The sequence below is a fragment of the Gouania willdenowi genome, chromosome 1 (assembly GCF_900634775.1).
Source record: "Gouania willdenowi chromosome 1, fGouWil2.1, whole genome shotgun sequence".
NCBI lineage: Eukaryota > Metazoa > Chordata > Actinopteri > Blenniiformes > Gobiesocidae > Gouania > Gouania willdenowi.
The window spans coordinates 13478289-13600184 of record NC_041044.1 but is presented as its reverse complement, the minus strand read 5'-3'; the positions used below and the strand labels follow the sequence as shown (position 1 = coordinate 13600184).

Sequence of the window (121896 nt, the reverse complement as noted above, 5' to 3'; positions counted from 1 at the left end):
GACCAAATAATTGGGTTTTATCTGTAATATAAGGTGACCAAGTGCCAGTAGCCTCCCATAACTTTTTGCTAGAATGTTTTATTTATTTTTTTTACCGTTGAATTATGATTATTTTCACACAAATCAAATTATAATAATAGTCAAGAATGACATTTTATCCTCATATTGCATCAGCAGGCATGTCTGAACCCGTTTTGGTACCAAAATGCAAAAATGACTTAATTACTCGTGAGTAAAGCATCAATGCATGTATTTGTAAAGGTTATTTTTTTAAATCTAATTTAGATTACAAAATTTTCTTTTTCGTGTCAATTTATTAACGATTAATGTATTGGTGTAGAGGAAGAATTCAGGTATACTGTACATGATTTAAAACAGTTCCTAAAATAATATTAGCTATTTTGGCAATTATTAAAATTAATTTTTCCACGTACACTTGAAGAAACGAGCTCCCGTTTACGTCGGCGTTTGTATCCCTGGTTGAAATACACTGGACTAAAAGTGCGATTTATAAAAAATATTTTAAAAACCTTTATAACATAAATTAATTAATTTAAAAAAATGTAAACAATTTACAAGTGCTGAAAATTTTCAAGTGGTGATTTTAAATACTTTCACAATAATCTTCGGATCTTGTTTCTTTCTTTGTATTTTCAGTCAATATAGCGTAGTACGTCACATCCGCTCACCGCTGAACTCCCAGTACGCCACATCCGCCCGCTTTTTTAACCGTTAGTTCTTTCTGCATGTTTAAGAATTAGTGATGTGTTGCAGTGTTTTTCAACCTATTTTTATTTATATTTTTTTTACACACAAAATAAGTGTTTTTAATAGGAATCAAATGAACAACAAAACAATATATCACATTTCATTTTTCAAATGACAAGTGCAATAAAATCAAAGAAGTCAACTTAAAAAAAAACCTTGGAAATATTTAAGTTAGATATTGATTATAATTGTGAATTCTGCCAAAAACAGATCGAAACAATCAGTGACCTGTTTTACAACTGCACTGGCAGAAAACCTCTGGATCGCTTACAGCAACGTATTTACAATAAAACAGGATATATGGCCAGCCTCCGGGAGAAAAAAATCGTCTTTTACTTTGACATCCCCACCTTCCCGAAGACCTCGCGCTTTATTCAAACGCTACTATATATATTCCTTGCTAAATACCATATAAACAAAGCCAAATGAAGCCAAATCAAATTAGTATCACCTTCAAAACGAAATAACCCACTATTTTCACACAATTAAATCCACTGCAAACAATAAGGCAATAAACATTTACAAAACATACAAGAAATATATCAACACGGGCACTTTAGCCATCCCTATGATTAGTTTGATTATTTCGTTTATTATTCTTTTGTTGTTTGTTCTTATTGTCTTTTCCCTATTCATTTGTAGTTGTATGTTAATTTCTGTATTACATTGTATTGCTGTAGCCCGTACCTTCTCATTACAGTCTATGATCAAGACAGCTATACAGTTCGATCACTCGGTGCTCTATTGCTTAGGCCTGTAGGAGACGCGGGTAATTCAGAACTCAATCGAAGGCCGTTTAATCGAACTTCAAAACAAACTTTGAGTGCTCTCTGCTGAGGATTTACCCTAAAATGCACTAAAAACAAGCTATAAGCTTAGCAGCACAGCACGAGAAACCTTTAAAGTTTCTCTTGTTGGTGAGGTTAGTGTTTTTCTGGTGGAATATAATGACATTTACGAAATGTTAGCCTTCATTAGCTTGGCTGGGTTATTGACGGTAGAGATGCTGTATCATCAGCAGTGTAATGACCTTAACAACAACAGGTTAGTTTGGAGAAAGATAGAATGATGGACACCAGAGTGGAAGACCTGCTGCACTGTGAGGAGCAGCTGAAGACCACACTGCACTGTAATGACAAGGACAAGGTAACTTTACACCAAGTGGTTTGTTTGTTTATTAAAATAAAGCACATACAGATAGTCACTGGGGGAAAAAATAGAACATCAATAACATATTGTACTTAAAAGTGGTTCAGGTAACAGAAATAATACTTTTAAGGGAAAGGCAGAGTCAACTTATGGTGACAAGGCACTAAACCAAAACTGTTACAAAATTGTCACTAATATAGATCATTCGATTTTTGATAGTTTTTCAGTCCTGCAGCATCACATTGTATAGATTTTTATGTATTATATGAACTTTATACCAAGTGGAACTATCACTTTTATGAGTTCTGTGTATTTTCAGCTTCGCAGGAAGCTGGCACAGCTGCAAAGGGAATACCTCAGGACTGCCCAGAGATTACAGGTGATCGGCTTTCACTGGGATTTATTAAATAAAGGATAAAGCATTTGTCATGTAAACACACTTGTCATTCTTCCACAGCGCGCAGAGCATCTGGAAACTGTGAGGAAGCATGTGAGGAGCAGGATCACTCAGCAGCAGCACAGAGACACAGAGCCATCATGTGATCCACCTGCAGATACAACGAACCAGAGCAGAGCATCAGCTCTGAGTGAGCCTCAAACCCACACCATCACCAATGACAAAGGTGTCCACATGTCTCTCAGTTAGCACTCACATGCAAAACATCAGTAAACAAATTATCTGAATAAAGTCGTCCTCATGGTTAATTCTTGTATTATATGATGTTTTTCTAGATTGTGGTAACCCCAGGAGGAGGCAAGTGATCCAGTTCTTGCTCCCGTCTGATGCAGCTTGCCCACAAACCCCAGATCCAGACCATGTCACACTGAAAGGACACAGACCGAGCCCATCTCTGCGGCTCAGGTCGCGCCGCAGTCGTCTCCGCTGGGAAAGGAGAAGCGCTACAGAAGGCAGCGGCATCAGCGACGCTGGGAGAAGTCAAGAGCCGATTGAAACGGTGGGAACAGGAGAGGGGGAGGATGCAAATGTGAGTGAGGAGCTGTTTTCAGGTTCAGATTCTGATTCTCCATCCCTGCTGCTTACACACTGGAGCTCACAAGGACATGGAGCAAAAGGAAACGGTCATGTGGTGGAAAGCGAGGGGATAAAAAGTGAAAAAGAGGCAGATCTGACAACCCTAGGAGAAAAGGAATCTACTTCCTTGTTGACGAAGTGTGCCAGCCCCTTTAGGACCATTGAGGAAAGGCACAATAACAGCACATGTTCAGGAAGAGAAGAGGAGTGTGAAAAACAAACACATTGTCTTAAAGGCAGAGAAAAAGAATTCACAATATGTGAGAAGAACACTGTAAGTAATACGGACAATAATATTGCAGAAAAAATAGAAGATACATATTCCCGTCATGAAGCACACATAGAAAAGACAAATGAAGGGGTGAGTGAGGGTAAAAAAGGTGTGTTGGATTCGTGCACTTTAGTAGAAGGACTGCTTTTCCCTGTGGAGTACTACGTTAGAACAACAAGACGTATGTCGTCTTCCCTGAGTCAACCCGACATGCAGGCGGTTATTTTGTCCCAGCTGAGCAGTGGACGACAGCGAAGGGGCCGAGGCAGAGGGTTGACCAGGAGCATCAGTGACAGCTGGGCAGATGTTCCCACACATCCCATGGAAGCGTCTAGTGATTACAGCCAGAGATCCAGTGAGGATTCAGGTTCTGTGTTGACTTGTAGAAATGATTCAGATGCTGCTTTTGCTTCTTTGCTTGAAGCTGCTCAGCCACTGAGAGGCCAAAGGAGGAAGGGTAGGCGTGGCCGAGGAAGACCTCCATCACAGAGATCCACTTTTCACCAGCCTCTCCCATCTCAGGAGCTTCTACCCAGCCTCTCTCTAGTAGTAACTGTTCCAGCACCAGTTGACACCAACCTCCCCTCCAACCATGGCAATGATTCCCAGTTTTCTCCTGGACTCAGTGACACTCCATCCAGTTCTGGATCCAAACAAGCAGAGAAGGTCTATCCTTTGTTTATGAAGAGCAACACGAAGGCTGACGCATCATCACAGAGAAGCAGAGGTAAGACATGGTAAAGTTATTTATATTGCAAATTCATACACAAGGCAATTTAACATGATTAAAAAGTGCAACAAAAACATTAGAGATTAAAATAAAAACCAATAAAACATTAAACAGAGTTTGAAATCAACAACAAAAACAAAACATCAACAACAAATGATTAAAAGTCTCCCTCTCAATCATACGCAGTAGAGAGAAACACTGCATTTAACTTTGATTTATAAATGTTCACTTTGGATGCTGACTTCAGCTCTGCTGGCAGTTTGTTCCACTTCTTTGCAGCATATTAACTAAAAGCAGCATCACCATGTTTACTGTGAGCTCTGGGATCCACTATTTGACCTATGTCCATAGATCTGAGAGACCTGCTGGGTTCATAACATCTAGGGCTGGCAACTCTCATCTCAATATTTTTTCTCAAAATGGCGATATACGATATAAATCTGGATATTTTTAACTCGAGAAAGTCTGACCAGAAAGAGGATTCTGGGTTAAATTTAAAAAATACGACAGAAAATTATTAACAAGTAGCTGCACAATAATTCCCACTTTTGGCTTTTTCTCCTCTAAGGGACAGCACGTGTGAGTGAGTTCTGTAGTGTGACTTGTTTAGGGGAATGTCTGGGTTAGGACGCACTCAGTAATGCATCTAACTGTGCTTTACATGTTCTGAGAAGTAGTGAAAGAAACGACTCCTAAATGCTTATTTAATAAAAGAAAATAAGTTGTAAAATATAGATCTCAGAAATATGGAAAAATATTAAAGGACAATGTTTGACTGTAGTCTATGAATAATATTAAACACTTGTGTGATGTCATTTGTACTGTGTAATTGTATAAATCAAAGCAATTAAAAAAAAAAGATATATATCTCAATATAGGCATTATGTTCATCTTCTATAACGCCAAAATAGAAAACTTGATATATCTTGAATCACGATATATTGCCCAGCCCTACTAACATGATGATGTACTAACATGACTGATGTATTCTGGACCAAACCCATTCACACATTTATACACCTGCAGCATAACTTTAAAGTCTATTCTGAGGCTGACTGGGAACCAGTTTAAAACTGGAGTAATGTGTTCTGACCTCTATGTTCTGGTTGAGAGTGGATGTAACAGCATTTAATTTTGACTAAGAATGAAGAATGATTAGATCTAAAAAAAAAAAAAAAAAAACTTAAATCTAAAAAAAAGCAGTTACTTCATTATCAAGGTTTTCATTTATGTGACACACAGTGAGTGAGTCAACTTCCTGCTCTACTCACTGTATTTGCTTCCATTAGTTTCATCTGACGTATCAAACATTTGATATGCAGACAGATGCATGGATCACAGTGAGCAGGGTTGGACTCAATTACATTTTAAAATTACAATTACTTCCTAAATTGTCCATGTTCAATTACAACTAAATTAGGATTACACTGACCAGCAGTTTTTTCAATGATATGATAATGTTATTTTATGTCTTAAATCAGCTGTAAAATACACAAAAAAAACTACGTTATATTATATTTATTATATTTTTTGTGTGTGTCTGAGCCTTTTTTCTGTCAGTTTTCCCTTATATTATTATTTTTTTAGTGATGAAATGATCCTCAAGGCAGGTAGTGGGAAAGGTTGATATTAGGTGTGTATTGCCTGGTATCTGGTGATACAATTCGTACTCCGATACATAGGTCACGATACGATGCGATATATCCCGATATTAAAGCATAAGGCGATTATTGCGTTTCGTTTTTTATACATGACTTAAGAAACAACTAATCTGTAAATGTGTACACCTTCATGAGAACATTGTGTATGAAATATATTTTATTGGCATATTTTACACTCAAAACATTGGTTTTAACATGCCATGGCAAAACAACTTAAAATAAAAAAAGAACATACAATCTGCCTGTGGCTTTTAAATCAACTTTGACTTTAGTGCAACTTAACTGAGGTATATGTCTAGAACAACAAATAAATGCAGAAAGTTAGATGCATTTTGAATCGATCCGAGAATCTCGCAACGTAATATTGCGATATATCTCCGAATTGATTTTTTTCAACACCCCTAGTTGATATGAAACATATTTTAAAAGTTGTTAAGTACGTATATGTGTACAGTGCCTTGCGAAAGTATTCGGCCCCCTTGAACTTTTCGACCTTTTGCCACATTTCAGGCTTCAAACATAAAGATATAAAACTGTAATTTTTTGTGAAGAATCAACAACAAGTGGGACACAATCATGAAGTGAAACAAAATTTATTGGATATTTCAAACATTTTTAACAAAAAAAAAAAAACTGAAAAATTGGGCGTGCAAAATTATTCAGCCCCCTTAAGTTAATACTTTGTAGCGCCACCTTTTGCTGCGATAACTGCTGTAAGTCGCTTGGGGTATGTCACTATCAGTTTTGCACATTGAAAGACTGGAATATTTGCCCATTCCTCCTTGCAAAACAGCTCGAGCTCAGTGACGTTGGATGGACAACGTTTGTGAACAGCAGTTTTCAGTTGTTTCCACAGATTCTCGATTGGATTCAGGTCTGGACTTTGACTTGCCATTCTAACACCTGGATATGTTTATTTGTGAACCACTCCATTGTAGATTTTGTTTTATGTTTTGGATCATTGTCTTGTTGGAAGACAAATCTCCATCCCAGTCTCAGGTCTTTTGCAGACTCCATCAGGTTTTCTTCCAGAATGGTCCTGTATTTGGCTCCATCCATCTTCCCATCACTTTTAACCATCTTCCCTGTCCCTGCTGAAGAAAAGCAGGCCCAAACCATGATGCTGCCACCACCATGTTTGACAGTGGGGATGGTGTGTTCAGGGTGATGAGCTGTGTTGCGTTTACGTCAAACATAACGTTTTGCATTGTTGCCAAAAAGTTCGATTTTGGTTTTGTCCGACCAGAGCACCTTCTTCCACATGTTTGGTGTGTCTCCCAGGTGGCTTGTGGCAAACTTTAAACGACACTTTTTATGGATATCTTTAAGAAATGGCTTTCCTTCTTCCACTCTTTCATAAAGGCCAGAGTTGTGCAGTATACGACTGATTGTTGTCCTGTGGACAGAGTCTCCCACCTCAGCTGTACATTTCTGCAGTTCATCCAGAGTGATCATGGGCCTCTTGGCTGCATCTCTGATCAGTTTTCTCCTTGTATGAGCTGAAAGTTTAGAGGGACGGCCGGGTCTTTGTAGATTTGCAGTGGTCTGATACTCCTTCCTTTTCAATATTATCGCTTGCACAGTGCTCCTTGGGATGTTTAAAGCTTGGGAAATCTTTTTGTATCCAAATCCAGCTTTAAACTTCTCCACAACAGTATCTCGGACCTGCCTGGTGTGTTCCTTGGTCTTCATGATGCTCTCTGCGCTTTAAACTGACCTCTGAGACTATCACAGAGCAGGTGCATTTATACTGAGACTTGATTACACACAGGTGGATTCTATTTATCATCATTAGTCATTTAGGTCAACATTGGATCATTCAGAGATCCTCACTGAACTTTTGGAGAGCGTTTGCTGCACTGAAAGTAAAGGGGCTGAATAATTTTGCACGCCCAATTTTTCAGTTTTTTATTTGTTAAAAATGTTGGAAATATCCAATAAATTTTGTTTCACTTCATGATTGTGTCCCACTTGTTGTTGATTCTTCACAAAAAAATTACAGTTTTATATCTTTATGTTTGAAGGCTGAAATGTGGCAAAAGGTCGAAAAGTTCAAGGGGGCCGAATGCTTTCGCAAGGCACTGTACATGCATAGAACTGTAACATGGTTCCACAGGTTTGATTAAATTGTAAATGACAGTTTTTTTCTTGAATCTTCATGCCAATTACAATTACAAAATCAATTATCTGAACTCAGTTACTATTCAATTACGGTTACAACAGCAATGGATGTTTTCAATTACGTGATTACAATTATTATTGACCCTAACTCTGACAGTGACGATCATTAGGGTGTAGATCTACTGACAGACTAACAAAACCAGATGTTTTTACACCATCTGCTTTTCTTTTCTTCAGGTGCTCCAAACCACCGCTCTCTGCCCTTCTCTCCACTGCTCCCTCCCCCCTCCTCGTCACCCACAGCTCTGCTCAGTGCTTTGATGAATTCAGGCGTCCAGCAGGACTTTCATCTCCCTGACGACCAGTTCGCCTCCCTGAAGCTGCACAAGCTTCGCCAAGTTGCCATGGAATCAGGATTTGAAAGTTTCTCCTCTCCGTCAGCAAACACACACAACAGTTACCAGCGCTCACACGGCTACGACCCCGTGACACCCACGGTTACAAGTTCACCTCATGTAAAGTACAAACAGCAGCCTACAGATCTACAAAATGTGGTCATGGAATCTAATGTGACTGATTTAATGAGTAAGAGAGGAGAAACCTCCAAAGAGCCACAGACTGAGGTCAACTCCAGCTCTCCAGTTTGTTTTGATTCATGTAAAGGTGACACAGCAGTTTCTCTGAGCAACACACACAAGGATGAACCTTGGTTTTCTTCGAGCCATCCACTGAAAGAGCTTCTAGCAACAAATCAATCAGATTGTCAACGTGTGGAGAATCAGAAATCTGAGGATCTCCACGATGAAATGCTGTCATTCTTTTCCATTCCAGAGGAAACAACCAAGGACCCCCCAGCTGTGAAAGTCACATCACCAGTAGAATCTCCTATGGAGCGTCCAAACAGGAAGTCCTCCCCAGACGCTCCACATCTGGATCGTGAAGCTGAAGCAGCCACAGAGCAGGTGCTTCATGGAGTCCCCACTCAGCTCTTCCTCAGCTCCTCTCAGGCCTTGGCATCCTGTGTCATCCTGCCATCCTCCACTCCTAACGCCAGCCCCGCCCTCCCCTCATTGGGACTCACTCCCCACGTCGGCCACCCTTCTCTCTCCTTGCCCCCCCCTCACAGCCCGACCACGCAGGATCTCCCCCCTCCTGCTCTCTCTGCCTGTCTGTCCACCTCCTACGTCTCTCCCAGGATTCATCCTGCATCTGTGATGGATCACATCAGGATTTCCTCTGAGCCAACAGGAGGAGATGGTCAGTGTCAGGGACTTGAACCTGCAGCTTCTCTCAGTCCCACAAACCTTCTCCTGCAGGACACTGAGGCCCAGATAACACAAAGAGAGGAGGAGACAAGAACAAATCACATGAGGATGAAGACAACCAGACTGAAGGTAAACGGGTTGATTGTAGGGATGTCCTGATACAACTTTTCCACTTCAATACGATACCGATATTGCTGCCTTGCGTAGTGGCCAAATCATACATACTTTTGTGACTTATTTTGTAGAGTGGAATGTTAGAAAAGGCATGATCACGTGATGTTACTCAAACAGAGAACAATAGTCAACGATTCAAGTTCACGTCAGTTATATTTTACTGTCAGTATATGGTGGGAACAACTGAGGGCGAGGACAAAAATAACAAAAACTTATCGGAGCTGTTGTATCAGAGATTTTAGTTCCATTCCGGTAAAATCCGATATTCGTTTTCTGGCTGATATTGGACCGATATCAATATCGGATCGGGACTCCCCTAGTTGATTGAGTGTGTGTTTTTTGACATGATTGTGTGTGTTTCCAGGCTGCAGCTGGAGGTCCACTGGTGGACGCGTGCTATGTTCTGGACTCCTGTGGTTCTCTGTGTGTTGCAGCAGCAGGAAAATGGGCCGTTTGCCTTTGGAGTCAGAACTCTGCCTCTGAGTGGAGCCTCATCCACACCTGGAACTTTGACGAAGTGAGAGAAGTGCACGTGTTTATTTTAGTTCACTTAGTTTATTAAGATCCCATTAAGCTGCAGCTATTCTTCCTGTGGTCCAACAAACTTATACATACAAAAAAAACATAGTAAAACAATTAAAAATAAGCAAAACAAAAACATTGTAACCTAAAGCTTCACCAGTCTGTCCTTTATTTACACATACATACAAAACATAAATATATTAGGGCTGGGCGATTTTGTCTAAAAAAAAAAAAAAAAAATCTTATATTTTTTAAAGAAAAATTCAAGTTTCGATTAGATTTTTGATTTACTTATTTTTCAATGCACTTAAACATGAGTGCAGACATCAGATATATTGTCAAAAGTGCAACTTTATTGTTGTGATTGTCCTCAAGAGTTAAAATGCATAGAACAATCCCAAAATAAAAAGTAAATGAGGCTCTGTCATTCAACAATTTCAAGCTTTAATTCAGGTTTAAGCAAAAGTGCAACAGCAACTTCACAGTAGCTTAAATTTTCTGATTAAGAAATCACATCACGTAACTACATATTTTATAACCTATAACATTGCAATTAAAAAAACTAATAAACTCTTCCCTTAACATCTCAGCATAGTGCAAATAAAAAATTAAACATGCCTGTGGCACACATATAGCCTGCTCAATGGGTAAACACATGTAAACAAAGAGGAGGCTGGCTCACATTGAGCTATGGAAACCCACAAGGACGGAACGTGAAAAAAACTGTGGTGGGAAAAAATAAATAAATTAACTTTTAACTCGAATTTACAAAATAAAAATTGATTTTATCTACAAATTCAAGAAATCGATTTTTTGCCCAGCTCTAAAATACTGTATACCTGTCTGAGCACAATATATTACATGTAATCTGTCTGTATGTGACTTCATCACACTTAATAAATGTAAAAAAAAAAAAAGATTGAAAAGGTAGCTATGACTCCTTAGGGTTGGCAGATTTACATTAAAAGAAGCGTTCGAGTTAAATTGAGCAAAAGTCAGAGATTTAAAAGCCACTCCAACCTTAAAGGGATGAATTCATCTATTTACCTATTTTTTTCATTGTCTATACAAGAGTTTCTCCTACTTTTAAAACCAAGAAGAAACATTTAACCCTTAAACACGCACACACACCCCCATAAACGCTAAATAGAATTTCTACAAAACAGCCAGTTTAAATGAGTCATTGATATCAAATGCATTTTAATAGGACACACTAGCATAAATAATGTTAAAGAAAACACGTGTGTTGCAAGCAATTTAAGAAATATAAAGAAATGAAGAACAATAGGTTGATTAGATGCTTCAATTAATTTAGCATTTATATTTTCATATGCTTGTTTGTATTCATTAGAACCACAACTCTCCCAAAGAGATATAATATTAATTATAAGGATAAGGATAGATTATTTCATTCTTTCTTTATTAATTTAATCATCTTCTACTTTTCATTTTTCCCATTTTGCATTTAAAAATGAATAAATACATATAGATATACAGTAATACTCCTTCCTTTAGAATCCTGGTATTGATGCTAAAGACTGGGTCAGAATTCATCACTTAAACTCTCCGTTAAACTAGTGTTATTCTATTTATTCTATATTCTATTTATTAGATTTACAGTTTGTGACACGGTTAGCTTTCTGAGATTTGATCAGATTATGGGACATTTTAACTTTGGTGTGTGCGTGTGCGTGTGTGTCCACAGCCAGTGATCAATGTGTTTCCTGTCCCGGATGCTGCAGGGTTGATGTGTGTCACACTGGGCCAACTGGAAATCAGAGCAGTGAGGTGTGTTTGTGTGTGTTTGTGTGTGTTTGTGTGTGTGTGTGTGTGTGTGTGTGTGTGTGTGTGTGTGTGTGTGTGTGTGTGTGTGTGTGTGTGTGTGTGTGTGTGTGTGTGTGTGTGTGTGTGTGTGTGTGTGTGTGTGTGTGTGTGTGTGTGCGTGTGCGCGTGCTTGCGCGTGCGTTTCACTAAGTGTGTGTTGTGTTGTCGTCTGTGTGCACAGGACGCTGTGCTGCTCCAGCCTAACGCAGACGCTGCTGTGTGAGGGCGTGACACAGGCTGCTGTGGGCGTGTCTGAGTCCAGAGTGGTGACATCATCGCCCTCAGCCTCAGGTTCTACGCTGCAGGTGTTTGTGCTGTCAGACAGCAGCAGGTGACACACAAACACATGTGAATAGTACTTTATAGTGAAGGGCAGAGTAGCAGGCAGTGAAGGGTTAAAGTTTCACACCTTTCTGTTTCTCAGCTCACTGAATTCTCGACCCCTGGTGTCTCCTGGTGTGTGCGTCGGGGCCCTCGCCCCAGTGGATGGCCTCCCCCATGCTCTGCTGGGCACGGACGAGAATGGCCACCTATTTGTGTGGTGAGTTAAAGGAAATCAGTGTATGAGTCCACAATTACAAAAAAGGAACTAAAAAGTCTAAAATGTGTGTTTTACACTTGTTTGACACTGTATTATAGAAACATATCAGTGTGTTGCAGTTTTTATCAACAAACTCAGAAGAAATTAAATCTTGTGTGTCATTTATAAAGGAATAAAATCAATAAAAATACCTTTCCTTCTATTTATCTATAGCAAAAAATTTCTGCTTCAAACTTAAGTAGCACTTTACTGCCCCCTAGTGTTAAAAATAGGAGAAGACAGCATTCTCTTAAATAGTGACTAAACTTTGTGACTTTTAGCCAACGTGTCTAAACTCGAAGTTTAAAAATATGCCTTTGCCAATGGGCGGGGCTCCTGGAGCAGTTAAGACACCCCCTGTCTATACTATAAAATCTCTAAAGAACAATCGATGCTATGCTAACTAGCTACTCATTACTCAATATACCTTTCTATTCACTCTTCTCTCAATCCAACCTACTCACCACAGATTATAGAACCCACAATTGCTAGTTTTTATAAAATGGGCCGGGCTAACTGTTTCTCAGCCAAAAGTAAAATTTGATTGTAACAGCTGAGCTTCAACCCATATTTATATTTATTGAAATACTTTGACTAAAATGTCAAGAGTTGGACTAGAATTAATCAACAACACTACTTTAGACCAAATCCAAATACATTTGTTTTCAGCACAAACGGTTTGGGGTTTAGTTACTCTTTTAAGAAAAGGAATATTTTATTTATTTATTTAGATTTGCCAAAATTCAGAACAATGTAATCCTGTTAATTTTAAATTTAAAAAATTAAACATGAAAAAATAAACGACTGATGTTTCGGAACACACAACCAACAACTTATGACGACACATTTAATTTAATTCAATTCAATTCAACTTCCTTTATATAGCGCAAATTACAACAATAGTCATCTTGAAGCGCTATCAAAATATAAAATTCTTAAGAAAAAAAACTCAACAAATCCACACGAACATGCATCGGCTACAGTGGGGAGAAAAACTCCCTTTTAATGGGAAGAAATCTCCAGTAGAACCAGGATCAGAGGTGGAGAACATCTGCCTCAACTGGTTTGGGTAACATCAAAGCTATCAGCAGGAAGACTGTAGTCGAGACATGTCAGGAGATCAAAGTAAAGCTCCTGAAGAACAAAAAGTTTTCTGAATAAATGAAACATTAACGTAATATACAACCAGTTGTTGAATGTAGCCCTTGTTTTTTCTAAACAAATGCCCACAACCCAATAGAAATAGGTCAGTTACCTGTTTTTAGTGTGTTTTCTGATGTCTTAAATTGTAAGTACTTAGCGCTGTGGCTAATCTGCAGGAATCTAAGCGATGGGCAGCTGCTGCGACGACTGTACCTCGGAGACGACTTGTCCCTCACAGCTTGTCTGCGTGGATACGCCCACTGTGTGAGTGGCCTGTAGTAATCTGTGCCTCAGCAGATCTCTGTGTGATGTCATCACCACTGTGTGTGTGTGTGTGTGTGTGTGTGTGTGTGTGTGTGTGTGTGTGTGTGTGTGTGTGTGTGTGTGTGTGTGTGTGTGTGTGTGTGTGTTGCTGTACAGGGAGTGTTGTTCGTCCTGCTGCAGCATCACTTCCTGAGCTCCTTGGAAGAAGAGGAAAAAGAGCCGGGAGGAGAGGAGAGGAGGAACGCCTTGTTTTCATTGGTGGCTGTTAATCCTCTGAGCGGGAAGTCTGTCCTCGCTTCTCATCTGTTCCCTCCCAAAGCTTGGAATGGCAGGTGAGATCTGAGGAAACGTCCGTACATGCCAAAGAAACAGCACAAATGTTCAAATAAAGGGGCAGTATTATGAAAAAATCACTTTATAATAGTTTTGCTACAGTGATATACATTCCTTTAGCCTCATTCAGAGGGTCAAAGTTGAAAAAGTTCTGTTTCCTCCCTCCCTTGTTATTTCACATTTTATAAAAAGTCAGCTCCAAACCGGCGAGTTGGATTTTTGCCCCCTTATGACTCATAAGGCGGAAACTCCTCCTCCTGACAATCCGGGCTCCTCCTACCCTACATAAGAATGTTTTACCTCAGAGGTAAAACAAACATGGTGAAGGCCAGTTAATATCACAGTTAATGTTTATCTTCAGTATATAGATAATCCAAAACTCCATGCTCTTGCTCACTATTGGTTTAACGTTTGGTAACTGTTATATTGCCTCGTATCGCTTTCATGGGATGATCTGACGTGTTTGTGACCCAATGCGACTCAGCAATCAGACAAAGCAATGGACTATTGTATTAAATGGACTATTTCTGTGGTCAGAAGAGATGAGGATGAGAAGAAAGTGACTGTTAATGATTTACTGCTACTGCTGATGTGATAAACACACACACTGAAGCAGCATTTGTCTGACTCACAATCACAATAGCCTCTTAAATAGCCGTGTGTTTTACTGTAATGTGCAAGTTTTTTTGCCTTAAAACAATAACAACAGTGTGTGGATAGCAAAAGACAATCACAATGGTGATCACTGATCTCCCGCGCAAGAGCGAGGAATGAAGTCTGCATTTACAGACACGCCCACTTATGCATATGCATAAAGGCCCCAAAACAGCCTGTTTTTAGAAGCGTCGTTAAAGCTGATATCCGGAGTTACTGAGAAACATCTTGATGTCCCGCCCTAAACAGCCTCGCTACCAGAAGCCACGCCTCTACTTTTCTACACACGCGTCACGGAACATAACAAGGTCACATCGGGTCACATTGATGTAGGTCTATGGGTCAGGTAAGAGCCAAAATCATATTTACCTGTTTGCTGTTGTGACGTGCGGCCTTGTTTCCTTGCACAGTTCCGCATTCACTTTGATTGACAGTCTCAAAAACAGGAAGTTGAAGCCTATTGGCTGGGTGCACATGGCGATCGTTTTCATTTGTATAGGGGTCTATAGGACGAAGGAGGGACTTATTTACATTAATGTATATGAATGACCACCGACAGTAGACCATAGTAAAAGACTAGTTAGGTATTTTTTCGCATTTCAAAAGAATCATACATGAAATAGATTTCTCAGAAACTCTGGATATCAACTTCAAAGTGACTTTTCAGAGGCTAAAACTCCATAAAATAGGCGAGTTTGGGAAAATAAACCTCAAATACTATGTTGTTGGGGTTCTTAGAACAAATGAGATGGGTGAAAATTAGCATAATACTGGACCTTTAATGTTCATATTGAAGTGAAAATATTCACTGATAAATGTATGAAATGCACACAAGGAAAAGGTTGATCTGAGTGGACTCCTGAACATGGCTGCGGTCAATTATAATTGTAACCCCGTAATTGATAATTGATTACAATTATGACCTATTTATAATTGCAGTTGGAAAAATTCTGTTGCTTTTATAATTGTAATTAAGTTCACATAATTTACTTTGTACTTGTAATTGGCATGGAAATTATATAAAAACTGTCTTTTCCAATTTATTAAACACAACTTTTCCCACCACCTGTCAGTTCTCTTGAGGATCATTTTACCATTTGGAAAACAATTTAAATCTAGGGATATACTGACAGAAAAAAGGCTCAGACGCCCACACCAAAAACATTAATACCAATATTTTCATGGATAAGGAAGCCTAAGAGATGAAAAACTAATTAGATAATAGATAACATGTTTTAGTGTATTTGACAGCTGATTTAAGACATGGGTCAAAACTGACCTGTTATCATAGGATATGCTAACAGAAAGCTAACACTAAAGGAAGGTTGTGTTTTATGGGCTTGTTTATGAAATGTTCAATAATTGTAATTAATTGTATTTTAACTTTAGTTATAAAGAATGCAATTGTAATTGTCTTTAAAGCTGCAGTCCGCAACTCTCAGATCCCTCTCTCCACCTCCCTCCCCACTGCTCTCTTGCCCTGCCTCCAAACTTCCCAAAGTCCCTCCCTCAGACGAGCTAACAAGCTAACGTTAGCCCAACAGCAATATCACAGTATTATAACATGCTCCGTTAAAAGCATATTACTGCAGCGCTTCTCTCTCTATGTGCACACACCTCAGCAGCAGCAGCAACACAGTGTCACTTACAGCAGCCACATGGAGGCTGTTGCGCGCACATGAACAACACATGCACTACAGAGTTGTAGTGTAACAATTACAAATCAAACATAATGTAAATCAAGCAGCAGTAATTACCTTTCAAGCAGAAAAGTCACTAATTTCATCTTTTACTCCTCCAGACCATACACTGTAAAATGATGGCACTCTAGCTCCGGGAAAGGGGCGGGGACTGTGAGCAACAGCTGTCAGACAGTCCATCAAACATAATCCTGGCTCTGATTTGTTCTTTTTGCTCGGTCACGGTGCATTCTGGCAATCTGCCAAAGGCAGCAGGAGCAGCAGGGGGGATTCAATGAGTCTGTTTTATTCACACAAACTACTAGTTTGATGTAAAGCTGTCCTTACATAGTGACAGCTTTAGCAAATATGACAAAAAGTCACTCTTATAAGAGTTGCAGACTGCACCTTTAAGGGGGAAAATAATTTAAATTTTAATTGGAAAAAATGCTGGTCACTGTAAATATGATTAGATAATTGAGGTCGTAATTGTAATTGAAAAATGTAATTGACCCCAACCGTGCTCCTGTCAAACTCATGCTTTTATGTTTTCCAGGCTGTGTGAAGCGGACGCGAGCCACAGCAGGGTGGTGGGCCTGAGTCAGAGTGGGTGTGTGTGTGTGTGGGAGCTGGAGCGTCAGGGGGCGGAGCCTGTGCTGTGGACACCCGAGGGCGAGGGCTGGCAGCTGGCTCGATGGGGGGGAGAGGACGTGCTGGTGACTGGGCAATATAACGGAGACGTTACCTTACACCACTACTACTACGACGCTGACTCACCCACTCATCAACGCTTTTCAACCTGAGGCTCTGCCAGCACTTGGACACCTGGAGCCAATGACACGCCCCCTTCAAAATCTGGCTTTTATTTCATCTTTTTTTTAAACCACATGACAGAACACATTTCTCCTCTTGTACTGTGCTGCAGAAACACTGTAATGCTCACCCAGGTGTGCATGTTTTGTTTTTACACTGAAGCTGCTTTGTTTTATGGCTACTGTTGCTGCTTGGTGTGGTGCATAGTAGAATCAATGTTTGTTAGATTCAAGGAAACCGTGTAACCAACGTGTGTTTTAAAGCTTACATTAAACATTTAGTGGATTTATCAGGACTTTGGTCCATGATAGTCTTTGGTTCTTCCAATGAACCGTAGCACAAATGTTAAAGGTTGGCAAATGATTTGTAGTCGTGTTTTAAAGTTTTGAAAATGTTGTAAAAAAAAATAAATAAATAAATGGAATTTATGATGACCCATTTATTATTAACAATTGGTTACATACATTTTAATCTTCAACAAAATATCTACCGTATTTTACAATTGAATAAATAGAATATAATATACTGTATATCGGCAATTTTAGATGCAGTCCCATTAACTCCGATATTCGTTTTCTGGCTGATATCGGACCGATATCAGTATCAGATCGGGACACCCCAATTTGAAATTACTTTTTTTCCTAAAAAATGCATTGAATCCTTCCTTACTCGTCAGAATAGTCCACACCGTGGCTCAGGTGGTAGTGGGTCGTCTTCTGATCGAGAGGTTGGGGGGTTCGATCTCAGTACCTGACTATGTGTCGAAGTGTCCTTGGGCAAGACACTGAACCCTAAGTTTCTCCCAGTGGTCGACTAGCGCCTTGCGTGGCAGTCCTGTTCCCCTGGTGTGTGAATGTGAGAGTGATTGGGTGAATGAGCTGATATGTAAAGCGCTTTGGGACTGCTTCAGTGTGGTGATAAAGCGCTATATAAAATCAAGTCAATTTACAAAAATTTACAATTCTTAAAAACAAGCTCCAAAACTCCTCGAACTCATTCAACTCAAATCTGTGACAATGATATACAAAGCAAGTACAGATACGCTTCCAAAAAGGTTGCAGAAAACGTTGTTAGAGTGAGAAGGAACTCTTAATTTAACACTGAAAATAATGAGTACAACATTATCAGGGGTTAAACTATGGAACAGCCTAAATGATGAATTAAAGCAAAGTATAATATAAAACTGTTTTTAAAAAAAAACAGTTCAAAACACAGTATGAGGAAGAGTAGCATGTCTGCAATAAAAGTATATGATGGTATAAAATACAGTATAAATATAAGGAATCATATATTGTGTCATGTCACAGTGCAGTAGTTCTCTTTTTTGGCTCCAATACCCCCTTTCTCTTATTTCTGAATCCATGTACCCCCTTTTGTCCGACTACATCATTTTGCTCAGAAAACAACTCTTGATCATAATGATGGATTAAGTCGGTGATAACACACATTTTAAACAATCTTTTTTTGTAAATAATTGAAATGAAACAGTATTTCATGCCTACTGAACTTTTTTTTTTAATTGTTTCTGATCTCTACTTCCTGACTGGTGTGGGACCAAGAATGACTCTAGTATTTTCACTTCATGTTCTAATCAAGACCATTTCCATCAACATTGTTATGATTATCAATTACTTTTTATATCATGCATTATTAAAAATGTGTATGATGTAAATTATACAGTACTGTTTTTTAAATAGTAAAATATGAGTATTATGTTGATGAGTTCCTATAGTAAATTACATTCATGGTATTTAGTAGTTTCTATTTAAGATATGTGTATATTTAAATATATATTAAGTATTGAAGATTTTAATCATGATTGTGTAGGTCAGAGGTTCTCAACTGGTTTCACCCTAGGACCCACATTTTGCCACGATAATTAAATCGCGACCCACTTTTTCTTTTTCAGAATTCAACCAACTAAATTTAGTTTTTCAAAAATAGCTGTTGAAAACACACATATATAATCTTTTTAAAAACATAAATCTTTATATTTTCCTGTGCAACATGCATTTCACAGCATACATGTCAAAAGAAAAGTTTCTTTTCAAAATAAGACAAGTCCAACATGAGAGACATTAAGTATTTATCTATTTTTGTTTAGTTGTCCACGACCCACCAGTTAAGAATCCCTGGTGTGGGTTATATAAAATATATATTACAAGTACTACTATGAACGTTATAAACAGTATAGTAAGAGCAATTAGATCATTTTCTTTGAAAGTGTTTCAAGTGTAGTGTTGTAAATAATGCTTTAGCTTCAAACTACACCTTTTTGGTTATTTGGAGAAATTGTTTTTGTTTAATGTCAAAATAAACTCCATTTATTATAATTTACTGTATTCCACGACTAACAAAAAATATTTCATGACTGCATCTGAAACATATAGAAGCCAATTTCTGCCAGTAAAAAGAAAAAAAAAAAAAAAAAAAAAAAAACTTAATATCATTAAGTCATAATTATAACTTATAATTATCCTTTTCTTTTACTGGCAGAAATAGGCTCCCATAGAAACTTCGTACAGTTTATTGATTTTTAATTCAGGGTTAAAATAAGGTTTGCAAAATACCTGCTCGAGAAAGTTAAATGACAAAGCATCATTTGCTAATAAATAACTTGTAAAAACGAACACAGTTAATCTTATTAAAGAAAATCTTTATTCAAAGTGGTTTAAAGTGGCATCCAACATCCATGTACACTGAGTAATATGTACAAGTGTGTACATGTCATTGAAAACAAATCTAAAAGTACTTTAACCATAAAAACATGTACATGATGGCGCCTTAAACAATGGTTCTTTTTTCCACAAACACAGAACAGCCTCACACAACCAATCACACACACAGTAAACAGAACTAACATGTTGTCATTGACCATCAGAAAGAAGCCGTTTGTAAGACTGAAAATAATTGCTACGAGAGCTGGAAGCGACAATTTATTGACAGCATGTATAAAAACTCAATTTACTGTACGGGTGAAATTACCTGTTCTTTTAGGGGGAAACCTTCATGGTGCATAAAAAATAACCTCATTTTAACACCTCTGATTAAATACACGTACATTTAAAAGCAGTATCACAGAAACAGTGGACAGAACAAAGCGTTAAGACTAAAAAGAACCAGCGTTACTGGGCCGCTGTGGTGGGTTTGATGGCCAACAGTCTCTCCACCATGAGCTTGGCGTAACGAAGGCGGCTGGCCAGGTCCTTATTGCAGCCGAACTCCTCCAGCAGAGACAGCTTGTAGGTGCGGAACTCCCGCCGCTCGTTGATGTAGGTGACGGCTGCCATCAGCGGGCACAGGATCATTTTGGTGTGATCCTGAAAAACAAAGAAAAACAGTGGAAGAAGGTTAAAAAATAAATAAATAAAGTGATGATGACTGAAAAGGATGAAGGGCCCGACCTGGAAGAAGTTGATCTGAACGGTGCCGTTGGTGAGGTGCAGCACGATGGCGCTCTTTGTTCTGAACCAGCGGGAAAGGTATGGCAGCCGCGCTAGCTCATCGCCTTCCCGTCGCGCTATGTTAGCGCCGGCCTTCAGCAGGTGCTCACTCATGTAGTTACGGAAGTATTTCAGCAACGTTATCTGGGAGGCAAACAGATATGGAATAAGGACACAACACTAAAAGAAGAGTGAAAAAGCCCAGAGACGTGACAGGAGGCCTCAGGCTCTGACCTTCTTGTTGAGCGCAGGAGGGAACGAGCGGACACTGAGGTAGGACTCAGAGGTTGTCTTATCCACGTACTGCAGACTGTCTCCATCAGCGTACATGATCATACGTGTGGAATCATTGAACAGGACGCCCACACTGTTGTCACAAAGCTGGTAGCCTGGTGGAAACAGTAACTTCATTTTAAACTTGGATGCACAAACAACTGACAGGTTAAAACAACAAAACTAAAATCCATTCATCATTTTCTTTTTTTAATCACTTATTCTACCTTGTGTCGTCTATTTTAGTTTATATACGTTTAACTGCATCTTATTCTGGAAATGCTAAATTGATTTTTACAGTCTGATATTCTTTAGCACAGGGATCATCAACCTTTAAGAACCTGAGATACTTCATAGAGTTTAGATTCTTGGCCCGAGCTCCACCCGAGCTCAGGCCTTACTGTATTTTCCCGCTCAGCTGTCGGGCTTCATTTTTAACCTCCATTACATTATTATTATTTTTTAATAAACAAAAACACTTCTATATCGTTGTGGTATCATTTCTAAAGTGATTTCTGCTAGTAGTGAGACGGGACATCGCCGGCATTTAGTTGTTCGGCGTTCACTGAATATTATTTGCTGATTTTGCTCATTCCTCACTTGCTGCTGGGGCGTAGGGAACAAATATGACTGCGTGCTTCAGTCAGGTCTGCGCTCCACGTACGGGCCGCCCAGTCTGCAATGCTGTGACAGACTGGGTTCTATGTTCGGGTTGTGTTCCACTTGTGTGTATTCAGTGGTTAACTGATGCTGAGATTTCCCATGGCCGAGAAGGCATCATGGTGACATGCAGCTTCCTCTGCCAATGTGTCTTTGTTTACATGTGTTCTGAGTGTTGATTGGCTGGGAGGCTGGGGAAAGGGTGGGGAAAAGCGGGGTAAAGACTGTGTGTACAAACATGTTTCCACGGTAGTGTGTGTGTTTATTTTTGGCATGTTACTACGACCTCCATTAAAGCCTGTAAAACTGTGATAACGTCATTAAAATAACTTTTGGGCTGCGGTGAGTGTGTGCGCCGTGTTGATGACCCCTGCTTTAGCAAATTTGAACATTTTATTTAAAAATAAAGTTTACTATGAGGAGCTTTAAAGTGCAGCAGGCTCACAGGTCAGTCTGTACTACTCCATCCTCTGTGGTGGTTGATGCATGACTTTGCATTTATTGTCGTCACATACCAGTATATACTCTACCAGCACCACCATTTTGAGGTTTTTAGGGCTGTTGATGGTTTTAAAAAGCAGAAATACAACCAATTACTGGCATTTATGATTCAGCTCACAAATGTCTTCTATTTGACTAGAGCACAATAAATACCAGGGAATGAGAAATCAGAGTTTGAAAATGCTTCCATCAGCATTTTATTAAAGCCGTTATATTGACCTCCACTAGCGTGTATTAAGTGCTTCATATTACATATAGAGCTCCTAAATCACCTCTCATTCCTACTGGTAAAGATTACATATTAGGGCTGATGGAAATATCGAGATTCAACATATATCAAGTTTTCTATTTTGACAATATAGAAAATTACAATATCAACTATATATTTTTAGAGCTTATTTCATATCAAAATACCTATTTTAGGAGTTAATGTTTTCACTACTTCTCAGAACAGCATGAAAAGCTCAGTTTGATGGAATTTTGAGTGTGTTCTAATCCAGACCTTTCCCTAAACAAGCCACACTACAGAATTCACTCACACGTGCTGTCCCTTAGAGGAAAAACAGCCAAATTTGACACATCGAGTGCAGCGGTTTGTTAATAACTGTAGCATTTTGTTTCAGCAAAATAACCCAGAATTGTCTTTTTAGTAGGACATTATTTGAATTTAAATTATCGAGATTTATATCGTGTATCGCCATTTTGAGAAAAAAAAAAAAATATATATATATATTGAGATATGAGGTTTGGTCCATATCACCCAGCCCTATTACATATATACTCTCAGTTGAGCTCTCTTCGCAAGTGTCCCTTTAAGCAAAATTATGCAAACTATTACCATTTGTTTCCTAATTTGGGGAAAGGATTTAGTAATTAAACCAACTTAAATGAATAAATGTGACCAAAGCAGCTGAAAGTCCTGTAATACTCGTCTTGTACTGACCCAGGCCGTACTTATCGGAGTAGTCGACCCATTTGCTGATCCAGAAGATGGGGATACAAGCTGGGTCCTCAGCCTCTTCTGTGAACAGGGAGAAAATAGGATTGAAACAACATTAGGAGAATGTTTGGTGGGCGCTCTAGTTCTCTACAGCACTTTGTGTTGTAATATGTTGGTGTTACGATAATATGTTACGAAAACCTGAAAGACAATCTCACTGTGAGCAAAGTCAAACACAGAAAAAAGAGGAGGGGTAATAAGTGCAGCATGTTCTCACCGATGCGGATAAAGGCTTTCTCTGACGGCTTGGCGGCGTTGATGCTGTCGAGCTGCTGCAGCATGTCCTTCAGGTGGCACTCTGACGGATCCGCCTCTCTACAAACACACACACAGAACACCAATGTTCTGTAAAAGGCTGCACTGACCTTTAAAGCATATCTGATAACACTACTTAAAACTAAATAACTAATTTTCCAATATCTTGCAGTTATGTACAGTATATAGAGATATCTACCTACTGAATTTTAAGAGAAGCTTTGTTCTTGAAAGCTTCCCCCCCTTAGTTTGTTTTGTGTGTTAATTTTTTATTGCTTTTTCTTTCTATATTTGTATAAAATATTTGATACTGAACTGCTTTGTATGTATGAGTACAATTGAATATTGTATCACTTTGAAAAAGCCCATAATAAAATATTTATGGTAAAAAAAACAAAAAAAAAAAACAACTAAATAACCTATGGAGCCCACTTTACATGCTGGGTTTTGCATAATAATTAATTTTGATAAAAATCTCACCTTTGTGCAGGCTCTTGTTTCTCTTCCACCTTTTCTGTCCCTGCTGAAAAGAGGAAAACAAGCAAACACAAAGATAAGTTAAGTTTAACCCTTTGCGTCCCAGGCATTTTTGTTTGATTGCAAATGTAAAGTGAGGCACAGCTGAAGCCTTTACCCTGGTTGTTCAGAGCTGAGAGAGGGCGTCTCTGGCCAAGTTCTGCAGCCATGGAGGGGGCGATGGAGAAGCGTGGGGGCACAGTGAGGCAGGTGGTGGGCAGGCGAAGAGGTACATAGCCTGAGGTGAAAAACTCATCGGCTTGCAGCTCGTAAATGTTTGGCCTCTGGGCGGGGTCGGCATGCAGCATCCGCTTAATGAGTGAGGTCGCAAGTGGGTTGATGTGCTGTAAACAGATTTTAACTCAGTGTGAATGGAAGGCCTGGCTTTATTTTCAGGGTTCACACACATTTTTTACAATGATTTTTCAAATCTTTTCCAAAATATTTGACCAAACTTTGTTCTGAACCGCTAAGATCTATTCAAGACAATAAGTATAAAATTGAGCAGGCCTTAGTTTCCAGTGTACTAGTTTACGTCAAGCACAGCCATGGATCTCTTCAGCCATTGTTGGTAATTTATATCTGCCAGCCACGCTGCATTGAATGCACATTTTCCAGGCATTTCTAAAAGTTTGATTTCCCATTCTGACCACTGATGCTCCCAGGCTCGTCTCAGCAGCGTGCAAACTAAGCTGGAGAGTGAATTCACATAAATTTGTGAGACCTCACGATTCCCACTCAATGAAGCTGCCGGTGTGCTGTAATTTCATTGAGATAATGCTTAACATCTTTGGGGTTTAATTGATTTTAAACATTAAAATAAAATAGGCTATATTTCCAAAACAGTTAAATTGTTTTTTAAAATCCCATAACCATGTGGACCGTGTATTTTAAAATAATAGTCAGTGCTTGTTTGATCTGCTCACCCAGGGGATGGTGTAGTTGTTTTTCTTGATGCGATTGTAAGTCTCCTTCAGACAGGAGGTCTCAAACGGGGGCTTTCCCACCAGCAGGGTGTAACTGTGGGAGCACAGACAGCACAGGGTCAGAGTGTCCCAGTCAGAGCGTTCAGCACCAGCAAATGGGTTTTTAAACTTACAGTATGCATCCCAGTGACCAAACATCCACTTCATAGCTGTGGCCTTTCTTACAAAGCACTTCAGGTGCAATATAGTTAGGCGTGCCACACAGGGTCTTTTTCCTCTCCCCGTCAAACTCAATCTTTGTAGCCAAACCGAAGTCACCTGAACATTTAGATAAAAGGGAAACAATGGAAGACAGTTTAGATTTTTAGTCGTTCTAGAAAGTCAAAAAGAAAGCAGGAAAAGGGATCATAGTAGAACTGGGCAATATATCAAGTTTTCTATTTTGGCGATATAGAAAATGACAATATCACCTACATCAAGATATATATATATATATATATTTGAACTTGTTTGTCTTTTCTATATTTCTTTTTATAGGTTATTTTGTATTAAAATACTCATTTCAGATGTCACTGCTTTTGCTACTTCTCAGAACAGCATGAAGAGCTCAGTTTGATGGATTTCTGAATGTGTTCTAATCCAGACCTTCATCTAAAGAAGCCACACTACAGAACTCACTCACATGTGCTGTCCCTTCGAGGAGAAAAAGCCAAAAGTGGCACATATCTTGCAGCTGTTTGCGTTAATATATGTGCTTGTGTGACATATTTCATCAGCAAATATAACCTAGAATTGTCTTTCTGGTAAGACTGAGTTAAAAATATCCAAGTGTCTATTGATATGAAAACGTGGGATGGCCGAGTGGTCGAAAGTATTCTTTTTCCTGCTGCTTTTGTCATATTTTTTTTTTTTTTTTTTTTCATTTTAACATGCCAAATTCCACCTTCAAAAATGCATACAAGAAAGAAAAAAAATTACATTTTAGGGTATTCCCTGGTTTAGGGTCAAAATAAAAGGGTTAGAGGGGTAGCTAAAAATAAATACGAGTTAAACTAAACCTGACAAAACTTTAAGTCACGTGGTGCATCCATCACGTCACCTAAACTGGCCAATGAGGGGTGCTGCATATGAATAGACTGCTAGTCTATTCATATGTTTCCGTATCAATAGCCACGGCCTAAAAATAGAGATGTATATCGTATATTGCCAATTTTAGAAAAAATATTGATTTATGAGTTTTGGTTCCCATCGCCCAGCCCGAGACAGTGTCATTTGCTTTTAGATCCAAACCAAATGCTTTGTTCATACTGGAATACATTGATGTTTCCTGTATGTTATTAAACAAGGCAGGTGTGGATATGTTACCTATTTTGACCTCCATGTCATCATTGAGAAAGATGTTTCCCAGCTTTAAGTCTCTGTGGATGACTCTGTTGTTGTGCAGGTACTGGACTCCATTGAGCAGGTGGGTCATGTAGTAGCGAGCTTCGGGTTCGGTGACAGCCTTGCGACGTTTGTGCAGCTCCAACAGGGACTGAAAATAAATCATAGTGAAGTCAGGAAATGAAGCAAACATTAAAATCAGGAATGATAAGTGTAGTAGGGCTATGAATATCTGGGAGATGCTGGAATTAAACCTCACTAATAAGGATTGGTTTGTAAACAAATGTAATTTGACTTGATTCTGTTTCTTAGTGTGATCATAATATATATATAATAATATGATAAAGTGTAGTGTTTAAAAGTATATTGTCGTTCAAGAGGCCTGAAAATGCTCAGGATCAGTGAGGCCACCGTGCTACTAACCGTTGGCAGACATTGTGTGTATTTCATGCACACTCACCCTCCTCCTGCATATTTCCAGGACCACAAAGACAAAGTCGTCGTCCTCAAAAAACCCATGAAATCCCACGATGTTTGCGTGGTCCAGGCTTTTGTGAATGGCGATTTCTGAGGTCATTTTCTCTCTCTGGTGCTGTTTCAGAATCAGGGATTTGGGAACTATTTTGCCAGCAAACACCTGTTTGGTCTCGACATCTGTAATTTCATAGCATTTGGCGAATCCGCCTTTTCCGAGGAACCGACCCCTTGTGTACCTCCTGGAGGTCCGGCCGTCCACCAGGATGTCCGGGATTTCTTTGAGGGGGGCCGACTTTGGGTCAACCGGAGCCGAAGGGTTCGTCGGCTTTGCAACAGCAGCACTCATTTTGGATTAAAGTATTCTACACCAAAAATAAATGATAAAAAAAATACTTGATCCCTGCACTGAAGAGCTTTTTAAAGAGTCAAACGGTTGTCAGGCAATCAAACGTCGTTGTCCTAGCACTGGAGGCTAACGAGTCTCCAAGCCCACCACCGTTTCAATATGAACTGCCCTCGAAAAACCAAATGCTTGTAGGCCTGCGTAACATTAATATTAAATAAAAATGTAAACAGCCACAGTGTAAATAAGTATATCGGCTGAATAACCTGCTGTGGTCCTGGTCGCTCCGCGTCCGGCGTGTCTGTGAGAACAGAGTGTGAACAAAGTTTAAATCGCTGCCTTTGGCTTTAGCCGCTCTCTGATTGGTCCGCTTGATTTGAATTTCACTGCGAGGTATTGTGGGAAATTTTGCAAAATTGTCCAATCAAAGCGTGAGCGTATTACGTTCCGCTCAGCGATTGGCTTTGTAAGTTGGCGGATACACATGGTTGTCCATGATGAAGGCTGATGGGAATTGTAGTCGGAAATGACTATTAAACCAAAACATATAAACAGCACTGCGAAATAAAGTTGAAAGACAACCTTAATCGGACATCAGTATACATTATCTATTACTCTTTCGTTCCCCATACCACAGCTATCGTGTGAACGTTTAAAAAAAGTATATGCAAAGTTTTTATACTCCGTAAAAAAGAGTAATAAGAACAAGATAGTACAACTGCTTACTAACTGTCCTATCGACAAATACACTATTCATCATAACAAAAGTGTAATAGATCATTATCTGAAAAAACTGGCCCCATAACTGCTTTTATCACAGTAGGGGTCGTAAAAATGTGGTATCACATTATCAACATTCATGTCAGCATTTAGAATAAAAAAAACAGAAAGAAAATAACATTTTCTTTCTGTCATTTTGTACAATTAGTATTCTGTCATTTTGTTTATTTTTATTATTAATTTGTATATTTTATTAATTTGTGTATTTTTCGTGTAATTTAGCATTGTTTTAAGTTATTTTTGTGATTTTCGTTGTTGTCGTGGGTTAGTAGATTTTATCCTTTTTTAATAGTTTGGCATATTTTTCCATAATGTTTGTCTTCATATGGGGTTTTTTTTTGTCATTTTGTATAGTTTTGTGGTAGTTTTGTATATTTGTGTCATTTTTAAATCAGTTTGTATGGTTTTTTGTTATTTTTGTTGTTGTTTTTTGAGACATTTTGTGTATTTCTGTTGTGATTTTGTATATGTTTCAGTTATTTTTGTAGCCGTTCAATATGTTTTTGGACCTTTTGTGCATTTTTGCTAATTGTTTTGTGTTTTTTTCATCATTTGATTGTTTTTTTCATCATTTGAGCATGGGGGCCCCACAAATTATATTGTGGGCCAATTGTGGCCCCCAAGTTGTCAGTCGCCTATGTCTGCTTTATCTATCTATAAAGCAATTCATCTCTCTCTCTCTCTCTCTCTCTCTCTCTCTCTGTGTGTGTGTGCTCAAAAATCTCTGCGAATCAGGCTCAGATTGACCTGAGACTTTCAACATGGCTGCTGCTTGGTTAAAAGGTGTGCAACGTCGGGTTTGTTTGGACTGCAATATTGTTAATGGAATTATTTCATAAAATTGTCTAACAGGACAGCTCAATGTTGACAGGTAGTCATGGTAACTCAGGATAAAAAGAACAGCTCAATAAGCTTGATAATGTCATCAGTCCTAACTTTATAGTGATATCAGTCCTAGCTCTACAGTGATGATGTCATCAGTTAGAACATTTGAACATTGGTCCTACCTCTAGAACATTAGAACATTGGAACATTGGTCCTACCTCTGCAGTGATGATGTCATCAGTCCTTCCTCAACAGTGACTGTTGCTTGTGGAACGTGCACATGGCTGCTGCTTGGTTCAAGGGTTTGTTTGGACTGCAATGATATCGTGAATAGATTATCTCTCCATAAAAGCAAGGCCCGTGCATCTAAACTGACTGTTGTGAATTATTGACACTAAACGAGTCCGGACTGAGTCTGTTCAGGTCTGACGATATCCAGACAACAAACTGGAATTGGATTAGATGGAGTTCAATTCCCTACTGAGTCCTTGCTCAAAGCCAAAATATATGAAAACACAACAATAGTTATCACTCTACACATTTCACAACAAACCTAAATGTCCTAAATGTCCCACCTTTAAACACAACCTCATTTGTCCATCCATGAAAAAGCTACTTAACCTCCAACTTTTCTATAGCTATACATACTTCCTACGGGCACTGCACTAGTTCCTTAAAAGGATGGCACCTCGGTAAAATTTTGAATTGTGTTCCTTAAAACAAGTATGGCGATAACTGAAAACTAAGCTTTTGTCAACATTGGTTTAAAGCGGTTGTATCCTTTCAATCAAGTTTATTAAACATATTTGATTGCTTTAAACAAAAAGTTGATTGTGGGTAATAAATCAGTGACTAGGGTTATTGAGAGGATTTTCCTACCTATTCCAGCCCACTTAAAAAAAATAAAAAAAAATCTACTGGAATGTGAAATATGTTGACATAGCCAACACCAGGTTGAAGCATCAGCTGATAATAAAGAGTGACAGCTACAATTAGGAAAAATGAAGTCAGAACTTTTTTTTTTAAAGAACAGAAAAGACTATTATTTTCTATCCATCTATTAAAGCAGAGCTAAGTAACTTTTTCACCTTAACAAATCCTTGTTATAGTCCCTGTGTGGGTAATACAAGTGTTTATGGGGTGATTGGGGGGTCTTTCATCTCTCCCTGCTGTCTCTGGCCAGAAAACAGCACTTGCAGTTTCCCCTGCCTCCGGCCCGGTGGCAAGACATACTGCTTTATGGCAGCTCAATACACACTAATACTAGATTATGACCAGCCCCGTGGCTGCACACAGTTATATACAAATTCACTTTTCTTAAATTTATGTCAAAGAAGACCTTTGTCCGAGGAACGGAGCAACTCCATGCAGTGACAGCTCAGCAGCAACACACAGCAATTACGACCCAGCGCTCCATCAGGCAGCACACACACAAATATACATCTATCCATCCATCCATACATCCATTTTCAGAACCGCTTTGTCAGCACGCAAACAAACACATCACACATTTCCACACTTCCTTCCGTCTTACTCCCACATCATTCATTTATTTTACTTGTCTCTCTTCTCATGCTGTTCACATGGGACTATATGTGTGAAAGCACCCTTAGTGTAACTGTTGTATTAGGATTTTTCAGTCCATCCATCCATCCATCTTCTCCCGCTTAGCCGTTTCCGGGTCGCGAGGACAGCATCCTCAGTAGGGAGGCCCAGACTTCCCTCTCCCCGGCCACTCCCTCCAGCTCTTCCGGGGGGACCCCGAGACGTTCCCAGGCCAGCCGAGAGACATAGTCTCTCCAGCATGTCCTGGGTCTTCCCCGGGGCCTCCTTCTGGAGGGACGTGCCCAGAAAGCCTCACTAGGGAGGCGTTCAGGGGGCATCCTAATTAGGTGCCCGAGCCACCTCATCTGGCTCTTCTCGATGCGGAGGAGCAGCGACTCTACTTTGAGCCCCTCCCGAATGACTGAGCTTCTCACCCTATCTCTAAGGGAGAGCCCAGCCACCCTATGGAGGAAACTCATTTCGGCCGCTTGTACCCGTGATCTTGTTCTTTCGGTCATGACCCAAAGTTCATGACCATAGGTGAGGGTTGGAACGTAGACCGACCTGTAAATCGAGAGCTTCGCTTTTTGGCTCAGCTCCCTTTTTACAATGACGGACCGGTGCAGACTCTGCATCACTGCAGACGCCGCACCAATCCGCCTGTCGATCTCTCGCTCCATCCTTCCCTCACTCGTGAACAAGACCCCGAGGTACTTGAACTCCTCCACCTGGGGCAGAACCTCATCTCCAACCCGGAGAAGGCACTCCACCTTTTTCCGGTCGAGAACCATGGACTCGGATTTGGAGGTGCTGATTCTCATTCCGGCCGCTTCACACTCGGCTGCGAACCGATCCAGTGAGAGTTGAAGGTCACGGTATGTTGGAGCCAACAGGACCACATCATCTGCAAAAAGCAGTGATGCAATACTGAGGCCCCCGAACCGGACCCCCTCAACGCCCTGAATGCGCCTAGAAATTCTGTCCATAAAAGTTATGAACAGAATCGGTGACAAAGGGCAACCCTGGCGAAGTCCAACCCTCACCGGAAACGATTTTGACTTACTGCCGGCAATGCGGACCAGACTCTGACTCCGGTCATACAGGGAACGAACAGCTCCTATCAGGAGGTTCGATACCCCATACTCCCGGAGGACCCCCCACAGGAATCCCCGAGGGACACGGTTAAATGCCTTTTCCAGGTCCACAAAACACATGTGGACTGGTTGGGCAAATTCCCATGACCTCTCAAGGACCCTGCTGAGGGTGTAGAGCTGGTCCACAGTTCCACGGCCAGGACGAAAACCACATTGCTCCTCCTGAATCCGAAGTTCAACTATCTGGCGGACCCTCCTCTCCAGTACCCCTGAATAGACCTTACCGGGGAGGCTGAGGAGTGTGATCCCTCTATAATTGGAACACACCCTTCGGTCCCCCTTCTTAAAAAGGGGGACCACCACCCCGGTCTGCCAATCCAGAGGCACTGCCCCCGATGTCCACGCGATGTTGCAGAGTCGTGTCAGTCATGACAGCCCCACAACATCCAGGGCCTTGAGGAACTCCGGGCGGATCTCATCCACCCCCGGAGCCCTGCCACCGAGGAGCTTTTTAACCACCTCGGCAACCTCAGCCCCAGAGATAGGAGAGCCCACTCTCGGGTCCCTGGGCCCTGCTTCTTGATTGGAAGGCGTGTCGGTGGGATTGAGGAGGTCTTCGAAGTATTCCCCCCACCGATCCACAACGTCTCGAGTCGAGGTCAGCAGCGCACCATCCGCACCATACATAGTGTTGACGGTGCACTGCTTCCCCCTCCTGAGACGCCGGATGGTGGTCCAGAATCTCTTCGAAGCCGTCCGGAAGTCGTTCTCCATGGCCTCACCAAACTCCTCCCATGTCCGGGCTTTTGCCTCGGCTTTTCGCACTCCGCTTGGCCCGTCGGTACCTGTCTGCTGCCTCCGGAGTCCCACAGGCCAAAAAGGCCCGGTAGGACTCCTTCTTCAGCTTGACGGCATCCCTCACCCCCGGTGTCCACCAACGGGTTCGGGTATTGCCGCCACGACAGGCACCGACTACCTTGCGGCCACAGCACCGATCGGCCGCCTCAGCAACAGAGGCACGGAACATGGCCCACTCGGACTCAATGTCCCCCACCTCCTCCGAGACATGGTTGAAGTTTTCCCGGAGGTGGGAGTTGAAGCTCCTTCTGACGGGAGACTCTGCCAGGCGATCCCAGCAGACCCTCACTATACGTTTGGGTCTGCCAGGTCTCCCCCGCCATCGGAGCCAACTCACCACCAGGTGGTAATCAGTTGACAGCTCCGCCCCTCTCTTTACCCGAGTGTCCAAGACATGCGGCAGCAAGTCCGATGACACGACTACGAAGTCGATCATCGAACTGCGGCCTAGGGTGTCCTGGTGCCAAGTGCACATATGGACACCCTTATGTTTGAACATGGTGTTTGTTATGGACAATCTGTGACGAGCACAGAAGTCCAACAACAAAACACCGCTCGGGTTCCGATCAGGGGGGCCGTTCCTCCCAATCACGCCCCTCCAGGTCTCACTGTCGCTGCCAACGTGAGCGTTGAAGTCCCCCAGCAGAGCGGGGGAATCCCCAGAAGGAGCACTCTCCAGTACTCCCTCTAAGGAATCCAAGAAGGGTGGATACTCCGAGCTGCTGTTTGGCCCATAGGCACAAACAACAGTCATGATCCGTCCCCCCACCCGAAGGCGGAGGGAGGCTACCCTCTCGTCTACCGGGGTAAACTCCAACATACAGGCACTAAGTCGGGGGGCAAGAAGTATAGCCACCCCAGCCCGGCGCCTCTCACCATTGGCGACTCCAGAGTAGAAGAGAGTCCAACCCCTGTCGAGAAGGCTGGTTCCAGAGCCCTTGTTTTGTGTCGAGGTGAGACCGACTATATCTAGTCCGAACTTCTCCACCTCGCACACAAGCTCAGGCTCCTTCCCCGCCAGAGAGGTGACATTCCACGTCCCTAACACTAGCTTCTGTAGCCGGGGATCAGATCGCCAAGGCCCCCGCCCTGGACGACTGCCCGATCCACATTGCACCGGCCTCATATGATCCCTCCTGTGGGTGGTGGGCCTACGGGAGGGCGGGCCCACGTCGTCCTTTCGGGCTCTGCCCAACCGGGGCCCGTGGGCAAAGCCCCGGCCACCAGGCGCTCGCACTCGAGCCCCAACCCCGGGCCTGGCTCCAAGGTGGGGCCCCGGTAGCGCCAATCCGGGCGACGTGAACTGCCTTTGTTGTTTAATGTACATATATGGCTATTGAACAGCTCTTAGTCGGACCCGTCACCTGGGATCTGTTTGCCTTGGGAGACCCTACCAGGGACATTAAGCCCCCGACAACATAGCTCCCAGGATCATTCGGATACTCAAACCCCTCCACCACGTTAAGGTGGCGGTTCATGGAGGAGGATGATCTTATTAATAATAATAATAATAATATTATTGGAATTATTGGTGGAAATATGATTTAATGAAAGCAAATTCCATTTACAATTTTGTTCAAAATTCTCTAAGTACCCAACAGGTGCAGTCCCTTTGTTTTCTCCTCTTTTACTTTCTTCCTCCGCCACATTGGCTTTTTCTTACTTGCTGATTTGGCTCAGCTCAGAGATGTGTTTTGTTTCATAGACTGCACGCAATGGAAAGTGGGGCAGATTTGTAGAGAGAGCTTCAGTTCAATCAGGCACATTCACAATTGACCAAAAAGAGGCTAACAAAACATCTACTTTCACTACTGTCCTTTAAGATGAAATTAAATGGTATTTATCTCTATCCCTGTACATTAACCCACTTAAAGCACAAACCTGTCATCACTTGTTCCTATGGCAACACAGAGGGATCCTGGAGCGACTGTCTAGCATGGCTGATGCTCAGCCTTTGTATCCCTTGTGGATCTTGTGTTACACTGATTGATAGAGAAGGACGGAAAGTAGAACAAGTTATCTCTTTCATTTTACAGTTTTGGCTCTGTACAATTTCATGTGGGAATGATGCAGCCTCTTCTTACACCCACTCATTGAAGATTTTCCAAATCACAGAGGCACATTACCCAAGCATAACTGGTTGGTATCCACAGCCACAGAAAATCAAATCAAACGTGGCAGAAACAGGTTCATACTGTCGGATCTGTCACAAAGACACTTAATGTAAAAATGGGAATGACCTTTATAGTTTTGATATGATATATAACCTAAAACATCTAACTCCACACAAGCACAGTCACCTTGACCAAGTATGTCCAAATCTCAGTTAAATGTGACATCAAGGACACCCTTTACAGCCAGATAAATAAAACAGTACAAACAACAAACAAGATTTTGACATTAGGAGACCTTTATTGTTTTTCCATCTCAGTTCTTTTCAAACGTAAGAGTTGAGGATAAGAAACTGCAATGCTAAGTGGAAGGCACACAAAGAGGGAAAGAAATTAACTTATGTTAACACAGCAGCACCTATGTAAGGCAGAAAACTGATCACAACAGTGTGCTTTGTTTTAATCCCACTATGTGGATAACGATGTGCTTATGTACTGGTTTCATTTCTGATTTCTTCTGGTGCATCGATACGTTTCAGACTGCATATTAGTGTTTGTTACGGTGTGCTAAGCCTTACTGGCCACAAATATTTTACAAGAACAACCATCCTGCACAAGGTTAACTTTTTTCAGACACTCTCAGTCGAGTGCAACAAGATTCACTTGCAAAAGATGCATTGCATGAAAAAGTGGGTGTGCTTACAGTCAAGATAATAAATGGACAAAAACATCTGCCATTAATATCCCCGTTTCCATGGATATAACATTGGAATTAAGCAACAAGGAAAGCAGTATTTACAGCAGAGAAATGGAAATCTGAGACATCTGTTCACCAGTAGTGACCACAGACATAACTCACAGTACTGGTGCGGCAAAGGTCAGATACATTAAAGCGTGCTGTGGGGCATTCAATTAAAAACAAACCACTGTAAATCCATGTGTGCACTCCAGAATATAGAAAGAGACAATTAGCAAAGGTTATACATCACAATACTTTTGGTGCTTTTGGTGCCATAGCTTCCAGTTCTTAACATTCATCCCAGAAAAAAGAACAACACCTAAAACCACACACACACATACAGAGGCACACAAAATGGAAAAAAAGATCCACTAGCTAGGGTTTCTATCAATACATTGTGGAATAGTCCCCAGCTTGACCTTCTTCTCAGTATTCCCAAAGGGTGGCGTTTTCTACAGTATCAGCGTTAGCCTTCAGGCCTCCAGCGTGGTCTCCTTTCAGGTACTTCCCTTCCACGGTGCGAATAGCCATCTTGTTGAGGTCACAGAACTCGAGCAGGAAGTGGACTGGTGAGGAGCTGCTGCATATCACAGATGTGTCTTCTCCAACACTCCAGTATTTACCATGAGAGTCTGAACACACAACAAACATTATAAGGCCAAATCCACCTCAAACACAGCCCAACAACTTTGTCATATCAAATCATGTCTTTTTTGCTGAAGAATTGATATTTCTGACTCTTTGCCCGACCATTTACGTTGAAAATCTGTTTGTAAATGTTTAATATTGTCCCAAAACATGCATGTGAATGTATATTCAGTGTAATATAGCAATTTCTGCTTTATTTTGATTTAAAATACAATATCAATATTGCTATTTCTGTTTTGGGAAGCAGAAGTTTTTCATCCTTTTTCTATAATCAGAGACCCTACAAAAATATTTGTAACCTAAATTATAGCAGCAACGCCAGATTATAATGAACATTATTCTAAAAAGTTACAAGTTGTGTGAAAAGGTCTGAATCAGGTGTTGACCTGACTTACTTGTTAATAATAAGGTTCGGTATTACTGTATGTGTAGGTATAATATCATTAGTGGGTGGTATGAAAATGACTTATAACCGGGGCCTTTGAAAAGTTTATATTTAGTTTTGTAAGATGTCATACACTTTAAGCAGGAATTAAACCCTTCTTTATAATTACAAATAAATCAGGCATGGTGATTATCTTATGCTCCTTTAAAACTAAAACACCCATTAAGGCAGTGATTCTCAAACGTTTTTCTGTTACATCCTGATTTAAAGACATTTTATTTTATTTAAAAAATGAAGTAAAACTTGTGACTATTCTTCATCAAAACTCATAAAAAGAACATAAAATGTGCAATCATATTTTAGAACAGTAATAATAAAGCAAAAAACTATTTTCCACAGCCCATTCAGGAGGCGCACCCCACAGTTTCAGATCAAAAGCAGGTCATCACTGCTTTTGGATTAAACAATGGTATTACAATTAATAATAGTTTGCCAACACGCTTTTTCAACCCGTTTAGAGACTCCATTGAAGTTAATATGCAGAGTGCACATGAATAAAGCTCATACCATCAACAGAACAAAAAGACCACAGCATAACAACTCCATGTTACACTGATAGTATTCAGCAGACAGTGCAAACTACACTCAATTTCCTGTACTTTTCCTTGTTTAAATGTATTAAATGTTGCACCATGTGATTCTAAAATCCATCTTCTATATTATTTTCTGTTACAATGTGAAGCAACTTTATGCTAACTATGGTCATTGGACCAATCAGGGTCAATGAGCCATAAATCAAATTATTTTAGAAATTGAAGGCTTGGTGTCTATAATAGAAAAAGCCCAAACTATGTGAGTAACTTTCACCATTCAAACAAACGTATGCTAACAAAACAAACATATTGTACATTATCTTATGGCTGATTATCAGAGGTGAAAGTGATGGATTACAAGTACTCACGTTACTGTAATTGACTTGCTTTTATGGGTACTTGTACTTCTTTGAGCATATTTCTAAATCAGTATTTTTAAAAGAAGTAAAGTAATTTGCTACATTTCTACACCCAACTGTTACTGGGTAAATTATGATTTATTGTTTTAAAATGATCAATGGACATTGTGAAACTAAAAAAACTAGACAACAATCAAATGCGTCACATCATAGCCGACCAACCAGATTAAACATAATGCACCGCACCAAAACAGCATTGAATGGAGGTTATTTTCTTAATTTTATAGATCAATGATCATAAAAGCTACATTTATGATCCACTCAGAGCCTGAGCATTTTTTTAAATTTTGAATTGAATTCATTGGTGTTATTTTATTTAAAAAAGAAATGTTCATTTTGACACACCTTTTATATTATTTTACAAATAAATTAAGCTCCAAATGTGCAAGATTTGTTCTCCTCCATTTTAAGTTCATACATGAGATGTTTACTGTATGCAAGGAAACCATGGCAAAATTTATTACCAAAAATACATTTGGGGGTGAAAGTAACTAGTAACTTTGACTTTGACTACTATTTAACTGAGCTATTTCTGACACGTACTTGAGTATTTTGTACTTGTACTTGAGTACAATTTCAATCAAGTAACAGTACTTGTACTTAAGTAGGATATATCAGTACTCTTTACACCTGATTATTAAATTAAATACTTTTGTAACTTGTTTTTTACCCTGCAATACGAGCCAATGCAACAAAATTTCGTTCTTATCTGTGCTGTAATGTTCAAGTTTCAATCACAATTAAAAAAAGTCCAAGTCTGATTATTAATTGTCAAACAACAGAATCATGCAACTTGTGCTTCACTACTTATCACTGCAATTTCTTTTAAGATAAGATGTCCTTTATTTGTCCCACAAAGGGGAAATTTGCAGAGTTTCAGCAGCAGATAAATAGGAAGCTATATATACAGTACATGGGCCTGTACACAATACAGACAGAAAGAGGAAAGACATGTTGCAAGAAAGGAAATTGCACAATAAAAAACAAAAACAAAAACAAAAAGGTTTATCTACATGTACAAATATGTCGCATCTACAGATGATCCAGTGAGCTCATTAGATAAAAAAGAAATTCAGCCACTTTATCAGGGTATAATGTGAGGGTTTTTCTTATTTAGTGTAAAAACAATTACGATCACTGGATGATTTAGGTGTGACTGTAAACATTTGGAAGTTTTTCTGAGGATTGTAAAAGGTTATTTCTTTCCTGTAAGGGCTCTTTGAGCACCTTCTGTTTGAGAAATCCTAATATAAAGCAAACAGAGTTACCTTATGTATGAATTAAAGCATATGATGGAAGACACTTTGTCTACTGCATGGATACCAAACTGAAAATGCTCTTTATTTTTGTGCTTTTACTTTGGGAACATTTTTTGCTAATGGTGAGCATGTCTGATGCACATGTGTTTACCAACCTTTGAAGGCATAGGAGCCATTGTGAAGCTCTAGCTGGAAAACGTCATATGAAGCTCTGTTGGAGTCCAGGGTTGACATGCCAGCTTTGCGAGCCCCAATGAAACCGTGCTCACCACGGAGGACAATGATTGGACGGTTGATCAGCTTCATCAGGAACTGTTCAGCCTCTCCTGAGGATCAAACTGACCTCAGTCATTTGGCTCAAGCTCTAAAAACTCTTTGTTCAGCCTTTTGTGCTGCAAACATGTGCAAAGTTTTTTTTTTTTTTTTTTTCATCTTTTTTTAGCCGCTTTTTCCTCTTTGAGATGCTAATATTCAGAACTCACCTGCACTGTCCACAGCTGCAGCCAACTGACCGTTCTTTTTAGCAGTCACATACTTCCCATTGGCTGCACGAACACACACACGACCATCGCGCCACTCCAACTCAAAGTAACTGTTGACTGACCTGAAAAAAAGGATGATGATGCGTTATCTGACGTGTGTGCTTTCATTCCATTTTACTGCGTGCGTTTTGTGTGGTTACTTGGTGGAGGCAGTACACTGTAAGCCTCCAGTCGATGTCAGCGTCCAATATTTCCCAGCAGCCGTCCTGAACGCACACTTCCTTTCCTCACGGCTCATTTCCAACTGGAAGACTTCCTGGTCTCCCTCCTCATCCTGATTGGCTGAGAGATCAATGCCTAGAAAATTGGGACAGTGTGCTGTCAGTTTTCATTTATTCTCTGCAGGCTGAGTCTCTTCTCCCTGATTCAGTGAGTCCTCCCTTCTACAGAGGCTCTCTTAAAGTGACAGAGGAACTGAACTCTCTGAACTCAGCTGTGATGGAGGATTTCTTTTAAATTATCAACATCTGTTTTTATTATTTATTAAGTGTTCGATAGCATTAGATTACAGGAGTTGGTCTCTAGATGATAATGCGACCTCATTTGATCTTACTCATCTCTTTTCTAATGGCTACACTGAATTTGATGTTAAAGGTCCAGTAATATGCTATTTTTCACCCATCTTCATTTGTACTAAGAACCCCAACAACATAGTATTTAAGGTTTATTGTCTCAAAATCGGCTTTATTCCGGAGTTTTAGCCCTTTGAAAAGTCACTGTCATGACGCTTCTATGAACAGGCTGTTTTGGGGCCTTCATGCATATGCATGAGTGGGCGTGTCTGTAGATTCAGACTTTATGCCTCGCTCTTGCAAAGGTGATCAGTGATCACCAAAGCGATTTTCTTTTGCTATCCACACACTGTTGTTATTGTTTTCAGCCAAAAAACACATTACAGTAAAACATATGGATATTTAAGCGGCTATTGTGATTGTGAGTCAGTAAAAATGGAACTGCTCCCTGGGCACTACCGTGGCTGCCCACTGTTCTTCAGGGAGGGGTTAAATGTAGAGAACAAATTTTGTGTATGTAGCTTTACAAAATATGACAGTGAAGTACAATACAGGTATATATTCTATATTAAACAGCAGTGTTTCTTTTAGCTATGAGGTAGTTTGAGAGGGAGGATCTCAGATTCTTATATAGGGAGGAGCCAGGATTGTCAGGAGGAGGAGTTTCCGCATTGTGACGTCCCAACGCAAGAAATATCTAACTCGCCCATTTGGAGCTGACTTTTCACAAAATGTGGTATAACAAGGGAGGGAGGAAACAGAACTTTTTCAACTTTGGATTTTGAATGAGGCTAAAGAAGCACATATATCACTATAGCAAAACCATTATAAAGTGATTTTTTCATAATACTGCCCCTTTAAGTAAATGACTACAGTATCTGCTTGTTCACAGTGATTAAAGGGTACCTGTAGAGAATTTTTAGTGATGCACCGAAATTCCAAAACTGCCATTTTCCAAGTTCTGGGGCAGGAACCACGCGCGGACCACGCCCGCATGCCTGCTGGTGCGGTGTGAGGTGGTTCCTGCTTGGGCAGTGCTCTGCGGGGCTGGGGTCTGTGACTCTGCTGCCTCGGGGCCGTTCACGCCGCATGCAGGTATGACGGTAATTTAAATGAATTCCGTCTGTTTTCTCCACCTTGGATATGCTTCTCTTAGGTTTACATGTGATTTATCCGTCTTATTCTCACTCTCCCTCCGAACTCAGTATGTGGCAGACTCTGTGTGTGCAGTCACGGAGGTCTGCACAGACTGAAAGCAGACCTCCATGAGTCTGGTCCGCCCGAGTATATTTGTGCCTTTAGGGCTCAAACATACTTGGGCGGACACCCGCAAAGCGGAGTCCGTGCAGACTCCTTGCGGAGTCCGCGGGACCAATTAAATGCAAAGCTCAGATTTTAACTTCTCCACGTAGTTGGTGTCACACAAAACACTGCTTGGCATTGAATCGACCCGCAATGCATGGAACATCGATCTGCATTTCACCTTCCTGGTGAAACAGAGCAGGAGAGATGAACACGAGCTTAGAGGAGAAACTGGCAGACGAGTTGCAGCAGCGACACCTTTAAAATACGTCCCAGGAGAACAAGGACTACAGAGAAGTGCTAAGAATCATGGGACATGTAGGATTTTAATGGAAACTACTACACGGCCCAAGTATGTAAGCTCTGAGGAAAGCGGATGTCCGCGCCTAGTCCGTTGTGCGTGGGGCCTACCCGAGTATGTTTGAGCCTTTAGACTGTTGCTTCACCACATGGGTCTTTCTTTTTCTGCTTACTTTGCCTTGTAACCGCGGTGCCTAACGCCACGACTTTTTTTGCTTGAATGTTTGCCACTGTACTTTATTACAGAGGACGTGAACACGCATCGACTTGAGTCGAGCAGCCAATGAATAACACCTAAAAACAGCTCATGGAGCATTTTGTTTGAAAAAAGATATCTGATTGGCTGAAAGGTTGCGTCATGCGTCACTGGATTTCTAAACCTCAGATACAGAGCCAAGAGAAGGTCCAGAAGTCCAGTGTTGTCTCAGAACAATTTGAATTACAAAATGCTCAAAGGTGATTATGGTGATTCCAAATTAATCCATAAAAAAACTTATATTCCGCAGCTTTAACTAAAACAGGTGTGATTGTAAAAAATGTGTGTAGATTTGATCATTTTTGGCTTTAATGGCCACAGGAAACTTGGTCAAAAGTAATTTTAACTAGCTTTTATCTGAGATACCTCTCCACCCCCATCCCCTCCTCAGGAGATTCTTTCTCCTTCAGGATATAGATGTAAAACAGACTTTTCAAAAGACAGAAGCCTCGCAGACATCTTTAATACATCACTGGAGACATGCCATGTGACAGCCAACTTCAAGGTTTCCACTATTTCTGTTCATAAAAAGCCAAAGACCACTGGACAATGACTTCCTGGGCTGCTTCATGTCCCAGGACCTCAAGTGGGAGCTTAACATCAGCTCCCTTATTAAAAAAATGGCCAACAGAAGACATTCTTCCTAAGGCAGCTGAAAAAGTTCAACCTCGGAAAGACGAAGATGATGAACGTCTACACTGCCATTACCTCGGAGTCACTACATTCCTCAGTGTGGTACACTGCAGCCACTGCTCGGGACAAATTACTGCAGTGTGTCATCCATTCTGCAGAGAAGGTGATCGGATGCAAAAACAGCTTATTTCCCTCTGCAGCAAGCCTCTGCTACAGGCCCACAGTCCCACCCTGAACTCACTCCCTCCCTGTCATGTTTTTCTCTCTTTTCTTTCTTTTCACATATAATTATTTACAAATATAAATGCTTAGATGGTTTTTTTTACATTTCTGTGTTATTAATAGCACAACAATACCAAAGCAAATTTCCTCCAAGTGCAGACATTCTTAGCTGATAACTGATTTGAAATGGTGAAGTTATCTGTTCAGCTTATTAATTCATTAAGTAGTCTTTAAACATTATGATGAGAATGAAGGGTTGATTCTGATTCTGAGCAATGTAACATAGATTGAGGAAAATATGATCTGAAAGGTAGCGGTCCAACTCCAGGGCCCTCAAGCTGAAGCCGAAGCTTTTATATAGCTACTAAAGGTAGCTATATAAAAATATATCATGCAACAAGATAGCATGATATTAAAACTAGTAATGCACCAAAATTTCAGCCACCTAAAATTTTTGGGCAAAAATGGTCCAAAAGTGCATTTTGGGTTTTCAGGACAAAACACTTTTGTTCACTAAAACAACCTTGTCGAAACAGGATGTTGTGTTGACGCGAGCAAATAAGCGTGTGCTTATCTGGAAAGAGGCCGATGTGTCAGCTAAACAGCCATATTCAATACAGCTAAGCACTAAAGTGTAGGGATGTAACGATTAATCGTAAGGCTGTTAAAAATCGATTCATATGTACCACGGTTCACATTGATGCTCTGAAAATTGAATCGCAGTACTTTTTTTTAAACAGCAGAGGGCGCTATATATTAATCCTTCCAGAAGCGGACGTGACTGGCGGAATCTGCTACTATTTTCTTTCTGGCCGCCATTTACTGTTAAACATGCTCATAAATGATTCATTACCCCTTTAGCACCGAAAGAATATCTAATATTACGTGAATATCTGTAAAAGTCACGTTTTTCTATTAGCTCTGTCTGCTAGCATAGCTTGTCTTCTTCACTGGTGGAATAACTGCATTCCAACCGACCACTGGGTTACCAGCGCCCTCTGCTGGTCTAAACAAATATCTGACATAAATACAGTAAAATGACAGTTTTTTTTTTTTTTAAAGTCCAATTGTTAAGGCACAAAATACATTTTCAGTTGCACTTTTAAAAAGAAAAAGAACTATTATGCAGTTTTGAATTGTTTACTATAGAACCAGAATTTAAATTAATAGGTTTCTTCTTCATTTGTATTATTCCTTTATTTATTTCATTCAAGATTTATTTTTAGTTAAATTGCATTGTTTTGAATAGTTTATCAAGGGATTCTTTTGACAATGAAAAATAAAAGGAAAATAGTACAGTATTTTCCCCAAAAAAATTTGTCAACATTCCCATTTTGTAAAATAAATCGTGAGAAAATCGTATCGTGAACCCAGTATCGTGAATTGAATCTTATCAGGAGTTGAGTGAATCGTTACATCCCTACTAAAGCGTCTTCTAAACAGACGTTAAGACGGAGCAAGGAGTGAAAACTGAAAAGTACACAGTGAAGTGTGATTTACTGTATGTTTCTGTGTCACGTTGACGCCGCAGCTTCGCGCAGCCCTCAGAGTGGACACACGGACCCTACACCGCAGCCTGACGCGTGGCTGTGCATCAGCAGCAGCATGAATTTGGCTTTAGAGTCTGTCAACGAACATTTCACAGAGATCCTCTGCACTTTATTGTATCTATACTTGGTCCACCTTATGAAGATCATTACTCAGATGGAATTAAAACAGTGCGCTATTTTATATTTTATTTTATATAGTGCATTGTTGGAATGTCAGTGATAAATAAATATTTTTATATATTTTTGGTTTCTTTTCAATAAACTTGCTCACATTCAGTCAACACATTCTCACTCCCAACTCGTCACGTATCGACGTTCAGGAGGGTAAATGGTAAATGGTAAATGGACTTGATTTATATAGCGCTTTATCCCCACACTGAAGCAGTCTCAAAGCGCTTTACATATCAGCTCATTCACCCAATCACTCTCACATTCACACACCAATGGGACAGGACTGCCATGCAAGGCGCTAGTCGACCACTGGGAGCAACTTAGGGTTCAGTGTCTTGCCCAAGGACACTTCGACACATAGTCAGGTACTGGGATCGAACCCCCAACCTCTCGATCAGAGGACGACCCACTACCACCTGAGCCACGGTCGCCCTTGGGTACCTTTGGTGTCACATGGCAAATTGTCTTATTTCAAGATTGTGGCTTTACAATTATTTTTATTACATTTCTAGTGAGAAATTACCAATAACTTATGGTTAGGGAGGGTTAGGGTTACAAGTCTTATTTTGAAAAGTTGCGTTGAAAAGCAGCTTAAAGCATAAAAAAAAACACCAAGGTGGTACCTCGTCCGCGTTCATCGCATACTGATGCTAAAGGGTCGTTCCGGAACGTCAATATGTGAGGAGTTGGGAGTGAGACTGGGTTGATTCAGTAAACCATTGATCCCTGAGGGAATGGTTTACAGCAATAATGCTGCTCTTATACATCTTTATGTGACACATAAATAATTAAAAAGGAGCAGCCAGAATAATCCACGTCAGTACAACTTATATCTACCTTTTAATTGTATTTTACTGATTATTTTAAATTACCATTTTTTAAATTTTTTTTTACATGTGTTTTTGTTTAATTATATCACTTTTTTATTAGTAGTATTTGTTTTGTTTCCTCACAGGAGTTAAAAACTAATAGTTTTGGAAAAAGCTGATTCATTTTTCTAAAAAAATTAAAAATAAAAATGAAAAAAGTATGTGGAAAACACGAAAATTTGGCCCTATCGTCCAGGGAACAAGATATTTAGTGGGATGGGGGTGTGGGTCAGATTAAAAAAAAAAGAATCCCCACAACCTACTTCACACCAGATTGTTAGGGATCGTTTTTATTTTTATATACATTCTCATTGAATTCAAAATGTTGTATAGTGAATAAGCCCAGAGTTAAAGTCAAATCAAAGCATGGTTGTTTGTCCAACTGCAATTTCTTTTGCCCTTTTTCCTTTCCAAAATTATTGTACCATTATCGTGAGTCATTATCGTATCGTGAACACAGTACAGCACAGACGTTGAGCTAGTACAACTATCAGCTTTTACCTCTGCATGCTGCTGTAATCTCCACTTTAAACACACTTTCACTCAGTAAAGATAGAGATCATTGGAGACGCAAAGAGTTCTATGAGAAAAAGACTGAAAATGGGCCTATGCAAGAATAGATCATTAATGAGGGTTTATAGAATAATTCATTTATGCCCTTCAAACTAATCATTTGGGATTTTTGACTATTCTGGGATGCAGACAGATGACTAACCGGGCTGAAACAGTCCCAATGCAGGCATTGGATTACAGTGAAAAATGTTGATCCAGATACAGTCTTGCCAAAACCACAGAGGGGAATGAATGAAAAACACATGGCCATCATGCAGGGAACATTGTGCTCAGCAGCTTAAATCATGTAACAGCTGTTTCTGCTGAGCACAGACACAGTGATTTTACTGTGTAATATCTGATGTGAAGGTCCAGCCTCACCTTGCCTGGTGGACACGTTCCTCTCGTTGCCTGCAGTGAGCACTACCTGTGCGTGGCTGCGCTCCAAACCGAACAGTTCATCTTTCCCGGCCTTGGTGCTCCTCCCAGACCTCATGGTGCCCGTGGGCCCGGTGGGTGCCAGGTAGCGCCCGTTACAGTCACGGAACGCCACTTTCCCGGAGCGGAACTCCAGCATGTAGCCGGTGTCCTTGTCCGTGTTGGTGGACAGGCTGCCATCATTACGCAGAAAGCGGTTGTCGGAGGTCTCCAGATGGTAGCGTTGATCGCGGTAGACCAGAGTGACCAGCGAGTCCACCCCCCAGGGGACGTCTCTGTTAATGGACAGCTCACCGTGTGCGCTCAGGTGCGCGTATCGTTTGCGCGCTAGGCTGTAGAGGTTGACCTGCGGGTGCACGGCCAGGTGGACGCTCCACACCTCCGCCGGGGACGCGCTCTGCGCAAAGCAGCTGATCTGGTCCTCGCTACCGCCCAGAAAGCGGCCGTAGGGCTCAGACTGCAGAGACCACCGCCCGTCCTCGTGCACCGTGATCACGAAGCGACAGTTTGTGCTTCGTTGTTCACTGTCCGCGGTCACGTTGCCGTCTTTGTCCGTGGCGAGGTAGCGGCCCAGGTGTGAGAGGAGGAACACGGCGCTGCCGTCCTCCCCGGTCTGCTCCAGGGTCCAGGTCTGCTTCTTCTTCAGGCTGCTGGCAGACGCGTTGATTTTAAAGCCAAAGGTCTCCGCTGTCAGATACTTCCCTGCGCTGTTGATGAGCCCCAGAGGGATCCGTAGCAGGTCCCCGTCACCGTGAGAGGACATGGTACCTTAGACACAAGGATCAGAGGAAGAGAGGCTGAGCTCCAACAGAGAGACTGTGAGGGACAGAAGGAGGGCTGTGACTATGATGATGATGATGATGATGATGATGGTGATGATAAATGTCTCTTGGCTGAAAATCCACGTTGCCTTGCAGGTTTTGCAGCAGGGAGTTTTATCTCTGATGGCGGCACGAGCCCCAGATCAGCTCAGACAGGAGGCGTCTGCAGACTGGACCAGCACCACCCACCCCACCCCACCCATCCCACCCACTCTCCTCTTTGCACTGTTTAAAAATACAATCACTTCTAATACTGACCTTTCCCTTCATCTGCTCATAAGCCCATGAATTAAGCCTTTACATGTCTCCTTTTTTCTTTCTTTTCTCTTTGTCTGCACATGCTGTCAAAGGTCAACACTACAACAAGTGCAATCTTTTGAAGACAGCATTGCATGTTTTGTTATTGCAATTAAATACATGAATTTATTTTATTGCACAATTGTGACCATCACCAGCCATGGGTAAGAAACACTTTATTATAGGGAGGATATAAAAAGAGAGGGCAGTGTTACACCTAGGTGAGGGGGAGGGAACAGGGAGTCAGGGTAGGAAATGCAAAGGGTGGGAAAGAGTTAACTGCTTTATAGTGAGAGTGAGATGTGATGTTATTTCTGCATATTGTCCCCATGTTGTGTAATTAGTTCAGGCAATTTGGTGACAAGTGTGGAGCTTAAAGCAGAACTTAGTAACTTTTTCACCTTAATAAATCCTTCTCGTAGTCCATGTGAGCGTAATACAAGTGTTTATGGGGTGAATGGGGGGTCTTTCATCTCTCCCTGCTGTCTCTGGCCAGAAAACAGCACTTGCAACTTTCCTGCCTCCGACCCTGCTTTATGGCAGCCCAATACAAACTAATGCTAGATTACGACCAGCCCCGTAGCTGCACACAAAAAAAAGGCAGAGAAGACCTTAGTCCGAGGAACAGAAAAACTCCATGCAGTGACAGCTCAGCAGCAACACACAGTAATCACAAACACTGTTGTCACGGCAATAGGCACAAACACACACTGGCAACCCAGCGCTCCATCAGGCAGCACACACACAAATATCCATCCATCCATCCCTTTTCAGAGCCGCTTTGTCAGCACACAAACAAACACATCACACACATTTCCACACTCCATTCCGTATTACTCCCACATCATTCATTTATTTTACTTGTCTCTTCCTCATACTGTTCACGTGGTCACATGGGACGATATGTGTGAAAGCACCCTTAGTGTTACTGTTGTATTAGGATTTTTCAGTGATTGGTTGCTATCGTCTTGGAAGTTCTGTTTTAAGTATAATGGTGGTGGCCGTGAACAGAGGGAAGGAGTGAGTCCTAATACCTAAAACTGGTATTTGGGATCAACGTGTCTAAGGTTAAGCCGAGTACGAGTTTATCCCACAGCCCAAGGCGTGCCAGTGCATCCATGATCAATGTTTGTGCAAGAAGTACTTCTGCAAATTCAAGTGCCACCCTGGGCCCGAGATGCAGCCAGGCCAGCAGCAAGAGTGGGGGCTAAGGAGCTCCAGGCCACCCACCCACGAACGAACAGCCCCCCAGACGCCCCCGAGAGCCCAAGCCGAGAGACAGCCACCGCCCTCCACATACACATCCAAGAAAGTCCCAAGGCGCCAAGGACCCAGCCACCGATCCAACCCTAAACCCCAAACCCCAAGGCCCCCCGCCAACAAACCATCCACCCCTCCATTTTCCAACCCACTTGCTCCTTTTCAGGGTCGCGTGGGTGTGCTGGTGCCTATCTTAGCTGTAATTAGGCACTCGGTGGGGGTACACCCTGGACATGGCAAAACATACACACAATGACAACCATTCATGCTCCCCTTCACTCCCAATGGCAATCTACAGACTGCCCGAGTAACTAGAGAAAACCTCCACAAGCATGGGGAGAACATTCAAACTCCACAAAGACTGTCCAGTGTCTAAAGGCTTGAACCCAAGACTTATTCTTGCGACCACTACAACACCATGCCCCCTGCCGTAAACCAAAATTAATATAACTTCACATCAAAAGATCAAAATAGCTGTAAAAAAAGCTCTAAATTCTGTTTCTGATTTTAAATGATTCTAAACAAGAGAGAGAAAATATTTAAAGTAGGAGAATAGTTATTTAAGAATGTTAAAGCAACTTTAAAAACAGGTTTCATGTATATGATTACAACTATAGAAGGGCCTATGTTTTGAATCTAGATTACCTCTTATTGCGCTAATTTCCAGGATTTAATCAGTGTGTGCTGGACTACAAAGCTGGCTAATGTCTTACGGAGCTAAATCACCATGGTAACTTAGGATGAACAACTAGCCTGGTCGGGAGTAGGTTTTGCTTTGGATAATTGGTTTAAATTAGCATGTTGTGATTAACTGTCCCAAGACAGCATCTTTCTGACAGGGAATGTTTGGTTAGTTGAAGCCCGCTAACGGAGATTAGAGATCCAGGTTATAATTAGCTAGATTCGTAGAATAGGCTCTAGAGACTCCAGTTAGCCTGAATTGTTTTTGGACTGTGTGATGAAATCAGACTAAATGAAGAAAACACAGGGAGAACATGCAAACTCTATGCAGAAACCTTCTTGCTGTGATCATTTACTTATATCTACAGTTGAACGGTGGGCCTGGCAACAAATTGGCATTCTGTCCAGACTACAGTGTAAGTGGGGTTGGCAGTGTTGCCTTTTACTCTGATTCAAATTTTTCAAAAAGGTTCATCCTCTAAGTTTATATTAGAAAGTATTTATGAATCAAACAGAAGCCTAAATTCTTAGATACAAATACAGATATCCTATTCTGCATTCGTAAAAACACATGGGCTAACAACTTCATTTAATGCAACCGTGGCAACCGTCCCCAATACAGGACTGGTTGTCTCTACAGGTGGGATAATATACAAAGTCCACGAGAAGTTACACAATACTGCACTCACGATGATGATTCGGGATTATATTTTTAGAGAGGGAAAAAAGACAAAAACATGCAGTTTGAAAAATAACCATGGCTTTATTTGACTGTCTATAGAATGGGTATACTTAACTTTTGCAACTCAATAGAAATATAATATATAAAATAAACAATAACATAAATATTCCGATTTGAAGTGCCAAAATTGCCATTCTAGAACGCAAAAACAGAGACTGACAAACAAAATCATGTCATCATCATGACATTCTTTGAAATAGTTTTCTTATGATCCACTCCTAGAAAATATCGCGATACCACTCGCACAATCAATAATAGGTCTTGATATTGCAATATATTGTTGCACGATATATTAACCATTTAAAAAAAAAAAAAAAAAAACATTTAAAAGGTATTTACTGCTTCTTGGTGAAAATATTTAATTCTCTTTTAACCTAGTTATTGAATTAAAAAAATGTATATATTATTATTGGACTACCCTCAGCATCACATCTGCTTTTACCAAACGTGCATCTATTACACTATATATAGACATTTCTATATGGATTTTAGAGTCGGCCTACTGTAGTTCTCACACTATTAACAGTGACTAGATGGGTTGGCTACGATATAATTAGTGTGACAACCAGCCTGCATGATCATCCCATTCTAACTATGAATGATCATGCAATAGTAAACCTTGTTGCTGCTGTTGCAGTTCAGAATGTGAACAGGAATGACTGATAGAACGAGCAGGCCCGGGGAGTTAACAGTGGAGGTGATAAGGGTATTTTTAAAGAAAGGTGAAGGGAAAAGGCCACAGAGCGATACATAAAGTTAAGTTACTGATAAAAATTGTACACAAGTAAAAAAAAAAAGAGGTAAATAGACACAAAAAAGTCATACAATTCTAAATGTGAACAATGTGCATTTTCATGCAGATTATAAGAATAATAACAAAATAATAAACGACTGATATTCCACATTTATTATTAATTAATAAACAATAAACAAAGAAGTGCCAAATAAATAAATAAGTGACCATTTCTTGAAGATGAAACTCATAAAAGAAAAGAAAGGAATCTAGATGATGACTATTTTGTGAGCTGTTTTCCTTTGGAATGTGTTTTATGTGATTCCAACATCATTTTCTCAGACAACGGGAGGAAGAAAGATGAATCCTAAAGCCACTCAGTTTGTCCTTTTCATTTAATTTTTTATTTACTATTACTACAGCTGTGTCAAGCTAAACAAAAGATAGATTAAAAATAAGGTTTGGATTTTCAAAATAAGCCTCTTTAAGTAGAACTGGGAACGTCAGCTTTCATTATTGAAATAATATTAAGAGTTAAAACGATATTTTTTAGTATCATACTTATACAATACGCGTGTTAAACGGATAATAAATAGGAAAAACAAAGGGCTTGCAGTGCAATGAGTTACATTATTGGATTTGTTTTGAAAGGAAACGTTGTTCTTGTTCCGGCTAAACGTCATTTCCGCAACTTGACGGCGGTCACTACCAGCAGTGATTGATACTCGTTACCAGGTGCTGGGTTGCTAGACAACAACTGTCCCACTGACGTGCACGCCGATACACGCACATTGCTACTGTTTTATGAAGCTACAGTTTGTTTAGTCTGTGTCAGTTGTCCCTGTTGTGGACGAAATGTGAAGTTTTAGCATGCCAGCGTGTCTTTTGTTGCCTTGTGTGTCAGGCTGCCTGCAGCCTGCTTTTTGACTCGAGCGGGTGAAAATGAGAGGACTACCTACGTTCAAAGTCGACTTTTATAACTTAACGCGACGTCTACAGACCAGATATGTTTAATTCTTCTGCTAAAATGTCTCTGGAGGCGAGCGACGTCCAAACAGATGAAGACTGTGAGGAGCTGGTGAGTTCGCCTAATGCAGCTGTTTGTATGTTAGCTTAATGCTAAAGGTGTCCCCAATCATAACTTGTGCTTAAAGCTAAGCTGTACATTAAATCTAATTCAGCTCCTGACATGCTTTTAGAAGAGGTAACCCTCACACTCACAAGGAGTGCATGAAAACTGATTAAAACGGAAGTGCAGTACCTGCTGGAGAAGCTTAATATGCCTTTATTTATTTATTTAAAGTTAAAAACAAACACTAAAAAGTAAATCAATGTCACTGACACGTGCTTTGCTTTTCATTGTCAGGGTGAAGATGGTTTCTCTCTCCCAAATGATATCCCAGAAAAGGTAAACAAACAACTAGCTGCAGACTGTGGGTTTAATGGCTTTGCTTTACTTTTGCATTAGAGTCTCAATTGATATGATAATAACTTTGTGTAAATAAACTGTATTATTATTATTAGGGGTGTGCATTGTCATGAATCTGAGGATACGATACAATTCACAATTTGCATGTCACGATACAATATGTTCCGATACTAAACAATACAATATACATTGCAATATCAATAATTACAAATTTCACCTTTACAAGTACATAATGGCATGAAATACAATTTAATTCAATTGTTTAAGGAAGTGTATCCTAGTATATAATACGTATCCATATACCGACATTATATGCATAACAAAGATGACGTTACCGGAAGTCACATGACCATTCCGTGCGATTAGGGTTACTCCGTATCGTAGTTTAGGGTTACGGTTAGCGTTAGTCCGTAACATAGTTTAGGTTTAGGTTTAGTTAGTCCGTAACATAGTTTAGGTTTAGGTCGTCCGTAACATAGTTTAGGGTTTGGTAGTCTGTAACATAGTTTAGGGTTGGGGTTAGTTAGTCCCTAACATTGTTTAGGGTTAGGTAGTCCGTAACATTGTTGACATATTATTACAAACAAAAGTATAAGTGCGTAGCGTCTCATTGCTCAGTTTAGGTCACGTGGTGCACCTATCATGTGACCTAAACTAGACAATGAGGAGCGTTTTGTGCGGCTAGACTGCCGGCATGTGGATACGTGTTACGTATTGATAGCCACTGCCTTTTTTTTTCAACTTGCAAGTCAATCAAAAATGGCCATGACTATTGATACGGAAACGTATGAATAGACTGCAGCGCCCCTCATTGGCCAGTTTAGGTGACATGACTTAAAATTTCCGTCAGCTTTATTTTAGCTCAGATTTATTTTTAGCTACCCCGCTAACCCTTTTATTTTGGCCCTATCTCTGACCCTAACCCAGGAAATACCCTAAAATGTTTTTTGTCTTTTCGTATATATATTTTTAATGGTGGAATTTGCTGTGTTAAATATGTTAAAATGAAAAAATATATATGACAAAAGCAGGATTTGAACCCACGGCAGCGGAAGGAAGAATTCTTGAGTCTGGCACCTTAGACCACTCGGCCATTCTGACACGGTGTAAAAAACACGTTTCTGTATCACTAGACACTTTGATTAAAAATCAGGGGCTTTCGTCTTTGTTTATTGTCATTTATGTTTACACATACAGTATATGACATTGGTTCCCTGCACTGAGGAGCACTGTTCAACATCCCACAGTGTTGATACTCCGATTACAAGCCTGCTTCCTTAACCACTAGGCCACCACTCACAATATAAAGACAAGTGGTATCATGTTTATCAAACTGTTAAATGAAACAGAACAGATTCTGATTCTGTTAAGTTCTTAAATTCTTTAAAAGAAAGTAACCACATCTATAAAAGTGCCCACTATATTTAGTGAAAATAAAGTGCAATCAACTTCCAGCCAAAATGTGAGTAGTGAGGTAGTTTAATAAGGTTCACTAACACCTAGTGACTGGGCGTTTACGTGCTATGCATAAGTAAGGGCAATTAACTGTTTTTTTCCCCGATAAAAAACATGATTAAAAAAATGTAGTTGGACAATTTTTGGATCTTTACGATTATTGGGCGGTAAAATTACGGCATATTGCCGAATCGATTTAGTCTTGCACCCCTAATTATAATCATATGTAGTGTTATTAATCTTTTAGAACAACGATGTTCCTCTGCTTTAACTTGTTGATTTGCTCCACTCTCAGAGAAGAAGGAGAAAGAAGGTGACGGGAAAACCTCCTTCACAAAGTAAGATTTGTCTAAGTAGTACGCTGAGTAAAATATGCAGCCACAGAAACAAAAGTTACTTGGTTCACTTCTATTCAGGGTCTCCGTACCTCTCCAGTCTCAATGTAAACCCAAGGAGAGCAACAGTAGGAGCATGGAGACTTCCTGCGTCTCCCCTGGGTGACAACAGAGATGACACACCTGGAGAAACCAGCTCCGCCCGTCTTTCTAGCATCCTTAGCAACGGCCACGGTAGGTACCAAGAAAACAGGAAAAACTCTGGAGACTGCATCTGTTTGCAGTACGGTTTGTGCTCTGTCAGTGTTTGGTTCTTAAAAAAAAAAAAAAAAAACTGCAGCCGTAAAGAGTAAAACAGTTAGCTATGCCGTGAAGAAGCAAATAGCTAAACTAGCCGTACAGCTAAAATGCATCATTCAGAAATATTACTGCAATTTATAGTTCAAGAATGTTGGAGAATGGTTAAAGTTTGCCTATGTTTAATTGAAATTTTAATCGTTGTGTCCCAAATGCTGAGATCAGATTGTGACATCACCCCAGAGCTTCTCAAACACACCTTAAGCATGAGGAAATCCAAACACCTTCTCTCTGCATCTAATGGTGAGAAAATCTGTCCAAATCATTTCTAATAATACAGAAAAAGATATATATATATACTGTATATATATTAGTGCAATATGTGTGCGTGATTCCTGGGCAACATCACCACAACCTGTTGGTCTTTGTGCTTAACAGGTTTCGCATTCACTACATCTGACTACAGAGAGAAGGAGGACATGTATGATGAGATTATTCACTTAAAAAAGGTAAAAAACAACATAATTTAGTCACTTCAGGCATAACATAACATAACATAACATAACATAACATAACATAACATAACATAGCATAACATTCTTTTCATAAACAAGTCTCCTAATTCGGACAGGTTCTCTATTTTTCAAAGGAAAAATGTCTTTGCACACATTTTGTGAACTATTTGACTTAAATGATTTTTTTATTGCTGGTGTGTTCTGTAGAATCTCCAGGTACAGAAGTCTGATAATCGACAAATGAAAGTTAAAGTACGACGACTAGAGGAAGAAAATGCTAAACGAGAGAAACAAATAGAAGAGCTGCTGGATCCTACCAAGGTAAATAATGAGGAGCACTTCTTCCTCTTAAAGCTTCTTTGTTTTGTAATTGAATGGTTTTTATTCGTCTTCTTAGGGCTCTGAATACACCCGAAGTTTTGTGGATAAGAAGAGAGAAGGAAGTGTGGTGAGTTTCTTTTGTGTGTGTGTGTGTGTGTGTGTGTGTGTGTGTGTGTGTGTGTGTGTGTGTGTGTGTGTGTGTGTGTGTGTGTGTGTGTGTGTGTGTGTGTGTGTGTGTGTGTGTGTGTGTGTGTGTGTGTGTGTGTGTGTGTGTGTGTGTGTGTGTGAGCGCGCGTGCGTGTGTGTGTCAGAGTGTAAATCAGGGGTGCCAGGGTGAAATTGGTCAGGGGGCCAAAGACCAAACACCGACTCAACACATGAATATGCTACTTGTAATTATTCATAAAAGCCTACACATCAAAAAGAATATGCATTGGCACCACAATAGCCTCACAATGAGGCCTACAATTATATAGCAGCCTAAAGAAAGTTACCCTCTTAAAACAGAACATTGTCCTATCCATGCAAGTAGCCTATATTTATAAATTACAAATGCAACAAAATAGACTAGGTGTCAATAAAACACAGTTCTTATAATTAACACAAGTGTAAACTGTAAATTAGTTTGATCATATTTATTGAAGGCTTGCACATGACAACATGCCAATGCATAATTAGGCCAATGAAAAGAAGGCCAGGCCAAGTAGGCCTAAACGAGTCACAGAAAGTAAGTGCCAGAATAAAGTAATCCCACAATAGACCAAGTGACTGAATATCCAGTAGGAATTAGTAAAACAAAAAGGGTTTTGGAAAAATAGCCAAATATGACCTCTTTTAAAACATGACATTGGCTCAATAACAGATGGCACATTAACTTTACCAGTCATCACCAGTAAACTCCAACCCACATTTCCACACACCCATGCCTATGGCACTAGCCTACATCAGTCAACCCCAACCCCTTTTATTCCCTCCCACCCATATCACACAGGATTATGTTAAATGGGGAGACAAGCCTTCTTCAGTTACATTTTACTTGTGACGCCAGATACCTTTTAACTTTCACCATCTTAGCTCAGCTGCAGCTGAGGCGGCAGCAGCAACAGACCAACTGACGGATTCCACCAAAATTAAAGGGGACATGTTATTCTATTTTTCACCCATCTCTATTTGTTCTAAGAACCCCAAAAGCATAATATTTCAGGTTTATTTTCCAAAACCCGCTTGTTTTATGGAGTTTTAGCCTCTGAAAAGTCACTTTTTGACCAATTCTAAAGCTAGGCTGTTTGAGTGGGCGTGTCTATAGACACGGACTCCACACAACAGTTGATCACTAGCGACTCTCTTTTGCTATTCACACACTCTTGTTGTTTTCAGCCAGAAAACTGCACAATTCAGTAAAACACATGGCTATTTAAGTGGATATTGTTATTGTGAGTCAGAAAAACACTGTTTTATGAAGTGTATGCGCCGTGCAGCAACAGCAGCTCCAACAGTAAAAGCAGCTGTTTCAGCTGTTTCAAACACTTACCGGAGCTGCTACGTTGCTTTATTGTCATCATCTCATGTAGAGATTACAGGAATAGTCCATTCAAGGTGATAGTTCGAACCGCTGTGTAGCATTGTGTTACAAACACAGTGTTGCCAGATGTTTTGGCTGTTCTAAGATGTGATTGGGCTGGAAATTGTCCATCTGATCTGGCAACACTGATTCCCGATTTCACCTGTGACATCACAAATGTAGAAAATTTGAAACGGGCAATTTTCTTACACAGACCACAAACAAATGACTGGATGGGTTTATTTCACATTTTGTGTGCTGGTGCTGGTGAACACAAAAAAAACCCATTAGATTAGAAAAAATATGCTCTCCCCTCTATTATATCAACCACAGGCCGACTGTGATGTACAATCAGGCCGAGTCCAGCCCGTGGGCCGTAACTATGGCACCCCAGGTGTAAATGAACTAATCAAAGGTTTTGGTGATTCTGTGCATTCAGGTTCTGAATGGGCTTAAACAGAGAATCCTGAAGCTGGAACAACAGTGTAGAGAGAAGGAAAATGCTCTAAGGCAAGAAATGTACATTATTGATTTGTTCATTTGCATATATTGAGTATGGAATCTTTCAGTCATGTATTTTTCCTTTTTTTTGTTTATAGCAATTTACAGAGTGATCTAAGGATCACCAACCTGGAGGAGCTAAAGATCACAGCAGATACATATTTTCAGGAGGTACCATTACCACTTAAATGTTGATACAAAAGTAAACCCTAAGTAAGGATTTCTAAAAAGACAGCATTAAAGGGCAATACACTGTATAAATAAGCATTATGATAACAGCTCAACCTGTCTGCACCAGTCTCTCAGGGAGCTCAACTGTGTGGACACTTTTAAAAAAAACTGCTGAAGACTACACTTTACAGAAAAGCTTTTAGTTAACTGGATTTTAATTTTTTATTTATCCTTTAATGTTGCTGTTCTTATGGTGTTTATGCACTCTTGTTTTATTATTCTATTGTGTTGCACTTGTACTTTTACCACAACTCTGTACAGCACTTTGTGATTTTATCTGCGAAAAGCGCTTTATAAATAAATTTACTTACTTACTTACTACTTACTTCAACCTGCTTTGAGAAGCTAAGGCTGCATTAAAGAAACTGTGTGTTTGTGTGCTTTATGTTTCAGATTCAGAGACTGAAGATACTTCTAGAAGCTGCAGAGAAAAGGTAATCATGCCTGAGGAAATCTGAGATCAACAGTGCACCGTCAGATTTCTGTTCTGGTTTTATTCACCCAAAGCTCAGTAGTCTTTGGCTGAGAATATATATTTTTACATTGTTATGTAGTTACAAAACCACAGAAATGATGTGGTTTAATAGGAATGCATTTCATTTAAAAGCTTTTTCTACTAAATCAAGGTACGAGCATCAGTTTAATGTAGAAACACAAACAAGTGAAATGTAATCAAAGTCTGACTGCAGTGGTAGGTAAAACTAATCTGTCTCACGTTGTTCTAAACCTAGTTATATATTTAAGGAAATAAACAATGTTAAGCAAAGTTGTTTTAAGGACTTTGGAGGCATATAATAGAGGTTTTCAGCTCTTGCCTTTCACTACCTTTCCCACTGTGTGTACCTGCAGTAGTCGAGCAGAGAGTAAATGCTCTCTGAGGCAGCAGAAAGCTTTGAGCTCAACTGTCCATCGACTGTCAGACAACTTGAAGCAGCTTCAACAAGAGAACGCGGTCCTCAGAGAAGAACTGAACACTGATGATCCAGCTGGAGGAATCAAAGGTCTTTGCTTTTATCTATCTATAAAGCAAGGGAGCTCTGTCTGTGCGTCAGTTTGTGTCTGTGTGTTCCTCAAATATCTCTGCGGATCAGGCTCAGATTGTCCTGAGACTTTCAACATGGCTGCTACTTGGTTCAAAGGTGTGTGACGTCAGATTTGTTTGGACTACAATGATACCATTCATAAATTATTTCATAAAATTGTCCACCGGGAGCGGAGCCAACAGAGTGCACGCCATATGAAAACACAATAGTTATCACTTTACACATTTCACAATAAACCTAAATTTCCCTGGCTTCCCACCTTCAAACACAACCTCATTTGTCCATCCATGAAAAAGCTACTTAACCTCCCACTTTTCTATAGCAATACATGGTTCCTACGGGCACTGAACTAGTATTAATAATGATAATGTATACTTTATTAATCACTGTAGTGAAATTCTCCCAGGGGGCTTGCAGTGGGCTGCCAATTATATGGCTAAAAGTTGGTCACAGAGCAAATGGAAATTTATACACTTCATTTTGGATTTTAAAATCTGTTTTTGTCTTAAAAATCCTGAATGATTTGCTTCTTGTTGTGCATTACAATGTAAAGTTTGATGATCAAAAGGCTCTATAAAACTGTTAGAGTTTAGTACAGAGTTCTGTAATTATTTACCATTACGTAGACTTTTCCAGCTGTAAACCAAACACTAAAGCTGCTATAATGTTGGATTTTTAGTGATGAATGGATAGAGTATGTGTGTATTTGTGTCTCTCAGGTTACAGAGACTGGAGTAAACACAGGCTATTGAGGAGGCTGCTGGAGGTGGAGAAGGTGAGAGCACGTGCCGCTAGTTGCTCACCTAAACATGAGCTGTCCCTTGTATGACAGTGGTTGACTTTCCTCTTCTCCAATCAGAGATGGGAGGGCAGTAAAAGACACGCCCAGCCAGTGAAGAGCAGCAGCCGATTGGATCAGGAGGTACAGACCACACTTTCAGAAAGTCAAGGCTTCTCCATAGCAACAGAGGCGGGGGTCTCCGTGGGAACCATGACTGAGGAGCGGGAGGAGCTGGTTTCTGCTCTGATGGAACGTCTCAGCCAATTGGAGAAGGAGAAAGCAGATCTTCAAGAGAGGCTCTCATGTAACAAGTGAGTCAGGAGCCGCTAATTTCATATACTGTAGCTCTGTTATGTGATCCACAAACCACATAAAGATTTGCATTTATAATTGAGTAAATCATCAAAAATGAGTAATTTATGATTTTATTTGTGAGTTAACCATAAAATGATACATTAGTGGCTCTAAACTGTTCTGGCTTTGTAATACAACAGCAACTCTTTATACCTAGCTGTGGCCTAATCAAGAAATTCTCACATTTCTTTAATAAATAATGTAATTTTTAAAACTGAGACCCGTCACCCAAATAGGTCGTGACACATATTTTGATTCAAACCTATAGAGCAGTGGTTCTCAACTTTTTCAGCCTGTAACTCCCAAAATAAAGGTTCCAGAGATGGGGGACCCCCACTGTACCTGAAGGTGGTTGAACATTGAAGAACAGTCATTTGGCGACAGGGCCATCGATAAAGGGGAATAAAGGGAAGAGCATTTTGGGGCCCATCCATAAAGTCAGAAAAATGATGGTCCATTGTTCTATGAATCTGTGATAACCACATTTATTTATTTATCTGAATAATATCCAGTGTTATCCAAGATGTTTATTACTATTTGCACCATAGCATATATTCATCTTAAAGATGTAAATCCTTGATTTAATCAGAAATAAAATGACTTGAAAGTGACCAAAAATGGTGGAAAAGATGGTGAAGTGGGATTTTAAAAACCACTGAAATTGGTTAAAAGTTGCAAATTAGAGTGGGCAAAACCGGACAGAAAAAGTGGTAAAATGGTTCAAAGTGTCAATATTGGCTTAAAAGTGGCAGAAAAAAAGTAGGAACAATTAGTTTAAACTGGCAAATAATGGACATGACAAATTGTGAATGTGGCAAAATAAGCATGAAATAAGGTGAAAAGAGGTTGAAAGTGACAATAATTGGTCAACATATGTGACACTAGGTGGGAAAGTGGTGAAAAGGGTTTATAAGTGCCAAAAATGTCTTGAAAGTGGGAAAAATGTGCAGAAAAGACATTGGAAGTTGATGGAAAAATGGCAGAAAGAAAAAGTGATGAAAATAGGTTCTTTTCTTAAAGGCATCTGGTGACCCCCTGCTATATATACTGTATATATATAAGTATATAACCTTTTGAGAATACAAGCATCCAACTGGAGTCATAAATATCTTAATATAAACTTTCTAGTTTTTATGACTTTGGTTCCAAGCCTGTAATCTTTGTTTGTATTTGTAGTGATGAAATAAAAGAAATTAGAGAAGAAAAGAAAAAGCTGGAGAGAGAAGTAGCACGATGGAAAGCTGAACAGGAAGAACAAAACAGTAGGAGAAAACAGTAAGTTTTTAGTGTTTTAATCTTTTCTGAATGGATGTTTTAGGTTGAATACTAACATATAATGTGTGACATCCCTGTTTGTTTACTTGTTTGCTTCACAGACAGGATTTGGAGCAATTGTTGGCAAGGGTTACAGTTCTGGAGGCTGAAAAAGGCAAACCTCCAGAAGCGGAGCTCTCCTCTGATCCTGCCTTAAAGACGATTAGCTCAGCGGTCTTAGAGGTAACTGAGGAGAGGGATGCTGGCTGTAAACACAAAGAGGCTGAAGGAGATGAAGACCAAAGTCCAGTAAAGGACAGAAGAGCAAAAGCAGCGCTCGTCATTCAGACAAACTGGCAGAAGCACAGAAATAAAGTATGCATCATATGACCAGGATGTGATGGAAATTCTAGAATATTGTTAACATTGAGGCACTTTTTGTGCTTTTCTTCTGCAGGACCTGGTGATGTTACAGTCGGTTCTAAGAGGACATCTACTGAGAGAGGCTCAGCTGAAGGAACGGCTCAGAGATGCTGAGAAAAAGGTTCCTTAGAAACCACCCAGCCCTAGTTTGTTAATTAATGAACTATCTGCCTGTGTGGTCTATCTGTTCATAGGACTTGTGTGCTGTGCTATGATGTCAATGATTTTAAGCTGCTGTGTCTCATTCATTCAAAACACCCACAATCATTTTTTATTAGATAAAATCATACTTTGCTACGGGCATACACAAATACACATGGACTTTATCTAATAAACAATGATCGTGTGTAGCAGCTTCAAAAATAATGTTCCCGTAGAGGAACAGAAATTGCTGATTTTTCTGTGTTTTTTTTTGTTTTGTTTGGGTTTTCATTATTAACTTTTTTTATTGATTTTCCAACAACATGAATTATACAATAATTTAAATTGCAATTCTTAATCACATTTTAAAGATGAGATTTATTTGCTCAATGAAGATATTTAATTATAGTAAATAAACATATTAATAATAATATAAAGCTTAATCAGCAATAAGAAATATGGATGTTACTAACAAAGAGAATAGACAGTTTTTTCCACTGGCATTGATTATATTACCACTATTACACAAAGTGCTGTGCAATCCTTAGAGAAGACATAGGCAACTGACATCCCTCAGTCTAATTTTGTGCGACCCCACAAATAAACACACAAAATGACTTGAAAAAAGCACAAAAATAACTGAAAAATACGCAAAACTTAAGCCAAAAACGCAAAAGACGACGACAAAAATAAAATAAATGAAAAACTACAAAACGACTCCTACAACACAAATTCACAAAATTACTCCAAAACCACACACAATGAGAAAAAACAAAGGTGCCAGAATGACAAAAAATATACAAGAAAAACTTTAAATGACTGCAAAAACAACAAAAACAGAAAACAAACAGAACAAAATACCACACAAACAGACTCCAAAAACACACAAACACTTTGTTTTTCTTGTATTAATGGTCATTATTCTAAATGCTGACATGAATGTTGACAACGTGGCCCTAGGATCCCACAGTATTGACTTTTGTGTGGCCCTGCTGTGATAAAAGTTGCCCTTCCCTGCCTTGGAGAGGATTGTTTGTAGCTGAACATTAGTCCTGCTGTTTGTCTAAATGTCCACTAGATGGCGCTGTTGGATTGTTTTGTTTAATAACCCACTGACTGAACCTCTTTGTCCTCCTTTGCTCTGCATGTCCTGACTCCTCTCCAGTGTGAAGACCCCCCCACTGCTTCTGCTGGTGAAGATCTGGATGCAGAGGCTTTGATAATGCTTCAGTCTGCACTCAGAGGACATCTTAGTAGATGCGGTCATGCAATAGAAAGGTGATTTTGCTTCCAAACCACAATGAAAAAGATAAATACTGGGTCACAGTGTAATTTGCTTTTTTCAGAACATGTCTGTAATGTAATGTTTGTGTTTTAGGTCAGAGTTTTTTGTGTCCACTTCAATGGAGCATAAGCTGCCTAGCTCCTCTAAAAGAGGATCGCAATCAAACCCCAAAGTGAACAGAACAGGTGAGAACACATTATCCTAACGTCTGGGTAGGTGGGCACATAAACTTTATACGCACTGTCATCATCCTGTTTTCTATGTCTACATCAGCATTTATTTATGAATGATTTATGAGAGTCACTGACAGGCTTCAACAAAATATACACATGTTGAAATAACTCAAGTTTATTCATGTTTTTCCTATTTAGTGCACACAGCATTTAATGTTTTTATGAATGGCCTTCAAGGTTCTCAACAGAAATTTTTCACAGCATAGGGAGATCGCATGGCATGCGAGCAAGTTCCACCATCGCAGAAAATGTAACAATTTATAACTCTCAGAGGGCAAAATTTAGTGAAGTTAAGCTAAAGTTTTTTTTTGTTCCAGCTTTACTTAAAAGCTAAAAGGTATTTTTTGAATAGGTGAAGGTGATGATGAATGTAGTTAAGGAGTTACTCACCCTTATATATATATATATATATCTCCTCACAGAAACTGTATAGACGAGAAATAACATTTGATTCAAAAGACTGATTTCAAGATACACTTTTCATATAAATCATGTTGTTGTTTTGGTGGAAAAGGTAATGATGGTGACATGATGGACCTAAAAGAAGATCTGGGGAGTTTTTCAAGCACCCATGAATTGAGAGTGACATCCACCAACAAAGGTTAGGCAAAAAGAAGAGCGGAAAGTCACTTTCTCTCTTTTAAGAATATAACATTTCTGTAGATACAAAAAATGGAGTAATCAGACAGTTATGGTAATTTATTATTTTTCAGAATTAAAAAATAATAATAATCTGAAAACAGTGATTGCATTTTAAATTATTGCTGAAAATGTATGTATGGAGGCGACTATGACTTACCCTTATTTTGAAAAGCCTGTCTTGTAGGGATGTAACGAATCACAATTCGATTCACGATACTGGATTCACGATACGATTCTCTCACGAATCCCTTGATAAACTCTGCAAAACAATGAAATTTAATTAAAAATAAATCCTGAATGAAATAAATAAAGAAATTGTACAAATGAAGAATCCTATTCATTTAAATTCTGGCTCTACTGTAAACTATGCAAAACTGGTGCAACTGAAAACATTTGGACTTTAAAACAAATCCCATATAAAAGAAATAATATAAATAAACAAACTATGGCTTTTATTCTCTCTGTTGTTTCTCCCTTTCCTCTTTGAGCCCCTCTTGGATTTCACATGTTCTTTCTTTCTCATCTCTTTCATTTTGTCTGGGGGAAGCCAAAATGCTTCCTGAATTTCAAATTCTAAATCGATAGTGCCCTTTACTGTAAAAAAAAAAAAAAAAAATTAAATAATATATATATATATATATATATATATATATATATATATATATATATTTAAACTGCGATTCAATTTCAGTGTATCGATGTGAACCGTGACACCTTTGAATTGATTTTTCACTGTCTCACGATTAATCTTTACGTCCCTACTGTCTTGTCTTGAAAAGTTATTATCTGACCTCACTGCAGTGTCCACACTACCCTGGGAATTACTGTGGGTGGGTTCTCCACAGGGCTGCTGTTTCAATTACTGTAGCAGTGAAGCTTACAAAGGACTGGCATCTTGCAGCTTTAGCATGTTTAGAAAGGCAATGTGTACATCCAAATGTTATTATGGCAGATAAACAGGTATATACTGTACATACAGTATATAACTGAGTAAACAATGGTTTACATGCTTTGTTTTTTACAGCGCAAGCAAAGCAGGATTGCACATCCGAGTCTGTCCAAACTGTCGATTCTGATGATTCTGATGACATCATAGTGTCTCCTTCACGCCCATTTAGAAATAGAGAAGTTCTAATGGCTTAGACCTGGGTCTGCACCTGAATTAATGGATTCTGATGGGATACTCTGTCGAAGCGCTGCACTTGCCATATATGTCTCTGAGCCTGTGATGTCAGGGTCAGTGATTTAAAGGCATCTTCACTTTTGTTCATTAAAGATGACCAACCTCTCAACATTTTCAGCTTCAGAACAGAAGACATGTCTTTACCGAGGCTGCAAAAATACTTCTATGGCTGAGAACCTTCACAAATGATGTATAATCATCAACGCCTGTGTTACGTGAACTATGGAAACACAGTATTTACTGTGCAATAACCTCACAACAAACAGTCAAAATATATCAGGAAACTTTTTACATTTTATTTCTGACAGAAAGACAGTGGTTACAGTTTAGATTTTTAGCACTGTTGACTTTTTCATTTAATGGCAGAGAAAACTTGAGTTGGTGTGAAATGAAAATACTTGGAACCAAAAATCATTCAGGCCTAATATGTCTGACTTTCTAGTTAATTCTTATTTTATTTCTTATCAGTTTGAATTGCATTGTTTTGACATGTAGAAACTTATAAACTTAATGTGAAGCATTAATATATATAGATTTGATTTCTTTATTTATTTAGAATATGGAAATGACAACTAAAAAACAGTTTAAAATACAAATCAAGAAATAACAACAAAACAGTCGCTTGCATCTTGAAATTCTTCTGCATCTCAATGAAAAGGAGTGGAAAGAAGTGTAAACTTTTCTAGTCCTACCTTTTTAATGCATTACATTAGTAATAACCAGTTTTATTCAAAATATTGAATAAAAATGATTCTTAATGTACACAAGGACGTAAGTCTTACATATTAGGCCTGAATATAATTTGAGCGTACTAAATTAGCATAATTTACTCTCATGGCTTTCTTTCTAAGTGCCTACAGCAGTTTTAAATACTGTAATAAATCCAATAGCATATGTGTGTGTATTCCACTCAGTACAAACTGGTACTGTACAGTTCTTACGATTGCAGGCAATACAATAGGAAACAGTTATTATGGAGCAAATAAACTGTCTGTGTCCTAATAAATTGCTAATGATGTAAATGACAGTAAATTGTTACCGATGCACTATGAAGCCAAACTGTGAATAAATTATGTATGAGCCTGCTACAAGGCTAAAATCAGTGGAGTGAAAGATATGCTAGGAGTGGCCAAAAACAATGTTGCTGTTAAACAGCTGAATGTGAGTGTGTGAGGATGTAAACACAGTTGGTATGGGAGATAATTCTTTTTTTTTTTTTTTTTTTACATTGGATGCAACATGATTTACATTTTAACAAGTAAAGCTTTTGTAATGAAACACATTCGACAGTGGACTCGTGTTTTTCTCCTTTGTTACTTTGGAGTGATCGACATGTTAGCACCACAACACTCATCACTGTCTTCATATTTTATTTACCATTTTGTCCTTTGTCCTCCCGATGTCAAACATGGCCTTAAGCATCGTCAGCAGCTAAAATGTAATACATCAGCCACGACACATACTGTAACTGTTTATCCAAATGCAATTTGTGTGGCCTTAACCTCTGCTTTTCAGCAGAAACATCTCTGATTTCAGATTCAGTCTAAATATACAGTTGTTGGATTGTATTTACCAAATACATTGTATTCTATACCAGTGTTTCTCAAATTGGGGTACGTGTACCCCTAGGGGTATGCCATGACACTACATGGAGTTTTTGAGAGCGAAAGAGAGAGAGGAAAATGAACAAATAAAGTGTCAGTCTTGGTTCCACCCCAGGCGTGAAATGATCAAAACTAGAAATACATTTATACGGGAGGCACTAAATCAGGGTTTTTCAACCTCAGGGTCAGAAAATGTAAATTCTGTTTTTATAATAAAATGTTTCAATTGATTTTTTAAAAAATATTACAACTGTATTTCTATACTTTTACATTGTGAAATATAAATGTAGTTCAACTAAAATGCATTAAAACAATTATCTGAATTAAAACGTGATCAAAAACTAATTCTGGAAAAAAAATTGTCTTTGGGATCGCCAGAAATTCTTGATATCAAAATGGGGTCAAGATCCAAAAGAGGTTGAAAACCAATGCACTAAATACTTTTTCTTTCCACTTATTTAGAAAATGAGATGCTTTATAATGTGTGTTATCACTCATTCATACCATCGTTTTGCTCTACAGTTGTTTTTAAATAGTTTTCTAAGCCAAATGTTGTAGACAAAGGGGGTACAGTACTTGGTTTTAGAAATAGGAGAAAGGGGGGACTCAAGCCAAAAAAAGATTGAGAACCACTATTCTATTCGTCCATTTAAGTTGGTATGTAGACAGAGTGATGAACAATTCCCTCTGATATCACTAAATGGCACAGGTTTATTTGTTTTTGTCATTATAGCTTACACACTGGATATTCTCTGCTTTTTATAAAAATTTTATTTTGACAATCTGCGATGCAGAGGACTGAGTTTTTCTACATATTTCTAAGACAATGTTTAGGGTTTCCAGCAGAGCTGTGGTACCAGTACCACCACAGAAACACACACACAGCCATATGCTTTAGATATGAGGGAGAAAAGCGGCACACAAAATGTATTTTTTTTTTTTTTTTTTTATCTATTCAACACACTGCTGAGCTAAGACTGACAGACATGCAGCTTCAATTCTAAAGTGGTCCATATTTTAGAAACAAATAACATTTAAAAGTTCATTAAGATGTTTTAAAACATGGTATTTGAATTGATTCTAGAGCAGTGGTTCCCAAACTTTCCACAGTTCCGTACCCGAAGCCATGTATCCCCTACCGCTGCACACTTAAAAAAACAATGTCATGTAGTGTTTTTTTTAACCTTGGGGTTGTGACCCCATGTGGGGTCCCCTGAAATTTCTAATAATTTTAATAATAAAAAATACTTATTAAAATCACATTTTTAAAAAGTTTTATGTATTACACTTTTTCAAATTACAACAACACACAAAACAATCTTAACTGTATTCTATACTTTCACTTTCTCAAATATAAATCCAGTTAAAATAAAATGGCGTATAAAAACAACATCGGAGCTGGTGCATCTTGTCACTTTGTGCACTACAAACAAACATTATCGAAAGCTAATTCTAGAAATAATAAAGAGCCTCTGGAGGGGCCATAAATTTGTGATCATAAAATGGGGTCACGACCCAAAAAAGTTAGGAACCACTGATGTAATGTCACATACAATTTAATGAAAATTGTCTCTGAATTTGACCTATCCTGTTGAGGAAAAATATGTATTTAATAAATAAAAAAAGAATAATAATCTGTAATTATGATTACTCTCACATTGGCTAATGTGTAATTTGTGGCAATGCGTGGAGGCTCCTGGCTGCTGGTTGATTTATATCCATTTTTTTTAAATAATGTACCCCCTTTGACAATTTGTGTACCCCTGGGGGTACCCGTACCTCACTTTGGAAACCTAGGTTCTAGATGAATACTGATTGACAGTGAGCACACAATTTTATCATCATCAAATTGTTTAACTTGTACTTGGGAATGACTTTGAAATGTGACGTCACTTTTTTGCTATTTTACCAATAAAAAATTCAGGACCCTGTCAGTTGAAATAATAATAACAATAATATGATATGGTAATAGAATAAAGATACTTTAAAAAATAAACTCATTTTTGATCATTGTTACTGATAAGACCAAAAGTTAAATCTTTTCTGCTATGTTTAAATAGAGTAACCCTAACCCTACCCTTTACTTCAAAACCAACATCCATAATACTCTAAAAATGGCTATAATTATTGAATTTCTTTCTGAATTACACTATGATTTGAAGGCTGCCTGATAATTCAATGGTTTGTGTCGCTGCCCATCACTGCTAGGATCATACATTGAAGTGGAACTGGTGCTTTAAACAGTTTAAATGTTGCCCATTAAATAAATAGAAAATTAAATAATGTTATTAAACTAGCCCAAGTAAATGACTGACCTCCACTTGTTAATGAAACTGACAATGGTAAAGATTTGTATGCATGCTATATGTAAATAAATATACACTGTCTTTTAGAATGTTCATATGCCTATATACAGTAAGTAAATATTAAACTGTAACAGCCTTTGAGTTGATTTAAAAAAACAAAGTAATTTCACAAATAGTAAATGCAGATATTTCATTAATTATGATATCAGAAAAAACTGCCCAAAAATATCTCATAAATGTATGATCATTCACACTTTAAAGGTTTGTATTTCTAGCACATGACTGTGCTGCTGTATAATGGTAAAAAAACAGAAAGTGAGATGGAGATGAAGAGCATGTGCAAATTCACCAGCAGGAGGTGGTGTAGAACCAGCTTAAACTCGATTTATCTATTTTTCAAACTGATTCAGAATCAGTATAATGATTCAGATCATCCCCTAAATATAATCACTTATTTCTAACCCTAATTAAGATATTTCCTGAAAATGTCATCAAAATTTGTCTATCAGTTATTGAGATACACTTTTCACAAATAAATAAATCAATAAATAAACTATAAGCACTCAGAGATCAAAAACTCCACCAGCACCAAATATCATGTTTGTCAGATATTAACAATTTATCTGAATCAATGATCCTGATCATGCTCCCATGATCATTCACACTTTAAATGTGCAAAGTCACCAGCAGGAGGTACTGTATAACCAGCTCAGAGAGCTGAACATAGGGAATCATTGATCCAGAACCAGTATATTGATTTGGATCGCCTTCAAAATGTAATCACTTGTTCCTTATTCCATTACAAATATTTCCTGGAAATTCCATCAAAAATACTCCATTAGTTTTTGAATGGGACTCTTCACAGACAACAAATAAATGAATAAATATTTTTTTTTTTTTTTTTTTTTCTTTTTTTTTTTTTCTAACTTGTCTGCACATTCTGTCGAAGGTTAACACTACAAGAAGTGCAATCTTTTAACAGCAATGCATATTTTGTTATTGCAATTAAATAAATTTATTTATTTCATTGCATAATTGTGACCATCACCAGCCCTCCCTAGGGAAGGGTAAGAAATACTTTATTAAAGGGAGGATGTAAAAAAAGAGAGGGCAGTGTTACACCAAGGTGAGGGGTTGGAGAGGGGTGGGGAAGTTAACAGGGAAGAGGAATACAAGATAGGATATGGAATGGGTGGGGAGTAGTCGCTAGATTTCAAGTGATGCGATGTGAAATTGTGGTTGTGTATATTGTGCTTATTGTTGAGTTATCAAGCCAGTTTGGTGACCAGTGTGCGGCTTAGGAATAATGGTGGTGGCTGTGAGCAGAGGAAGAAGTGAGTGGAAATTCCATAGAACAGGTATTTGGGAACAACGTGTCTGTGGTTGAGCCCAGTATGAGTGTTATCCCACAGCCCAAGGCCAGTGCATCCATGACAAATGTATTTCCAAGAACCGCCACTGCAAAACCCACGAGCCGCCCCCGGGCCCCGGAAGCAGCCAGGCCAGCAGCAAGAGCGGGCAACCCGGGGGCCCCCGGCGACCACCACACGGCCAAGCAGCCCCCCGAACGCCCCCAAGATCCCAAACCGAGAGGCGACCATCGCCCCCCCCATACACACCCGAGAAAGCCCCAAGGAGCCAAGGACCCAGCGCACCACGCCACCAATCCAACCCCCAACCCCCAGACCCCCCACCCCATCCCCCCCCACCCCCCCCACACCCCCGCGCCCAACCCCCCGAGGGGAGGGCCCAGAGAGCTCCCCGCCCGAGACCCCAGCGGAGGAGCCAAAGCCCACGCCCAGCAGACGACCAGAGCCACGCCGAACGGGCAGCCGGCGGGCACCCGCCGCCGGGCCCAGAGCCAGCAGGGACCCGACCCCAGGCCAGAGGGACCCGGAATGAACGCAGCACCAGGAGCAGCCCGCCCAGGGAGGACGACCACACCCCAAGCCGCATAAGGCACCAGGGGGCCGCCGGGAGTCTCCCCGTCGGCCCCCAGGCACCCCAACCTAGCCCCCCATGGCGCCCCAAATCACCAATTGTTGATGTCGCCCGCGCCACGGGCTTTAGTTTTTTTATTTATATATTTTTTTTTTTTTTTTTAAAAGCCAGGGCCCCCTCCAAGGGCCAAGCCAGACCGCCTTGTGCATCCCCAGCACCCTGCCTCACGGGGCACTGCCCAAGCAGGGGCCGTACCATTAGGTATGCAAGGGCGCGGCACGCGGCACCCGCCCCGAAAGACCCCCGCCAGGACCGGCCCGGCCAGCCAGCCAATCACCCCGGGCCCCAGGAGCACCCCCCGGGACCAGGACCCCCCAAGGGCAAGTCCCCGGGCCAAGCCCCCCGGGACGCACCCCCCACCCCCGCCCAGGACCCGGCCACAGCCCAGCAGGACCGCACAGCCCCGGAAAGCCCAAGGCCAGCAGCCCAGGGCCCGCCGCCCCCCGGGCAGCGCCAGCCACGGAGCAGCGCCACCCACCGGCCCGCGAGCAACCGGCGATCCCCACCGCGGGGACGGAGGCACCCCAAAGGCACACATCAAGTGCGGAACCGCAGCCCCGAGCCAAAGATGCCCCGGACCCACCCACCAGTCCGCAGATGGCAGGACAGACCCACCAGGCGGCCGACAGCAACCTCCACCACCGGAACAGCCGGCGCCGCCCCCCAGTAAACAGCATCGCTCCGAGGCACCTAGCAACCCCGCCCCAACCCCGGTGAGGACACCAGCACACCCCCAGCACACCCACCCCCCAAACCGGCGAGGCAGGCCGCCCCAGGCCCGCACACCGCGGGGCCCGCCCCCAAGGCCACCAGCCGACGAAACAAGCACCAAGCCTCACCCAAGGGGAGGAAGCGTCCCCGCGCTCCACCAGGCCGACACCGCCCGGAAAGACCCCGCAAGGAGAGACCCCAGCAAAGCCCCCCCGAGACCCACCGCCACGCCCGACCACACCATCCTGATATATTTTCACTCTATGTAGTGGCCCAGCCACCAACAGAGGGGCCAGGCCCCCACCGGAGAGGCCCAAATATGTGAGCCAACCCACCACCCTGTTATGGTGCCTCTCCATTCCCCAATGGAGAGGCACTTCCCTATCCCCTGTGTGAGTGTGTGTGTTCAGTGAATGTATGGGGTGTAATTAAAAGAAGGGGGATGGAGGGGAGCGGTGCTCCCCATCCTACCTCTGTGGATATACGTGTATGTGGTGTAATAGGCCGGAGGGTGTAAGTGAGGGTACACCCTCCGGGGGGTGGCATGTTGAGGTGTGATTAAAATTGGAGGGATTAGTAGGGTAACTAGAGGTGGGAGTGCCGCCCCCACGCCACTACATAGTGACACAGGTGGCGGCCCCCTCCACCCCCAGTCCCACCATCCAGCCCCCCAAGGGTTGGGTATGGGTGTGTGGTGCATATTGTGAATGGGCCAGACCAGCTGGGAGTGAGGTGAAGTGTACATGTAGGAGGACTGTCCGGTGCGAGCCGGGCCCGTCCGCGTGGCGGGCCACGCGAGACGGTAGATGGTGCAGACGGGCAAGCGGCACTGTGGGCCCCGGAGCAGCAAAGCCGGAGACCCCCCCCACGGCACCCCCCAGACTGCGACGGCCCCGCGGAGCACAGCGGCACCCCCCACCCCCGGGCGCAGCCAGGCACCAACCCCGTCCCCCGGTGCCCCAGGGAGCGACCCCCGCCGCACGCCGGCCCAGAGCGACGCCCCCCCGCCGCCAAGGAGAGCGGCCGAGCAGGGGGGAGGCCCGTGCCCGCACCAGGGCCAGCACAGGCCCACCCGGCGCCACGACACAACACCCTCCACCGGAAGGCGGCCCCGGCCCCCCCGACGAAAGAGGACACCATCCACCGCCAAGCAGGGCCACCCCGCCAGCCACGGACCGGCAAGCCCGAGTACCGAAGCACCCCCAGCCCGGTACCGCCATCCCACACCAACGGCGCCAGAAGAGCCCCCCCCCCCCACGGAGGGGACCCCCGACGACCCACGCACCGGCACGAGACACCCCCCCGACGCCAGCGCACCCCGGACGACAGCGGGCCCCTGGCCACCAGCTCCGCCCCACCCAAGGCTGCGCAGCGCCGCCACGAGCCGCGGCCGGTCCCCAGGCAGATGACAGGAGAGCACGCCCCCGGACACCCAGACCACGGATCCACCCCCGGGACACCCCCGCCCCGGAATGGCGCCCACGGCGCCCGGTGCGCCCAGCCAGCAGACCAGCCAATCCCGACGCGGATCCACCAGGCCAAGAGCCACGCGCCGCACCCCCGCACACCCACCCAACACGACCCCCGGGGAGGCCCCATAGCACCCCCCACCCCACACCCCCAGCCGTACTGGCCACACCGGAGGGGGGCCCCGCCCGGCCCGTCACGCAAGCGACATCCCTGGCGAAGGCGCGCCCCAGGGAGCCAAGCCGAGGACCCGCAAGGGCCGACGGAGCAACCCACGGCCACACCCCGCCACCCAGCAACCCAGGAGGCAATCGCCGACCCCGGGCAGCAGCCACCCCCAAAGCCGCCCACACCCCGGATCCCCCCGGACCGGAGCCACGGACCCCACCACCCCAGGCCCCCCAACGGGACCACCCCCCAGCCAACCCATCCGGCACGGCACCGCCCGCCCCCCAGGCGGGAGCAACAGCCCCCCCACCAGCCCCCAGGCAAACGGGAGCCCCCCAAGCCCAGCCCAACCGGATGGCGGGCGCAAGAGCAAAGGAGGAGGGGGGGGGAGGACGAGACAGGGGGACAGGGAGCAAGGGGAAGGAGCGGCAGAGGAGCACGCAGGGCCCCAGCCCCAGAGGCCAACCAGATGCGCATGCAAGGGGCAACAGCGCCAAATCGAACAGCCCTGGGACCCTGTGAACACCCAGAAGGAATGCACACCCGCGCCGATAAATGAATAAATAAATAACGAGTAAAAACATGGTCTCCTTGGTAAAAACAGAATTTTAATGTTGTATATATAGGCAGCCTGTGCTTTTGTCTGGTGTATATGTATATATATATATATATACAATAGTTGGTTCCGATCAAGTAATTTAAATGGACAAAAGACGAGTGCTGATTTAATACCGTTAATTAGTGTTATATCTTGGGCAACACTGCAGTACACTGTGTAATCTCCACTTGTGGAACTATTTTTGTTGGCGGAGCCAAATTATTAAATAAACAAAGAAACTCTTGTCACTTATGACTGTTAACTAATAAAATGTGCTTGTAGAACTGTTGTATAAAAGCAATATCACATGAGAGGTCATGCTGTGCTTATAAGTTATAGGTGCTGATATATGTGCAGAGATGTAGTACTAATATGTCCTACTCAAGTAGAAGTACTGTTACTTGATTAATATTGTACTCAAGTACAAGTAGGTCGTACATAAAATACTCAAGTACAAGTAAAAAGTAGCTAAAAAATAGTACTCAAAGTTAAAGTTAGTAGTTACTTTCACCCCCACGTTTATTTTTGCGAATAAATCTTGCCATGGTTCCCTTCTTGCATACAGTAAACACCTCATGTATAAACATAACAAGGACCAAATCTTGCACAATTGGAACTTAATTTATTTTCCACAAAGGCATCCGTATAAAATAAAAAGGTTTGTCAAAATGTACAATTATTTTTTAACATAAAATAACACCAATGAATTGAATCTAAAATAAAAAGATAATCAGGCTCTAACTATAAATAAATATGAACTCTATAACAGCGTCATGCTAAATGTGCCAAGTGGGAAACAACATAATAGTTAAAAACCACAACCTGAACCCAAGAAAATGGCTCTGCTTTGATCAGAATACAAATGGATTCTGTTTAATGTACCATTAAACAGAAGAAAAAGACAAAGAAGAATTATTTACTTAGAAAAGCTTCATTGTAGAAATGTATGTAATTCCTTTATTTCTTTTAAAATGTACTTAAATACAGGTAAAATTAGATAGATAGATAGATTGATTGGTGGATGGATGGATGGATGGATAGGTGGGTGGATGGATGAGATAGATTGGTAGATATAGGTAGCTAGATTGTAGATAGATAGACAGATAGTTGATATTTAGTGATCCCACAGTGGGGAAATTTACTGTTATGACAGCTCACATCACATAAAGTGCAGTAAAAAAAGACAACGAAAGGCAACACACAGAAAAACTTGAAAGACACCTGAAAAATAGTGCAAAAATAAAACAGTGCAATGAAGATAAACAAGCAATGCATTAACGGAAGCTATATATAAATATAAATATTAATTCTTAATACTTAAGTACAAGTAAAATGACTGATTTAGAAATATACTGCATAAAAGCAAGGCAGCGGCTATCCGTACAGTGCCGTATCAATATACTGACATTTCATCCGTACGCAACGCCCCTCATTGGTCAGTTTAGGTCACGTGACTAAGACTAATCCTAACCCTAAAAATGATTGTGATATAGGGTTATAACCTTACCCTAACCCTAAAAATGATTGTGATATAGGGTTATAACCTTACCCTAACCCTAAAAATAATTGTGATATAGGGTTATAACCTTACCCTAACCCTAAAAATAATTGTGATATAGGGTTATAACCTTACCCTAACCCTAAAAATGATTGTGATATAGGGTTATAACCTTACCCTAACCCTAAAAATAATTGTGATATATGGTTATAACCTTACCCTAACCCTAAATGCTACGTACGTGTGCTTTGGTAAACGTACCAATAGCACCGGGGGTTGTCCGTACGGCAACCATACGAATGAAGCAACTCTATTACAGTAATGTGAGTACTTGTAATCCATTACTTTCACCTCTACTTAAATATCAGCCTAACAGCACTCTCTGTAGTGTGATGTTGCATAAATGTACAGTATATACTGTAGATCACATACTCATGTTATTTTTTGTAAATGTTCTTATAACAGTGGCATTGTTTGTGACAATCTGCGGTTGCATCGACTTCCAGAGAGATATCGCATGCAACGGGGTATCGTTTCAAATATATCGATTGGGGAGCATCGATATTTCCATCCCTAAGCGGTGCTGGAGTTGCCGCAAAGCCCCGTCCGTCCTGCGGAGCTTTAAACACACCGAGGTCGATTGACGCTCCACCGGCGTTCAGTGACTGAAAGACCGCAGAGATCCATGGACTGAGAGCAGTGACCAACCACAGCTATCCATACTGAGCATTCTTCTGCAGTCGCAGGGCTGCGGGTCAAACACTTTAACCCTGTCGCTGCCGGTGCTGCTGTTGTCCGTGAGGCGGTCGACAATGGAACGCGTCCCGGTGGATATGTGAAGCACCGGGTGTTTTTACACCGTGATTTTCCTCTCCCTCCATTCCTCCGATGAGGCTGGCTACGTGTGACCGCGTTGATGCAGCTACAGACGGCTTTTCGTGCACAAATCCACCGCCGGGTCTGGGGAGACAATAGGTGAAATTACCGCTGCTGCTGCAGGACCGAACCGAACCGAGTGTGCTGGGCACAGGTAGGATCACATCCCGGTCTGTACCCGCTTATCATACAGTATACACACAGTCAGCACATAGGAGCAGTTTATGTCCTTTCTTCTACAGTTTCCCTGACGACTGCGGTAGATTTACCGAACAAAGCAGGACCTGGTGTGTCTTTAGGTGTTATTTAGTGAACACTCGGTTGATACATTAGGAAAGTATTTGCTGAAATTAACAGTGCGTTATTGTAGTATTATTTTAGGACGAAACAAAGAGACTCGTGGCAGTGTTTGGGGTTTTATATATAACAGCCATTTCCCCGCTTTGTGCCGCATCTTTCTCAACACTGCGATTTTGCAGCATGGGCGCAAATAAAGGGTGGTGCGGGGGGACCTTTTACCCCCTGCCATAGACCGCTGTTTATTCACATTATCAATACTTACAGATTTATAAGAAATCAATGTATTTCAAACATTCATAAATTACCCCCCCCCCCCCCCACACACACACAAAAGCTATATCCCAAACAACACAATTTATTTATTTATTTTTCACCATAGATTTACTTTATTCTAATAATGTGACACCAACGCTGTTGTTCATTGTGTGTGTGTGTGTAAGTGTTCCTACTCAGAGAGCAAGTGTGGTGTCCAATTTAATTTATAGTTTTGTATTATTTATTTACATAGGAATATAAACACCATTTCCAGTTGCTCCAAACACAACTACAGCACATACCAGATAAATGATCAAATGCCAAAGTGAATCCATGATCATTTTGTAAACCTTACAATACATTTTGTCACACACACAGCTCAGCTGCTGGAAAAACATCTGCCAAAAAAACCAAAAAAAAACAATAGCCTTGTTTTGTCAAATGACTGCATTTCTTTTAGTAATATCTGTGCTACTTTTGCAGATCAAGGTTAATCTTAATGCAAAATCATCACATTTGCCATTATTCAGATTATGAATGGGTATTTCAGCATAATAACATAACATTATTTACATGTTTACTTTCAAAATAAATGCTCATGCACATGCAGTACATTTCTACTGTTAAGGAAAGCAGCCCAGTTCATACAGTTCAGTATGGCTGCGTCTCAATGAAATTATGTCATATTGCAGTGTTTTGTTGATTATTTTTTTCTGCAAAATATGTTTTTTTCCCCCACTGTCATTTTAGATGTTTTTTTTATTGTGGCATTTAAAAAAAAAAAAAAAGGTGTTAAAATGTTTTTTAAATTTGTATGGACTGTTATACAAGCTTGTCTCACGGTGAAAAAGGCTACTGGTGTGTTTGTCCTATGCAGGGACTAATCATCAAAAAGTCAACAAATCACCTTTGTTTAAGGCTACAGTCGATCAATCCAAATCAAGGCTTATAATTATTAACATTATCTGCAGTAAACACTATAGACGCTTTGTCTGAATCTTTGTTTATCAAATGTAGTGAAATTGCATCAAAGGTTCGCTCTCGTTTCTATCAAAGCCATGATTAGTGTTTATGAATTTTTCCACAGCGTCCGTTTGAGGAGCCATACTTAGAGAGCGACAGTACGCTAGCAGCATCTGTGAGGATGGCAGCCGTCGTGAATTATTCTCCGCCCTGGTGGGTGAATCTGCTCCACCGGTTACCTCATTTCAACCTTGAATTTCAGCCGGTTAGCAGTGACTTCAGACCTGAGGATTCCGAGTACCAAAAGGTGAGACAGAGAATAATTACTGTAGCTCCCACACACAACAATTACTCAATCCCTTCATCACCGCCACCATCAGGGCTCAACATTAATGCTTACCTGCTGGCCTTTAGTGGCAAGTTATAAAAGTTATAGCGTGGCAGGCTATCATTACCCCTAAGTTGGCCGACATGGCAATTCCAAACCTCAGCCAAGTGCCATACATCCTCTTTGCTAGATATTCACAGTTATCTGGATCAGTGATGCAGATCATGGTACCATCATCATTCACACATAAAAAAAAAACTTGGAAGACATTTCTATTCCCATAAAAACAATAAAGTAGGTCCAAATGTGTGGACACCACATTAAAAAAAGATAAAAATCACGATGAAATGCACAATCTCGATCCAATTATGACTGATAAAATGCAGTGGAAGGGTTGAGGAAGCAGCCCGACATATCTGACTCACATGTGTTAAAGATCGGCCGAACACCAACCAAGATATTCATTTTTTAACGTTTGCCAGTGATGAGAGATGGGGTTGAATCTGTATATTGATTCAGATTCCCTTTAAAATGTAATGGAATCTTCCATTGCCTGAGGTTTATCTTTGGTTTAAATATTGTCAAAATTTGTTTAAATATAAAAAGATAAAGATAACCTTTATTTGTTCCACAAAGGGGAAATTGCACAGTTTCAGCATCAGATAAAAAACATAAAAATAAAACAGCATAATAAAAACATGGAAAAAAGGAAGATACTGTACATACACATGGGCCTGGACACAGTACAGAGAGAAAGAAAGGAAGACAAGTGGCAAGAAAGGACATTGCACAATAAAAACAGAACATATAAACAGTAAACATGAGTAAAAAAAAGGATTTATTTATCTTGAATCAATTTCATTGATATTTTCCAAAATCTATTATCATTTTTTTAAACCCTAACCCCAGTTGTCACGCTGTAGTCTTGGGTTAGCAACATCAACTACTGCACCTGTGCAACGTAAGAGTGCATTCAGTGCAAATAGGGCAAATGGTGAATGCAGACGAAGCTGTACTGGATGAGACGCCCCAACTTAAGTCAGAAGTTTGGAACCATCCTATTAATATCTAGGTAGAATTTGAAAGAGCAATCAATCAATACTGAATCAAAATCTAATCATGATTAATCAGTTCAAAACCTTATTAATCGGAATCGAATGGATTCAGGAAATTGGCCATGATAGCCAGCTCTAATACACAGAATACATACATATACACACTAAAATAGCTGACTGTCAGTGGATTGGCTGCCAATGTTTTGATTAAATAGTCTGACAGCTTCTGACAACATAATCCTTCTAACAGACAAAAAACAAATACTCGTTGTTGAAAATCTCTCAGTGGAGCAGAGCAACATGGACACAGGCGGGGGTGCGTGCCCCTCGCCGCCGCATTGCACCTGCGATTGATTCAATTTCGTATTGGTCATGTTTTTGTGTGGACCGGCTGGTTTCGGCAGGTACGAGGCCTGGCATAAAATGGTCCATGGATTGTTACTAATCCAGGCCTGGTGGTGAGGAACCCCCGAACCAAAGCTCTTTGTTTTGTTTGATCAATGACTTCAGTGATATTTTGTCTGCTGAATCATTTGTACGAATAAAATAGACGACACAAACATAATAGAAGGGGGAAAAGTATTTCATTCACAGTGTGAACATATCCTAAGTTGCTGCAGACACAAGATAGAATTAAAGAGAGTGTGACGAACTGTATAAAGTGAAGAAAGCTAATTATTGATGTACTTTGGTAGTTTTTGATTGTTAAACTTTTTCTCTGAGCTTTGAAGGCATAATGAACAGAAACACACACTTGTTGTATACTTATCCATAACTGAATAGAACCATTTCCATCAGTAATATATGGTTCTGATTTCTAAACAAAATCACAACTTGCCATGTGGCCTGTAGACTGGATGCTGTACTTGGCCTACATGTTGAAAGTTAATGTGGAGCCCTGATCACCACCATACCTTTATACTCCTCCTGCCTGCACTGAGGCTGTCATACCACTGCAGAATTGTGAGTTTCCTGATTGCATTATTAATTTTGTTCATTGCGCATGTGTGTGTGTGTGTGTGTGTGTGTGTGTGTGGGTGTGTTCCTACTCAGAGAGCAAGTTTATAGCAGGACTAACACACAAAAGCAGATTTACTTTGTGACTTTATTTCACCTCCATATATTTTTGGACTGTGAGAGGAAACCGTGGTATGTTTTTTTTTTTTTTTAATTTATTTTTTGTTTTATTCTTTTTATTTAAGTAGGGACAATACATACCAATGAATATTCAACAAATGTAAATATTTCAGATTATAGCCATAGGCTAATTTCCATCTGTTGTACCTAGACAGGCTGATGTAAAAAATGTCACACTTAACAATAAAACAAGGCGAGACACAAAACAATATATAAAAGGATTACATACAGGACAAGGAACATAGGGATCATAAAATACAGTAACTTTACATTTAAATGGAATACAAGGATCAAAACAACTACCCTATCAGGGGAAGGGACAGGATGCTGTAGGGCAGAGAAAAAGACAGGGGAAAGAAAAGCAGTTCACTTCCACATACTCAGAGTTGGTCGGTTAAAGCAGTGCATACAGGAAAAAAATAATAATAAAGTGAAAAATTTGAGATCAATCATAATTACGTGAATGGAATTCATTGTATACTGTATATTTATGAAATATGGATTTATTATGTTGTTATAAATTTACATTATTGAGTTTCATTATCTTCTAAAAAATAAAATAACTTATTTAAAGTGCTGCTGTGTATTTATCTTTTGAGATAATCTATGAGACACACTGAACTCTGCCAACACTTGCCCAACTAGATGACATCATTACTTACTCAGGCAAAACAGTCTGATTTTATCAGAAAACTGTCAATTTAACAAGGCCTGAGTGCTTTAAACACTACTTTTCCCTATACAGTGGGATGCTCCATGGTCCTCAATGGTCATTATATACAGTATTTATTAAGTTGTGTTCTTACTGACAGGGCTGTGTCTGTATTATCAGGATTTTACTTCTTGTTCAGACTATGGAAAGAGTTTTAGGCTCTTTTTTGAATGACAAATCTATCAGAGTATAAAAGGATAATATTTACATTGGTTCGACTAGGATCTGGTTTTCCTGTGGTGTTTACACTAGATATTAAAGTAAAGATAATGAATACAGGACATGTATATCTCTGTGCTGTTTTGGACTTTCTCCAGACACTCTCTTTTCTCTGAAAAATCTAAAAACACTTGCGTTAGGTTAATTCTCTAAATTAGTCGTAGGTTTTATAGTGTTTGTAAATGAGATTTTCTTTCTCAGTGCATTAGCCCTGGGATGGACCATAAGTTAAAAGAAATAGACTCCAACTTCTTCACAAAGATAAAACACAAGCCCCAGTAGCTTCCATTGGGCGAGCTGTGGCCATGGCTGTATGTGGGTTGTTGGGGGAGAAGTGGGAGGGCGTGCAAGTTCAACGGCTGAGCGTGGGAAGGCCTCCGTGGCTGTGAAACGGGGGAGGGAGACGAGAAGGGGTGAGAAAGATAAAAAAGAGACTGATTGGAAGCGAAAGAGGAGAGAGAGGACTCGGTGAGCCATGGGAGGTGCTTCTAAATTGCCAAATAGCCACTTCCTGCGAGCCATTCACTGTTTAAATAGGGACCTTTGTGAATCTGTGTCAATGTGTGTGCCCACTGGAATTTTAAAAAGCCCCTTTTAGACTAATTACATCCTGACATATTTCTACAGATGAGGCCGTTTCTAAGTCCTGAGACAAATGTAAAATCTGTACAAATAATATGTGCTGTTTGTTTTCATGTACAGTGTGCGTTTCTGTGTCAGTGGATATTTAGCACTTGGTCTTATTGGTTGAGGTGAGGTCACAAATCTCCCTCGGGGGGTTGTTATTGTGTAAATATGTGTGCGTGTGTGTGTGTGTGGGAGTTAGTGAGTATAGCAGTTCTATTCAGGGTGAAATCGTTAATTCTGACTAGACTGGGGGGGGGGCACAGAGGGTGAGAAGAGGAGGCTGAATGGGACGGGTGGTGGGGGAGAATGTGAGGGCTGTAGTCTCCTGCTAAAGAATGCTCTCTTTCACTGAAGCATGTCTTTAGATTGGCTCACTATATCTGTCTCAAAGGCTTTCATGCATCCACTCAATCCAGCTGAGAAACACACAAAGTCCCGCACAGTGTTGCCTTAGTGCAATCTGTTCGTCAACACAACACAACACAACACAACACAACACAACACAACACAACACAACACAACACAACACATTGATTTCTAATGTGATTTACAAAGCGTCTGAAACCAGTGACTCACTCACTGGCTGTGCTGGAAATCGCATATTTACTTCCAAGTTTCCCAAGATGCATTTCAAACCTACAAAGACAAAACTCTGAAGCACACTGAGGTTAAATACGTTGATTCTCCACCGTTGAAAGTTCTGAAAACATTTTAAGTGAAAAAATGACCAAGTAGAATATGAAAATGTGGTCATTTGATTTTCAGAGACCCAACATTGTGCTACTGACAAAACTTCAAAACAAGAGCCCTATTTACAAGAGTGTTAAGAACTAATGGAAGACAAGAAGAGATGCTTTTGTTTTGAAATGGGGATGTTTGATTTTTAGCTTGAAGCCGGTCCCAGGACGATTTTACGTTCTGCTTGCAATGCATTATGGGGCGGTTAAGTATGACTAGTGTGCCCATCGTGCATACTTCAAAAATGTCCCAATAAAGTATACAACCGGGTATTTCTCATGTACTCAGTCTTTCCATACTATCGAATGTGAACGCATGACATACTCATTTTGATGTCAGACTTAGTATTAGTAGTAAGTTAGTATGCGATTTCACTCACTCACTCACTCACAAAAAACCCTAAAGATGAAATTGAATTGCATTGTCTTGTATATTATCCCCCGCCACAAAGTGGAAGGGGATATAAGTTTGAGCTCCGTCCGTCCGTGCGTCCGTTTGTCTGAGTTAAAGGGGACAGCTTTTCTCAGAAACAGTTTAAGATAGGATAACCAAATTAAGGTGTGTGGCTTCAGGGTATCAATACCTTGATGGAGTTCGAAAATGAGAAGCGCGTAATTGTTTTTTCCAGAGTTATTGCCTTTGATCTGTTTTCTTTACTCTGTTCGAGGTATCTTTAAAGGGGGACAGCTTTTCTTAGAAACTGTTTAAGATAGTAATTTTATATTCTGATGTGATAATAATTTCTTATGTATACATCTAAGTTAGATTTAGGACATGTAGGAAAAGGTTGTGAGTTAACTAATCTGGCGGGGGATGTTGATGGCTTCTTGTTTATTTAATAATTACATTATTTCATTATTTATTTTGTGCAAGACAACTACATGGTTTAAAAACCTTTTCAGCCTTTTGTGATGAAAGCCGTGGGCCTTTGAAGTCAGTGACTTGAGCGGATGCTGAGTCGGACATTTTTCAGTTTTATCCTGAAATAAATACACCCTGTGTGTGTGCGTGTGTGTGTGTGCTTGTGGGTTAGCTGTCAAATTGCAGCGTCAGCGACCAGCTACAGTGCAGCAGCTGTAGAACATTACAGAACAATCATGTGACCCGCGCATGAACACTTATTTCCACCTCTGGAAAGTAAATCAGTAGGTTTTTGGAATAGCATGCTTTGATCTCTGGAGAACATTAGTTTGTGTAAGAATAACATGTTTTTTTTCCCTGTGCACCGTTACCTTTTAACCACTTACCGCAACTGTTTATAACCGAGCAGTGCAGGTGAGATTATGGCTGACTAAACCAAAGGTCAGTCAATGGCTGAGGTAGGAAGTGAGAGCGCCTAGTACTAGTTACCATAGAATGACACCCAGGCTGCAGGGCAGAGGGCGAGTGCAAGGACAAGTCAGTGAAGTGGAAGTGATTGATCCTGTCAGCTCAAGCGCACACACGCACGCACACACACACACACATCTGTGGAAGTGCACGCACACACAACCACACAGACGGATTGGAAGCAGATCAGTGTGTTTAACGTTTAGCCCCTCCTCCAGCCTGCAAGCTGATCTCCACTGAGGTAGATGTAGACTCACACACACACAAGCATGCACGCACACACCCAGCCATTTGAAGCCAACCTCACCACACTTGTTAGCAGCTAATTGATCCACGCTTAATCTGCCCTGATGGTTTGTCAGCCTGACAGTTAATCTAGCAGCATCATCCACTGCAGGAGGAGGAGGAGGAGGAGGAGGAGGAGAGGGTGGTGGAGAGTATGAGTTGAACAATAAGTTAAAAAAAAGTTCCTTAAATACAACACAGCAAACTGCACAGTCAGGGTAAAAGCCTGAGAGACACTTTCTATATTTTTACCTGAAAATCTGCAACTGTAACCACAATGAAACTTTTCTAAAAACACCAACACATACTGGTTTTAGTCCTAACTTCATAGACTTATGCTAATAATGACTTTTTAATGATGACTGTGAAAATGACTTTTCACAGTCCAGTACCCCTTTTAACCTGAAGCCATGTGCTACCTAAAAGAACACAATAATGTAATGTTTCCCTACAGGGAAAATTATTTAATTAACGAGTAATTTTCGATTTAATCAACATTACTTTTTCACCGGACAAAAAAACAATAAATGCAAATCTAGAATATTTCGCTGTCAAAACCCTAGTAATTGTCTAATTTTGAGATAGGAGCAAATTAGTGTGACAGTTAGTGCTCAGTTTATCTGCACATGGTTGTGGGGGTCTCAATAGCTTCAGCATTATAAGATAAAGCAACCTTCAAATACATTTAGCGTTGTAGCCCAGATTTACAATATCCCTATGCATGTTATCATACATAGCATTATTAATCCCTTTTGTTTGTTTTTTCAAAGGCAGCGGAGAGCTAACAATACATTAATGGTGCACTTTAGTGGCTTTGCTACTGCACCCTTCTCCAGCTGTAAGCCTGTAGATAATAACCTAGGATATATCAGAGAGAAGAGATCTGCACAGATTATCTCTCTCTTCTCTCTCCTATTGAGATCCTCTCCTCCTGTCATCAGCTCATCCTCCTCAGTCTTCTAAAGGGGAGCAGTCAAGGAAAAAAAAAACAGATTAGGATTGCAATAAAAACACATAAATAACAGGGTACAGAAAAGACACAACTATCTACAGATACTTGATAACATCATAACGTCACACATAGTATATCAGAACCAACAGTAGGGTTAAGTACTGGAGCGCTCTCAGCAGGCACTGAGGCTCGTGGGGTGATCACATCCTTTTTACATTAAAGCTCAGTAGGTCACACTCTATGTACAGTATATACAGTACATGATAGATCTGCTGGAGGGGTTTATTGACCCTGTGGCCTGGTTAGATAGTGCTCTCCAGATGTTGATGCAATGTTCTTTGCTGGCCTAGTTCTGCACATGCCACAGTCCGCAAATCCAGTTCTTTTTTTATGGCTGAATTTGTGAATGCTAGAAAAAGAGATATGTACGTTAAAAAATGAAGAATAACATGAAACATATCATCAGTGACTGATTATGTGTCAGGGGAAGGTTCTGATGTTGGCAGAGCATTTGTGCTTATAATAATGTTTGGTAACACTTTACTTGAAGTTTTATACATAAGGCGGACATTACATTGTCAGTGTCTGTCATTAACATGAATAAGGTGTCATGAAGTGTCGTTTGCTAAATTACCAAAAACCTTTGGAGCTATGTTGGCATTTTTTGGGTTAGATGGAGGGATCTAGTGGGGTTATGTAGAGTTAGGGTTGGGTTAGGGTTATGTAGGGTTAAGGTTAAGGTTAGGGCTATGTAGGGTTAGGGTTAAGGTTCACACATATTCAGGCTTCAATGTCAACCTGATCTCAAACATATACTTAATGATGTAAACATTCAGATTTGATTGGTTTTGTCTTAATAAACTAAAATCAGTGCAAGCTCAGGTTCTCAACCAGAGGCCTAGGAGTTTGAGTTTGGGGGTTCTGTGCAGTATCTTAGCTGGTCTGACTGCATGTTCCACCGTGCCACTCTATACTGGATGGTTTGACGTGTTTTTGCACAGCCTGCACATTAGCTTTGATCTGCTATGGTAGAACCTGGCCTCTACGGCTCTTGTGCTGCCATCATTAGTATCTCTGTCCTGTCTGTTAGTCCAGTCTTCTATTGGTAGCAGGTCTTCTTTTTATCAGGCACTATCTGACAGTGGTATTCTTCATGTAGGGGTTTATCCCTCCATGTTGCTGATCCTTTACCCTGTAGCCTTCACTGAGCAACTCATCCTTTGGAGCATCTTCTTGATGTACTTCAGGTCCTGGAGTTTGGATAGCGGCTCTGATGCTCACTAGTCCTTGGCCTCCCGCTTATGGTGAGGAGATTTATAAGGATGATGTTTATGATTCTAAAGATATTAAATTATATTAAAATGTCGATATGTAAATAAATACAGTATATTTCTTGAAATTAGAAAAAAAACAAGTTATATTTAACAATTTATGTGTATTTTCCTTTAGAGAGTTGTAATGCAATATTAGGGAAATGCAATATCCACCCTTCAATTTTCTGACCCACTTGTTCCCTCTTTCAGGGTCATGGGTCTGCTGGTGCATAGTTCCAGCTGTCATTGGGTGCTATGGCGCGTTCATACCAAACGCGCCAAAAGCGTCAAAAGCGGCAGGCGTACATTCACAATATATGGTCTACGCGCTTCTAGGGAGCCTCCAACGTGGTCGACGCTGGAGTTGGGATTGTTGAACATTTGGGGCATATCGCAGCTCATCAACCAATCAGGAGCGTTCCCTAACGTGACGTATTCAGAATAATGAAAAAAAAAAACACTAACCGGAGGCGGAGACAGATGGACAGTCAAACTGGGCACGGGAGAGACGGAAGTAGCGCTGAAAGAGGACTCTGGTCCGAGCGAGGCTCTGGTGAATCCAGAAACGGCGCCGAGGAGCAAATAAAGCCAAGCCACACTCTGGATAACGTAGAGCCGATGAACGGGAGTCGGAGGTGGCGTGTTCTGCAAGGAACTCCAAACTTTTCTCCATTCACCCACACTTCTCTATAGCCCTCTAACATCACACTGAGTCACACCAAATTACATCCGACCGGAAACACAGCCTTCTCAACACAATGTTCCCCACCCCTTCACAGTTACTGGGTGAATTATGAACGTAACTGATCGCCACAATATGATCCATTGTATGAACACCACCGGCAACAGAGAAGCGCGTCCCAAGCATCTTCAACATTGGTGACAAGCGTCTGTATTCAATAAGCACTAAAGTCCAACTACGCGCATGAGGCACGATTTTGATGCCCAAAACACATTTGGTGTGAACGTACCATTAGGCAGGCGTACACCCTGGACAGGGCACCAGTCCATCACAGGGCAACACAGACGCATACAACCACTCGCACTTACATTCTCTCCTACCAGCAATTTAGAGACTCCAATCAACCAAACAGTCAAGTTTTTCTTTTGGACTGTGGGAGAAAGCCGGAGAACCCGAAGAAAACCCAGGCAAGCATGGGGAGAACATGCAAACTCCACACAGAAAAGGCCCAAGTGTCCACTCCAGGGCTAGAACCCAGGACCTTCTTGCTGTGAAGCAGACCACTACGTCACCGTGTTCCTGAAATGCATTATAATAAAGGAAAATTAACTTTTTGAACATATGTTAGTGAGGATTTTTTTATGGATAAAAAACAATTTTAGTGCCCTCCAATAAATTTTTTTATTCAGGGTGAGTAAATTGTGCAATGGCACTGTGAAAAAAAAGTAGGTCACACCAAAAGCTGTGTTTTAGAAGCCTGGAAAGCATTGAATTCTGCAAGGAATCGAATAGTGGAGTCAGATTGCGTTATCATACAGATTTCTTAGATATCCACGGGTGCTGTACTGACCAAGCAGATCTTTAAGTAGTTTAGCAGGTGGTGGTTTTGGGTTCATCTCTACTTGGCTCTGCAATAAAACTTCTTTTCCAGACAATCCTACTGAGGAAAGAAAAATGTTTCAGTCTGTGTGATAAAAAAAAACCAAAACAACAACTGAATTTCATCAGTTCTTTCTTTATTGCTGTAACATACTTCATTTCTGTTCTTGTTTTCAGTCTTTATTTCGGTCACAGTTCAAGTCTTGTTGCTTTCTCTTGACTATCGTTTGCTTTTTTTTGGTGCTAAATGTACTTCTCCCTCTTCAGCTGTCTGCACCATCTCTACCTCCTCCTTTGTTTACCCTTTAAAGCTCTCACTACAGCACTTCCTTTAACTCTGTGAAGGTGTCTGTGCAATGCAATAGAATAGAGTGCAAAGCTAATTATTTGCGGTATCAAACCCCATTTACTAGTTTCTATATTCTGGCATCAGATTTCAGGAGGGAGGAAGATAGACTTGCAGACATTGCATTTGTCTGTTGAATCATGTGGTCTCTGTGTGTGTGTCTGGCCTATGCTTGTATCAGCTGAAACCACTTCCTGTTTTTTTAACCCACATCCTGAATTGTCATTGTGATCAAACTGTTATTAAATGTAAACAATTGCAAGGATAATGTTTGATGGATACACTATTATTTACACCATTATTTTCCCCTTGTCCACAGTCGGTGTTGCTTCTTGGGGCAATAGCCTTGTTGTGTCTGGGCCTGGACCTCCTATTCCTTCTCTTCTACTCGTTCTGGCTCTGCTGCAGGAAACGCAAGAGCAGCGAGGCCTCCCACTCACACACACACTCCCAGCAGCCCAGTGCAGACTGCTGCTGCACGGCCTGGTGTGTCATCATCGCCACACTGGTCTGCAGGTGAGCCATTAAACATGACCACCTGTGTTAAAGTTATACACCTGGAAACAATGATCTACCATTATTTGGTCAACCATCCATCATTCATCCATCCAAACATGCATCCATCCATCTGTCTATCATCCAACCATACATCATCCATCATCCAAACATCCATCCATCCAACCATACATCATCCAAACATTCATCCATCATCCATTATCCAAACATCATCCATCCATCTATCCATCATCCAACCATCCGTCATCCATCATCCATCATCCAAACATCCATTCATCCATCTATCCAACCATCCATCCACCCATCATCCAACTATCCATCTATCCATCCATCCATCATCCAAACATTCATCATCCATCATCCAAACATCTATCTATCATCCAGCCATCATTCATCATCAAACCATCCATCATCCATAAATCATCCAACCATCCATTCATCAATCATCCAACTATTCATCCATCATCTAACCATCATCCAACCATCCATCTATCCATCCATCATCCATCCATTATCCAGCCATCCATCATCTATCCACCATCTTTCATCCACCATCCATCCATCTGTCCATCTATCCATTCATCCTTCACTCCATTCATTCATCCTTCAATCTATTATCCATCCATCCAAACATTCATCTATCCATGAATCTAACCATCTAGCCATCTAGCCACCATCCATCCAACCATCCATTCATCAATCATCCATCCATAATCCATCAATTCATCCATCCATTATCCAACATCCATACATTCATCCATCCATCATCCATCCACCATCTATCATCCATCCATCCATCCATAACCCTAACCCATCCATCCAACCATCCATCCATCCATCCATCCATCCATCCATCCATCCATCCATCCACCATCTACTATCCATCCATCCATCCATCCATCCATCAATCCATCTAACATAATATATAGTTTTAGTTTTTAGGGACAACATGTGACATTGATGCTTTGACGTACAGAAAACGTTTTGAAATATTGCAGTTCTAAAAATAAATAAAATAAATATAATTTTAATAGTTTTGCTGTAGTGTGTTAAGAAGCTGAAACAATCGTTCAGTCTTATTCAAAGCCAGCAGTTCCTGTGGTGGAGCAGCTAGTCTGCCTATTGGATTGTGTTTATCTCTCTATGGAGGTGTGTATATCTAGCTTTTAATGGAGACTCTCTGTGCACTCTGAGGTCTTTCACCCTAACAGCTCGGTGATAGAGTGCATTTGGACCACAGACTGGCTGTATGATCTCTACTCCTCTTAGAACACAATTGCACAAACATTTCTGCCCTGCTAACAGAGATGAACTGTCATCCACTTCCCCCCCCCTTCTTTTCTCCTCTCTTTCCTCCTTTCAAGCCTCCATCTCAGCTAGTTCTCCCCTCCTTCCTTTATTTATTATTTCTCTCTGCTCAGCCTTCTTCCTGGCCTAGAAAGGTTGCCATGGAGACAGAAGCAGATTTGATGCAGAGACGAGAAATGAATTATAGAGTCAGGCTGTGGCTGATTGTTTGTGTGTTTTTACTACTTTGTGCAAAAATGGTTTCAAATTAAATCTTTGCTCAGAATCTTTACATTCACTTGTGCTTTTGTGTGGTTTGTTTTTGTGGGCTTTGCTTTTGATTCTTTGTCCACCGTTTACGATGACATCATGTGTTATTTTTGGCCCTGCGTCTAATGCGCGTGGGCTTCCTCCGTTTGTGTGCAGGTGGAGGGTTTGGAAGCTGTGTCCTGCTCTCTTTTATTAACAGCTGTTGATAGAATGTCCGGATGAACTAAATATGTATCGATGTCTGTTTGCAATATTTGATGCATTCATGAAAACAATCTACCTAAACATGACAACAGAGCCATCCTTTGCTAGATGGTCTTTCTAAATTATGGTGTCTCTTATTTAATTATATGTTTGTTAATCCTTATCCTGATTGTGTTGCTGTGCCTTTATCTTTAGGTTTGTTACTCTGTGAATAGATTGACAGGCATCAAGACATTGATTCAAAGTGTCGCTGAAGAAAACTGCCATTTAACATGGATTTCTAAATTAATTCAGTTAGTTTTTGCTGTTAGTTTATTGCTTTAAAAGCTAAATGAAATATAAAAATTGACGAAGAAAACTTGAATACCTAGCAAATATATCAGGTACCGTAATTGTTGCATTGCTGAAATTCAGTACCACAGTGTTAGGAAATGATTTTAGTGAGGTAATCATAATGGTGAGGTAACATGAGGCCAGCGATGCTGCAGTATTCAGAGCACAGACTGGATCGCTTAATCATAATACAACTTACAGTTCTGATATTGTTTTTGTTATTGCATTGACAAAGAACCTGTTTTTAACTGAGTGCTTCATCTTACTTTTTTAGAGCTAGAATGGCTTTTAATTATTCCTATTGAGGTGAAGCCAAATGCCATAGTTTCTGTTTGTTTTGGTTCAAAATGAAAATACTTTTTAGGAAGACACAGTTTTAATCAATTGCAAGGAGTTTATATTTAAATTGGAAAAAAAGTTGTTGCAAGCATCCTACAAGTTTTCTTTTTCTTTCTTTCTTTCTTTCTTTCTTTCTTTCTTTCTTTCTTTCTAGTCATTGTAGAAGATGTTTCGAAAATATCAGAATTTTCTCAAAAACTGATTTTTTTTATTTTTTTTATAGCATTTTAAAGGTCCTATATCATGCTATATTAAGACCTTCTAACATCAACTACAGCCACATATGGGTAATATTTTACATTTTGTAAAATACAATACTAATTTATTAGGAAATATGACTTATTTTCTTTCAACCCGGAAGTTGAGACGTTTCTCGGAGCGCCGCCTCTCCCTGTGTGAGTGCCTCCCATTTCATGACGTAGCCCTAGAGCCCCGGCAGCATGGGCAATGGACACGCCCACCAAACTTTGTAAAGAGTTCCAGAGAATGTATTTGAAATATAAAGACAAATAAGTGAGTATGGCTAACATTTCGCTAGAGGTTTATTTTACTTACGGCTGAGGCCTCTCCATCAGTGGGTTTTTGTGAGAATCGCTCCGGTTTGAAGACGTAATTTACTGGACAATCCACTTTGGAACTGGCCAAGGTTCACCAAGCAGTCTTCTGTAAAGTGACGGTCACAGACTAACGGATGCTGGATGGTGTGTCGCGAGATAAATTCCAACACTTCTGGCGAGTAGACACTTCTTCAGGAAGTTTGAACAAAATTCCAAAGACTTTCGCAGTCGAACGCACATTTTCGGTTACCAGGCATTATTGTTTGGTACAAAAACAAAGACAGTTTCTTTTCCCTGTGCAGACCGGATAAGAAAGGACAATAACCATCCAAACAGATGTTCTTCGGCCGCTCGCATGCCTCTAGCACCAGAGAGAATGGGCGTGTATGTTCACTGTGGAGGAGCGGCACCAGCAGCAGGCACTTCCTGGAGGGGACGGTTCAGAATTCTAGTGACGTCACTCACTCAGAGAGCAGGATTATTGAGGATTTCTCAGAGATGCAGGAAATGAATCCCAATAATACTTTGGGGGTGTTTTTGATAAGGAATAAACATTGTAACAAGGTTAAAAGCAAAAAAAGTTGATTTGCATGATATTGGACCTTCAAATTTTCCTCTCATGCGAAAGATTGGAGTCAATGCAGAAATTGCATTTTTTAAACATTCGTTTTTCACTTATGGACCCAATAAAACATTGTTATGAACAAATGACCAATATCTCCATGCTGTCTTTGTGCAATATGTGTATTTTTGGATTTCTGTCCTAATAACAGTCGTTTGAAATCCTAATATCTTGCACAGGCTTCTTTAGTTTGTTGTTATTGTTCCATGGATCATTTTTGTGTTCACACACGTGCTGCATTAATATGAAAAGCATCACATACAGTCACCACCAGCATTATTCTGCTTTAACGTCACTTTCACAGATATAGATTATGGTCCCAACATGCCAGATACTGTATATGTTGACTAATCATGTACTGTATAACTAGGCCTGGGCAATATATCAAGATTCAAGATATATCGAGTTTTCTATTTTGGCAGTATTGAAAATTACAATATTGCCTATATTGATATATCATTTTATAGCTAATTTTGCATTAAATTACTAGTTTTAGGAGATCAAAGTAAGTTTCCTGAAAAAAGTTTGTCTGAATAAATGAAACCTTAACATATTTTAAAAAAGAAGACAAAATAGTGGAGTCGCTGTTTCTGCTACTTCTCAGAACAGCATGAAAAGCAATTAAATGGATTGCTGAGTGCGTCCTAACCTAGACGTTTACCTAAACAAGCCACACTTCCGAACACACTCACACGTGCTGTCCCTTATAGGAGAAAAAGCCAAAAGTGGCCCATATTGTGCAGCTGTTTGCTAATAAATGTGGTATTTTTAATCAGAAAATTGAAGATTTATTGACTTTATTGAGTTAAAAATATCAAGTATTATGTCGTATATGGGCATTTTGAGAAAAAAATATTGAGATATGAATTATGGTCCATATCGCCCAACCCTATATATACCGGTTCAAAATTTTCCCATTTACTGCATAAATCAACCCAGATTTGCCACGAGACCAAAAGCCCATTTCAGAAGCTTTACATCTGATTGTTGGTCCTATAGTTTAGGGCTGCACTCAGCTTTTAACCAAAGCTGTAAGTTCATATAATCGTGAAGTGATTTGGAAGGAGCAGCACATTTAAAGTCCTGAGAAAGGAGTGGAAGAGAGAAATAGAGAATAAGTAAACAGGATCTACTGAGAGAAAGATATACTGTTGGGCTCAGCTCAGAAGAAGGATGATGTGTGATGTGAGTGGCAGGCGTACAAAGCAAATGGAAGTATGTGTATTTATTATTCTTCAGCCTACCAGCTTGTTTGTTGTTTTATGATGGATGCACATCATAAATCCACACACACTCAGACCACATAAACCCTATTGAAACACTGGGCTACTCAGACCTAATGGGCTGAAATGAATTGACTAAATAATGGCCATAAATTCCTTTTAACTGGTGAGAGTGTTCAGACGAGAGAAAGCTTCTTTAGAAGTAGACACACATGCCCACAGGGTGCCAGAAAACCATTTTAGGGCCACAAAACGCACAATGCTGTTACACGTGTGATGCTTGAATGTGGGTAAAATGCAGCAGAATTATTATCTGCAGTCTGGTGACCCAATTATTACATCTACTCCCAAGTGTGTGTCTCACACACACACACACTGCCTGAGGCTTTAGGTGACACCATACTACCCGTCCCACTGCATTGCTCAGTGCTGCCTCCTATTGGACAAAGTCTGTGATGTATGATGTGTTTGAGTTTATATGTCAGCTTAAATGAGTCATTGTGTTAACTTTCAGCTCTTCCTTTTCTTTGCTTTTCAGCGCTGGCATCGCTGTAGGTTTCTATGGCAACGGAGAGTCAAGTGATGGAGCTAATCGATTGGCCTACTCCCTCCGCCATGCCAACCGCACCGTGTCTGGGGTGGAAAAACTGGTGTGAGATCGGCCAAATATCTTTGTCTTTTAAACCTGAAGTGAATGAAAATGACGTCTAACATGTGTCCCCAGGTGTCGGACAACGCCCTTGCCTTAAACCAAACTGTGGAGGAGAGCTTAGCCCAGTTAGAGACAGCTTTTCAGAACCAGACCGACTACGTGTCCTTCATCCAAAAGCTGCAGGGACAGCTGGATGAGCTGGTGAGGCTGATGGTGGACGTTCCTTTCTGGTCTAACACTGAAATCTCCCTGGAGGACTTGGCCCGCAAGACGGAGGCATTTGACTTTTATAGGTCAGTAATAACAAATCAATGTTGCATTTGTTGCTGACATCTGCTGCAAACTGGCCTTTACTAAAAGGGTTTAATGAGTTAGAAAAAGTGAGTGAAGTCCTTTAACGTAATGACTGTTAAAATATAGTCAGTGTTTGCATGCACACAGCTATCGAGCTACGCTAATAAGTTGATTAAAGACCTGGTCACAAAGTGCATCTTCTTCTCCTCGCCTGTCATCAATCTCCTTCTTCTTCCAGGGTTATGGTGCAGCACGTGCACAACACCATGTCTGATACCAGTCGAGCTAACTTGGCTAAATGCAATATTAGCTCAATTGTTTAATTAAGCTGCAGAACCTGTTTACATTCATCTAAAAACCCAGTTACTGAGTGTTTTATTTCAAGGCAGACAGTGATTTAGTAGTTCCCAATTTTAATAGCAAGCTGACTTTGTGTTTGGTTTTTTAGGATCCTTTCTATGTGGATTTTGCAGATACTTTGGTTTCCTCCTGTTGCCCATAAGTATTTATGATGAGTGATTAAATTCTCTAAGTTGGCTGAAAAGGTGAATAGGTGCATTACAAATGATATGAATTATTATTATTATCATTAATAATATTTCATTTTATTTGTAATGCACTTTAAATTCGATACCAAATCTCAAAGTGCTACAGGATTAATAAATAAATAAATAAATAAATAAATAAATAAAACACATATATTAAAAGACAGCACTAAACAGGCATTAACTGTTAAAATAAGTTTTGGTAAAAAGGTGTTATTTAAGTTTTTTCTTAAAAATGTCCACCATTTGTGGGGCCCTGAGGTGATCTGGGAGGGCTTTTGCTTGTGCTTTTGGTTGCATAAAATCTGGTGTAATCATCAGCAATTTAGAATAAGGCTGAACGATTAATTGCATGTGCAAATACTGTATTATTTTCCTTTTATTTTTAATTGTCAAAAGAATCCCTTTGATAAACTATTCAAAACAATGCAATTTAACAAAAAATAAATCTTGAATGAAATAAATAAAGGAATAATACAAATGAAGAAGAAGCTTATTAATTTAAATTCTGGTTCTATAGTAAACAATGCAAAACTGCATAATAGTTCTTTTTCTTTTTAAAAGTGCAACTGAAAATGTATTTTGTGCCTTAACAATTGGACTTTAAAATAAAAAAAAATGTCATTGTACTGATTTACGTCAGATATTTGTTTGGACCAGCAGTGAAGAACAGATGCTATGCTAGCAGACAGAGGTAATAGAAAAACGTGACTTTTACAGATATTCACGTAATATTACAAATATTCTTATGGTGCTAAAGGGGTAAGGAATCATTTATTAACATGTAACATTAACATGTAAGAGTAGAAGGCGGCCAGTAAGAAAATAGTAGCAGATTCCGCCAACCGATACACTGCTGTACAAGAAAAGGGATAGATATATAGCGCCCTCTGCTGTTTAAAAAAGTACTGCGATTCAATTTTCAAAGTATCGATGTCAATCGCGATACCTATGAATCGATTATTAACTGCCTTACGATTAATCGTTACATCTCTAACGTGCAATCATATTGTGATACGAGAAAATTAGGTTTTCCAACCACAAAGGCTGTGATTTAGACAGGTCATGTGATCTGGTCACATGACTTACGAGCCAGCAAAGCTGAGCAGGCACGGAAAGGAGTCTAAGCTGTGCTTTAACCTGTTGCACAATGGCCTCAGGTTTCACAGAAGCTGACACTGCAGAACTGTAAAAAAAACCCTATTAAAATGCTTGTGTATTATAGTCTGTATCTACGGATACACACTGTAATACGTCGCACAGGATACAACTATCAGGATACGCTGTGGATACGCCTAGTAAAGCTTCATATTTTATTTATTTATTGACTGTCTGGTTAAGTTCAGACAGTGTTCAGGAAGTGCATTCTACATGTTGTGTGATTTATTACTGACTCATGTTTACACCACACCTGTTTGGCAGTTTTCTTAAGTTGTTGTGATAAACACTTAAAATACTGCAAGTCAAGGTATTTAGTAAGTTTACAACTGTAATAGAAGTTGATAAATAAACTGTATTTTGTATTATTTCATACTTCATTTGCTTATTAACATAAGTCTAACCTACCGGTAAATAAAAAAAACTATTTATGTATATTATGACATTCTTTATTATAATACAGATTGATTTATCACTTGTTTATTGAAAAACACATGAAAAAAGATTATATTGAATTCTTTATTGAATCGCAATATTGAGTGAAAAAACAAAAATTGCAATTAGATTATTTTTCAAAATTGTTCAGCCCAGATGTAGGAGCACAAAAGTGGTGTCTTTCTACTACTGTTTTTAATGATTTTATTTACATTTTTTATTTCATTCATTAGAACAAACAGTTAAACATTAACTGTTTAATTCAATGTTATGTATGATAATTGCTAGCCACAGACTAAGCTTTTGTATTAAATCTGTTCTGCTGGTTATTAAAGGACAAAAGTGTTTTCCCAACACATTTGAGTGAATTAAAACAATCTTGGTGTGTGAAAATCTACTTTGGAGATGACTTAAAGACGGGCTCACTACTTTGGTTTGTTTAATAGCTTGGTGTTTAAAGTATCATCAGGTGTTGTTTATTGACTATTTTCATCTATTGTGATTGTATGTGTGCGTTCACAGGTGGTTGGGGTACCTTGGTTTACTGCTGTTTGATGTCCTCATTTGTCTTCTGGTTCTCTTTGGTCTCATACGTAACTCTCGGGGTATTCTGATTGGGTACGCTTATTTGCATCACACTTTAAATCATACTTCTAATGGATGCGCTAAAATCTGTAGTTTAAGAGTGTGTTTTATGTTTTCTTCAGAGTGTGTCTGCTGGGTGTTCTGACTCTGATAATCAGCTGGGGGTCTCTGGGCCTGGAACTGGCTGTTGCTGCCGTAAGTGTAACCATGGCAACACCGCCGAGCTCTCAGGCTCCGCAGTGATGTAATCTCCTCTGTGCTCGAGTGAGCGCGTTCAGCGGGAATGCTACTGTGGGCTGATGTGTCATGTGTGCTTTCCTTTTACAGTCAGCCAGCGACTTCTGCGTTTCTCCGGATACTTACATCACCACGGTTACCAAGGAGAACGCTGTCATTGACCAAGGTATGCACACAGGAAGGTACCAATGATCTGCCAACAGCAATGTTCCCCAAGCTTTCAGGCACATGATTTGACTGACAAACTCCTGTGAACAAGAATCGTATTCTCCCCTTTGTGCTTATGCATATGTCTATATATACAGTATATATGTATATATGTTTTAACAAAAGTATATGTTTGCATCAATATTTGGCAACACACAAGGATTAAAACCATACATAGAGTTTGCGGGGCAGCTGGGGCAGGACCCCCCCATTACAGGTTTTCCAAATTCATTAGAAAAAATAATACAATTCATATACAATTATTTTAAGTGCCATAAAACACAGTGACTGTACAAGATATACAGTATATGCATTCATTTGTTGTTCTATCTGTTTTTGGCACTCAAGTCATGTGACCATCGTCTCCTTTGCAAGGCTTCTGCTGCTTTGATTCTAGCATATTACTGTTAGTTTCTACCTCAGGTGTGTAGGACAAGTGTTCAGTGAAATGGTTCCAAACTTTTGAGACTTTATGTTCGTTGTTCTTCTGTTGCGCAGTTCTTCTTCCCAATGTAAATGGTGAAGCACTGCACCCAGCAGTTCATGTATGGTACTGCAACAAAAATGAAGCAGAAAGCAGCCGCCGACCTGATTTTATCATTAATTTACAACATTAAACGATGCGTCAATGCACATTTTTGCAGTCAACATTATCAGTTATGTTACTAATCGTTTTTGCATTATTATTACACACTTTGTGGTTGGCGTGAATCTCCAGATGGTCTATATATTTAATTGTATTTTTTCTTTTACCGCCCCTAGCAACAATCTCAAGCTCCGCCTATGATTAAAAAAAGCAATAAAGTTTTTTTCTAATAGAAATTAAACATGAAGAGTTCATAGAAAGTTTCCTAAAGAATGCTGTCACCATTCTCTATATGACAGGCAAGTCTCAATCCGAGATGTTGATTTCTATTTAAAGAATCAAGTGTGTGTGTGTGTGTGTGTGTGTGTGTGTGTCTAACGGGATTATGTTTGACTGGCATCTGAAAGCTCAAACTCTTCCAACCTTTTTGCATCAGCGACCCTATACTCTCCACTCACTGCTCCTCCAGCTTCTCCCAGAAGAAAAATAAGAACTGAGCAGACGTGCAAAACAGAAGAACTGTCAAGGATATATTTGTGTATAGCAAATAATTTTGTCCAATTATTCACCATTTAAATGCATGAATAACAACTCTATGTATTGGTGTATTCCCAGATATCCTGCAATACTACCTGAGTTGCAGCTCTGGACAAATTAACCCCTTTCAGCAGGTAACTGCAAAAAGAAACTGCTACTTTATTTAATCGTCTTAAAAATGCACTAACTAAAAGAAACATTATGTGTGCATTTGTGTTTGCTCTTTTTGTAGAGGCTGTCAGGGAGTCACAAAGCATTGGTGGAGATGCAGGATGATGTGGCAGAGCTACTGAGATCAGCCACACGTGATTATCCCAGCACCAGGGTGCGGAGCTTTATGGTTGTGTGTGTGTTTTAGTTTTAATTTTGTAAGAGTGAGAGAAAGAATGAGGAGTGGGAAAAGGAAGTGAGTGGTGAACATGTGTGTTCTTTACTTTGTGCATACAGGGAAATTTGGAGCAAATCCAGTCTGTGCTGAATTCAACTGAGGTTGGTCTCCACCAGCTGACGGCTCTGGTTGACTGCCGCAGCTTGCACATGGTGAGATGCATGTGGTGAAAGTTAAAACTGCTGCATTTCAAAATGAGTCAAATTAGAATGTTTCCCTGTCTGCTGAATGGTTAAAATATACTCTGTCAACATTTCTGTCTAGATGATCTAAAGAAGGGATTTGGCCAACTTGTAAATCTTTAATAATCATTGATATTATGGTGTTGTATAATGACATTATGGAGGATGGAGTAATACCCATAAAGGTGGGAATATATTTTGGCCCATTCTGAACCGATTTTTCACTTGTGCGTCTATTATTGGGATTGGGCCGAGTCTCTGGTAAATCGTGTTGTCGTGCCTCATGTAGTATACATGGTGTAGTATACATAGTGTAGTATACATGGTGTAGTATACATGGTGTTGTATACATGGGTGTAGTATACATCAGTGTAGTATACATGGTGTAGTATACATGGTGTAGTATACATGGTGTAGTATACATGGTTTAGTATACATGGGTGTAGTATACATGGTGTAGTATACATGGTGTAGTATACATGGTGTAGTATACATGGTGTAATATACATGGTGTAGTATACATGGTGTAGTATACATGGTGTAGTATACATGGTGTAGTGTACATGGGTGTAGTATACATGGGTGTAGTATACATGGTGTAGTATACATGGTGTAATATACATGGTGTAGTATACATGGTGTAGTATACATGGTGTAATATACATGGTGTAGTATACATGGTGTAGTATACATGGTGTAATATACATGGTGTAATATACATGGTGTAGTATACATGGTGTAGTATACATGGGTGTAGTACCTCACGACCAGCTCCTGATCAGCAGTCTTATGGTCGTAAGAAAATCAAACATGTTTGAATTCCTGGTCAATCCTCGTGAGAGTATCACACTGTTGAAGCAGTGCCACGTACCGGGTATATCTCAAACTCTCACACTGCGCATGTGCCAAAACCGTAGGACTGCTGTAGGATTACTGGTCATCACATTTTACATCTTCTATTTTAATAGCGACGCTTCAGAGTTCTTCTTCTTCTTCGAGCTGTGTACAACGATTAAAAAAATGGCAGCGTATGCCCGCCTTAAGTACTGCTTGTAGGACATCTTCATGACAATAGAGGGATGGTTTTTCTGAGCTGCCGTCTCACTTCACAGGACTACGTCCAGGCGCTGACCGGCCTGTGCTACGATGGGGTGGAGGGTCTCATCTACCTGGTCCTCTTCTCCTTTGTCACTGCTCTGATGTTCTCCTCTATTGTGTGCAGTGTGCCTCACACATGGCCAGGCAAGAGGTAACACACGGCATAGACCCGGCACACTCAAAGTGAATGTAGCCCCTTAGATCCATCTTTGGATACTAACTACTGACATGTTGTTGGCTCTAACCTTTTCTCCTAAATCAATGAACCTGTCTGACTAAAACACAGTGGAGCAGACTTGCATGTCATCCTGTTCAGTGTGTTTGTTTTAGAAATGGTGGCATCTACCTGTACATTTTCCAGCCTTGTCTCTGCATCCGTCCACTGTCCTCTGCCAGTGAAATGATTTAAGATGATCAGCGCGGCCAGTTTGTCTGTTGTGTCATTTATCTTCTTTGGACTGGGAGCACCCGTCTTGTGTTGGACTATATCACCACTTTTATTTTTTTTTGGCCGTGCCCACTTCCTCCTTCTGTTTCCTCCCTTGCTCCTTTCCTCCTGTCCTGATTTGGAAATACTTTGGGCTTTAGATCATAATAGTGTATGTTGACGAGTCGACAATGAAAACCTGTTTAGATAACATACATTTTGAAGATTATCGATTTGAAGTATGGAACACAGCTGGATTCATGGTGTGAAAAGCTCTAATGGTGTGTTTGAATAACCAGCACAACCAGCGTACGGCCCAGCAGTACTCAGTGAGCTGACTGTTTCATTGCTGCACTTTAGCCTCACTTTGTTTGGATTATTGAAACATGTTGACCTGATTAACAGTCGGGTCGTAGCAACTCTTTGTACAGACCTTCCTGTCCATGTTGACGTGTCGTTTTGTCTCATATGGACAATTATCAGGAGTATGAAAGATTAGCCAAAAACTGCTTTTTGAGAATTCGCTGCCACTTTTGGAGCCAAAAATCCAACTTCCAAATCAGCACACATCTTATTCGACTCCTCATTCTATTACTTTGGCGGATGTTTTTCTTCTTCTGCTTTTTATGCTTTTTTTTATATATTCTTTGTCATTTTTGACCATTTTATGTAAAAAAAAAAATGGTCTTCAACCATCATTTATTAAAGCTTATGTATATGTTTTCCTTTCCACAGAGAACAGAAATGCATGGGGGATTTTATTAAATTACAGATTCTGAAATTTGCTACCAATGACTAGGGAAGTAGAAGCATGACGAAGGTGACTGCATGTTCCCTCCATAGCTCTGCATCAGAGGGATTTAATAGAGAAACCTCATAAGGAATGTGCTCATAGGTAATGTGATATACATATTAAAGGTAATCAATCAGTCTCACCCTGGACTGCAGTGTACTTGTAGTGGATCTGTTTTTGTCAATGAATGCTGCCCCTGTTCCTCTTCTTCTTGTCCAGCTGCTTTCCAGCTGGAGGCGTGGCCCGATCCACTCCGTTGTATTGGGGCGACCCTGATAGATGAAGCACTGCCTCCCCCTGTCCTAACCTCCTTCTTCAACCACTTGTTTACACTCTGTTGTCTCTCTCGGATCCCCCTCCCCTCTACCCCCTCACTCCTTCTTGTCCATCGCACCCTCCCGTGCCCTGCCCTTACCTGACTGATTGAAGGACGGATGAGGAAGATGAAGAGGATGAGTCGGGCGCGTCGCGTGGTGGCGTGCACGATAACCTGTACCGCGTTCACATGCCCAGTCTCTACAGCTGTGGCTCCAGCTACGGTAGCGAAGCTAGCCTGCCCGCTACAGCCCACACTGTCAGCAATGCCCCCGTCACTGAATACATGTGAGTTAGCACCCACAGCTTGCTCCAGGCTAGCAGGATTGACACACTGCCTGTCTTAGGTAGATGCTGCTTTGCCCCCGTGTGACCCAGACTAGAAGCGTAGCAATGCACAGTGCCTGCAAACGTTTAAATCAGACCTTATTTGACACAAATAACTTGCATGTATATTTCAACACACTGTTATTTATTCAGCTGCTTGCTGTGTCAGCCAATTTAAACTAATAGCAGGGTTGGGGTCAATAACAGTTTTCAATTACAATCACATCTTTAACATTTTCAATTACAACTCAATTATGATTACTGTGACCAACATTTTTCCCAATTCCAAATCCAATTTCAATTATTATTTTCCCCCTGAAAGTCATTACAATTACGTTCTCAATTACTGTAGGTCAATTACACTTAATCACAATTACTGAGCCTTTAATGAATGAACCCATAAAACATAGCCTTCCTCTTGTGTTAGCTTTCTGTTAGCATCTCTTATGAAAATGGGTCAGTTTTGACCCATGTCTTAAATTAGCCGTAAAATATTGTCTATTATCCAATTTTTTTTTTTTAATCCCTTGGTTATCTTGTTAGGCTTCTTAATCTATGAAAATATTGGTATCAATATTTTTGGTCAGTATACCCCTCAATTTTAATTTTCTTTATATATTAAAATAATCAGGTATCCTTGATATGAAACATTTTTTAATAATTTTTAACTACATATATGTAAGCCATTGAACTGTAACATGGTTCCCCAGTTTTTGTGTTTATTTAAATTGTAAATGACAGTTTTTATAGAATGTTCATGCCAATTACAATTACAAAGTCACTCACTGTATCTGAAACTCAATTTCAATTCAATTATGATTACAACAGAAACATAGTTTTTCCAATTACGGTTACAATCATAATTACCTAATAATTGTAATTAATTATCAATTACGCAATGACACTTATAATCGACCCCAATCCTGATTAATAACAGCAAAGGTTCTCTTGCATTGGACAAGTAATAAGTGCTTGCTGCTATGTGCTACCAAACCAAGAACGGATTGCTTGCTTGAATGAGGCAGATTGTATGAAGCCATTAGTGTCAATTCTTCTGCTGCTTGATATGATTCAGGCTTATGAAACTGTAGACATTTGGACTTCAGTGCACGATCAATGAAATTAGATTGTTTTAGAGGGTTTTTTTTACACCACCAAGTAATCACAATTCATATGTTGCATTACCTTGGTCAATATCTCAGCCCTGATAGTAGCTGATTTGATATGTGCAACAAACAACATGAAGAAGAGCAGTCTTTTTATAGGACAAAAGTTTTAGGAAACATCTTGCTTCATTATAATAATAATAATAATAATAATAATAATAATAATAATAATAGTAATAATGCATTGGATTTATATAGCGGTTTATGAAACATCTTTGCTTTACTCTATAATCATTATATTCCATTAGTTAACAGGGAGCTGCAGGGGGAATTGTTCCCTACCTGAAAGCTTAATAATGAGGGTAATGTATGAATGATGAGGCCTCTAATGCATTTTCCACAAGCTTTATAAGCCGTGTGTTATTTTTCCACCCAGTAAGAATATGAATTCATAAGGCTAAAATATGTTATTGATTACAGAGAGTAAAGACATTACAAATATTACAAACCATCTAAAGAAAGTGTTTCATTATTGTCAAAGTTGAACTGCCACTTAAATCAAAGTTTAGATGTACAAACACATAATTCTGATAAATGCAACTATCAAATATAAGCAAATGATTCATCACCAGAACAAAGTAAAGGCGTTTTTATGTTACTGTGCAAATCTTTATTTAAAGGCTTAAATTCTTTCTGACGACCCAATTGTAGAATGAACCAATTCTTTTGTAACATGCCGTGTGACAGATAAGGAAAGCATCATCATTATGTGTTAACGATAAACAAGCTGCAGATGAAGCTCAGCGGCAGGGTGACCACATGCAGTAACCTCTTATTCTATAACGCAGGAGCCAGAATGCAAACTTTCAGAACCCTCGGTGTGAGAACACCCCCCTGATTGGCAGGGAGTCCCCTCCACCCTCTGTAAGTGCACACTTTCTAGAACACACTCTCCCTCAGCTACCTTCCAATCCCCACACGGCAGCTGGCAGATCTGTACACACCCACAGAGATGGTGTCTTTGTGAATTTAAGATTGCATCTCCTTGATGGAGCTCCTGCTAATATCTGTGACGGATCCCATGTTGCTTTGTGTGGCTATTGGAAGGTTGTCCCCTATCCTGAAACCACTGCAAGTGTCCTCTGTGCTGTGGTCATGGATCACCTTCATGAAGGTCATTTTGGCAGCCTGGGATTACTGGAATTGCGAAAAAGGAAGTCTGCTCTTTGATTTGCACTCCAGCGTTTGGATGTCATAGTGGGGCCAACAAGGTTGTCCTCTATTTCTGATGTAAAACGTCTGGTTGTTGCCACCATTGCTGACAGCGAGAAAAGAACATGTAGGGATTCTGGATCAGCTGCTGACCAGCTCGTTGAACGATAAACACTTTTTTTTTTTTTTACTAAAAACTAACTAACCAAATGTTGTGGGTTTGACAAAGTGCTGCTGGGCCTGTAGTGTCAGCCATTGTTTAATGCAGTATCAAGTGGATCCATTTTAACAGTGTGACATAACTGGATATATTTAGTAAATGCAGCATGATTATCGTTATTTAAGACTTTCCCCAAAGCAGAAACAAACTTAAACCACTAAAACTCCTGCCCTCCCACCCCCCCACCCCCTACCCCCGCACTGTGTTTATGTGTGTATGTTCTGGTCGAGGTGTATGTGTCCCCTGTATTTGTATCCCTTCACCCTTCACTGGTGTACAGCCACAGGAGCACTCACCTCCCTCCTCCATCGTGTAAACACACCAAAGTGTTTCAGGCTGCTCCTCCTCCCACTGAAACCAGTCCGGTGCTCACAGAAAAACACTAACTCGTACCAGGCTAACCGACTACATCAGAAGTAGAGCACTAACTACCTATGAAACACACCTGCTAATTTACAATAACATCATCCTGATCTAATCTGTAGCCAATGTTAGAATCAAACCCCGGCTGTCCAAATGACTAGTCACTGTATTTCATTCTGTTAGCCTCTCGTCTGTCTGTCTGTCTGTCTGTCTGTCTGTCTGTCTGTCTGTATAATTTACATGTTTATTGGTACAAGTCTCTTTTATAAACCAGTTGGGACATGTTTGTTGATGTTAGGGTTAAGTTTAGTTTACTTTCTAATTACCACATTAATAAAATCTGGTTTGGTTTCATGCAGCTCCATGATGTCCAAATATACAAATTGGAGTTGTTAAAACTGCAGTATGTAAGTTTTTTTTTTTTTTTTGGCACAATGTGGACAAAAATCCTTAATCATCTTTGAGCATATTCAGATCCAAAGTGTTCTGAGTGGACAGTAAATATCTGCTCCTTCTCCTGGCCCTGTAAAATGACATTTATAAATCCAGGAGCGTGACGCTGGATGTCAGCCAATCAGAGAACTTTCTACAAACACATGTGCTCCATAAGCTGTTTTGGTTATTACTATTGGCTGCTCGAGTGAAGTCAGGCGCATTCACATACCATTGATGTTAAAATGTGTAATGGCGGACGTGTCAGCAGAGGTCTCCATCGTGGCTTTAGACACAACAGTTACACGGCAAATCAAGCGGAGAAAGGCAGACCAAGGTGGAGAAGCAACAGAAATAAGGCACAAATATATTCAGGAGGAACTGTCCAGTCCATGACTGCAGGGTCTGCCGCACATCCTGGTGTCATTGAGAGACTGACAACCGACGGGATAAATCGCTTGTAAACCAGAGAACCTTAATCAAGGTGAATTAATGTTACAATCTGGATGCGGAGCGGTGGTTGTCCCTCTGCCCTGAGCAGCAGCTGGGATCACAGCCGCCTACGTGTGCTTGTGGTGGGGGCGAGCTGATGGTATCAGCCGCTCCTCGGGGCAGTAACTGCAGTGTGATACGTGTATTCATGCCGGAGTCTCTGAAACACCAGAAAAATCTCCAATTCCATAAGATAAAGTCTATACATTTGTCACTAGTCTATTGAGAAAAAAGTTGCTAAGAGCGTTCATACTGCAGCTTTAAGTTAATATTTTGAATATGAAAATAGTTTTTTTTCAATGGCTTGAAAATTGACTATTGTCCCACCTTCTTTACAAAGAGATTTGTATTCATATCTGTTCTACATACAATATTTAATGCAATATGCACTCTTTAATGCAAGAAAACCTGTTTTTCTGTGCGGTATAAAGGTGTTAACTAAAGTCTGTGGTCGGTGTGTGTGTGTGTGTGTGTGTGTGTGTGTGTGTGTGTCCTCTCCCTGCTTTTCATCATTCCTTCTCTGGTCTTGTTACACCTTCTTTCTTCTCCTGACTTCTGTGTCCTCAGTACACCTCCAGTATGAGGGCTAAATATTTGGCTACCAACCGACCAGAGCAGAACCGACGCTCCGTTCCCAACGACCAACTGGACCCCTCTAGCCGACCTCACCCCACTGCCCGACCACAGTCCTCAGTCCACTAGATACCACTTCAGCCCAGAACTGCCAGAATATCCTTCTCACAGCTCAAGACACCAATGGAGAGTGCTACAAAGCACCAACAGGAAACCAGTTCATTTAGGTCCACCATAGTTCCAACACCACAAGCCTGAAGTCTACAACCAGACCAGGACGACACTTGAAAGGTCATTCACAACCCAACAGAAAACACAGTTTGCTTCTCCACGTCACTGTGATGGATCAGCACTACAATACCCACAATGCATTGTGACGAGAGCAGCCAAGCCCTCAATGGGATCTGTACACTGCTCACATGGGAGGTTTCGACTACCACACGCGCGCACACACGCATACACACACACACTCGCACACACACACACACAGACACACACACACACACACACACACACACACACACACACACACACACACACACACACACACACACACACACACACACACACACTGTATAGAGCTGTAAATATTGATCATGTGCTTTTGCTGATTCCATGAAAGGTAGACTGTTGAATCCTCACTGGTTTTGTGGCGTACTGTGTTTAACATGTTCATTTATGAAGCGACATCCTAAACACAACACAACACAACACGACACACACACACATACACACACATACACACAAATAGGTCGTTTGTCTTAACCAACCACTCATCTGTTAGTAAATAAATAGACGTTTAGATCAGAAAGCCATGTCTGGATAAATAATGTATGTGTAGCGCGTCATCCACACTCTCACTTCAGCCTAACGTCATTGTCTCAGACTTGAATTATGAAACCCTCAATATGTTTTTGTTTCTTTTGATGCCTTTCAATTTTGGCAAATTGAGTCAAAACAGTGGACATCATAATTCTCATCTTGTGCCAAAAAACTGAATCTTCAACTGAGGGAGGCCTGATTTTTCTCCTACTGCCTCTGGATTTGACAAAGGGATCAAGTGACACCTCCTGGTGTCTTTTTTCTTTGGTTTTTAGTGTGAAGAGACCTTAAAAGACATAATAATGGACTGATAATAGTGACCACATTTTACAGGTGCTATGGAAAATATCCAAGAAAGACCTAACTGAAGGGTTGACGTTAGTTGTTACATTTTTTTTTTTTTTATTCAGGGATGTGTTCACCACTATGAGAAGCAGTGGGATAAACAAGGTGTCCTGAAACCTGAATAAAGGATAGCACTTCTCTTACAGGAAATGTTACATAATGGTTGTTTTTATCATAAGCTGATGTGATACTGTGACCAACTCTAGTGTTTTGGCTCCTGGAATTATTTCTTCCCGTTCCCATTTTGTTTTGATTTTCTTACCTGATGACATGTTTTTTTCCACTCACAAGCACAAGCTGCTGTTTGAGGTAATTGTGTGAGTGACGGAGAAGTAAAACTCACTGCCTGGGATACTGCCAGTGGCTTTTCCTTCATTTCTCTGTACAGTGTAGAGACAAGAACAGTAGTCGTGAAGCCTTGTGTGTGTGTATGTGTGTGTGTGTGACATGCAGGGTGATTGGCTATCACTTAATATCGGTGTTGCTCTGTGTGTGAGCATGATGATCAATGTGTATGTGTCGGGCTGGCCGCAAGCCAAGACCAGCACCATTCCTACACTGAAGCTGCACATGCCTCCATACACACACACACACACACACACGCACACACACGCACACACACACACACACACACACACACACACACACACACACACACACACACACACACACACACACACACACACACACACACACACACACACACACACACACACACACACACACTGCAGCATCACACACAGCCCTATTCCATCTCTTTGATCCTGTTTACATTCTTGTTAATAGTAACTGCACGCCCTTCCATGCTTCTAACCATTTGCATCATGGGTAAAGTTGTAGTTTTTACATTGAGAGAAACCCAACATGTTGTAGTTAGCCCTGACACGACTGAACCACCATTCCTGTACAGCATTTCTGCATTGTAATAATAGTCGATGACCACTTCTCTCGTCTTAGCGAGACAATCTTTACATGTGTGACTTTACTAGAACAGAAAATGTTCGTAAAAATGGTTACAAAACGGTAACAATGCTACCTACGGTCTAGTACATTTACAGTGTTGTTTTTATTTGAGTTTTTCTCTCTTTTTTTGCACCATTGATGCAAACAGTGTTATGATCTGTGAGACTAGTCACTGAATAATGGCCTTTCATGATGTTTTTAATCTCTTCATATCTCAACGCCTTTTTTTATTTCAACTTTTCTCTGTCTTGAAAAAAAAAACAAACAAAATGCTGACTGTGAGGATAAAATAATAGCTAGCTGTTTTGTAGGAGAATACATGCAAATAAAAGCTGTGTTTTCTCTTTTATTAATGGCGAATGACTTTCTGTCTTGCAGTGTTTTAACAGGAATATTCCAGTGTCGTCTACACACCTGAGTTGAAGCCGTGTTTGAAGTTCTGTCAAATGCGTTCAGTGAAATTGACTGGCTGAACACAGACCCGTGTTAATGGAAAACTAAGGAGCAAAGCTCATGTTTAAAGGGTCAAAAATGTGTGTCTGTGTGAGTGAATGTGTGCGTGTGGTATTTGCAGGACTTCAAATCCACCTTTGTCCAGATGTGACGGAAAAACTATGTTTTTTTAATGGCTGTTTTTTTTTTTTCTCTCTGATGGTTTAACTAAGATGATAATAATCACATCCAAACTGTAGTAATGATATTCAGCCTGGAATAAATGTTTAAAAAAAATATTAAAACAACTTATTTGATATGACTCTTGCTTTCTTTTTTTTTAACATCAACTGTTTCTCAATGACTTGTAGGAGGGAAACCTACTGACCATTACTGCCATTCCCAAGTCATAATACATTTTAGCATTGCTGTGTGTTTTACAGCTGTAATGGGCCCTGAGCTAATGTAAGGCTGGTCTTTAGAATACAAAATAATCATATATATATATAAGAAATGTATGACTTCCTATATCTTTATTTCACTTTATTTGTCTTTGTGTTTACATCACAGGAAATATAATCTGTCTGAACAGAGAACGTTTAAGTTAGCTTAGCATTTAGTAAATAAATAAACACAGTGACAAACATCTTTGCAATTCTAACTGATCAAATTTTTAAATAAAGTAAAAAGTTCAGTAAATCTCAAGGTGCTCCGTGGTATCTGGTCCCAATTACTAAAAGCAGTGGCTATCCGTACAGTTGCCATATCAATATACCGACATTCTATTCGTACGCCACTATTTGGCCTGTTTAGGTCACGTGAATAAGACTAACCCTAAAAATTGTTGCGATATTGGGTTATAACCTAACCCTAACCCTAAGACGCTACGTACTTGTACTTCATTAACCAGAGGTGTTGAAAAAAATCAATTTGGCGATATATCGCAATATTATGTTGTGCGATTCTCTGATCGATTCAAAATGACTACATATTGATTATTATTTATTTTATTTTTTTAAAAAAGAAAAAAATGTAACTGCAGGCTTTCTGCATTTATTTGTTCTAGGCATATACCTCAGTTAAGTTGCACTAAAGTTGGTCAAAGCTGGTTTAAAAACCGCAGGCAGATTGTATGTTATTTTTTTTATTTTAAGTTGTTGGCACATGGCATGTTAAAGCCATTGTTTTGAGTGTAAAATATGCCAATAAAATATATTTTATACATAATGTTCTCATGAATGTGAACACATTTACAGATTAGTTGTTTCTTAAGTCATAAAAAAATAAATCACAATAATCGCCTTAAACTTCAATATCGGGATATATTGTATTGCATCGTATCGTGACCTATGTATCGGGATACGCATCGTATCGCCAGATACCAGGCAATACACACCCCTATTGGTAAACGTACCGATAGCACCAGGGGTTGTCCGTACAGCAACCGTACAAATAGACAAATTGATTACTAACTAGCCCTCGAGAAAGTATTTTTATTTATACACCTAACCATTAATTTTGCAGCTGAACATGATAGTAAAGCTTTTGTTTTTTTTCCAGTATGTTTCCTACTTAAGCTAAAGGATAATCATAACCAAATGTGGTTAATATTAATATCTTAAGGTAAACAATGAGTCCTTCTCAATCCAGATGTCCTTTATTCCGACATATGGACTTTTTCATGCAGTGCATGCTTCAATGCCACCTAGTGGTAAACTAGCAGAATGCAGCAATCTAGTGAATGGTTTACCTAATATTAGCATGTCCAAAACACAACAAATGAAGAACGAAAAAAAAAGAACGTAATTATGCTTCCTATAATTGTAAAATCCAGGATTTGAGTCTCAGCAACTGCGACTCTAGACTTTGCTTGTTCTCTTGGAGCACCTGTGTCAAACTCAAGGCCCAGGACCCATATCCAGACCTTTAGAGCAACTTGTTTGGCCCACAGGATTAGGTAAAAATGACAGAAAATGTGAATTATTGTTTAAATTAACAACTAACACAGTTTTAGATATATCACCCCCTCCAAAAACACAAATTCAATGAAACTCCACAATATTTGTCAGGACTCAAAATGTTCCTGTGCTTTTCCTGTGTTTTTGTAATTATATTTTGAAAAAAAAACCAAATGTCTATTGCCTAGATTTTTTGTTTTGATTTTTGCTGACAATCTCCAAAATGGTCATATGGATTTGTGACGTGTGAAATTACAATAAATACACACAAATAAATACACCTGCTAAACATCTCCACGCCGAATAGCGCGTGGCACATTCCAGAGAATGACTTGGTTCCACCGAGTAAAAAAAGGTCTCAGAGAGGCTCGTGACATAAGCTCATAGAATATCCATGTCAAATTAAAGCCCGATTCAACAAGCATTAACAGAGGGGTAGTCATTTGAAATATAGGGTCCCGGGGGCCCCTCATGGCACATAAGGAGTAATGGGCCCCATTCATATATTGGTATGTGTCAATGATTTGGTACCACCAACTGTCGCAATATTTGACTTAAAGATAAATGAGAAAACCACTTTAATGGAAATTGCCAAAAAAAAGGGCCCCTCGGGCCCCTAATCGAATTGTGCAAGGCATAATCGTAATCTATGTTGAATTAACTTTGAAACGATATATCACACGACTATGTATCTCAAAAATGGAAATGACTGGATATGGGGGGTGGGCCCCTGGTCTCCGAACGTCTCATTATATTCATTCATAGAGTATTCATACCAAACCGCATTCCGATCTAACGAGAACTAATGGAGGAGTAGTCATTTGAAAAAATGGGACCCCGGGGGCCCCCTAGCGCCCCTGTGACACATACGGGGTAAAAGGTGGAACAGCTGGCTCTCTGGTGCAGTCAGAACCATCTGGAACTGAACCCGCTCAAGACTGTGGAGATGACAGTGGACTTCAGGAGAAATCACCCCCCACTCACCCCCCTTACCGTTCTGAATAGCAAAGTGGCTACCGTGGACTCCTTCAGGTTCCTGGGATCCACAATCTCACAGGACCTGAAGTGGACCTCCCACATAGACACAACCAGGAAAAAGGCACAGCAGAGGATGTACTTCCTGCGACAGCTGAGGAAGTTCAACCTGCCCCAGGAGCTGCTGATCATGTTCTACACCTCCATCATTCAGTCTGTTCTGTGCACCTCCATCACTGTCTGGTTTGGATCTACAACCTAACTAGACAGACACAGACTACAAAGGATAATCAGGACTGCAGAAAAGATCATTGGTGTTGATCTGCCCTCCATACAAGACTTATACCTGTCCAGGGTCAGGAAACGGGCAGGTAGCATCACTGCAGACCCCTCACACCCTGCACACAATCTGTTTAAACTCCTCCCCTCCGGCAGATGCTACAGATCATTGTACGCCAAAACTACCCGCCATAAAAACAGTTTCTTCCCCCAGGCTGTCACTCTAGGCCCTAAAATTGGGCTCAGAGCGTCGATGCCTAATTTTTCCAGTTATTTATTGCTATTCAAGTCGTGCAAGTCCAATGAATAGCTTGAAATGGTCCAAAGTACTGAACAGCCAGAAGTTAAAAAAAAAAGGTTTGTTTACCCAAAACTTAAAAATAATGTACATTTCAGAATGATACAAATAGGCCTTTTTTCCAGGGAACACAAAGTTGGTTAACAATTTAAAGCTGTTCTGCAGCAATGAAGGTTGAATCAGCCTTAAAAGCTGGTGCTACTAATTCCTACAGGAGTTCCAACTTTTCTTGGTTACTTCCAGTACAACCCTCTCTGTCTGCATAAAAACAGTGTTGGAACACACTGTAGTACCAGACCCTCATGAGCAGAACAGTATTGTTCATGCATTCCATTATTTATTTATTTTAACTCAAATTGCTTATTTGTTCGATGCTTTCATTTCAGAGTGCAATGACACACTAAACTGGATAATTTTCAGTAAAAAACTGGAGGAAGTTTGGTGTTCTAAAAATTTTGACCGGTAGTGTAGATCATTTTAATTCTGCTTCAGGGATCCTTTTTAAAAGGACACGAGACCTGGAGACCTCAGAACTGATGACCGTTGGGTGAACCCGGGCCGACCAGCCAGGACTCGGGCACTTGTAAACACAGCCATGGTTGCACATGCTGTTATCCCCCGAGTGCTTTGGTTTCCTCACCACAAAAGCGGTGTGTGTGTGTTTTCAAGTCACATGTGTTTGTTTGTTTTTTGCCACTGCTGTTTGCCAAGTCTTCAAGGCAGGGGTATTGACTGATTAATGTACAGTACATTCGGAAAGTATTCAACCCCCTTCAGTTTTTCTACATTTTGTAATGTTAAAGCCTCATTCCAAAATGGATCAAGTTCTTAATTTTTCTCATCAATCTTCTTGGGTTGGATGCTACAAGCTTGGCACACCTACATTTGGGGATTTTTTTCTCACTCTTCTCTGCAGATCCTCTCAAGTTCTGTCAGAATAGACGGAGAGCGTCGCTGCACAGCTATTTTTCAGGTCTTACCCACTCAAGGACATTCACAGACTTGTCCCAAAGCCACTCTTTAGTTATCTTTGCTTTGTGCTCTGGACCCCAGTCTGAGGTCCAGAGCGCTCTGGAGCAGGATTTCATTCAGGATGTCTCTGAACATTGCTACATTCATTTTTCCCTGTATCCTGACTAGTCTCCCTGTCCCTGCTGCCGAAAAACATCCCCACAGCTTCACTGTAGGGGTGGTATTTGCCAGGTGATGAGCAGTGCCTGGTTTCCTCCAAACGTGACGCTTAGCATTCAGGCCAAATAGTTTCATCAGACCATAGAATATTTTTTGTTATGTTCGGAGGATCATTTACATGCCTTTTGGCAAATTCTAAGCGGGCTGTCATATGCCTTTTACTGAGGAGAGGCTTCCGTCTGGCCACTCTTCCATAAAGGCCTGATTGGTGAAGTCCTACACTGATGATTGTTCTTCTGGAAGGTTCTACCATTTGCTCAGAGTAATGCTGAAGCTCTGTCAGAGTGATCATCGGGTTCTTGGTCACCTCCCTTCTTCCCCAATTGCTCTGTTTGGACGGGCGGACAGCTCTGGGAAGAGTCCTAGTGATTTTTAACTTCTCCCATCTCCAAATGATGGAGGCCACTGTGCTCTTCTGGATCTTCAATGCTGCTCCAATTTTTCATATCCTTCCCCAGATCTGTGCCTCGATATAATTCTGTCTCGAAGGTCTACAGACAGTTCCTTGGACCTCATGGCTTGGTTTCTGCTCTGACAATCACACTGTCATGAGTGGGACCTTAAATAGACAGGTGTGTCCCTTTCCAAATCAAGTTAATTCAGTAGAATTTAACACAGGTGTGCTCCAGTCAAGTTGTAGAAACATCTCAACAACAATCAGTGGAAACAGCTTGTATCTGAGCTCAGTAGCGTGTCGAGTGTTATAGCAAAGGGTGGGAATATTTATGTACATATGATATTATTGTGTTTTGTTTTTAACGAAATGGCAAAAAATCCTAAAAAAACGTTTTTCACTTTGTCATTATGGGGTATTGCGAGTAGGTTGATGAGAAAAATTAAGAATTTGATCAATTTTGGAATGAGGCTTTAACATTACAAGATGTAGAAAGAGTCAAGGGGGTCGAATACTTTCCGAATGCACTGTATATAAGGTAAATTGAAATGAGTTATTTTTTTAAAATCAACTCATTTGAGAGTGTTTTGGGGCTGTTTTTTTTATTGTTTTTTTTTTTTTTTGGTGTTACCTGGGAAATCAAATGCCTCAAACACCAGTATACATCTCTACAAAACAAAAAAGTGAGACCTGGTGGTTACTGATAACTAGAAATATTGGGAATAGGTTATTTTATATATTTTAGGTACTGTAAATCTCTTATATTAAGATAAACACCACTGTTGAAACATGCATCATTTATGTTGAATGACAATGAACGTGCCTGATGATGTACTTGATGGTCAGAAGTGCATCGTGATTGGTCGCTGTACCAAGGGGTGGAGCAAAAGAGTCACAAGTAGCTCCGAAGGCATAGGTTCCCAACCCCTGGTTTGGGGCATGACCTCATGAGACCACTATAACACATGATAAAGGAAAAAAATAAATGTTTAAAGAAATAAAATCACATTCAATGCCTTAATACATCCATAAGCCCATATTCAGAAGAAGTTCAAACCTGTATGCTTTAGCTGTTGACCGACAAATCCTCTCTTATAACAGCAAAACTCACAAAACCCTACTGATATGTCAGTAAGTGGGAAATAAAGTGGCATTCTCTCCAAATGAAACCAGATTTAGTTTAGATAGCACCGTAGACATGACTTTTCTCCACTCTTGGTAATTTCGCTCAGCATTTCCTAAAGGGCAGACGGCTCATCTTTTTGTAGCAGACAGCAGGGGGCCCCCTTCTCCAATAGTGCCACTTCCTGCCTCATGGTGGAAGTGGCCTACTTAAGTCTCCCCTGCACCTGGCGATCAGTCTTGACTGCTGCTGGCTGGTGACAGGTGTGCTTTTAACTTCTCCCTCATTTGAGCATTTTAATCTGTTCTTAACTTGCCTTTCTGGTTTTAGAGCTTCTGTAGAACTCCGGTGGCAGCTAATTTCCCCCGTTTCTTATTGCAACTTTAAGGTGGGACAAGCGTTTTAATACTTTGTTTGTATTTGTTGTATTTGGGTTTTAACGTTTGTTTCCATTTTAATTGCAGATTTTAGCCTGCTACTGTTTTGTTTAGGGTTCACTTTTAGGGTTTCTTTTTAGTTGAATTAGAGTTTATTTTTGTATCATTTGGTATTTTTTTTTAGAAATCCTTAACTCTGCATCAGTTATGTTTAGCAGTCCCTGGGTCTTTTAGTCTTTTTCCCTTGGGTGTGCTTGGGAGGGGGAATTGGCCCGTTTTCTGTTTTGCACTTGGGATTTTTGCTATTTAGTGTGTTTGTGAGTAGCATTGTCTGTTTTGTTTGGGGTGGGGCTTCCTCCTCTCCAGCCGTTCTTGTTTGGTTCTTTTCTAATATTTATCTGCCTTTTTTCAGATTTCGTTTGGTTCTGGCCCAGGGGCTGCAAGGTTTTACCTTTTAATTGTATTTTTAATATGGCCATTTTAACCTACACTGTTAATCCTTAGAAATAAATACTTTAATATTTTAAGCTTACTCCTGGTCTTTTAAATAAACCTTGAATTGCATATATTAAAAGCACTGTCTCTGCTTTTTTTTTTACAAACGTATCTATCTCCGTGTCCTTTGGTTTTCTTAGTGCTTTAGTTATTTTTTGGTTATTGATTATTTTAAGTTAAAGTACCTCAGGTCACATTTTGATGACTGACAGTTGGATTTGGAGTGATAATGTCTTCAGGTGCCAGAGGATTGGGATTAAACATACTCTAATTTAAACTGCACAGTTACCATGGCAATGACCTTCAGATTTGGCTCAGATTGGCAAACATGCGGTGACTGGTTGTACATCCAGAGACGCTTCTTTTCTTCGGGGTCTGTAACCTTAAAGAAGACTCCTTCCGTTCATCTATTAAATTAAAAAAAAAAATTATGTCCTTCAGTTTTGCTCCCTGTGAAAAGCGTTCAAAGATTCTTTAGTGCCAGCCATGCAGAACAGGCCACAAACAAATCCTGTTGAAAGAGATTGATGACTTAAACACAGTTGAACACTCTGAAGTGAAGCATGAGCCTCAAAAGACAAACTTTAAACACTCTTCCACACGGCGACCCTTCCAACTTACTTTTACGGTTCTGCTCATGTCGAGGCAGACTTTGCCAACAAGTGAAACAAGCAACCGAAATAAAAGCTGATGAAGTCTGAACAGCCAGAACAAGCTTTGGCAAAACAGCCCTGGAGACTCACGCTTCAGGGTCAATGTCTATCCCCAACCAGGGCAATGCATTCACATTCTCACACCTGCCTGTCAAAGGAGAGAGCAACAGGGCAGCAGGAGAGAATAGACACGCCACAATAAGAGAAGGAAACACGTAAAGAAAGCACAACATTTATTATCACTACTGACAATGTCAGTTTGTCAGGTTGTGGATGGTCAATAAAGTTGGAATGAAATGGAGGCTCATTAAGTTACAAAATAGTGTCAGCCTGCCTCCTAGGGGATGCTGTGGGAACTACAACAGCAGAGATGAAAGAATTATAGCATCAAGAGAATTAAAAGAAACTATGCTCATTAAAGTATTTATTATTGCATTTGTCTGGTGTGTTTTAATGTTCTTTTGCTTATTAGTTGTGCTATCTGTTTCCTATTGTTATTGGTATCATATACATAATGAGGTAATTGTATGCTAATATAATGTTTTATTCCTATATGGAGATGTTTTAATTTCATTAAAGCTTTAATCTGTATGAATATAACTCAAATGTTGGTATTATGTGTTTTGCTGAGATTTTTGTTCATTTTCAAGGAGAACTGTAAATATTATCTATGGTAAATACCTCAGCGGAAAGCAAGTAATCAGTCACTGCGCACTACTATTGTCACTATAGCAACATCATTTAGTTATCATCTTGATAGCCTCAGTCCCAACTAAGCATTAAAAGCCTTTCTTCTGTGAATCAAAATTGATCATTATATAGTTTTTTTAAAAAAAAAAAAAACACAACACTATATGAATATTTGTATGTCATTGAAATAGATCAATCTTAAAAACGAATCCCTAACCCTATTCCAGTTTACTTAGAGAGCAAGCCTGAGAACAAGAGTGTAACAGGAAATAAAGCCGTGACATTTCTACTGATGTGGAGTGTTGCAGCAGAGCTTTTTAATTAAAGAACTACATCAAAACAAGGCCAATAAAAACAATATATTGGTTGCATTTAGTCAGGATACGTTCAGCTTCAGTTCCTCTCTTCCACCTTTTATTTCCTGTAAACCACATCCGAGTCATGAGGCACTGGATTCCCAATCTAATAATAATATAATATTCATAATGATAATAATAATAATAACAATAAAACAGTCATCAACATCCCCCCCCCAAAAAAAAAAAAAAAACGAAACAAGGGCAATAACTCTAGAAAGAATAAATGCGCGCTTCTTGTTTTCGAACTCCATGAACGTGTTGATGCTCTGAAGCCACACACCGAATTTGGTTATCCTTTCTTAAACAGTTTCTGAGAAAAAGCTGTCCTGCTTAACTCAGATGGACGGAAGGAGCTCAAACCTATATCCCCCTTCACATTTTGTGGCGGGGGATAATGAAATAACCTCTACAGATTGGAATGATTGAAAAAGTATTTACATTTTTATTTGGAAAATATCAACACAAAATTTAAAAAGATCACTTGGTAGGTTTTGAGAGTTAATCTTAAATAAATTTATAGTACAGTATAAAATACACTCACTAATGTAAAAACCATAAGAAATACAGACATATGCACAGCAATACAACTCGGGCATCCACCACAGAACATGACCTGTGGTCTTTATTCTTTGGTCATTCCATTTTAAATCAGTGGCGTCATACTGGTTTCACTTAGGGAGCTGGATTAGGTTTAGATCTGGATGTGATTTGGGCCTGAGCTAAAATGTCAGTGTTCCCTATAATAAACCTCAAACCTTGACAAACTACAAACAGGAATGGCATTTTGAGAATGCAGTTTTAAGTTATTTTAAGCTTTTTAGAGTGAATTTTAGGCTTTGGAAGCTTGTGTTTGACACCATGTTTCTTGAGTTCAATCAAACAATGTCATGTGATCAAACTGAGCTCATGAACATTGTGATTCTTTAGATAACCTCACCAGAGTGACACACCTTGCCATGGATGTCTAATGGGATTATATCAAAATACCCCATACAACTCAGCAATGTTGTAGATAGGTGCGCTTATATTTAGGAATGCATATGATTGCTGCAACAAGATATCCAAAATGTTAAGCTGGAGAAATGCAGAGAAAGTTCAAATCACAGTGAAGGACATTCTTCTTCTTCTTCTTAGTAAAAATCCATTGACAAATGCATCCACTTGAGTTCTTCTTCATGGACTTGATTCAACAGGGTGCACAAACTCCACACAGCACAGTCACACCTACAATCTCCAACGTTCTGCTGCCGAGGATTGATATGTGCTAAATCAAGTCAATTATTGTCAAGCGGAATAATATCAAGCAAAAAAGATGGAGTGTCAGGCATTAGTATGTTTTGGCTTTTGTTGTTGGCGTTTCTGTCAGAGACAGACACTGTTGATGTGTGTCTACTTGAAAAAGCAGTAAAATAACAACAGGATAAATAACAGCATATAGTTGAGTCCAGGCACGCGGGAGGCGGGACTAGTTACATTGCAGTCGTCGCTATAGCAGCAATGAACTTTGACCCCTGGTGCTCTGTAGCCCTGACTGCAGAAAGACTTATAGGAACAATACTTAATCACCCCACCTGGAAGACAAACATGACAGAAAATAAAAGTAAGTCACTTTTGCTGAAGTCACAGGGAAACAAATAAATTCAGTCAAAACATTAACACAAAATGACCAAATGGCTGTATATAATCATCCCAATCTTGGTGCTATGATCACATGATCCCTCTACTTAATGACATTTACTGATTAGTTGTAGCAATACTCCTTTTTGCCATAAAAACCCTTGGACCCCCTGCTGATGGAGAAGACTATTCTAGAAACCATACATTAATCTATTCCATACACAAACAGAGACTTTAGACATTATTTGATTGGTTGTAAAGAAATGAAAGGCTACTACACTGTCACGGTTGGACTCACTGTCATGGCCCACCACAGCAGCACAGGCGTCAGAGTAGCTGGGACAAGCTTTGGAGCCCTGACGATTGCAGTCTTCATTATTAGAGCCCATGCAGGTGTAACAATGTAAAGCCTCACCTGAACAAAACAGAGAAAGAGATACGCTAATGTGCTAATATAGACAAATCACAAGTAGGTCCAACACAGCAATCAAGAGTTAGTTGACAATAGAATATTTTGGTCTCTTTTTACAAATAAAAAAAACAGAAACAACTAATGTAGGTGTTTTTTAAAGAATCCCTACAGCCTCATAGAGAAATTATGAACGATATTTACAGAAAGCCTGGAAAAGATAGACCAGAAGGGAAGAAAGGGATAGGGCTGATCCTGGAGCATATTTCAAAGCAGACGCCCAACAGAATCTGGAAAAGATTTGATGGGAGAACTGGACCGAGCTTGAAATTTTCCATTAAGTCATCTCACTTCTTATCCAAAAGGTTGAGGGCCCAAGAAACCATGATACAAGTAAAAACACATCCAAAGTAAACTTCTGTCAAGTTCATTTGCCTTACAAAGTGTGCCTTTTGTATGAAGATTGCAGGAACCAACACTGATAAGAAACTCAGTTGATTTTTTATAAAACCTTAAACAGTGAACAATAGTTTACCTGCCAAGCTGCAAATCTTATATTTAACAAGACTGCTGGTTACAACAAATGATTAGTTAAAATGTTAACTGCATTTGCTGTGACGTACTTAGATAGATGTGTATAGAGCTAGACCATTAATTCAAAACCACTGACGGCCTCCTATTTAAAAACACATCTGAGTAACTTAAGCTAACATCCCAGGAGTCTCTTTTACACACAAAATAAAATGTTCTCCTGGGAAAGAGGCTGCTTTCTGAGAACTAATGACTTTTTAAATATTATTAAGATGCCTCCATGTAAAACCCTTCATCCATCTCCTAAACCCTAGAGAAGCAATGCACAAACAGCTTTTAATGCTGTTTCCTGAGAGGATTGACGTTAGAGTAATCAAAGCCTAAAAAGGATTTACTGTATTATATTCAACATATTGATTGGATGCATTAAAGGCAAATCAATTACAATTACAATATAAATTACTAAAGTTCAATTACAGAGAATCACAAGTACTGAGCCCATAAAACCTAACCTTCCTCATGTGTTAGCTTTCTGTTAGCATCTTTTATGATAATGGGTCACTTTTACTCCATGTCTTAAATCAGCTGTAAAATACACTAAAAATAAATCATTCATCATCTGCTTTGCTAAAATATTGATATAATTATTTGTAAGTCTGTCAGTATGCAGACAAACCTGAAGTCGTGAAGTGCTTTGAAAAACTGTTCATGACACGCATCAAGGACTCCATTGATGTCACTATGGACCCACATCAGTATGTAGATCAGAGGAACCGATCCACAGAGGACACCATTTTCTCTGTGGTCCACATCACATTCGCTCATCTGAAGAGCAAAGACTGTTATAACTAAATCTTCATTTAACACCATAATAGCACAGATACTGGGCCACAAGCTGTCCACACTTAAGGTGCGTCACACAGAATGCGACTGAAGGGACTGCAGTCACTTCAATCACCCGAGATGAGTCGCTTAAACATAGTGGTGCTTTTTGGTCACTCCATCACTCCATCACTTCATCACTCCAGTGACGGACGACCAGGGAACAGTGTGTGTGCGTGTGTGTGTGTGTGTGGAGCCGGTCGTATGTTTACAGCACTTATCATAGACAGCTCTGCTTTTACAGTTTAAATGATCAACTTACGGAGTTACTAAAGGATGAGTTCACTCAGAATGTAAGTAAGTAAGTAGTTTATTTATAAAGCGCTTTTTGCAGATAAAATCACAAAGTGCTGTACAGAGTTGTGGTAAAAGTACAAGTGCAACACAATAGAATAATAAAACAAGAGTGCATAAATATCATATGAACAGCAACATAGGATAAATAAAAATTAAAATCCAGTTAACTAAAAGCTTTACTGTAATGTGTAGTCTTCAGCAGTGTAGCAATGTGGGCTTATTTAAGAAGTTAACCGCTTTAATTTGCCCTGATAAATTGAGGAAGTGTAGTACAGCCCTCCGCAGCCGTCTGCACTGTAGCGGGAGGGAGGGGCTGCTGCCGCGGCTCTACAGACAGTGAAGGTTGGGAAAGTTGTCGCTTGAAGTCGCTTGAAATTTTTCAACTTTGAGCGACGAGGTCACGCTTCATCTAGTCGCTCATGTCACGCAAGTCACATCGCTTGAGGGGAGATAACTTTAAGTTGTGTCATTTACATTGATTTGAATGTAATCTAATTGCTTCAGTCACTTCATTCGCGTTCGGTGTGAACGCACCTTTGGACTAAGCTCCCCCATCTGTAACTAGGTCTTGGACTTTCTCAAACAGGCTGCAGTATGTGAGGATCTACAACATCTCCTCCCCATCATCCTCAGGACTGGCTCACCTCAGGGCTGTGAGCTGAGCCCCTGCTGACATATGACTGCTCACCCAAACACCTGGGCTGTCATATTGTGAAGTTTGCAGATGACACCACAGTGTCAACCAACAACAATGGGTCCTGCCACAGAAGGGTAGTGGAACACCTGGAATGTTGATGGGAAGAGAGCAATGTTTGTATCAACACAAAGAAGACAATGAGAAGACCGAGGGGCATGCCATGTAGGAAGAGGACCTCCTGCATCATCAAGGACCCCACCCACTTTTCACACAAGTCTTTACCCCGGCCCTTTCCTCAGGGAGACAGCTGCAGAACATCTAAAGCAAGTTCACCAGAATGAGGAACAGCCTTTTTCCAGAAGTTATTGGACTATTGAAGTCTTTTGGAGCGCCCTCAGCTTTTTTGTGTCGTCAGGACACATA

General features: G+C 40.3%; 5 protein-coding genes across 7 annotated transcripts; 3 read left to right on the top strand and 2 right to left on the bottom strand.

The window, feature by feature from the left end:
* Positions 1–1533: 1533 nt before the first annotated feature.
* palb2 (partner and localizer of BRCA2) lies at positions 1534–17108 on the top strand. Its single transcript, XM_028449421.1, has 12 exons — positions 1534–1914; positions 2237–2296; positions 2375–2540; positions 2650–3948; positions 7971–9127; positions 9537–9689; positions 11400–11482; positions 11700–11849; positions 11943–12059; positions 13418–13505; positions 13662–13837; positions 16728–17108. The coding sequence occupies exons 1-12, from the start codon at positions 1834–1836 to the stop codon at positions 16972–16974; spliced, it is 3777 nt and encodes a 1258-aa protein (XP_028305222.1). The 5' UTR covers positions 1534–1833; the 3' UTR covers positions 16975–17108.
* A 2660-nt stretch (positions 17109–19768) lies between these two features.
* On the bottom strand, positions 19769–27109 carry plk1 (polo-like kinase 1 (Drosophila)). Its single transcript, XM_028451164.1, has 11 exons — positions 26402–27109; positions 25924–26092; positions 24732–24876; positions 24559–24652; positions 23751–23976; positions 23597–23639; positions 23079–23176; positions 22805–22882; positions 20662–20816; positions 20389–20571; positions 19769–20304 (listed from the first exon to the last, which is right to left on the bottom strand). Exons 1-11 carry the CDS (start codon positions 26762–26764, stop codon positions 20110–20112), a joined length of 1749 nt encoding a protein of 582 aa, XP_028306965.1. The 5' UTR covers positions 26765–27109; the 3' UTR covers positions 19769–20109.
* Positions 27110–34255: 7146 nt separating this feature from the next.
* On the bottom strand, positions 34256–46353 carry fscn1b (fascin actin-bundling protein 1b). Its single transcript, XM_028461031.1, has 5 exons — positions 45308–46353; positions 38700–38856; positions 38500–38621; positions 38173–38343; positions 34256–35345 (listed from the first exon to the last, which is right to left on the bottom strand). Exons 1-5 carry the CDS (start codon positions 46125–46127, stop codon positions 35140–35142), a joined length of 1476 nt encoding a protein of 491 aa, XP_028316832.1. The 5' UTR covers positions 46128–46353; the 3' UTR covers positions 34256–35139.
* A 4248-nt stretch (positions 46354–50601) lies between these two features.
* On the top strand, positions 50602–65387 carry iqce (IQ motif containing E). 2 transcript variants are annotated; one of them, XM_028448167.1, is made up of 21 exons: positions 50602–50976; positions 51265–51306; positions 53078–53120; positions 53199–53351; positions 53640–53717; positions 53853–53923; positions 54137–54250; positions 54327–54377; positions 56251–56321; positions 56411–56483; positions 56937–56977; positions 57393–57544; positions 58306–58361; positions 58446–58678; positions 59898–59996; positions 60098–60350; positions 60433–60519; positions 61705–61817; positions 61918–62009; positions 62572–62658; positions 63724–65387. In XM_028448167.1, the coding sequence occupies exons 1-21, from the start codon at positions 50905–50907 to the stop codon at positions 63840–63842; spliced, it is 2100 nt and encodes a 699-aa protein (XP_028303968.1). In that variant the 5' UTR covers positions 50602–50904; the 3' UTR covers positions 63843–65387. The 2 variants fall into 2 exon arrangements, with proteins under 2 accessions (XP_028303968.1, XP_028303971.1); XM_028448170.1 differs by lacking the exon at positions 62572–62658.
* Positions 65388–74761: 9374 nt separating this feature from the next.
* LOC114462375 (protein tweety homolog 3-like) lies at positions 74762–107008 on the top strand. 2 transcript variants are annotated; one of them, XM_028445179.1, is made up of 15 exons: positions 74763–75265; positions 76754–76936; positions 87551–87747; positions 93121–93232; positions 93307–93527; positions 96189–96284; positions 96374–96446; positions 96579–96654; positions 97897–97952; positions 98051–98143; positions 98266–98358; positions 99501–99637; positions 101136–101309; positions 103303–103378; positions 105741–107008. In XM_028445179.1, the coding sequence occupies exons 2-15, from the start codon at positions 76811–76813 to the stop codon at positions 105873–105875; spliced, it is 1665 nt and encodes a 554-aa protein (XP_028300980.1). In that variant the 5' UTR covers positions 74763–75265; positions 76754–76810; the 3' UTR covers positions 105876–107008. The 2 variants fall into 2 exon arrangements, with proteins under 2 accessions (XP_028300988.1, XP_028300980.1); XM_028445187.1 differs by lacking the exons at positions 101136–101309; positions 103303–103378; positions 105741–107008 and adding an exon at positions 100649–101129 and having other exon boundaries at positions 74762–75265.
* Positions 107009–121896: the final 14888 nt, after the last annotated feature.

What these genes read in the sequence shown, in the direction of transcription:
- iqce (XM_028448167.1), top strand. Translation starts at nt 50,905, where the DNA reads ATGTTTAATTCTTCTGCTAAAATGTCTCTGGAGGCGAGCGACGTCCAA. An exon ending in AGCTGCTGGATCCTACCAAG is followed by an intron (nt 54,251 to 54,326) that starts GTAAATAATGAG and finishes TCGTCTTCTTAG; the next exon opens with GGCTCTGAATACACCCGAAG. An exon ending in AGTGACATCCACCAACAAAG is followed by an intron (nt 62,659 to 63,723) that starts GTTAGGCAAAAA and finishes TGTTTTTTACAG; the next exon opens with CGCAAGCAAAGCAGGATTGC.
- plk1 (XM_028451164.1), bottom strand. Translation starts at nt 26,764, where the DNA reads ATGAGTGCTGCTGTTGCAAAGCCGACGAACCCTTCGGCTCCGGTTGAC. An exon ending in GAAAGCCTTTATCCGCATCG is followed by an intron (nt 22,883 to 23,078) that starts GTGAGAACATGC and finishes CCCTGTTCACAG; the next exon opens with AAGAGGCTGAGGACCCAGCT. An exon ending in TTCAGATCAACTTCTTCCAG is followed by an intron (nt 20,305 to 20,388) that starts GTCGGGCCCTTC and finishes TTTGTTTTTCAG; the next exon opens with GATCACACCAAAATGATCCT.
- fscn1b (XM_028461031.1), bottom strand. Translation starts at nt 46,127, where the DNA reads ATGTCCTCTCACGGTGACGGGGACCTGCTACGGATCCCTCTGGGGCTC. An exon ending in TGCAGCTGTGGACAGTGCAG is followed by an intron (nt 38,344 to 38,499) that starts GTGAGTTCTGAA and finishes TTTGATCCTCAG; the next exon opens with GAGAGGCTGAACAGTTCCTG. An exon ending in TGGCTCCTATGCCTTCAAAG is followed by an intron (nt 35,346 to 38,172) that starts GTTGGTAAACAC and finishes TTGTGTGTTCAG; the next exon opens with ACTCTCATGGTAAATACTGG.
- LOC114462375 (XM_028445179.1), top strand. Translation starts at nt 76,811, where the DNA reads ATGGCAGCCGTCGTGAATTATTCTCCGCCCTGGTGGGTGAATCTGCTC. An exon ending in AGGATTCCGAGTACCAAAAG is followed by an intron (nt 76,937 to 87,550) that starts GTGAGACAGAGA and finishes CCTTGTCCACAG; the next exon opens with TCGGTGTTGCTTCTTGGGGC. An exon ending in ATCGCCACACTGGTCTGCAG is followed by an intron (nt 87,748 to 93,120) that starts GTGAGCCATTAA and finishes TTTGCTTTTCAG; the next exon opens with CGCTGGCATCGCTGTAGGTT.
- palb2 (XM_028449421.1), top strand. Translation starts at nt 1,834, where the DNA reads ATGATGGACACCAGAGTGGAAGACCTGCTGCACTGTGAGGAGCAGCTG. An exon ending in ACACCTGGAACTTTGACGAA is followed by an intron (nt 9,690 to 11,399) that starts GTGAGAGAAGTG and finishes GTGTGTCCACAG; the next exon opens with CCAGTGATCAATGTGTTTCC. An exon ending in AATGGCCACCTATTTGTGTG is followed by an intron (nt 12,060 to 13,417) that starts GTGAGTTAAAGG and finishes GCTAATCTGCAG; the next exon opens with GAATCTAAGCGATGGGCAGC.